The sequence below is a fragment of the Macrotis lagotis genome, chromosome 4 (assembly GCF_037893015.1).
Source record: "Macrotis lagotis isolate mMagLag1 chromosome 4, bilby.v1.9.chrom.fasta, whole genome shotgun sequence".
NCBI classification, from domain to species: Eukaryota; Metazoa; Chordata; class Mammalia; order Peramelemorphia; family Peramelidae; genus Macrotis; species Macrotis lagotis.
Genome location: NC_133661.1, coordinates 247,596,957 through 247,741,135, shown reverse-complemented (window position 1 = coordinate 247,741,135; position 144,179 = coordinate 247,596,957). Strand labels below are relative to the sequence as shown.

At 36.9% G+C, this 144,179-nt stretch overlaps 1 protein-coding gene across 4 annotated transcripts; it reads left to right on the top strand.

The window, feature by feature from the left end:
- Window positions 1-29,949: 29,949 nt before the first annotated feature.
- GPATCH2L (G-patch domain containing 2 like) lies at window positions 29,950-93,324 on the top strand. Of its 4 annotated transcripts, none has more exons than XM_074235679.1 (10): window positions 29,950-29,997; window positions 39,710-40,381; window positions 50,751-50,815; window positions 53,367-53,543; window positions 57,612-57,691; window positions 60,102-60,169; window positions 61,376-61,430; window positions 62,333-62,418; window positions 80,389-80,483; window positions 90,511-93,324. In XM_074235679.1, the coding sequence occupies exons 2-10, from the start codon at window positions 39,720-39,722 to the stop codon at window positions 90,678-90,680; spliced, it is 1,458 nt and encodes a 485-aa protein (XP_074091780.1). In that variant the 5' UTR covers window positions 29,950-29,997; window positions 39,710-39,719; the 3' UTR covers window positions 90,681-93,324. The 4 variants fall into 4 exon arrangements, with proteins under 4 accessions (XP_074091780.1, XP_074091779.1, XP_074091781.1 ...); XM_074235678.1 differs by lacking the exons at window positions 29,950-29,997; window positions 61,376-61,430 and adding exons at window positions 37,190-37,291; window positions 61,282-61,321; XM_074235680.1 differs by lacking the exons at window positions 29,950-29,997; window positions 90,511-93,324 and adding exons at window positions 37,190-37,291; window positions 80,610-83,002.
- The last annotated feature ends 50,855 nt before the right edge of the window (window positions 93,325-144,179 follow it).

Below are 144,179 nucleotides of genomic sequence, written 5' to 3'. Positions count from 1 at the left end.
TAAGAAGTGGTGAACAAAAGTAATGAATGAGGCATAATGTGTATGTGTGTGTATGTGTGTGTGTGTGTGTGTGTGTGTGAGAGAGAGAGAGAGAGAGAGAGAGAGAGACAGACAGACAGACAGACAGACAGAGAGAAAGAGAGACAGAGAGAAAGTAAAAGGGTTAGATAACTAGGGAGAATAATGAAACATTTGTCAGAGACAAATTTTGCTTGTTGCTTTGGGCTAGCTCTGTTACTTTTCCTTTCATCCTTTCTTCTTTCCTTCCTTTCTTCCTTTCTTTCTAAAAATGGAAGTGATAAGCACATGAATTGAGTTTGAGTGATGGGGTCATCAACTAAGTCACCAGTCTCACTGTCTCCTCCAGAGCAATTTAGATCCAATGGAAGTAACCATGGGAAGTTGAGACTTGGAGTATTTTTAAGCATGATGAAAACACACACACACACAGACACACACACACAGACACACACACACCTAATTACAACTCTAATTTATGGTCAGTTGTGTCCATGATAATTCCCATCCTTAGTGATCTTAGCTTCTTGGATCCCCAAGTCACTAAGCAATGCTATCTGTTCTAACTCATAACAAAAGAACACTATATTTGGACTCATAGCATCTAGGTTTAAATCCTTCTGCTACTTTTGATTTATTTCACCTTGGCAAATCATAACTTCTTTAGCCTTCAGTTTTCTCATCTGGAAAATGTAGAGATTGGATTCAATGACATTCAAAATCCCTTTCAACTTTCAATCCTATATTACTAAGAGTTTTGTGGATATTAAACAAAGGTGCAGTCCTGGGTATTCAAGGTTCTCTGATACTGCATGAGTTAGCCTCAAACACTAACTTTGTGATCCACGGCAAACCACTGTACTTCAGTTTCTTTTTTCACAAAATGGAGACAATAATAGCATCTGCTTTATTGGGTTGTTTGGAGGAAAAATACAAAAAATGCTTGAGTAAAAAACATAGCACCAACTCTCAATCTCTGTTTCTTTCTCATTCTTTCTTCTTTCCCTCCCCTCCTCTCTTCTTCTGTACCTTCCCCTTCTCTTTTTCTCTCCTTTCCTTCTTTCTTTTTGACTTCTTTCCTTTATTTTCTTCCCTTCTTCCTTTCCTTCAAAATCTATCTTTCTGTCTCTCTCAGATAATGAGTAAAGTACCTGATCCAAAATAAAGTCCTTTAAATAATGAAATTAATTGAAATCTATACAGTATAAAGCATGCATATTAGATGAGTTAGGACACAGATAAAAGGATTGAATTGAATAGTAGATCCAGGGAGGACTTTCTAGAGAAGGTGAGTTTTGAAGGTGGAGAATGGTTATGAAGCTCTGAATTAGAGATGGGGAATGACATGCACAAAGGCACACTGATGGGCAAATATCCATGTATTCCTATTCACTATGGTCACACATATATTATGGAAACAAAGTCATACAATGAGTTAAGCTGTCATCATTATCACATCCCCTGAAATAATTTCATTTAGGAAAAATTTTCAAGGATTCTTCTTCTTAGGCTGTAGATGAATTCAAAGTGACATTACCAAATTTCGGTAATTACAGGACAAGTCAGCTGGAAGGTGCAAGGAGAGTTAAGCCTGCAAGGAAAGAGGCATTTCAAATAAAATAATTTGTCAGTTACACAGAATTTCATAATTTTGTGCATACCAACAGGAGTAATACATAGAGAAAAATATCATGAAGGTAGAAGGAATGTTAAAGAGCATCTACAACTTTATTTAAGAGAGGTAAATTGAACCTTACAGGGAAGCTAGGTAGGGCAGCGGACAGAGTGCTGGGCCTGGAATCAGAAAGACTCATCTTCCTCAGTTCAAATTTGACCTCAGACACTTACTTGCTATGTGATTAGGTAAGTACTTAAACCTCTTTGCCTCAGTTTCCTCATCTATAAATGAGCTAGAGAAGGAAATGGCAAACCACTCCAGTGTCTTTGCCAAGAAAACCCCAAAATTGGGATCAGGAAGAGTCAAATATGATTGAAAACAACCCAACAAGAACAACAAACTCAGCCTTGAAAAGACTGAATGATTTGTCTAACCTCATATAATAAGTTAGAGTTGAGAATAGAATGCAAAACTTGTGTATTTAATATTAGACCCAATCAAGCTGAAAATACTGCAGTGATTCTGTCCATCCTAACATCCTGCATATTTAGCAAAAATTAAATAAATTTAATCTGTATTATTTACATTTTCTCTCTCACTTTCTTAAGTGTAGGCAGAAAATAAAACAATAAGTCAAGCCCTGATTTGTAGCATTTGCTGATTCAAGGAATAAACACACACTAAAAACTTAACAACCAGCTCTTGTGAGTATCTATGAGTAGGCTGCAGCATACCACTGTGATCCTCTTGTCTGCCACTTTCTCTTTTAATTTGTAAAGCTTTCTTTTGCCTTATGTTGGGCACAGGATGATTAGCACTGAGACTAACTCCAAAGAAACAAGAGGGATTTGGGAACCTAAATAAAATTTCCAAATTTCTTAAACAAATGGTCTAGGGAATTGTATAATCTCATTCTCTGAAGGGATTGTCTACTCATGAGATTCAGAGGTAAAAGGCACTATCTGGGTCCACTCTTTCATTTTACAGATGAGGAAATTGAGTCCCAGGAGGTAAAGAGATTTCCCCAATATCACTCCAGAAGTACATAGAAGGATCAGATTCTAGGACTCTAAATACACAGATACCACCCTGAGAATAGGGTATTTGTAGGATGATTTGGGTACAGTCTAGCTTGGAGGCAGTAAATCAGTCAACATAAGGTTTCCCTTAGTCTATGACCCTTTCATTCAAACTGCACACATATACATAGGAGGTAAGAGCAAATTTATCATTTGCTGTCTGCCTGAAACACACCAGCTTTTTGAATTGTCCCTGAGATTCAGTAGAGACTCCCTACACCTTCCCACCAATTTCAGTTTTCTAGTAAATCTGGACTATGTTTCTCCCTCCCATCCCTGAGCCCTTAGTTCTACAAAAACTTGGAATGTGTTAGTCAAGTGTACAATCCTGTTCTAAGATTTTGAGGGTCTTTGAAATCATCTAGTCCAACACCTTAATTTTACAGATGAAGAAATGTATTTTCATAAATCACTTGCACAGTATGTGTTGAGTTCCCCTGACCACCAGGGGATTCATTCAGCTCAGGAGAGAAAAGAAACATGCATACACTTGGGTGGGGATGCTAGAAGGACAAGGAGCAGAGCCATTCATTGAAAGTATCAAATGGGATGGCTAGGTGGCGCAGTGGATAGAGCACTGGCCCTGGAGTCAGGAGTACCTGAGTTCAAATCTGGCCTCATACACTTAATAATTTCCTAGCTGTGTGGCCTTGGGCAAGCCACTTAACCCCATTGCCTTGCAAAAAAAAACCCTTAAAAAAAGAAAGTATCAAACAGTTCTTTATAGCAGAAAAACCACAAAATTAGCATAAAAGAGAAAAACAATGATGCAACTCTAATTTGGGCAGGATGACACCTGGCAGGATGTAACTCAGGTCAAGAAGTTTGGGAACAGGGCTATCAACAAGTGAGACCATGAATGACGTTGCTGTATTATCAAATCAGAGTTCCGTGGAAAGCCTTCAACTTGAAGGACACCAGAGCTTAGGTTTTTTTAGTCATAACTGACCTTGTAACCCAAACTCACTTGAGTGGCCATCAACAACTATGCAGATTTCTAAGTGGTAGAGATGACAAGAAATAAAATGAAGGTAGTCACTGACTTAGGAAAACAGGCAGATACCCACTCAGGGAACATGCTAAGTGGGGAGAGAGACTGGACATAGATTTCACTAGTAAAAGAAATTTCTCTACTAATGCAGTTTGGAGCTTCTCTTCAATTTGTAATCGTAAAAAAGTGTCCCAAGCAGTAAGAAGTTAAGTGACATATATAAGATCACACAGCTAGTCGGTGTCAGAGATGGGATTGGAAACCAGGTCTTCTTGATTCTGAGGATGGTTCTATATCACTGTAGGACACCACCTCTTGAAAAGTAGAAATAGAGAAAGTGAAATTTCCCAGGGCTTCACAGAGAAGAAAAGTCTGGTTTTGTGACATTTAGGGGGTCAGGTCAAAGTAAATCTGATACACACACACACACACACAAATATATATATGATAAATGATGAAAGAAAAAACAGAAGCTGAAGGAGCCCAAGGAAAAAGCAATACATGGTGAAAGGGGCTGGAAGAGAAGGTGAAAGGAAGAGATGAACTGGTGGTATCAGGTCTGAACAAGCAGGGAGGATAAGAGTGCCTGATGACCAAAAGGAGCCTCTGGAGGGAATGAGGAGGGGGGAGGAAGAGAGCAAGGGGGAGGGAGAGAAGAAAGAAGACAGCATGACTGCGTCTGATCTACAGTGACGAGTACCAATGTTAACTGTCACCTCTCATCTCCAAACTAAATCACACCTGGAATTGGAGGCACCGAGGAGATGATAGAGTCAGCCTCAGAGAGCCGACAAGTCAATCAGAGCAGAGATGCGTGCAGAGACACCAGCTTTATAAGACCGGGCGCCTTCATTCATTCTGGGATTTACACTTGTCAGGCCTCTGGTAGGAGGATGGGGAGGGGGAGGGGAAAGGGAGGAGGATGGAACTCATTTCAGTTTCACTTCAAATGGGATGCCTGGTGTTTTCCCTCCCAAGGAGCCCACACCTGGGAACATCTTCTCTTTATGCACCTTCCATTCTTTTCTCTCTTTGCCCTTTTCCAGAATCAGTGGATCAGAGAGCCAGATGGCCAGGGAGCAGGGATGGTTGGTAGAAAGTCAATCAATCATTAAACATTTATTAAGCTCCTACCATGTACCAGAACCTATACTAAATTCTGAACAAGAAAAGTTGAGGAAGATAACCCTTAATCCCCAGCCCAGGGCAGAGTAGGAAATAATGTGGATCACACATGACACTTTAAGGTTTATAAAGTTCTTTTGTCACAATAACCCCTCATTCTACAGATTAGGAAATTAAAACTAAGAGAAATGAAATGTTTTGCCAGGAATCACTTAGTTATGGCCAGAATTAGGAAAAAGGTACTTTCTGTATTTAAGGTGTAATTACTGCCCCAAGTACAGTGCTTTCTGGAACTCAAGAGGTTCTGCCAGAGTAAATGGAAGAAGACATTTTAAGGAGGTCTTTCCAAAGCTCTCTTCTAAAGAGGTAGACTCAGGTTTCAACTAACTGTCTCCAGAAATTTTCTCATTGAGCTGAAAGTGTAAAGATCTATGTTATTGTGCAATTGACCTTAGACTCTAGAGGGAAGAGAGATGAAAGTGAAGCCTCATTGGTCCATAGAACTATAGTTTCATTCTCATTCTATAGAAGAGGAAACTGAGGTTCAGAAAGTATCCAAGATCATACATCTAATTTGTGGCAAAGACAGGACTAGAATTCAGGTCCTTTGCTGTCAAATGCCATGCCAGTGCTCTTTCCACTATAACATGCATTTCTCATGATATGGTGAATGAAACTATTTTCCCATTGTCTGCATTATCACCATCAAAAATCTTTTTTTTAAATAAAATGCTTCCTTGCTCAGAGAAGAATGCTAAGCAATATACAAAATGTATTACAAACATGGTTCCTGCCTTCTAGAGGCAAACAGACTCATCCTCATTTCTACTCTTTCAGAGCCAAAGGAAGCCAATGTTAATACAGATTCTAGATGGAAAAAAAAAGTCCTGAAAGACTGTTGCCATTCCTAAACATTTTTTCTTACAGAATTCTTAGCCTAGGGCATGTTCTGTTGGTTAGTAGCCAATGTATAGACACAGTTTCTACCCATGGCCCCTCATTCTTAAACATCCCCTGAAGAGCATTCTTTTCTGCTGAGCGTCTGGGCACAGAAGGTGGTGATACAGGCATTCAGCAGCCTGATCTCTTAATCCACCTCTGTGTAGTCATTTGAAACTGAAAGCAGCTCCTTTTTATGTCGGCTGCTTCTCGGCATTAACTTCTCTTTGATGTAATTTTTGCTTCCGATGCTCTCTCCCTTCATGGGTTAGATTAGTGTGAAATTGGCCTAGCTCCTCCAGAGACTGCAGTGTTAAGCTTCAAATACTTGGTCCTTATTGGAAATCCTTAACCCACATCAGGGGAGAAAAGTGGCAGTGCTACTCAGAAGTGTGTGTGTGTGTGTGTGTGTGTGTGTGTGTGTGTGTGTGTGCAGTAGGGAAGAGGGAACAAGGAAAGGGTTTCAGGTCATCCAACACTATAGTTTTTGACTGCCCAAGGATTTGCTCTACTTTCTGGTGAATTGTCACCAAGGGATAGTGGGAATCTTGAAAAACCAATGGTCAAGTAAGGGAGGGAACTGCTTGCATTAGATCTCCTGTCTCTTGGCGGAATGCTTAGAGCTGTCCAGGCACTTTAGTACTGAAAGACAACATAAAGGAAACTACCACACAGGGTAACAGAGTCTTTGAAAGATGGTAGTGAAACAATTCAGCCCAAGTCAATTATGCCATTCGCCTTCCCTCCTTCCACCAAGGATGCATCACATAGTGCAAACATGATGTGGAAGCACATATAGTCATTGTTTCCATAACTTTAGGAGGTTAGACTCAGAATTTAGATGAAATTCAACCTTTTCCCATTTAATATACATATCTGTACTTTCTTCTCAATTCTTTCCATGGAATGACAGACTTGGTGACAAATAAAAGTAAGTTTCAGTTTAGATTGGAATAAGGCACCAAAAAAGAGATGATTCCTTCCATCTCTATTTGATCTTCTGACCTATAATAGCATGATTATAAGTAGGAAGGCTCATTTATGTCCTGGACCAGGAGATGACCTTTTAGTTCTTTTCTTGATATGGTGTTGGGAGCTTGATTATGAAACACAATCTTCTTTTAGTAGGTTCAGGGCCAGTTCAGAGGTGAAAAACAAACAAAAACTACCTGAGTAAAAAGCTACATATCTCCTTTGGTTGCATTATCTGGATTTACCCTCTTGGGGAGAGAGTTCCATCATATCCCTTTTCATCCTTAAGAAAATGGTAGGAACCTAGGCCCACTGCCCTAAAGATTTGAAATGCACCTCCCAAGAACTGGCTGAGAGAAGGACCAAGAACTTTGGGAAGCCAAGTTAGGTTTGTTTACCTATCTGAACTGCCTTCAAAGCTTAAGTTCCTCAAAATAAAGTTGAATAATCTCTGAAGATTCTCTTTTAAGGAGAACAAAAACAATGAAGATAAAACCACTGAATTTGAAATGAAGTGAATTCAAATCCACCCTTTCCTCCTCCAATATTTATTGTCTTTGTGACCTGGGGCAAATTATTTAAATTTAATTCAATTAATCTTGGATTCTTCATTTGCTAAATTAGAATAATAACACCTAGTTCAAAGGGCCATTATGTTTATGTATTATATAATGCTAGCAAATGCTTTGTAAACTTTAAGTCAATAAGTCAAGTCAATAAGCATTCCTTGTGGCGTAGTGGATAAAGCACAGGCCTTGGAGTCAGGAGTACCTGGGTTCAAATCCTGTCTCAGACACTTAATAATTACCTAGCTGTGTGGCCTTGGGCAAGCCACTTAACCCCATTGCCTTGCAAAAAAAAATAAGCATTTGTTGAGCATGTACTGTGTGTCCCGTATTGAGGATAAAAAGAAAAGCAAAAAAGTTTCTGCTCTCAAGGGACTCACAATCTAATGGGGAAGATAGCATGCAAACAATTATGGTCAAATAAGATGTGCACAGGAAAAAATGGCAGGTAAACTTAGGGGGAAATTAGGGATAATGGGGAAAGGCTTCTTGTAAAAGGTGGCATTTTACCTGGAACTTGATGGAAGCCAGGTTTTTTTAAAGTACTTTTTTAGGGAACTATCCTGAGCTGATATTATAATTTTCGTGGATTGGCATCTCTTGAGGACTTCAAAATCTTCTTTTTTCCCGACAGCTTTATTTTAGCTACAGATGGTTGAGATTTTGTCTTGTTAAACATATATTTTTCTCTTACACAAAATTTCATTTTCTCCTCCAATCAAAATTTGACCTCTGTTCTTATCTTTCATCTTTTAGTCCACTGACTCTATTCTTTCCTGTAACTCTCCATTGTCAGGTCTCATCTGGAGTTCGTTGTTCCCCTATATATGAACCCCTTTTCTTGTTCTGTGTACTTCCTTTCCCTTGGACTAGCCTCCTTTTTCTTCACCTCAACCCTGGTCTTCACTTTCCTTCTCACCTGAATTTCCCTCTCCCCTACCGAGCTCTGGTCCTATTAAGCTCTACTCATCACCCTTCCCTAGGTTCTGGTCTGTGGCACTGTCTCAAGAAGGGCCTTGACCCACCTTGGTTTAGCCTTGTACCTCCTCTCACTCGGACCCTCCTCTCCCTCTCTTGAGTCCGCAAATCACTTCTTCCCGTGTCAGCCAGCAAATTGGTTTATCCTCCCCCCAACCCGGCTTTCATTACCTTGCCGAAATGAAGCGATATCTCCTCGGCGGAGGCTTCCCGTCCGTGCCGCCGGTGCTGGCATAATAAATGAAGACAAAGTGCCGGCGGCATAGACCATCTCTCCCACCGCACCACCAGCCGCTGCCAGCTTCATTATTCGCTTAAGTTGCCGGAGAAAATTACTTAACCCTGACCCGTGTATTAGGGGCCTGTATTAATGCTGCGACAGGCGCCTCTTACAGCAAAGAACAATTTATTAGTGCCGAAACAGGCTGCTTTTCTCTGTCATTTTTCCAATCTGAGCTTTGAACACACATCATTAAACTTGTCTGACTCTCTCCCCTTCTCCATCATTCCTTTTTTATTTTTTTAAACAGAAAGCACTGTAGAGAATGGAGATTGTTCTGAACTCTTACCAAGTGCCTCCCTCACTTTTCTGTTTTCTTTTTTTCTCTCGCTTCTTTCTTTGGACTCATTTTGGATCAGATGAATTAATATTTGTAAAGCCCTCTGCAAATACTATATAACTGCAAATTATTATTATTTATTATTATTGTTACAGTTCTTATCGGCTCTGTATTCCTTTCTTTTATTTTCTTCAGAAAGGATTGAGCTGATTGAAGGCAGAGAGCAGAATTATTTCCAAGAATAATAGACCAACTGTGGCTTCCCTTTCCTTGCACTGACTTCTGCTTTGGAAGTTTCCATAAAAATAGCATGAGTTTCTCTTTCCCCTTTCTTGCCCCAACTCCCCTAGACACAGAGATAAACTTTTCTCTTCTGGTGGGAAAATCTAATGTGTGAATTCATTCCTGGACCCAAATAGGATGGGGATATTTTGAATCTTCTAAACCGACATTAGGGTGTTTGCTTCATAGCTTAAAGTACTGAAGAGCTGAGTACAATTTTATTATGTCACAGTGAATCATTTTGGCAGCGACTTCATCTAGAGTTGAGTTCTGAAGGCTGGGAAGCTCAGGGTCTACTGAGCCGCTGCTCTGAAGCAGTCAGTGCCAGCCTTAAGTTGGCCATGCTTTGGAAAAGTAGTCACTAGAAGAATATAAAATAACGGAAGAATTTCCTTCATCTCAAGTGTCTGTACCTGTTCTTCTGACTGCCCACCTGGTTTTGAACTATTGCATTATTCTGACCTTCATTGTCTAAATGGTCCCTTGGCCTCTTCCCTGAGCTCTCCTGAGCTTGCCATAAGCAAGATCTGCTAATCTTGATCAAATATTGCCAAGTATAAGACTCAGCTACCCTTTGCTGGAGAGCTGTCCACCTCTTCCCTGAGTCCAAAGCTCTGCAGCAACTTCCTAGTACTCCATCCCTTATGGACACCCACACACAGACTACTTCCACTGCCACCCCCACTCCTTCTAGTCACCTCAGGCTTCCATCTCCATAGCTCCCCAGGCTAAGGAGTCTTTTATGTGGTTCCTTTTACTAAGTTCCCATCAGCTTTCTTACAGCCCTCCCAACACTAGTTGAGGGCTTTGGGGATTGTCTGGGGGAGGGGGGCTGATGTTGGGTAGAAGGCAATTGGCAATTGGGAGGGAGAGAAGGAAAGCCAGTTTAAAAGAGAATAGGAAGGCGGGTGGCTTTCCATCTTAACTCAGTCCCTCCCAAATTCCCTTGGTCTCCTGGTCCCTATGACCCTCCCGCTTAGCTCAATAGCTCTTCAAAGTTCTCTAATCACCTCTCTGCTTCACGCTTTAATGAGGCTCTCATCTCACTGATGGAAATCAGGATATTTGCTTATGAAAGGGACACGGTTAATAACACGATTGCTCCCCTCTACCTCCTTCCTTCTTCCCTCCCCCCTCCCCTTCCCTCGCCCTCCACACAATTCTCTCAATTAACGATAGGCAGAAATTAATTTTTCCCCTGGATTGAAACAATTGCAAAGAAGTGGATTGCCAGCCCTGCTTTAGATAGGGACCTCTCCCAGCAGAGCTGAGAGAAAGGAGCAAAGACAGAGGAGATAAGAGGGGCCCCTATCAGCAGGCACAGGACAGCGTAATACAAATGTTATCCTTAGAAATGTACTTAAAGAGGATATGTTTATAATTCGGAGGGGATTTTCAGGGGTTCTCCCTCCTTCTCTTGAGTGCTACGCTCTGCTGACTCTTCTATGGCAGAGTCCAGAGCTCATCAGGAATGATGGCCAATTCCATTCATTGAGGTGAGTGGGGTGGGGTGGGGTGGGGAGGGAGGAGGAAGATGCTGGTAACATGGTGGATCAGAGGTAACCAGAAGGTTTGGCTCGTTGTCCAATGGATTCATAGGCAGAGTGCCCAGTTCTTTGGTCTTGAGTAGCCCGGTCACTCCTGACAATACTCACCATAAGACATAAAGCATCTGGTATCTAGTCTGAAGGCCCAAACTACATTGATATAGCTTTGTACCATTGCTGCAGTCCCATAAAAGGCACTAAGCTGATTTGTTGGCACAAGAGGGGCCTGGGCTATAAAGCTATCACCTTCATCAAAGCCTCTCCTTTGGGTCTCTGCTTGTTATCCTTGCTAGAAGGGAGTGGCTTGGATCAAAGTCATACCCACGACTGGGCAGCAATTTTCCCTGCTTCACCTGAGGTCAAGGTTGATGGCACCTTTCCTTTGGAGAGAAGTTGCTAGCCTCATGTTTATGGGACAAGAAGGACAAATTGTAGGATGGAAAAGGTTGGAATGGAGGTGATTTTGACTGTCATCTCCTCCTCATCATTCTCACTGTCTCTGGGTCCCAGGACTCTTCTTTCTCTCAATGCCCAAGAAAGATTAACTTCTCTCAGTGAGAAAGTTATCATTAGTAGGGAATTAAAAGAGTGATTAATAAAGCCCCCCTTATCTGGTGTGGAGGAGAGCTGGACAATGCCTGGGAAGGATGGGTTAAGGGGAGATTGGAGAAAATGAAAAACAATAAATATTAAGGATTTTTTTAAGGGAGCCTAGCACTGTTCCCACTTGTTAGATTGCAGCTGCATCTCCTGAGGGGTGAAGGCTCCAAATTGCTAATTACCGCCTCTGAAAAGACCTCACTCTGATATGTTTGCTGCTGAAAAGCTCCTGTTAATGAAGCAGCGATGGTGCTGCCTTTTCCCTTTGACCGGCCTTCAATTCCCTCTCTGAGCCTCCTCCCCGGCCGGAAACAATGAGGCCCTGGGAGCTACAGACTCCCATAGGCCTAGAAGAGACCAGGCCGGGGGCAGGAGAGTGAGGGGAGCTGAGCAGGCTGTGAAATATGGAGGGGGGAGATAAGCCAGAGACAGAGGAAAGAGGCTCACTCCCAGGAGCCCAGGGAAAATTTGCAGTTATTATGAAGGAGATGAGACAGATTAAAAGCCCTTGTGTTCGCTGCTCTGCCCTTTTATTTCGTAGCTTCATCTATGAGATGAAAGAAGTTGGAAATGACTTTCTCTGCATTTTCCTGCAAGAAGCTTCATGGCAGATTTCTTGACTTTATTCCTTCTTTTGTTTCTTGTCTGCTTACTCTTTCCCTTTCCTTTAACCCCTGGAACCCCTGGTTCGCAGACATGGAGCATACTGGGATTGGGGAAGAGTTTTCAGGCTCTTGCCAATGTTAGCCAGCTCTTTGGGTGGAGAAGGAGGGGGCTCTGTACCACCCTCAGCAGGTCTATATGTGTTGGTGTTAGTGTCCAAGAAGAAGGGGGTCTCTGTGCAACCCTCAGCAGATCTAAGTGTATGGGGGGGGTGTCAGTGGCCAGAAAGGAGGAGGGGCTTTGTGCCACCTTCAGCAGGATTATGTAGAGAGGGCATCAGTGGCCAGGAAGGAGGGGGAGCTATGTGCTACCCTCAGTAGACCTATATGTGTGTGTGGGGGTGTCAATGACCTGAAAGGAGGGGGCATCTGTGCCATCCTCATCAGGCCTACCTGTGTGTGGGGGGGTTTCATTGGCTATGAAGCAGAGGGGATCAGTGCCACCCTCAATAAGCCCATGTGGAGGGAAGGGGGCATATGTCAGTGGCCAGAAATTTTCCTTTACCTCCCTACTTAAACTGCTATGAGATGATGCCGATTTTGGGGGATGAATCTCTTCCACCTGAGAAGCAATAATCTAGAAGTCTTCTACTTCTAAAATAGCTCTAATTGGTAGAAAGTTTTTCCATGCTTCAAAGTTAAATTTGCCTCTTTTAATCTTCTATCTGTAGCTCTTCTGGACCCAAGAAAGGTGTGTTAAATGCTTGTCCCCCCATTAAGTCCTTCAAGAATCTATAATATACTCCCTGAGGGGGACAATTCTTCTTCAGGCCAGACATTCTAAATTCCTTTAGTTGGTCTTCATTTAGCATGAACCAAAGGCCCTTCATTATTCTGCTTATGCTCCTTCTCTATATTAGCAACCTTTCCAAAAATAATATGCCCAGAACTGAACATAATATGAACACAGCAAGATATGTTCTGATTACAGCAGGTTTCAGAGAGACAAAAATGTCCAAAGCCCTGCTTCATATATAGACCTGCAAATGGTATAGATTCATTCATTTTCAGAGTTGGGATGGATCTCAAGGGATAATTTAGTTCAGTCCTTAGCTACAGCAGAGACACCCCTTTGCCCAATTTACAACATCCTGATAGTGGTTATCCAGTCTGTTTAGAGATCTCTACTGATGAGAGACTCACTAATTATTGTGTCTGCCCATCCCATTTTTAATGACTTTTATAGATATGGAAGGAGAGGGGGAGAGAGGAAGAGAGAAGGACAAAGGAAAGGAGAGAAGGAAAGAGGAAGGGAATGGGATAAATAAACAGAGAGAAACACAGATAGAGAGACAGAAAAACAGAGAGAGAGGGAAGTAGGGAGAGAGAGAGAGAGAGAGAGAGAGAGAGAGAGAGAGAGAGAGAGAGAGAAGAAGGAAGAGGAGGAGGAGGAGGAGGAGGAAGTACAATGAATAGAGTGCTAAAGTTGAGAATACTACCTCATATAAACTTACATAAGTTACTTAGCCTCTTTCTGTCTTAATGACATAATAATGAACATAATAATAATAATAGCACCTTTTTGGAAGGATTGTTGCCAGGGTATTCGACTGCATCCAGGGTCTTAGCCAGTCATTCTGAACTATGTCTTGCTTCTGAACTCTGATGACTCTGGAGGAGAGAGTGAAACTTTGCATACTCCTGTCTAACTTAAATCTAATTCACTTAAAAAATCAAGTCATTACCCTCTTGATGTCATTGTTCCTCTTTGAGAATGAAGGATGAACAACAATCTGTGAAGATTAAATGAAATGTTAGTAAAAACACTTTGCAAACCTTAAAGGACTATATAAATGCTAGTTCTTCTTAACTATTGTATTGCACTTAGGATCATAAACTCAGACCTGAAAAGGAATTTAGAAACCATCTAGTACAATCTCTCATTTTAGCAATGAGGAATCAGAGGCCCAGAGAGTGACTTGTCCAAGGTCAAACAGGAATTTAGTGGCAGAGCTGAGATTTAGGCCTAGGTCTATTGCATCTTACTGATCTCCCCTCCCACCATGTACTCTAACCTTTAGCCACAAGAAGGTGATAGGAGGCAGATGGTTGCTTTGTAAGTTATATAATTGAGATTACAAATTGTAAAAAAAAAAAAAAAAAAAAAAGGAAATTAAAAAATTATGTTATTATGTTTTAAAAAAGAAAATGAATACTACATATATCATGGAACATTGATTGTACCCCAAGTTCACCTTTCTTTGGAAAAGGTCCAATTTGAAAATTCTCACTACATTTTCTTCCTTGCCTCTCCCTTCTCACATTTCTCCTCATCTTCTCACTTTCTTAGTAGATTCCTTTGTGGATTCATCATCTTCTCAATGGTTCATCTACTCATCTAGAGTGAGTCACCATTGACAAGGATGCTCATTTTAAAACTGGCCATACTGGCTGAACATGAATCTGATTTGCCGGCTCAATTGTACAGAATAACAATCTTTGCTTTTGTATATATCTAACCTCATGAGTAAAATGCAATATATTACAGAAGAGCTCAGATAACTGTCTTAATAGTCCTGTCATTTTCACACTAAGATAGGCAATAGCAGCAAACTCTTCTGGATTTGAATTTTTGAAATATAAGAAAGAGAACAAATGACATTTTCTAGGCCTCAGAGTCATGGGATAAAATGGTAGATACAAACAATAAAAAAAAACCTCACACCCAAACTTAATAATGTTTTCCTTGTTTTCTCTACTCCCATTGCCTCCCCTTTGCAAATATACTCTAACCTTCACCTTCACTCCACCCTTACTCCATCACCTTCTCCCCTATCCTTCCCACCTCTTGCTCTTGTTTGGAGAACAATAAGCAGATCACTAATTTGAATGTTATTTCCAAAAATCAACTGCCCTTTATTTATATTCACAATCTCTGTGATTTCCCCAGACCTGAAACAATTTCTCTGGCTTCTCCTTTCCTGTCTAATGTTTTACTCATCTCTGGGGGATGTTTTTATGCTTCCTCCACACGTAGCATAATAACTATTACATAGTAGGTGCTAAATAAATGTTCATTCCTTCATTCATTCTTTCATTCATGTGTTCATAACAGTTGCAGATTCCTTTCCTGATTACATCAATTGTTAGTACTCCCGACCAGTTACTTTGTATTTAATATGAATATATTTTGTAGTCGTTTATCTATGTATGCATTGTTCAAATTCTTGTCCCCTTCCTCCTCACCTCTCCTACAAAATATAAACTCCTTGCAGCTTACTGGCTTGTCTTTGTGTTCCCAGGGACTAGAATAGTTCCTGGCACCTAGTAAGTGCTTAATCAATGATTGTTGAATTGACTGAATTGATTTGGATGGAATCAAATTGGATGGAATTGGATGGATGAATTGAATGTAATGGGAAAGTATTGGTCTTGGTATCAAAAGACTTGGGTTCATAAACACAGCTCTAGCATTTATACTAGCTGCCTGACCTTGGGCAAGTCTCTTAACCTCACTGAGCTTCAGTTTCTTCATCTGTCAAGTGGGGGTAACAATGCTTACATGACTCACATCATCTTATGAGTAATGTACAGAAATTGTGAGATCTTATTATTAAAAAACAAAAAGTCCCATCAGGCATCCTTAAAGAGGCCCCTAAGAGAAATTAAAGTTAATCTTCTGATTCAAAACTGCTACATTATTTAGCTGAATTTTCGTTACAAAAACAACAAGAGATCTCAGTGTTTGTTAAGACCTTTTAGATAATCTCTTTTTCATCACATCTACTATCAGACAGTGATGATGTATTGTTTAGTTTGCATGAACTTCCATTCTCTTTCCTTATTTTATTTTTTGTAACAATGAATGCTCTTTAGGGAGAAAAGGGGAAAATATACAGAAAAGAAGGTGATGTTCAAAAAATATAACAGTTAAATTAGAGTTTAAAACAATAAAGGAGCTGTTGTTGGTGCACAACAGAGTTAGTTATGCCTTGGAAGGGAAGCCATTTAGAAAACTCCTAAAGAAGATCCACAGGGGCAGCTAGGTGTCTCAGTGGATAGAGCACTGGCTCTGGAGTCCTCCTGACCTGAGTTCAAATTTGACCTCAGACACTTAATAATTGCCTAGCTGTGTGACTTCGGGCAAGTCACTCTTAACCCCATTGCCTTAAATAAATAAAAATTTTTAAAAAGAATTTAAAAAGAATTATTAAAAAAGATGATCCCCAGGACATCATAGAAATTAGAATTTGACAGAAACTTTCAAGTTTCATCCAGTCCAACCCCATCATTTTACAAAGAGAAAACCATGGATGAGTTACCTATCTGAAATTGCTTCTTCATCTATAAAATGAGGGAGTTAGAATGCCTTCCTTCTGGTTCTAAATCATTTGGACTGATCCTGTAAAGAGAGAACTAGGATAATAGTAAAAAGTATTTGAACCAATGTTCTCAGATTTCAGATAGGGCTCTAAGCCCACTGTATTGTATTTTCTGGGTTGTTAGATGAATTAACTGAAGAGCCAGAGCAATTTTCTTGGAAGAGTCATGGATTGCTGAGAATACATAGAAATAGCAAAGAAAAGGAGATACATTATCATTCAATCTTTTTTCAATAATTCACTGAGCCATTTTAAAACAAGAAATGTTGGATCAGGATAAGGCAGTCCCATGGGGTGGAGGAAAATAGATCAGGATATAGATTTAGTGGACATGGATTCAAATTCTAGCTATCAAAAAGATGTGGATTCAGTGGACCTGAATTACAATCTTGCCTCAACCTCTTAACATTTGAGTGAACTTGTACAAGTCTTTTAACTTTTCTCATTTTTCTTATCTTTAAAATGAGGGAGTTAGATTTCCCAGATTTCTAAAGTCTTTTCTAGCTCTAAATCTATGATTCTGTGTCTTCTCTGACTTTAAGTCTTTAGTTTTTTTTTCTGTTCTACCACCCACCTAAACCATTGCTAATGGAAGGTTTCCTTCTTCTCTTCATTCCAACACTAAGCATTTTTAGGGTGGCAATATCAATAAGTTTGATATTAATTGGGTGTGGGTGAGGATGACAATATTGGCATTGGATGACTATCTGGTATTACATTGGGAGATTATGCCTTTGCTTCATAGTACCCATGTGATATCCCAATTGGTAGATCAGTGATTTAAAAAGTCACCTTAAGGGGGCAGAGCCAAGATGGCAGTGTGAAGGCAGAATTTCCCAGAAACTCCTTCCCCCCAAAACTCCAAAAGCCAACAAATTATGACTCTAGCCAAAATTTAGAGGGGCAGAACCCACAGAAAGACTGAGTGATACATTTTCCCAGTCCAAGATAACTCAGAAATTCCACAAGAAAGGTATGTTTCACCAGGAAATGGGGGTTGAAAAAAAGCCTCTGCCACAGTCCAGCCCAGCCCAGTCCAGCCCAGGGATCACTGGCAACAGTTTGAAGGGGTGGTGAGAGAACTCTGCTATACCATAATGAGTGTGGAGTGAGGAGCATCGGCTGCAGAAGCTGCAGCAAGAATTGGGGGAAATCAGCCTGCACCTCCAGAGCACAGCCCACAGATGGTGAGGGGGTCAGGAAGGCTGCAGGAATCTTGCTGCTCTCCCTGGGGCAGAACTCTACTGTTTGCCCACACTCAGATCCAGGTTGCAGTTTGGCTTTCCATACTAAGATAGCAGAGACCTCCTCACAGCTCCAGGGCATAGGGGAATGCCTGTGGTCCTCTATATATCAAAGCACAGGCAAGGGAGCATATGCCCTTGAAGGAATAAAGGTCTCAGTGGGGTGTACCAAAAAACCTCCAAAGCAGGTGTCCCAATAATACTCAAAAGCTCAAGAAACACCCCCAAATCAGGCACAGACTGGAGAAATGAGTAAACAGAGAAAAAAGAGGAACACTGCTGAGAAATACATTGTCTATGATCCCAAGAATCCTCCTCAATCTGAAGATGAGGAAGTACAAGCTCCTACATCTAAAGACTCCATGAAAAATGGAAGTTGGGCTCAGTCTATAACAGAGCTCAAAAAAGATTTTGAAAATCAAGTAAGGGGGATAGAAGAAAAATTGGGAAAAGAAATGAGAGAATGAGAGAGATGCAGAAAAAACATGAAAAAGAAGTCAGCAGCTTAGTCAAGGAGATCCAAAAAATATTGAAGAAAATAACATGTTAAAAACTAGCATAGGTCAAATGGATAAAACATTCAAAAAAGTTGTTTAGGAGAAGAATGCTTTAAAAAAGCAGAATTAGCCAGCTGCAAAGGAGATAAGAAAGCTCTCTGAGGAAAATACATTCTTTAGATGTAGAATGGAGCTAAAGGAAGCTGATGACTTTACAAAAAGTCACAATACAATACTTCAACACCAAAAGAAAGAAAAATTAGAAGAAAATGTGAAATATCTCATTGAAAAAATAACTGATGTGGAAAACACATTCAGGAAAGATAATTTAAAAATTATTGGGATACCTGAAAGTCATGATCAGGAAAAGAGCCTTGACCTCATTTTTAAAGAAATCCCATTGGAAAAGTACTCTGATATTCTAGAAATAGAGGGCAAAATAGAAATTGAGAGAATCCACCAATCTACCCTGGAAAGAGATCCAAAAAAAAATATCCCCAGGAATATTATAGCCAAGTTCCAGAATTCCTAAGTCAAAGAGAAAATATTACAAACAGCTGTGGAGCTGCAGTCAGGATCACACAGGACTTAGCAGCAATTACAAGGGCTCGTAGGGTTTGGAATATAATATTCCAGAAAGCAAAGGAGCTCAGAATGCAACTGAGAATCAACTGCTGAACAAAACTGAACATCCTCTTCCAGGGGAAAAGATGGACTTTCAATGGACCAGGGGAATTTCAAATGTTCCTGTTGAAATGACCAGAGCTGAACAGAAAGTTTGACCTTCAAATACAGGACCCAGGTGAAGCATAGAGAGCAGAGAAGGGTAAATTACGAGGGATTTAATGATGATGAACTGCATGTATTCCTGCATAGAAAAATGATACTGATAATACTCATATGAAACTTCTCATTTAATAGAGCAGGTAGAAGGAGCTTTTATAGATGAAGCACAGGAAAGAGCTGAATCTGAAAATATAATATATTGCAAAAATGAAATTAATGGCTAAAAGGGAAAGGCACTGGGATTAAGAGAAAGGAGAGGTGGAATAGCCTAAGGTAGTTTGTATAAAAGATATTTTTTTCTTCTTTTTACAATGATCTTTTGCAATGATATGGGAGGGGGGGAAGGTGAGGGAGAATGAGGGAACCTTCACTCTCATCAGAAATGGCTCAGAGAGGAAACAGCATACACACCCAATAGGCTATAGATATCTAGAGTAAAAAAGGAGAGAAGAGGGAAAGGGGGTAGGCAGGGGATGTGGGTGATAGAGGAGAGGGTAGATCATAGGAGAGAATAATCAGATATAACACATTTTCTTTTTTACTTCTTGCAAGGGTCTGGGATTGGGTGGCCTGTCCAGGACCACAGGGCTGGGTGGTTCATGGGTCTCAGGGGTGATATGTGGGCTCAGGGCCTCTTGGCCCCAGGGCCAGTGATCAGTCTACTGTGCTACTCAGCCACCCTACAGCACATTTTAGAAGAGGGACAGAGTGAAAGGAGAGAGAAAATATAATATATGGTAGTGGGGAGGAATGGATGGAGGGAATTACAATCAGCAACAGCAACAGTGCAAAAATATGGAAGTAACTTTTATGATGGACTTATCATAAAGAATGTGATCCAGCCAAGACAGAGCTGATGGTATCAGAACACAGACTGAAATGCAATTTTTTTCTCTTTCCTTTACTTTATTTCTCATGAGGATCTATATTTTTTGGGGGGAGGGTATATTGTGTTTACTCTTAAAACAAGAATATTTTAGTAATGTATAAAAAAATCACTTCTACAAAAATATTCATAGCAGCCCTGTTTGTGGTGGCAAAGAACTGGAAATTAATGTAAATATCCTTCAATTGGGGAATGGCTTAGCAAACTGTGGTATATGTATGTGATGGAAGACAATTGTTCTAGTAGAAGACAGGAGGGATGGGAATTCAGGAAAGAATGGAAAGATTTGCATGGACTGATGCTGAGTGAGATGAGCAGAACCAGAAGAACACTGTGCAACCTAGCAGCAACATGGGGGTGATGACCAACCTTGATGGATATGCTCATTCCATTAGTGCAACAATCAGGCACAATACTTTATTTTTCTTCCTTAGGGATATGATTTCTCTCTCATCACATTCAACTTAGATCAATATATACCATGGAAACAATATAAAGACTAAAAGACTGCCTTCTGTGGGGGGTGGGGCGAGGGAAGCAAGATTGGGGGGAAAATTGTAAAAAAATTCAAAATAAAATAAAAATTTTTTTAAAAAGTCACCTTAATTCATTATAGGTATCCAATACTTTACATACCACCTTACCATCTGCTAGGAAACCAGAGCCTACCTAGATTGACCATATTACCACCTACCATGCTTCTTTGTTTCTATCAGGTATGTGAATCACTGGACCCAGACCTCTAAAGACTATGTCCCTCTACCATGGTGGGAGTTAATTCACTCAATTTCACCATAACCCTCTGATGTCTAGGGATTGCTCAAACAATAAATTTCCTCAAAGCAACCTCTTTTTTTAAATAGAAGTTTTGCCAAATAAGAGTCACCATTTATGATGAGTGACTCAATTTCTAGGGCAAGGTACCTCCTCTCCCTTTCCACCAAATCAAGTGTCAAGAATGGGGAAGGAAGGAGACATCATATTCTTTATGAGATAGTTAGATCAATTTAGTCAAGAGTCCCCTAACCAGTCCGGACTGGGAACAAAAAGCTGTTTATTTGTCTTATTGCATTTCCATTGGCTCTGTTTCTCTCTCTCTCTCTCTCTCTCTCTCTCTCTCTCTCTCTCTCTCTCTCACACACACACACACACACACACACAAATATACACCCTGCGTGCCTTGAAAGGATATAATTTAATGTGGTTTCTGGTTCAGAATTCTGAACACTGTATCTTTGTGCCTTAGTCAAAATAAAATCCAGGCAGTCAAAGAATAAGCACACCACATAGATACTGGACAAAAATGATGAGTGCATAATATCACTATTAACCCCTAATTATTTGCACAAAGAGACCGTGAATACATTGAAAAATTATTATAAGGCTGCAATACATTTCTATTTATTTTCCCCAGAACTAAAGATCAGGTAAACTCAATGATCATTCTATAAATAGCAACTCCAGGAATAGCAGGATGTAAAGGTTTACACATTAAATCCAAACACCCCAGGTAGGGAGGTTGCTAAAACTCTGAGCCTGACAGCTGGGGAGTATTTATTTCCACCTGTGCCTACTACTTAATCCTTCTGATAAGTGGAGGTTGGGTGGAATGTCACATAGAGTAGGGGTGAATGGATGGAAGGGAGGTTCTGCCAAAGAGTGTTTGAAGAAGGTATTTGTGTGTCCTGGGAAATATTTGAAAATGATGTCCTTTGGATGTTTTTCTCCATCAAGGTTTTCAATCTTCACTGGTACCATATGTAACCTGATACCATGAAATAAATAACTCTGTACCGCGCAGAGCTTAATTTTCTGGAAGTTAAAACACCTGCAAAATTAAATCTTTTGTAACATTGTTATAACCAAGAAATATCTAAAAATAGAAAATTTTCACAAATATATGAGATGTAAGAGCTACTTCCCATTAGATAATGAATGGGGAAGGGGCAAGAACCACTTTTGAAACACTTATATGCCAGGGACTGGGTTAAATACTAAATAAGGAAATAAAAATAAGCAGAACAGTCACTGAACTTGAGGAACTTACATTTTAATGGTAGAAGACAGCATATATTGGGAAATGGTAGTCAGGGAGGAATATTTTGGACATGGATGGCAGAGGGATGGTGATTGGAATCATAAGATAATTGATTGACATCTTCTTTCCTGTAATGGTAGCATTGATTTGATTACAGTGCTTAGAGTTAGATTTGGAAGTCAGGAAGGAAAAGGGACATGTACATAATGATGATGCTGACGTGAAGATGGCCAGCATGTAGAGAAGATGACTGCTCTTTAATCAGAATCCCCAGGTCCCAAGCTGGGAAGAAGCTTGAACTCTGGGTGAAATGTAGATGTCAGAACATATAATGTTTTGTCCTTCATTTTTTTTTTTAGGTTTTTGCAAGGCAAATGGGGTTAAGTGGCTTGCCCAAGGCCACACAGCTAGGTAATTATTAAGTGTCTGAGACCAGATTTGAACCCAGGTACTACTGACTCCAAGGCCTTATCCACTACGCCACCTAGCAGCCCTTGTCCTTCATTTTCAAAGAAGGCCACGACATCAGGGAGGTGATGCCATGACAAGCATGTGAATTGGATTTAAGTGAGTGGGGCTATGCTATGTGCTATTCTCCTCCAGAGCCATCTGGGTCCAGTATCCAGATATGAATCAGGATAACTGGAAATAGCCACGGATGCCAAGCAATCAGGGTTAAGTGACTTGCCCGAGGTCACACAGCTAATAAGTATCAGAGATTGAATTCAAACTTCTGCCCACCTGATTCTAAGACCAGTGCTCCATCCACTCTATCCAGTGCCACTATGTCAGAACTAACAAAGGAAGTGAAACAGTTTTCAAAAGTAGAAATGAAACCAGGGGCAGCTAGGTGACACAGTGGATAAACTGTCATTCCTGGAGTCAGCAGGACCTGAGTTCAAATGTGACCTTAGACACTTAATAATTACCTAGCTGTATAACCTTGGACAAGTCACTTAACCCCATTGTCTTCCAAAAAAACAACAAAAAAAAGGAAGAAATGAAACCTATCCATGTACTCTGTTTAAATCTATGTAGCTATTTATTTATATGTTGTCTTCTTCATTGGAATATATGATCCTTGATTATTTGCCTTTCTGTGTGTTCCTAGCACTTAAATTCCTGACATATAGTAACAGTTTAATAAATGATTGTTGATAGATTGATATTCATATCCTGAGAAAAGTGCCTCTTGGAAAAAGAAGAGTGGTTCATATGGTCCAAAGTCAGGACCTAAGACCACAACATGGAAGTGGAGGGAGGGACAGAAGACCATTATTTTAACTCCTTACTTTCATGATTTTTTTTTTTTGTCCTTTGTTCTTGGACCATGACATCAGAGAGGTGATACCATGGCATGCAAGTGAATTGGATTTGAAAGAGGGAGCTGCTGAGCAAAGTCACCAGTCTAACTTTCTTTTACAGAATCATCTGGAGATGATGGACTTATGGAAACTGTGTAGGACCCTGTAGGAGAGAAAGGCTTCACTAGAACATTAATGTTGTCCTGCTGGAATCACCAAATACAATTCCCTTCTAAAGGGAATTATTCTAAGTGCCTTAGGTGCTTTCCCTATATATTCATATGCTTCTTTCTGTCAATTATTTGTATTCTTTCATAAAGTAAACCAAAGACTATCTTCTACCTGATAATTCTTGAGTGCTTTTACAGAGAAACTGAAGGTCTTGTTATCCACATTTTTAGAAATCTAGACATGATTATATTTGGAGATATCTCAGAGCAAATTCTGGGAGGGAACATGTGAGATGGACTGTAACTTTTTTGGGGTGAGTACCAAAGATTCAGCCCAATCTTTACAAACCCAGATATTGGGAGGCTTTAGGTCAGAGGTTACAAATTAGGTTATGGTGTCCTTTATTTATTCTATGTACCGGATGTCCCCTACGCAGTTGCAAACCTTATTAATTCAACTGTGTGAGACAACTGTGTAGCAACCAAGGAAAACTTCTTAAAAGCCTACTCAACATATTCCTCTCAGGTTTCCCAGTATCCTAGTCTTCTGAAAGCTGATATCTAAAAGGGAATATAGGACACAATTTATTAAATGTGAATGGAATAATCAATTTTTAATGTTTGGTTTTTTTTGCAGTGCTAACCAGTTTATGTATTATTCAATTTAATAAGCATTCATAAAAATGTAACAACATACTATATACTAGAGATATTGCATTCTACTAGATTCTTGCTTTCTGTCTACTGCTCCTTCCAGTTATTCTTCTTAGTTAGCCTTCAGCTACTCATCTGCCATCTTCACTAGAAGATGCTCTGAGAAGAGCAGAAGAGATCAAACTCAAATGCCAATTCTCTATTAACATATTTGACTGTAAAATTTGAGGAAGAAGAAGAAAACTGAAGAGCTTTTTGTGTTGGGGATATGTGGGGTTAAATCCCTGGAGATTTCAATGTGTTATTCATTCCAACCTAATTCCCCCACTATCCTTGAGACTAGGAAATATGATTTAGAAAAACTACCAGATCTGGAATCAAAGGTCAAAAAAAAAAAAGAAATTTATCTCCTTACTTCTCTAAAGTTACTGCTCAAAGCATACTCTATGAAACTTGATGTAATGTTAACGGTATTATAATGGAAATTGGGAAGCTGGGATCCAAGTCTGAGCTTTGTTTTCTTATCATTCAGTCATTTTCAGGCATGTCTGACTCTTAGTGATCCCATTTGGGGTTTCCTGTTTCTTTCTCCAGTTCATTTTACAGATGAGGAAATTGAAGTACACAGGGTTAAATGACTTGTCCAGGATCACCCAGCTAATAAGTATATGAGGCTGATTTGAACTTAGTGCTTCCTGACCCCAGGCCCACTCTGTGCCACCTAGCTGCCCAATATAGTGGGCAGTATAACATATTATTAATATAATGTAACAGCATAATATATAAAATAATATAACACATGACATTAGATAATAGTCTGGGAGGTCCCTGAGCATTGGAGAAACTGAATCTTATGATGAAGATTAAAAATAAGTTTGATGGAATTGTGGTACAGAGAGAATAGAGAGTAAATGAGGTGATAGTAAGATGGGTATTTCAGAGATCTTAAGCATGCAAATGAATACTACCATGCTAACATGAATGGTAATGGTAACATCAAGTGAACATTCCTATGTGGGACAAAGATCAAATGAAGATATAGTTCATGGAAGCAGAAGAGTTAGCTGAACCAGGAGTCCTTGGTATTTGAGAGATTGCAAAGGGCACAGTGGCGATAGAAGGCAGAAATGGAAGGGGACTTGTAGTGGTGATATAACTGAGGTGGATGAAGATGAGAGAATGAGGAGATTTGGTAGGAGATGAGGTAGTGTTTGCTAGAGGTAGTCTACATTTTTGTATTATCTTTAGTAGAAGAGGAAAAGGTATCTTTTCCCTAGAAATATGACAGTGCTAAAGGAGTCCTGTGAATGGCAGAGGGCAAAATCAGTCCTCTTGACCCTGCTAGGAAAGAAGGTAGGTAGAACCTGGTATCAGCAATGCTCCTCATAGATGAATCAACTGAGGTAGTAAAACATTTTTGAAGTGCTTATTATATGTCCCTGCCTTCAAGGAGTTTATACATTCCATTCAAAGAAGACAACACATAAAATGGACTGAAAAATCAGGAAGGGAGGGAGAAGGGGAAAGTGATAAATTTTATAGAGTCAGGAATGGAATTGAGAGAGAAGCGTCATGGCTGGTTAAGGACAGGAGGAGAAATATCTCCAGGGTGGAAAAGAAACTAGCATGGAGGTTTCAGAAAGTCAGATTCTCCAAGGAAAGAATAGGAGACGAGAAAGAAGTAGATCGTGGCTGGTCTGGGCAGTTCTACAAATAGAAATTCAGAGAGGAACTTACCAACGAGAGACTAGGAGGTGGGCTATAAGGATAGAGGCATTTCCAGTATGAGGGAGGGAAAAATCCAGAGTCAGGAGTGAAAGCCAGATCAGAAGTCAGAGTATTACTAATGAATATTGATGTAAAAATAATAAATATTAGTAAAGTGATTACATCAGGGGCAGCTTGGTGGCGCAATGAATAGAGCACCAGCCCTGGAGTCAGGAGGACCTGAGTTCAAATTTGACCTCAGACACTTAATAATTACCTAGCTGCGTGACCTTGGGTAAGTCACTTACACTGCCTTGCCAAAAAAAAAAGACTACATCAACATATTGAAGAGATTACTCACCGTGAGTAGGCTAGATTTATACCAAGATGGCTCAGTAATAGAAAAAGTTTAACTGCAATACTCAATATTCTAATAGACCTTTGATCTTATCAAATCTGGAGTTCCCTCCAACAAAGCAGACCAAAATTATCCATGGCTACCTATCTTGCTCTAATTGTCCGTCTTCTCCCAAAACTTCTTCATCTCCTCTCTTTGAGAGTCCACCTAAAGTGCTGAAGACCTTTCTTAATTTCTCCTGATAGTGGGAGGATTCCAGTACAGTGCCCCAACTGTCTGTTTGTTAACTTCTTTCTTGACTTGTGACTAGATAATCTCTTATTTTATAGGATCTCAAAATGATATCCTTTACTCGTCCCTCCTCCTTGTTGGTTAATTGTTTTTGTTTAGTCATATCTGACTCTTTGTGACCCTGGAGGCCATAGCACACTAATGTTGTCTGTGGGGTTTTCTTGGCAATGATACTGGAGTGGTTTGCCAGTTCTTTCTCTAGTGTACCAAGGCAAATAGGTTAAGTGACTTGCCCAAGTTCACACATCTAGTAAGTGGATGGTGTCTGATTTGGACTATAATTGTTCTTCATCTTTCTTGTAAACTAGAGTGGCCTTTTCATATACATCCCTCTCTGAAACACAATGTTAATAAGAAGATAATTAAAAAATCACATGATTATTTTAATAGATTCAGAATATAATTGACAAAACATAACACTAATTTGTGTTTAAAAAACACTTAAAAATCATGGGAACAAATTGACATTAAGTATCTATCTAGAACAAAAAAGTAGTACAATTTTAATGAATATATACTAGAAACCTTTCCAATAGGATCATGGTAAAGCAAGGACAAACACACTCAGCAGCTTGACAAATTTATCCTTCCAATGTATTCCCTCAAATTTGGTTGAGCAGGCTGGCCTTTGGATTTTCTCAGGGTTTATCTCTCAACCTCATGTTCCTCACATAGGCCACTATCTGATCTAGCTAGGGCCTCCATTCTATTAACATTATCTCATCATTGCAGTGGTAAATATTTGTACCCTTAAGAAGGGGAGCCTCTTTTAGGTCTCTGTCCACCAGATTGTTATAATATGAAGGCTAGTTTAGGCAGCTCTGAGGAATAATAGTAAAGGTATATTAGAATTCTTTTTGACTGAAAAAGAACAGGTTCTCACTATTCTCAGTTATAGGAATATAAACAAAGGAAATGACAAATCTGATAACTCTATACCACTCACTCAGGCTCTGGAACCAACATATTGGTTTATAGTAAGAAGGCAAGAAAAAGAAATTGAGGGAAAAAGGAAAGGCAAAGTGAATGCAAAATTGTCCTTATTTACAGATAATATGATGCTTATCTTGGAGAATCCTAGAGATTCAGTGACAAAAACAATGAAACAATTAGCAGCAAATAAAAAAACCCCAAAATTCTGTGTATTACTAAGGAAATCCAGGAAGAGGAAATTAAAAATATATTTTATTCAAAGTTATTATAAAGTATGGAAAATCTCTGTCAATCTTATATGTTGATGATTTTATAAGAATACAATTAGATTATCTTTACAGAAAAAAGGAAAATACATCAAATTGTCTATGGTTGGGCCATATAATATAATAAAAATGATTATAATATACAATTTTCAGATTTATTGTCTTACAAATTAAATTGCCAAGACACTATATATCTGGGTAAAATAATATCAAAATTCATTTGGAGGGAAAAAAGATCAAGAGTTTCAAGGGAGATAATGAAAAAAGTAGTAATGGAAGGGGTCTAGCATTATTAGATCTCCTATAATACTATAAGGTAGAAATCATCAAAAATGCTTGGTGTTAATTAAAAAACCAAAAACTGTATTTAATGAAACATGCTAATTTGGCAAGGCCCAGAAATGATAGTATCATAATATTCAATTCATAGTACTTTAGTAGCATAATATTCAATAACCCCCACCCCCAAAATAACTTCTGCAGTGAGGATTCCCCTTTTCTTTGACTGAACCTATTATTTTATGGTGTGGCAATCAGTGAGAAACCACTTCTATCAGTGAAAAATGAAACCTCTGCAACTTACAGTTTTAGAGAATTGCTTTAGGCCCTGCGAGGTTAAATGACTTCTCCAGAGTCACAAAAATATGAGACATAAGCTAAATATAAGAGATCACATCTTAAAGAAATTAGAGAATAAAAGGACGTACCACTCATATTAATGATTAAAGAGAGAATTTTTAACTAAACCATAATTAGAAGTAAATATTGTGCGGGGTATTGAGACCCTAACCCAAAATGACTACTCGGAGTCTTGTCAAAGTGGCAGCAAAAAGTTAAAATTTAATTCGGTTCTTGCAAGAAGCTGGGCAGTTCCTAACTCTCTATGGAAGAGAGAGAGCAGGAAAAAACCAAATTACAGAAGCTGAATCAGGGTTAAAAAAACTCACAAAAACCACAGCCCATTCTCCCTCCTCTTTTCTGCTGACCCTTACAACAATTGGTCAAATTTGATGGTCCGAAGAGAAGGGAAGTATACCTAAACTTTCCCAGGAAAGTTTGTCTTTGTTTACCACCATATATGGTTAGGCTGACATGATTTTTCTAACCAGAGATCAGAGTTCTCATGCTCACCTGATTCTTGAGAAATAGAAATTGAGGCCTATTGCTTAGACTAATTTAGCACTATGTTTCTGAAAAGTCAGCACTTTTGCCCCTCACAATATGAAAGATAAAATAAATGATTTTGATTATATAAATTAAAAAATATTTTGCATAAGCAAAATCTACACATCTAGAATTCAAAGAGAAGCATTTTAACAGTTCTGTTCATTTCCCTATAAACCACTAAGGGCTATCTACTTTTCCTATCAGTCAGAGAAGGTTGTTGTAAGGGGAGCTGATACAACAAGTTCTCCAGCTTCCTCTCTCTTCATCAGTAGGGAGGAGATACTTCCTCCCTCCTTCCTTTGGTATTAACTTAACAGATGGCTTGGGCAAGTCTAAAGATTTCTGTTTGGTCTCCATAATATCCCACATAGAGAATGGATGGTCTTTCCTATAACCAATAGTGGAAATTAGGACTTTGCTATAAACCTTTTGGGATCCCCTCAAATGATTATAATCATACCTATATGGCAGCCCCTGATATTTTTGGAGCCTCACTTCTTTCTAGGCTACTTAGAATTTAGCTATATGGCACTGGGTCTCCTTGTAGTCAGATAGGTAGGGTCACCTGGAGCCTCAGAGAAAACTTCTATTCTTGGTCCTAGAGGGAACCCTCCCCTTAGTCTTTAGGAAATATGTTAATTTTGGTCAGAGACAGAAAGATACTGATCCTGTAGGTAACTATAGTTACTAGTGCTCCATTGGTTGGCAATTCATTGCCACTTTATCAAGCCCATGATTTAAGAGTCACTTCCAATGCTTCTTATTAGAATGGATGTCATTATTCTTTGCTCAGATAGCAAAGTTGTTGGTTCTATGCTTTCTCTTGACACTCCTAGATGTCTATTTGCACCAATATTTGTATTTACCAATAGTGTTGCAGTGTCTGGGTCAGATTTCCTGCTCAAATTTTATATTTGGTTTGCCCATGTTTGCCTATTCTAGCTACAACCAGATGTCACTCAGGTAGGATTCCATCCAGAACATAGTGTCTAGTTGATTCACAGACTAGGCAGAGAGTATGAGTTATTATGGATAGAGTAGAATAGATCTAGTCTATCAACTAATCTCCTTTAGGAATTTCACCCCCTCCCTTGAAGATCCACATTGAAGAAATGGGTGTACCTAGAATTCATCTTGATGGGACCAAGTATATAGCCATCTAAAAAGGTACAAAAGACAGTCCCCATACAATGCCTTTAATTGAATTAACTGACTGTACAAAAATAAATTTTTTTTTTTGTAGTTACCAGAAGCCAATGCAGCTCTATTTCCAGGAGTACTTCAGCATTGGCTTCATTGGAGCATGTGCTCACTAACTATAACCATTATGATGCATTAGGTTACTATTTAAAATTCTGTACTCTTGAATTCCTTAGCAGTAACAGTTCATCAGTCCCCCTCTGGGAAGGAAGTCACTCCCTGGGGAGCACTAATTAGGTGAGTCTGAAGCTCTCTTACCACAGGATTGGATTCCCCAAATCCTATCCTTTGCTTCTCCTTTCATATAACTTTACTCTTCATGGAATTCCACACATATTCTAGCATGATTTTTGAGTTGGAAAATAGTATTCCTGCTGTGACCTGTTATTCTGTGACCCCATTTAATATGTGCTGTTAATTAATACATGAACCCCTCCTCTACTTTCTGGACATAGTTCTTAAAAAAACGAGTTCTGTCTCTCATTGTTAAATGTATAAGGATATCTTATATAACAGTAACTTTTAGAACCTATCTTGCTAACTATTTGGATTTGAGAGGGGGTGTGTCCCTCTGTTTCCCATTGAAAGGACTCTGCATAGACTTGTATGACCTTTCCAAGGTCATAAGTTTTCTTGGACCCAGAGTCTCATATACCTGAATCTGATAACTTACTTCTTCTGCACAGTCCTCCTTCTGTTTTAACCAAGGTAATTTCAATCCACATGGTAATAATGGGCATCCTTGTTTCAGCCCTGATCTTATTGGAATTGGTCTTAGTTTATCTCCATTACCTATAATATTTGTTGATGGTTTTAGATAGATACTGCTTATTATTTAAAGGAAAATTCCATTTATTCCTATACTTTCTAAGTTTTTAATAGGAATGGATGTTGTATTTTGTCAAATGCTTTTTCACCATCTATTGAGATAATCTTATTATTTCTTTGGTTATGTTATTGATATGTTCAATTATATTGAGTGTTTTCCTAATATTGAACCTTCCCTGCCTACCTGTCATAAATTCTACATGATCTTGGGGTATTATCCTGGAAAAAAGTTATAATCTCTTTGCTAAAATTTTATTTAAGACTTAGGGAGCTTGGTCTATAATTTTCTTTGGCTGTTTTGACTCTTCCTGGTTTACATATCAGCACCATATTGATGTCACAAAAGGGGTTTGTCAGAATTCCTCCAAATTTCAAAAACAGTTTATATAGAATTGGAATTAATCATTCCTTAAATGCTTAGTAGAAGTTCCTTGTAAATTCATCTGGACCTGGACACTCTTTCATAGAGTGTTTATTGATAATTTCTTCAATTTCTTTTTCTGAAATGGGGTTAAGTATTTCATTTCCTCTTCTGTTAATCTGGGTAGTTTGTATTTTTTGTAAATATTTATCCATTTCACTCAGGTTGTCAAATATGTTGGCATACAGTTAGGCAAAATAGCTCAGAATTATCTCTTTAATTTTCTCCTCATTGGTGATGAGTTCACCCTTTTCATTTTTGATACTGGTAATTTGGTATTCTTCTTTCTTTCTTTTAATTAGATTAATCAAAGGGTTATCTATTTTATTAATTTTATCATAAAACTCAGATTGGATTTGAACTCAGATCTTCTTGACTCCAGGGTCAGTGCTCTATACCTGCACCACCTAGCTGCACCATAGCATAATATATTTTACTCCAATCTGTTACCTTTACCCCATATCTCTTTGCTTCAAATATGTTTCTTATAAAGAAATCCAACTTATGTTGGATTCTGATTTTTTAATTTTTAATTCATTCTGCTATCTGCTTCTGTTTTCTGGGAGAGTTCATCCCATTCAAATTTACATCTAAGATTACTAATTCTGTATTTCTGTGTTTCTCCATTTATACTTTTTCTCTTTTCTTTCCTCTTATTCCTCCTCACCAAAGTTTTTCTCCCCTTTTAACTTTCTCCCCCTTTAATTTTTCTTTTAAATTTTAACTTTAACTTTACTTTCACTTTTACTTCACCTTCCCTTTTATCAGTCTCTTCTTCTTTTTTTTTCCTTCCCCAGCTGCCTACTTCCTTGTAGGGTGGGAGAGATTTTTAACCCAATTGGGAATGCATGTTATTCTCTCTCTGGGACAAATCTATTGATCCCTTCTTTTCCTCTACTATAATAGATCTTTGTATCTCTTCACCTGGTATTATTTATCCACTAATGCCTTAACCTTCTAGTTTAGTCCTTCTTTTGTGTTTTTTGTTTGTTTGTTTTAGCCCTTTCTCAAAATATACTCCTTTTATCTGTCCTGATAGAAATACTATTCCCACAGGTTAATTGATTGATAAGCAGTATTGCCTTGTAGTCACTAAGTACCCTCCCCTCTTTTGTCTCATTAGGAATACACTTCTCAAGAGTCATAAATCTCATCAAATTATAATCACTTTATACCTTACCCCCTTTCAAGTACCCTCCCTGGACATATAATTCTCATGAGCCAAAGCATCATGCAAAGTCAAATTATTTCATTAACCAATTATACCCCCCCAAATTGTAGCCAAAGTGTCAAGCAAAGTAAAAATCTCTTCATGATGTTTTCGTGTCCAGTCCCTCTAAGTACCCGCTCTCCTTCCTTCTCTATATTACTCCAACCATAACCCTACAGCCCTTCCAAAGTATCTGTAAGCTCTCTCCCTCTGATCCTTTTTGCATGGTACTAAAATCCTTGTTAGCTAAAGTATGGATTAAGGCAGGGTGACTTTCTAATCTTTTTATGTCTAACACTTCTAAGTATGCTCTTACCCTCGGTCCCAATTGTACTGCAATCATCCTTAACTAAGATTTCTAGTTAAAGTAAGGTCACTTTGATTTAATTATGCATAGGAACTAAGTACTAGATGAGTTGCATTCCTTTTCTAGTTGGTCAATTTTATTTTTTGATGAGTTATAATTTTTTTCTCAGTTGATTATTTTTACTTTTAAAAGAGTTGATTTCTTTGGTCAATTTTTCATAATTTTCCTATATGGCTCTCGTTGCTTTTTTTTTTCAGTTTTTCTTCTTTCTCTTTTCTTTGGTTTTTAAAATCTTTTTAAAAATCTATGAGGTTTTGGATTTGAGTCCTGTTCACAAATTCCTTTTAGGCTTCCCATGAGGTAATTTTCACTGCTTTCTTCTTCTGAGATGACTTTTTTATCATCTCTATCTGAATAGTAGCTTTCTGTGGTTAATGTTCTTTTGGGTTTTGTTTTGTTTTTTTCTTTTTTGCTCATTTTGATTGTTGAGCTCTGTTCCTGGGGTATAGGGAGTAGAGTCCTGAACTTTTTGTGCTGGGCTTAGGGTCTGATCCCTAGGTTTATTGCTTTCCAAGATGTTTCCTGTGTAGCCCAGACATATCCTATGCAGAGATTTGTTTCTTCCCTCATGTCCAGGCTCTGGTTTGTTCCCAACTCAGTCCTATTAGTTGCCCCAGTGTTCCCAGGGTTCAGACACTTTGTCTGTGAATGGGACCCTCCCTGCTGACTTGCTATCTAGTTGTTGGAACTTGGGCTGCTATCTAACTGCTAAGACCTGGGCTGCACTGGGCTAGAAAACTCTGGCTAACTTTTCTACTCTCCTGCCTAGCTAGCAAGACAACAGACCTTCACTGAAGATCCTCTACAATGTCCTTGGTTGTAAACTCATTTTAATTTTTTTTGATGGGATCTGTAGCTTTATTGTCTGAGTAGAAGCTTCATTTTAGGTTGTGTAAGGAAAAGCTCTGGGAGCATGTTAGCTTCACACTGCTATTTTGGTTCCCAACAGTGTTAACTGTTTAAAAAATTTTCTTTTTGCAAGGCAGTGGGATTAAGTGACTTGCCCAAGATCATACAGCTAGGTAATTATTAAGTGTCTGAGGCCATATTTAAACTCAGGTCCTCCTGACTCCAGGGCTGATTACCTCTCCCAAGATCATCCCTCCCTTCTATCATCTACACCTTTCTTAAAGAAGAGTTGTGATAATCTTTTTTTTTTTTTTTTGCAAGGCAATGGGGTTAAGTGGCTTGCCCAAGGCCACACAGCTGGGCAATCATTAAGTGTCTGAGACTGGATTTGAACTAATCAGCCCTAGAGTTGTGATAATCTTAAATGGGCACGGTTGGTATCTCTGTATTCAGATTTTTGTATTTGTAAGTGGAAATGTGGTATAGTGGATTTAGAATAAGAATGGGGATTTAAATTTGACCTTTGCTTACTGCCTATAAGATCTGGGTAAATCACTTCACTCCCCTTAAACCTCTGTTTTCACATCTCTGTACTAGTTCTTTCCCTGTCACTATTGCCCATATACAAACATTCCTAACCATCTCCATTCTCAAAAGAAAATTGTTTAACTGCATCATCTCCCAAATTACTTGACTGTACCAATCCTAATTCTTAGAAAAGTCTCTCTATATAGACATCTAGAGGAGATGATTTAAAAATAATTGGACTACTTGAAAGTCATGACCAAAAAAAGAGCCTAGATGTCATTTTTCAAGAAATTATCCAGGAAAATTGCCTTGATATCCTAGAAGCAAAGGGTAAAATTTTGAAAGAAACAACTGATCACCTCTTGAAAGAGATCCCAAAATGAAAACTGCCAGGGTTATTATAGCCAAATTTCAGAACTTACAAGCCAAGGAGAAAATATTACAAGTAGCCAGAAAGAAGCAATTCAAATATCATGGAGCTATAGTCAGGATAACTCAAGATTTAGCAGCTCCTACATTAAGGGCTCATAGGATTGGAACATGATATTTTGGAAGGCAAAAGAGCTTGAATTGCAGCAAAGAATCAACTACTGAGCAAAACTGAACATATTCTTTCAGGAAAAAAGAAACACATTCAGGGGCGGCTAGGTGGCATAGTGGATAAAGCACTGGCCCTGGAATCAGGAGTACCTGGGTTCAAATTGGGGCTCAGACACTTAATTACCTAGCTGTGTGGCCTTGGGCAAGCCGCTTAACCCCATTTGCCTTGCAAAAACCTAAAAAAAAATGATCTATAATCATAAAAAGGAATCAATAAGACTTGTAAAAAAAAAAGAAACACATTCAGTGAAGAAAGGTAATTTCAAACTTTAATGATGAAATGACCACATATAGGATTCAGGTGAAGTATAGAGAGGGTGGATGGGAAATGCAAATTATGAGGGATTTAATGATGTTGAACTGTGTGTATTTCTGCATGGGAAGATGATACTGATAACTTATACAAACCTTTTCATTTATTAAGGCAGTTAGAAGGAACATATATAGACAAGCTGCTGGAAGGAGTTGAATTTAAAATTACAAAATATTAAAAAGATGGAGTTAATGGGGGAGAAAGGAATGTACTGGGAGAAAGGGAAAAGAGAGGTAGAATGGGGTAAGTTATTTTACATAAAAGAGGCAAGAAAAAACTTTTGCTGTGAAAGAGGGGGAAGGTGAGGAGGAGTAAGTGAGTTACTCTCATGGGAATTGGCTCAGAGAGGAAAAACATACACACTCAATTGGGCATAGAAAGTTATCTTACCCTAGAGGAAAATAGGAGAATAAAGGAATGGAAGAAAGGGGGTGAGGGAGGTATAAGTGATAGAAGGGAGGGATGATCTTGGGAGAGGTAATTAGATACAACACAGTTTTGAGGTGAGTCAAGATGAAAGGAGAGAGAGAGAGAGAGAATAGAATAAATGGGGGGTGGGGAATAGAATAGAGGGGAAATACAGTTAATAATGGTGGCTGTGGGAAAAAAAATTATGAAACAACTTTGATAAAGATGTCATTTTTGTCAAACATAATGAACTGAATCGAATTTATAAAATTTATAAAAAGAACCAATCCCCAATTGGTGGATGATCAAGAAACATGAACAGTTTTCAGATGAGGTTATCAATGCAATATATTTAAATTCAAATGTCCTACCTCATCATTGATGGGAGAAATGCGGGTTGGAACAATTCTGAGCTTCCACCATATACCTATTGGACTGGCTAACAGACAGAAGGAGAAAATGACAACTGTTGGAAGGGATGTAGGGAATTTGAGCCATTGATGCACTGTTGGAGGAGTTGTGAAATGATTCAACAATTCTGTAGAGCAATTTGGAACTATGCTCCAAGGAATATAAAACCAGTGCCACTGCTAGGTCTATATTCCAGAGGAGATGAACTATGAGAAGAAAAGCATCTATATGAAAAGGGTTATCTAAAGCAACTCTCTTCTAGTGGTGGAGAGCTGGAGACTGAGGGGCTGCTCAGGGGTTGGGGAATGGCTGAACAAATTGTGGTAGGAAATTGAGATAAAATGCTGTTCTGTTATGGGAAATGATGAACAAGATAGATGCTCTCAGTAAATAACTTAAGTGAGAAGAGGCAATGGGAAACGTACCTTATACAAAATGACAGGCAATATTGCTGGATGATCAGCTGGTGAATGACTTACCTTTGCTCAGCAATGCTATGATCTAAGCGAGAACTCTGAAGGGCTTGTGATAAAGAATGCTATCCATCCCAAAGATAGAGCTGGTGCTATCTGAATGCAGACTGAAGCATACTTTTTTCACTTTATTTTATTTTAGGTTTTTGCAAGGCATTGGGGTTAAGTGACTTGACCAAGGCCACACAGCTAGGTAATTATTAAGCATCTGAGCTTGGATTTGAACTCGGGTACTCTTGCCTCCAGGGCTGGTGCTCTATCCACTGTGCCACCTAGCTGCCCCTCACTTTATTTTTCTTGAGGCTTCTCTTTTTTTTGGATGTAGGGGGCGTTATGTTTACTTTCACAACATGACTACTGAAGTAGTTTTTCATATCTGCACATTTTTGACCTACATCAAATACCTTCCTTTCTCAATCAACTGGAAAATGGGAGAGAATTTGGAACTCAAGGTTTTGGAAGTAAACGTTGAAACTTATTTTTGCACGCAGCTGGGGGGGGGAAATGTAAAGATAAAGAAAAAAACGAAATTAGCAGTAGCAGAAAGACAAGAAAAGGAAATGAAAAGAAGAAAAAAAATAAGAAGCACTTGGGATCTTCTGTTTCCTCTTCTGTAAAATGAGGGGACTTGTAGAGATGGTCTCTGAAATCCTTACTTAAGGTTTGCAAAGTATTTTCCATGTCAATTCATTTAAAACATTTTCACTCTGGGTCTTTAATTTTACTCTAATTCAAAGGGAGAAGAAAAAAGTTGCTTTTTTTTTCTTGGAGGCCCAAGGGACCTGTAAAAAGACCCTTCAGGGGTTACTTGGGGGATGACACCGGGTCAGTTGGCCTCAGGACCACGTGGTCCGGGCCCGCGCTCAGCTGGAGGTGCCCCCCGGGCCCGCCCTGCCCCCGGGGCGGAGCGCACGTGACCCGCTCCTCGCAGCTCGCGGGCCGTCGGGAGGAAGCGCGCGGGCGGGGCTGCAGCTGGGGGAGGGGAGGGCCGGAGGGGGCGGGGCTCCGCACGCCTTCCTGCTCCTCCCCGCCCCCGGCCAGCACCGGAAATGAGGTCACCGAGGGAACCCCCGCGGAGAGACGGGCCCGAGCTGCGCCGGCCGCGGAGGGGCTGCGGCAGCCGGTGAGTGGGAGGCGGGCGGCTGCGAGCCGGGGCCGGGGCCCGGCGGCGCCTTCTGGAGCCCGGGACGTGGGTCCGCGGGGGGTCCGGGAGAAAGCCCCAGGAGGCGGCCCCAGATGGGCGGTGGCGGCGGTGGGCGGGCCGGGGGGGGGGGGCTGCGATCGGGGCTGGCCGCGGCGTGTCGGGCCTGGCTGTCAGGGGCCGCGCCGGGGACCCGGGCCCGGGCTCCCGGGCAGCGCCTCGGGCCCTGCCCCTCCTCTGCCCTCCCCGTCTGCACCGATTTCCCCGGCTTCGGGTTCTAGGACGCGGGGCCTCCCGCCCTCGAGAGAAGGCATCGAGCTCTGGTCCGCACCCGCCCCCCGGAGCCGGTCAGGCCTCGGGACTAGTCGCACGTGGCCTGGCCCAGGAGGGGCTCGTGGGCCCCTGCCCCCCCCCCGGGCCTCCCCCCGCCCCGCCCACCCCGCGTCTGTCACACAGCTTCGGGCCCGAACTTGACCGGGGGCTTCCGCAGGCCCGTGTGCGCATCTGCGTGGGGCGGCGGTGCACCTCCGGTCCAGCCGGGGCCTGCAGGTGACTCCCACATCACCTGTTTGAGCCATTCTGTCTGAAGGACACTGTGTGTCTAGTGTGTATTTTAAATATATACGTGTATGTATATATATATTTACATATATAATATATGTACACACATATAAAACAGTGAATTTTGTTAGTTTGACATAGTATATATATACATGCATTGAAATTTTCACAGGCTTGAGATTTTAGAGCATTGAACTCTTTCAGGGGTCAGTGAGATTACAGGACCACCTTCCCATTTTCTTTACTCTTGTTTGGACTTGAGAACACCTGTGTATTTCAGCTACTTTAATATTTTTAGGTGAATTGTCATTTTTTGTTTGGCTCTTCTAGCATTTAGATGATTTTGATCATACATAAGAAACGTCTCAGTCATTTCACCTTTGCATCTTCTCAATTAGATGGTATTCTACATAGAATTTGTTGTCTTGACCACATGATGAAAATGGAATGATTTAAAGCCCATTGCAATCATAAACTGGTGTCAGAATACTTTATTTCATGAATCATCATTAGGAAAAGGTGTGATTGGAAAAGAAGGTTGGTTGGGTGGTGAGGGTAGAGGGTGACAGGTGGCATAACTGGTCTTATAAGTTTGCTTGTGAGGTTAGGAGAAAGCAAGGATGGCCCTCCAGCACATAGGGTGGCCTTTGGAGATATTAATGGGAGTACATAAATAAGAGTTGCACAGAATGGATGACTTGAAGGAAACATTCAAATTGATAGGATCACAGATACACTTAAATACTGTGCAAAATACTGAGTAGTAATCACCATCTCTAAACATGGTGGTAAGCATTAAGTTTTTGTTTTTTTAATTTGTGCTTAAAAGTGTTCTTAATAAGGAAGGAATAAGAAAACACCAAATAATATCACTCTTTCCTGGTTCAAGACCTGCCTTACCTGGGATATAGGTTGGGACTTAATCCATGAAGCCATCCCACTTGGAAAAATGTTATTATGGTTGTTTGATTTTAAAGTTGTTAGGAACTATTAGAATTTGTGAAAACAGAAGCCAACCACTGCTGTTATCATGAAAATTTTGACTATAAAATTGTCTTGCAGTATAATTACTGGTGTAAGTCAATTTGAAATTTCAAAATTTAGTCTCATGATTTTGAAAGTATGTGAATAGAAGGAAAGTCCAGAAAACCAATTAGCCACAAATCTTAAAATGTACAGTATAGTTTGATAACATACATATAATATTTCAGTTTTAACTTAGCCTGGTTTTATTTTTTTTGGTAACTATAGTTTTTTTCTTATTAGTAGTAACAAGACTTGTAAAAGACAAGAACGCCAATGTCTTTAAGGAGAAAATTAAATGTTGGCAATTATTCTATTTCTTTTAAGTATTCCTAAAGAGCTGGTGGTGGTAAGTAGTTATTTGTACTGATTTATGTTCCTGGGTGCTGATATTAAGCAAATTTATCTTTTATAAGTTGCTAGATAATAGCTTTATGTAGTCTTTCTCACAAAAGATTCCATTTTACAAAAGACCCAGTAAATCTGATTCCATGTCTAGGGCTCTTTTCATTTCATTATGCTTCCTCTTGTTTTATGTGAAAATTGTGGCAGCTCTTTATAAAAACATGTATTGTTCTGGCATAGAGAATTGCCAACCACATATTTTTAGAAGGTTTTTTTGCTGATCACAAAGGTTGTGGAAAGGAGTTGAAGTGTATTGTAATGAAAGATGATTTTTCCCCCATCTTCAACTCCCCAGGTAGGGTATATTTATAGTGCCAGAAGTTATTAGTGGTATATGAGTATATACCTTAGTGATGTGGTATGTACAACACTATTTGTTTCATTTAATTTTTGAATTCCTGTTTTTGGCAGACGTGGCTCCATGGATGAGCTGGTGCATGATTTGGCTTCGGCCTTGGAGCAGACATCTGAGCAGAATAAGTTGGATGAACTATGGGAGGAGATGGCTCTGAGCCCTCGACAGCAGAGACGACAACTTCGAAAACGGAGGGGTCGGAAGCGGCGTTCTGACTTCACCCACTTAGCTGAACATACCTGCTGCTATAGTGAGGCTTCAGAATCTAGCTTAGATGAGGCTCTCAAAGACTGTCGGGAAGTGGCTGCAGTCACCAACTTCAGTGACTCTGATGACACAATGGTGGCCAAGAGACATCCAGCTCTCAGTGCCACCTTAAAGAATAAGCAACACTCCTGGCATGAGTCAGACTCCTTTACTGAGAATGCACCATGTAGACCACTGAGGCGAAGGAGGAAGGTGAAGCGAGTGACCTCAGAAGTGGCTGCTAGCCTCCAACAAAAACTCAAGGTGTCAGATTGGAGCTATGAAAGAGGCTGCAGGTTCAAATCTGCCAAGAAGCAGCGGTTGTCTCGATGGAAGGAGAATGCTCCCTGGACTTCATCAGGCCATGGATTGTGTGAGACCACAGAAAATAGGACTTTTCTTAGCAAATCGGTCAGAAAAGAAAGAATGGAGTGTGAAGCTGATGAACAAAAACAGGGCTCTGATGAGAACATGTCAGAATGGTGAGGCCATCCCCTATACAAACCAAAGATTTTCCCCACTAATCTTTTCCAAAGTGCAAATCTATGGTCACGTGCAAATACTTTGATAACAAATTTGCTTCTGTAGTTTTGATTTTCTACTACTAGTTAACCCATAGTTTAGAAATCTCCAGGCTTTGTAAATGACTGTAGTTATTTAGTATATATTCTTTGGTAACCTGAATTGATATTTACATTTATATTTTTGTAAGTATTAGAGACTTTGTGCCTGCAATGTGTCAAAATTTTTACATACTAAGAATTATTTAGGAATATCTGAATTTTAAACTGATGAAACACTTGGATTATTCAAATATATTTTCATGAGTAATTTAAACCATTAAATTCTTTATACACACATGGGAAGCATCAAAAATAAAACCAACATTGGTTCTTATTTAGTTTTTCATACATTTTTAATAAAAAAAACTTAGCTGTAAGAAATTTTGGTTAACACGTCAGCATAGTTTTTCTTAACCATTTTACTTCAGATAGGAGCCTAGTGCCTTGACAGTTGATGGAACTTCAATTGAAGGGGTTCAGTTTGATGTCTTCCATTAACTTTTTTTCTGTTACAATCCTAAACATTTTTATACTGTAGGACTGATCTCTGCTAGGACTTTACTTTTCCAAAACATGTCTTGAAATCATAGGTATAAATCATGGAGAGTTTTAGGGTAGGATATGTCAGGAACAGGAAAAGCTGCTTTGTGCTTGGATGTCTGTTGGTTTTATTTGTTTTTTAATCTTAGCATCTTGATTTCACTTTAAACCTTACATCCTCTAATCTTCAGAAATATATCGAGGGGAGTTCATAATTTGACTTTCCTTTCCTTCCAAATACATTATTTAAATATATACCTCCATATATACAGGTTTCTTTGTAAGTTTTGCTTCTTTTTCACGTTTTTGAAACTCTTTTGACTTAAACCAACTTTTTTTCCTTCTTGGTTATATTTTTTTAATAGCTCTTAATTTCTTGGATCATTATGACTTTCATTTTTAGCATATTTACAAAGTACAAAATTTTTATTTTATTTTATTTTAATTATCATACTACTTTGAGAGCATAGCTTATTACTATTACTTCTTTTCATGATGTCACTTTTTTTCTCTTTACATTGGTTATTTCTGAGACTTTGATATGTAGATATAACTATTTTCTTTCTATTCTACTCTTTTTTCTTTTCTTTTTCTTGGGGTCTAGGTCCCAGACCTAAACTACAGAAGTTTTAAAAACCTTTTTTTTTTTCTGTCATGGACTGCCTTTGACAGTTTGGTGAAATCTATGGATCCTTGCTCAAAAATAATGTTTTTAAATACTTGAAATATATAGAATTGACAAAGGAAACTAGATATATTGAAACATTAATAAATTTTTTTAATAGTTCACAAACTTGAACAGTTTTTTTTCTAATGTAGCATCTAGAGCCTCTAATTAGTCAGCTATATCTGTCTTTCTTCCCTTCCATCTTGGTTCACAAGTATGCTTATTTGATAGTCTTGACAGTATAATTCTTGGTTATCTGAAAGTTTGAATTATTTGAAAGTATAGGTTTTGTTTCACACTGCAGAACATGTGATCTCCTTTAGGACTTTGTTGCTTAACCAAGTTTTTTTGAAAACAGGTTTATGGGTGTAATTCTTTTCTTTTTTTTTTTGAGGTTTTTGCAAGAGAAATGGGGTTAAGTGACTTGCCCAAGGCCACACAGCTAGGTAATTATTAAGTGTCTTGAGGTCAGATTTGAACTCAGGTACTCCTGACTCCAGGGCCAGTACTCTATCCACTGTGCCATCTAGCCGCCCCTATGGGTGTAATTCTTAAGGATTTGAGGAAGTGTCAGGAACATATTTTTTTTTTCAAATTGGAAATAACTTTTTTCAGTTTTGTTAAGTACTTCCTGTTTCTGACAGTTCTCAGAATTTTATTTAATGTCCCTTTTGCCTTCCTTTAGTCTTCTAGTAGTTATAAAAGAACACAGATGGAATTATGTCAGAAGCAGAGGGAACAATTCTTTCTTAAAAATTTTATAATAATTCAAGAATCCTAAAGTCTACCACATCTTAACTAATTAGTACTCCCACTTTTTGGATTTCCTCCATTGGGAAATGGGGAAAATTTTCTTTAGTCCTCCAGGGCTGTACTGGCATTGAATTGAGGCTTCTTTCAAAATACTGGTAATAAAGATTTGTAATTTTTATGTAAATGACATATTTGACCACTACTTTTTTTTATAATGATCTTTGCTTCTCTTACAAATTAGATTAAATATCTTGTTGTTCATTGACATGTAATTCAAAATGTGGAAATTTGAAGCTATTAGTAAGTATTAACCAGAATATTTACAAAACTGCCCATCTTGTCCTATTTTCATTGTTAAATTTAAATATTAATAACTTTACCTTCAATCTTGCTGAAATTCAGCAAAAGAAGTTCGATTCATGAAAACTTCATGATAAAGTTTTTAGCAATTTTTCATAATTTTAAAATGGACTTTTTAAAGAGAAGTTTTTTTAATCACTTGAAAGTAATTTTTTTTTGATCCAACTTCTTTTTTTTAAAGATTTTATTTGAATTTTGAGTTTTACAGTTTTTCTCCCACCCCAGAAAGCAATCTGTCAGATCAGTGTTGTACATTGATCCAAATTGAGTGTGTTGAGAGAGAGAGAGAGAGAGAGAGAGAGAGAGAGAGAGAGAGAGAGAGAGAGAGAGAGAGATATCACGTCCTTAAGGAAGAAACAAAAAGTATAAGAGATAACAAGATCAGACAATAAGATACCTGTTTTTTTTTTCCTAAATTAAAGGGAATGAAATTTGTTCAAACTCCATGGCTCTTTATTTGGATAGAGATGGTATTCTCTGTTGCAGGCAGCCCAAAATTTTCCTTGGTTGTTGCACTGATGGAATGAGCGAGTCCATCAAGGTTGATCATCACCCCCATGTTGCTCTTAGGGTGCACAGTGTTTTTCCGGTTCTGCTCATCTCACTCAGCATCAGTTCATGCAAATCCTTCTAGGCTTCTCTGAATTCCCATCCCTCCTTGTTTCTAATAGAACAATAGTGTTCCATGACATACATATACCACAGTTTGCTAAGCCATTCCCCCAATTGAAGGACCTTTACTTGATTTCCAATTCTTTGCCACCACAAACAGGGCTGCTATGAATATTTTTGTACAAGTGATGTTTTTACCCTTTTTCATAATCTCTTCAGGGTATAGACCCAGTAGTGGTATTGTTGGATCAAAGGGTATGCACGTTTTTTGTTGCCCTTCTGGGCATAGTTCCAAATTTCTCTCCAGAAAGGTTGGATGAGTTCACAGCTCCACCAACAGTATAATAGTTTCCCAGATTTCCCACAACCCTTCCAACAATGATCATTTTCCTTTCTGGTCATATTGGCCAATCTGAGAGGTGTGAGGTAGTACCTCAGAGAAGCTTTAGTTTGCATTTCTCTAATAAGTAATGATTTAGAGCAATTTTTCATATAGCTATGGATTGCTTTGATCTCATCTGTAAATTACCTTTGCATATCCTTTGACCATTTGTCAACTGGGGAATGGCTTTTTTTAAAAATATGACTCAGTTCTCTGTATATTTTAGAAATGAGTCCTTTGTCAGAATCTTTAGTTACAAAGATTGTTTCCCAGTTTACTACATTTCTTTTGATCTTGGTTACTGTGGTTTTATCTGTGCAAAAGTTTTTTAATTTAATGTAATCAAAATCATCTAGTTTGTTTTTGGTGATGTTCTCCGTCTCTCCTTAGTCATAAACTGCTCCCCTTTTCATAGATCTGACAGGTAAACTAGTCTTGATCTTCTAATTTGCTTATAGTATTGTTTTTTATGTCTAAATCCTATAACCATTTGTGATCCAACTTCTTAAGTTCATTTCTAGAATTGATCAAATATGTAGTCATTTTAGATTTCCATTTTTCCCTTTTTCTTCACCATCCTGTGATAGTCAAGTCGTTTTTGAGCTACTTCATATTATTTTTATTTACCTCATATATCTCATTTGTAGATGTGTGTGTGTGTCTATGGATTTGATTGTCATTAATTTTGTGTGCATGTGTTTATACTCACATGTATTTGTGCCTGGATCTTATGACTTGAGGTTTTTTTTGGGAAGGGACAGAAGATGCAGTTCTTGTTTCCGGAAGTCTGTTTACCAGCAACTAATGAGTTGCTTCACACAGCCTAATCATAGGATCCTAGACCAATTTGGTTGTTTTCATTGAATGCGTAGTTCAGCTCTTTTCTTTTGGGTTAATTGAATTGGTTTGGTGATGGCCTAAAGTGGCAGCCAAGAGCCTTCCTGAAGTGATGTATTAAAGGCCAATTTCACAGGAAAGAAAATATTCCCATCTCCTAGGAGGCAAGTGACAGAGACAGAGTGTTAAGCCTGCCCCTCCTTTTGTAGCCCAGGCTGACCTTCTGCAGCCCTGCAGTGCCTCTTGTTTTCTTATTTTTATAGAAAATCAATATCCCTTCTGACACAAACAATAGTTCAGAAGCAGAAATAAATGGATGAAAGCTGAACTCTCTGTCCATCACCTCTCACTTAAACTCTCTCAAACTCTTTAATTATAAGCTTGCTTTGCTCTAGGTGTTTGTGACACTGAAATTGCTAAATGAGGACCATTTTAACCAAAGGTTGGATGATCAATAACTCTATAACAGTAGCTTGTTGAATCAATAGCATTCATTATTTCATGGTTAAGGTAAGTAGCCTCCTTTGCAAGTGGAGGTCATTAATCAGAGTTTAGTGGAGCTAGGAGAAAGGACATGTGTTGCAGGTTGAAGATACTGTTTTTTAATCCCATAATTGGGGGTACTGATCTATGAGCTTTTCTTATATATTTTGCTACTAATATAAGCATAGTAGTACCTCAGAACTTTGGGCATCTTCAATTATGATTATTTAAAAAATCTTAAAGTTATGTAGTTGTGTGCAGTGATTAACTTAATGTCCTTACTAAGTGATGGTAGATAGCTTAAACCAATCTTTTCATTTTCAGTCTTAAAGTCATTAGTGACTAGTAATGTGATAAGACTGGCAAACTCTTTAGGTAAAAGGGGAAAAAGTGTTGTGCAGTTTTTCTCAGTTTGGAGAATTTAGAGGAACTTTGAAATTATAACTAGAAGATAGGAATTAAGACCTAAAGTAAGTCATCTTTCTCTTAAGAAATGGCGAATTGGTTTTCTTTATTTCTGATACTTTTTTTTTTTTTTAAAATCTGACTGGAAGGTCTTTCCTCTCTATGCTTTGAAGAAATAGTGAATGGATTAAAAATCAGGTCTTTGTATTGGGTTTGGTTATTAAGTACCCTGGAGACAAACTTCAAAAGATCATTGTGATTGTATTTCAGGTATACTTTAGGAAAGAATACTGAATTTGGTATGGGTATGATTTTTAAAGGATGGTTTTTTTAATCCTTCTTCCTTTGGCTATTAACACCTCCCCCCCATCCCCCAGATCTTAAAAAATTGCACATCCCTAAGGTTAAAGTAGCACTCATTTTCATGAATTCTGTTCTCTCTACTTAATTTTTTTCTGGGAAGAGACAGTGTACTAGCTCAGGAGATGACCAGGATAGTTTTTTGTTGCTCAGCAGCTTCTTTCTCCTGAGAACCAAACTTCAAGTCTGAAGTTTCATAGTATCATAGATTTAGAACTGAGAGAAGAATTTAAAGAATTTAAAGTCCAGCTCATTTTACAGGTCCAGAGAAGGTAAATGACTAGCCTAAAATCTTACTAAGTCACTAAGTATCTGAGGTAGTATTTGAATTTAGGTCTTTAATCCAAGTCTAATGCTGTTATACCATTTTACCTCTTTACTCACTATATTGGGAAATGAATAAGTAAGTTGCTATATGAGCTAGCTTGATTTTAGGCATATATACCAAGAACACTGTTTACTTGAACTTAACCAGTGCATTTATATTTCTTGCCTGCCTGGGAAGTAGAAAAATTTAAATGTTATTCAACTATGCAGAGAACTTTGACATTGATTTTAGTGAATGGTTTACTGTTTAGTGTTTGCACTAAGCAGTGTTTGAGGTTTCCTACTCAGGTTCTTTGCTGATTATTTTTTCCTTTGATCTCATTGGAGAACAAAGTACTTATGATATGCTCTAGTAAAGTTACTTTTGTTGCCGTGTTTGGTTTCAACAAGTTGTTGTGAGATTAATCTCTGGGGATATAACAAGTTTATGGTTGGTAATCTGGCGTCCTCCAGGTTGAGACACACACGCGCGCGCGCACACACACACACACACACACACACACACACACACACACTTTTTCAAAATTGAAAGATCAAGCTTTTATAAAGTTGGAAATTTTCTATATATTTTGCATTTTTTCTATCATTGACTTCATTGAGGTATATAGGTAGTAGGATGGTCCTTAGTTCATTCACTTTTCTTGCATAAATTCCAAATTGACTTCTAGAATGGTTGAACTACTACGGTTTCACCAAGTAATTGCATCATTGTTGCTCATCTTACCACAATCTTTTTATCATCCATTTGATTACTCATTTTTCACCTTTGTATGTATTAAGGTGAAATTTCAGAGTTATTTTAATTTGGTTATCTTTTACTATTAGTGATTTTGAAACATTTTTAAAATGCCATTTATAGTTTTCCAATCTTTTGTTGAGACCTTTGTTCATATTCATATCCTTTGACCAGTTATTTATAACTTATGCAAGTAATATGAATTTTACAAACATTAATTTTCAAATGCTATTGCTAACTGAATGCATCCTTTCATATAAGTGGCTTTAAAAAGAAAAAATTACATAAAATAAGTAAAAATGTTTTTCCTGATTATGAGGTATATTATTGAAGAAAATAGCTCTTTCCAGTTGTGATCCAGATTCCTCTCTGCTGTTGCACAGAGGAAAATGAGGTGCCATTTGATGTTTTTCAGTTACTTCATAGTTAACTATTATAAACATTTGTAGTAGTTTCATGGAAAGGCAAGATGACACTAGATGATTAGAGAAAAAAATAGGCCAAGACTGCATAAGATCATTTTATTCTCAGGGAATGATATTGCTATTAATGGGAAAAATACATGCAGGAAATTTTAAAATTACTTGAGTCTTTATAGTACTTGCCCAGCATATATTCTTTGTGATGGAGAAATGATAGAGATTTTTTCCAGTAAGGTCAAAGCAAGGGTATCTACCATCATAATATTTGATATAGTTCTTGAAATATGAGCTCTAGCAAATATGACAAGGAAGAAAAAAGAAACTGAGGGATTAAAGTAAGCAAAGTGGAAATAAAATTTGCTGATCATGTGATAATCTATTTTGAGAACTCTAGATAGTCAAGTTGAAGCAAAAATATCAGTCAAGGTAGTAGGATGGAAAATAAATCCACAAAAATCATTAGACTGCCTAATGATTTTTTTGTGGTTTTATTTTAAGGCAGGCAATTCTCAAAAGAAGAAAGCAAACTATCTGTAACCATTTGAAAAAATGTAGCATCAGCTGTCTAGTCCCATCTTGCATACATCTGCTGGGTAAAGATGACAAAAAGGTAAAAGAACAACTGTTGAAAAGTTTTGGGAGAAGAACAATATGTTTAGCCATTCTGGAAAGAAACCGCTCTACTGAAGTCTCTGAATTGTATATTCTTTAACCCATTAATACTTAGACATATACTTCAAAAAAAGATAAAAGGAGAGAAAAGGACCCATATTTATAACAATAGTCTGCAAATACTTTTTGTTATAGAAGAGAACTAATGGAGGAGGGGCATCAATTGGGGATGGCTTAATAAGATTCAAAGTCAGACAAAATGATGTTAATGTTACTACTGTATTTGACTAGATTACAAAACAAAAGATCTAGGGTAAGACAATTATAGCTCTAGAAACTACTGGAACATCAGAGACTCTCGAGTCCAGAATTCTTATAAATGAGTTAAAAAGTTCAGGGTAGTTGATTGATGTGCTTGAAGTCATTCTTGAAGGAAGCACCCAAAGTAGGTACAGAACCTAGGTCCTTTTTACTCCAGAACCAGTGCTCTTCCCTTGGGCAAAGAAGGTATGTTTAAATACTGCAGAACATAATCATAGAATCACAGATTTAGATTTGGTAGTGACCTCAGAGGGCATTTGAGTCTAATTTCCTCATTTTTAGATATAAGGAAACATGCATAGAATTTGTGACTTGCTCAGGGGGTGTCACAGTTAAATATCTGAGGTAGAATTTCAGTCTTCTTGGCTTGAAGTCCAACACAAATATAAAGTGTTTATCACAGTGCGTGGAACATATTAAGCACTTTATAAATGTTAACTATTATTATTATTATTATTATTATCATTATTATTAGCCACTGTGCCACCTAGCTGTCTCTGATCTTTTTTCATGCTTGATATTTTGTTTTGTTTTGCCAATTATAACTAAATATATATGAAAAAAACTTATGAAAGTTTTTCAACATTCATCCACATGCATACGCATATTTATAAATTAGATTTCTTCCACCCTCTTCCCACTCCCCTCCCCTCAGTGACAAACAATCTGGTGAATATTTTATGTATACATTTGTGTTTAACATGTTTATAGATTAGTTATTTTCTATATGAGAAATTAATACTAAGGGGGAAAACAAAACCATGAGATAAGAAAGAAAAATATGAGTAAATATGAGTAAAAAAATATGTAAAAAAATGAGTAAAAAATATGAGTAAAAAATGAACATGGCGTTCATTCAGATTTTGTAGATTTTTCTTTGTTTTGTTTTTTTCTTCTGAATGTGGATGACATTATCCATAACAGGTCTCCCAAGGTTGTTCTAGGTCTCTGAATTACTGAGAAGAGGAACTGTATCTATCAAGGTTGATCAACTCACAATATTGTTGTTAATGTGTATAATGTTCTCTTGGTTCTGATCCCTTCTCTCAGCGTCAGTTCCTGTAACTCATTCCATTTTTCTCTAGAATTCGACTATTAATGGTTTCTTTTAGAACAATAGAACTCCATAAGTTGTTCAGCCATTTCCCCATTGCTGGGCATCCTCTCAATTTCCAATTCTTTGCCACTACAAAAAGAGCATCTATGGATATTTTGGAATGTGTAGGACTTTTTTCCATTTTTCCATTTTGGATATAGGCATAGTATTGTTATTGCTGGGTCAAAGGGTATGATCAGTTTTATTGCTCTTTAGGCATAGTTCCATATTGCTCTTCAGAATGGTTGGATCAGTTCACAACTCCACCAACAGTGCACTAATGACCCAGTTCTCCCACAACTTCTCCAACGTTTATCGTTTTCCCCTTTTGTCATTTTAGCCAATCTGATAGGTATGTGGTGGTAGCTCATAGTTGTTTTAATTTACATTTCTCTGATCAGTAATGATTTGGTGCCTCTGATCTTTAGGTATTGATCATTCAGAATGTAATTTTGCGTAATCTAATTTCTCTTGTAATGTATTTCAAGTCCTTCATTTGGCAATATATAACCATTCTTACCTTTTGTCATCCCCAGGTTCTTTTATTTGCAGCATGTGAAAGAAATTGAACCCAATCTAGGAAAACCTTCATTTCAGAAATATGTAAAGATATAATTTTAAAAAATCAAATCATCAGAAGCAACAGAAACTGCTAATGGTGATGTTTTCAAAAAGTGAGACTGATTAGAAATGTCAGAAATTGAATTACACAACTTTGGTAGTGGTGGTGGCAATATTATTTTTCTTCTATCTCTTAGCTCCTTTGTGAAAATGAATGCTTGTAGTACTTTCTTGACATTGGAGACACAAAGTTCAGAAAATGACATAACTTTCTTTGTTGTATTTTGGTGTTGATGGTTTATTCTGTTTCTTGAATTTTTATTTGCTTTTATACAGTAGCAAAAAGTAAGTTATTAAGTTCATTAACATTTAATATTTATGGCAAAAAATTTTTTAAAATTAAAGTTAAATCTAGGCAGCTTGATGTATCATTTTCTAAACAAATTATTTTGGTTGTAACAAATGTCTCTTTATGGGGAAACTACATATATCTCCATGCCTATGAATAATATCCTAAACTAGCCAAATCAATTTTGCATCATTGTAGAGTATTTTAAATTCAAAGATTTAATTACATTCACATGCTCCATGTATAAGGAGACATGAAAATTTTTCAGAAATTATGCAGCTATGAGTTCTCTACTGATTGGGACTTAAAATTTTTCCTTTGAAAATTTCCAGAAATTTTTCATGTATTAATTATTCATAGGATATGGTAATGCAATGAAATTTTGGGATTTTAAAAACTTAATTTGAGATGTCTAAAATATTTTATAACTGGAACTGATAGTTTTTTATTTTATTCTTTTTCCAGTGAAACCAGCAGTGTTTGTAGTAGCAGTGACACAGGTCTCTTCACCAATGATGAAGGTCGTCAAGGTAATCTTGATCTTGGAGTCCTGAGTCTGTGCTATTTATGAGAGAAGTCTAGTAATTATGAGTGACTCTTTTTGAATGTGGCACTTGGATAGTGTGTTTGAATAATACAAGTGTGTCTTTGGTTACTGTTTTTTCTGAGTCAACAAATATGTCCATAATTTTACCTTTTATAATTGTGTAATATATAAAATTTTTTTACTCTTGTATATTAAGAGTTTAATTGACTGTATATATTTTTATTCCTGAAAAAAGATTAAAATTTTATTGTGTGGGGCCTATTGTAGAAAACATTTTCATGCTGTTCTACAAACATGTAATTCATAACATGAAGCACTGTAAGCAATTTAATATATTAATAAGAGTTTTCACTTTACTATTTAAAAAGATGCATTTTTTAAAAATAGATTTACCCCATGTATTCTGGAGATGTTTCTCTTTTCTGGGTAGCAGTTCTTTATATAATGAGTTGGATTTTTTTTTTAAACTAGTGCTAACGTTCTAGGATTCTTTGTATTTGTCATGGCACAATGATAGTGACTATATTTCCAAGTCATAATTTACTCTGCTGGACCCACTTACAGTTGAAAGGATCCTGCTGTGCCTGGAAAATATAGGACTGTCCCACCCATACCACAGAGCTGTTAGAGGTCTGTGAAAATCTGAGATGACATTCTTAACTTTTCTATTAGTCCAGGACTACTTAATGCAATGTAGGGTACAGTGAGTGCCACTTTGAATATATTTTTGAAGAATGATAATTTAGTCAGAGGTGGCCTACTTTGGTTTGGGGACCTTCTCTCTGGGCAGACTTGATAGATCTCAGTATTTGACTTGGTCCTGGTCAAGTCTGGCAATACTGCGGTCTTTTTTATATGCACAGAAAGCTATTTGCATTTACCGCCTACTGATATTTGGTTTTGATTTACTTAAGGAGAAATAGTAAGAGTGTCCTTTTCATTTTTTTAAAGTTTACAAAGCTAGTTTTATGTGGGACATGATTGTAGCATAAAGGATTGAGTTTGGGAAGACCTTTATGAAAATGAGAGTTAAGTATTGAATTGCCAAAGGAGATGATGAAGCTTTTTTTCTTGGTGATCTTTCTTACTTCCTAACTTTTTTCAGATAGAAAGATGATCTTTTAGCAGTGGTATAGCTATAGTTCTGAATAGTTAGGGTTATAATTTTGGTGACTTGTCAAGATCTCTTTTAGCCCAGTGTGAAGTTATATTGAACTTTGAATAGTTAGGGTTATAATTTTGGTGACTTGTCAAGATCTCTTTTAGCCCAGTGTGAAGTTATATTGAACTTTTTAAAAAAATCTTGTGGTAAGTGCTTAGGAACCACACCCCCATTTTAATCAGTGTTTGTCGTTTCTCATCTGAAAACATTTTTCTACATAGAATATTTCTTAGTGTGAGGTCTTAGTAATCTTTTTGAGATTTGAAAATATAATGAACATAAGACAAAATATTTTATTAAAACATCTTTAATTCTACTACTTTCCTTTTTTCTTGGCAGTTATTGATGGTTATATTGGTGTGCTTTCCTTGAGGGGACAATAGGAATGTCATTTGGTATAGATTTACCAAAATACAGCTTTGTTGTTTGAATTAACTTTGTTTTACGGAGATCTCATAATGATTTAACATTTGTCACAATCTAGAATTAAAATTCAGATGACAGGCAGATTTAAAGTAGCTCTCCTAGGACACAAATCTCAACAGGATTAATGTATACATTAACTCTTATGTTGTTACTGAGATAACAGGTGTAGTTTTTTGTTGTTCTGTCCAACATTTCTTAATTCTGTGGTTTTGAGAAGAGGAATGAAGCAATTTATATTTCTATTTTGGTAGGCAAAAGTTTTCTCAAAAACAGAGCACATTTTGTTTTCTCTGCAGTAGGAAGATACTTTAAACTGAGAGCTAGGAGGTGGAGACTTTATCTTGGTCTGGAAATTAGTAATTGATTACATGTATGACCTTGAACAAAGAATATAATTTCTTTGTACCTTAATTTCCTCATCAGAATGAATGGATTAGATTACATGATCACTCATCTAATTCTAAAATTCTGCTTTTCCTCTTAACTTCTTAGTGATATCCTATTGAGTCAGTGCTAAGTTGCTTATCTCCCTCCTATTAATAAATTATTGGGTAAAATGATGTGAACATATGTTCCTTATCCAGAAATTCCAGAAACAAAAAAATTTAGATTGCAAGGCAGTTTATGGATTTAGAACCTTCAAGTAACCTTTCCCCTTTACTAAATACAGTAAAGAATAACTACCTTAAAAAAACCATCCAATAATTATAACTCATACTTTTTAAATCTCTTTGGATACCTTGGATAGTACCATATAATGTAATTTGATGTGCTTGTGGGCTTTTAGTTAAATGTGCTTTTTAATGGTGATGTTAATTGAGAAGGCAGACTATTATGTTTAGTTCTTATATAACTGTCATTTTCAAAAGGTTAAAATATTGTATTATGTAATTTTATTCATTTTGGACTACTTATAAGTGTTGATAACTTGTTTTGCCTGATTCAGGGGATGATGAACAGAGTGATTGGTTTTACGAAGGTGAATGTGTCTCAGGATTCACAGTCCCCAATCTCCTTCCTAAGTGGGCACCTGATCATCGATCTGAAGTAGAGAGAATAGATTCAGGACTAGACAAACTTTCAGATTCCACATTCCTTCTACCTTCTCGTCCAGCCCAAAGAGGTGAGTTCCCTAAGGTGTTTGGGGAAAAAAGATTAATGATAATTTAATTATTTGACCACACTTGTTATTAGCTGTAGACTGAATGATTGTCCTTTCTGTCTGATGATGATGGCCTAAATGTCTGAGAATGTTCTTGGAATTCCTCCAGACAGTTTATAAGGGTATGAATTTCGACTGGGATGGGACCAAGGCTGGAGGTCTTGAAACCCTCCTGGATTACTAGAGTCTTCAAAGCTGGCTCACTATCTCTCTGGGCTTCAGTTCCCTCATCTGTAAGATTGAGATTAAGTGTAGTACGATGGAGTATATGGTAAGTTGAAAAGAATTTCTTTAGTCCAGTACTGCCAATAGCATTCCTGTTCTCACTGCTTGCTTGCTGAGCCACATTGAAGCTAATAGTTTGTTAGCTAACCCTTGGAGGATGCTTGAAATATTGACTCTTTGGACTTGATGAGAACAGATTTCAGTAAGAAATGGTTTTAGAATAATGGTTAGTTATTAAGAGTTGATTAAAAAGTAGTTCTTTAAAAAACTTTTATTCCCATTTTTAGTTTCTTTGTGGTATAAAATTATAGAATGTTAACGCTGATGAAGACCTTAAATATTGTCTAGTCCAACCTTTCCATTTTATAGATTCTTTATTCTTGCTGCAACTTTTATCCCTACTGCCCCTCTCCATCTGTTCATGTTCATTCATTATATCATTCCTACTCTGATCTTTCTTTCCTTCACATTCTCAGTCTTAGAGCTGAATACTTCAGCTCTGTACTGTCTTATTCCCTTGAAATCTCTCACTTATTTGGAACTATTGCCATTCACAAATTGCCAAACCCTTACCTTGCCTTGAACTTCCCCTCCCCCATCCAAATTCTCCCCTGAATCCATCTTGTCTTTTATATATTTATATGCTAATTGATGTTTGCAGAACTGTGTAGATAGTATCCTCTGAAAAGTTATGTTATTAGATCTCAACTGAATCCTTGTAGCCTTGGAAGTATTTTTATTTTCTCTTTTTTTTTGACTTACACTCTATAGTAATTATTCCCAAATTTCTATCCTTGAGCTCTTTATGCCCTCCTTCTTATCCCTTTCTGATTTTTAATTTAAAAAAAAGAGACCATCTATTGTCAGCAATATCTTGTTTCCTATTTCATACCACAAAACCCATTTACATTGTTTTCCATTCTCTTCCTTTGCTCCCATATCTGAGGAAAAGATGGTCTTTTTTAACTGTGCCAAGACTGGGTTCAGAATTGAACAGGAGCATGAAAGCAGTCCAAGATTGCCTTTGGGAAATTATAGTGGTATTTTAATAGTGCCAATATTTAATAGCATAAAGAGCAAAAACTCATCTTTTTTTACCCCAGTATTTTTCCATTGGTGTTAGTTACATGACTGAAAAGCATGTTGAAAAGGCAATATCTGAAGATTCAAATTGAAACTCTGATGCATTCAAATATTGTCATATTGACTGTGCTGTTCCCTTCAAACTGTCCTCATAGCTCTCTGCTTCCTTTCATAATAAGATTAGTAGGAGATGTTGTTTTTACTCGTTGACACATAATTCCTCACCTCCTATTCACTTCTTTATCTTTTGTAGTTTACTTAAACACATATAAACTTTTCTGAGGTGACTTAAAACAATATTAACTGCTGAATCTAATGACTTTTTTTGCTTTTAGTTCACATGCTTTTCTCTTTCTGTAGTGCTCCACACATTGGCTGCTCCTTCTTCCTCCATGCTTTGTCTTGGCTTCCATGATGCTTTTCTCTTCTGATTCTCATATTTGTTGATTTCTTCATGCTTAGCTGGATATTTACCTCTTTAGCATGTGTGTTTCTCTTGATGACCACAATTCTCTACTTCCATAGCCTTAATTACTTCCTGTAAGTAAAGGATTCCAAAATCTCTTCTCTTTAGCCTTATGATCCCTGATCTCCATTTCCTTAACACCAGCTACTTGCTACAGATCCCCACTAGGATATCCAGTCATCATCACGTTCAAAACAAAATTCATTGATTTTTTTTTTCCATAAGCCTCCATGTGAGTATAATATCCCCACTACCATTCTTCTAATCACTTTACTTTTCAAATTTTGTTGATTCTGTTGCCACAAAATCTCTTTCACCTCACAAGGTATCACTCTTAACAATGCTACAACCATAAATCTGTCTCTCATCATTTCTTACTTGGATTATTAAAATAGTCTTAATATTTTATTACCCTTTTGTTTATATATCAACTTCATTTTTGAATATCATATTTCTCCCATCTTCTTTATTGTCACTTTAGTCACTATAGTTTCACAATAGAGTTTTTGATTATTGTTTGATCTGGTGCTATTTTTTAGATTTTTGCTTATGTTAGGCACTTATCTTAGCCAGATGTCATATCATAGTCTGGTAACTATTATCCGTACCTCTCTAAATCACTAGACAAGCATTTATGTGCTCATGTTACAAACACTGCTAGACACCAGAAATAAAAATACAAAGAATAAGACAATCCCTACTCTTGGGGATACAACAAAAATGTATATCAGTGTAGTATTCCTACAACTTTTTCTAGAAGCTCTGGGTTGAGTTGCCAGAGAGTGACTGGCATCCTCTGGTTTTCCATTCTTACCACTATAATTGAGTTTCCACCAGTGTGCATCCTATTGGTAACAAGATTAACTCTTAGCAAAGGCCTGCTGTGGCATGTTAAGAACGATAATTACGAAACAATTTTCTTGTCATTATATGATGCATATTGTCCCAAAGATACATATAGAATATATGGAAAGAGTGTCCTCAACCTTATAGTTTAGTGGTAATGAGGCTATGTTTAGGACATGTGTGGCAAAGGCAGTGCCAAAATTTATCAGGGTGCGGACCTTCTTCTGTGGAAACATACTTTACCAGAGCAAGTAAAACACTCATTTGTATCTTAACAGGGTCATTGAGAGACTTAACTATGAGTACACAGCTAGTGTGTGTTAAGAGACAGGACTTCTACCCAAGTCTTTCTTGGCTCCAGGATTAGCCCTTATGTTTAGTATCATGTGCATAGTAAAGATACTTATGCAATGTTTCCTGAGTTGAAAAACCAGGTTCGAAAAAAGTTGAGGGTCTTATCCAGAGTCTTGTAATTTAGCAGTTGTCAGTTTTACTAGGATTCAGGTTTTAAATTGGCAGTCGAGGGCTCTTTCCATTATGCCATTCTACTTCCTTATAACTTGTGAAGCACCTTATCTTAGTATAACGAACATTGAGTTGGGACTTGAGACCTGGCTTCTGGTCTTTCCTCCTTCCCCTTTTTTTCCTTGGCTTCTGATAAGGTAGGTGACCTGGGGCAAATCAATTTATTTAGTCTTTCTGAGTATCAGTTTTCTTAATTACAAAGTAAAGGGGTTGGTATAGATGCTTTGAGTTCCTTTGTAGCTTTAGTCTTCTGTAACTTTTATTCTCAGTAATGAATGAGTGTTCAGTGTCTTAGTGTTTTACCACAGAGATGTGAGATGATGGTGAATTTGAGGTGTGTTGTCTGTAAAGCTTTTTGCATACAGCCTGGCACATTCTGGCCATATTATTAATGCTTATCAAACCTTTTCTTCTCCCTCTTCTCCTTCAGGAGCTCTTTAAGAGCCTTAAGTTAGTTTTACATGTAAAAGAGTGGCGGTGTATGAGGTATAACTTGCCAACATGTTATTATATCTCAGAACTCATGGATTGTAAACTCTTGACAGATTAACTATATAGTTGTTTTGATGATAATTGCCATTACTCAGAATAGTTTTGGAATTCCTTTTTTGGCATTACCTTCAGAATCAATTTAGAAGTCAGTCTTTATAGTTATATTGTCATTTTTGCCCCCAACTTTAATTTTCAACTTACTCTGTTTTCTAGTCTTGGCTTTGAAGTATTTAGACTGCTTTCAAAAATTCAAATCCAACAAATCCACCCAATAACGAAAATTTTTCATCAGCGAGGCTGTTTGAAAGAAAATTCTAAAGTTCTAAAGTCAGTTTCAGAATTGTTATGAACAATTGAAATTGAATACTAAGATCTTTCCCCTTTATTTCCAGGGTTCCATGCACGCTTAAATCGGCTCCCTGGAGCTGCTGCCCGTTGCCTCAGAAAGGGAAGAAGAAGGCTTGTTGGAAAGGTGATGCCCTTCAATGTATTTATTGACCTAAGTAGGGTTATAATTATTTATTGAATATGTATACTTATTATAAATCAAAAGTGGTGCTATAAGTTAAATATTTCCTATAAGAACTGAATTTATTTGGGTATGAATGGAAAGCCACAGAGATTCTGGTCTACTTCCTCTTTCCACTTTTTCTCCTCCCCTCTTCTCCCCTTCCCCAATTCTTGTTTAAGCTTAATTCTTTAGTATAGGTAGAGTAAATATTGGCCAACAGAAGATTTATTGTGAATCTTCCTAGTCTAGATCTTTACTTTCTTTATGATCTGTACTTTAGCTTACTATTGTGTTAACTGTGTTACTTTTTGCTCTGATATCTTCTCTATCTCTTATCATGACCCTTTTTCTAAATTTTATGAGAATTTCTTTGCTTATTGCAATTTTGACCTTTCATCCCAATATTTGTCAGAGACTGGGAATAAGAACTCCTGAATGAGGCTTCAGGACTCTTTAGGGACATTTAGGACACAGACTATCTTCAATCTCTCATTTTTAAAGCTTAGAGAGTAATGTAATCAGTCAGAAGAATAGGAGCCCTACTTGACCAGAGAGGATTAGAAGTAGAGTTAGAGGCAGAAAAATGAGAAAGATAATTGAGAGTGTATTTATTTTCTGAAGTTTAAATGAACCGAATGTAAGTTTTTAAAAAATTTCTGTAGAGATGGAGATTTCACTTTCTTGTATTCATACTCTTACCTCATATAGAAAGGTCATCTAGCCCTCCTTCCTTTTACATGAGGAAACTTGAGAACTAGAGAGCTGTCTTATATTTCTTAAGTTTGGCACTTTTTCTATAGTACCTTGCCTGGACTCATTTGTTGGAAGAAAATCTTCTCAAACTCATTTTGGGTATATAAAAATATGCTATGTTGGATGAATAGTTGGACAGCTAGTAAGTTCAGAGTATTTAATGGGGAAAGGGGAAGGGTTTTTTCAATTTTCCCCTCTCTGTCTATTAGATTTGATAGCTAATAGTCTCTTCACCACCTAGGTTTATTTTAGCTGTTGTAAAATAAGAATCTTCAGCTGGTATGGTGTAAATCATAGTTTCTTTATCTAGGAAGGAACAAGAGTCTATTCAAAATATCTCTAATAATTTCAAATGAATGGGATTATATTTACTTGTTAAATTTATCTTCATCACCTTAAAAGGGATATTTGTCATTTACAGTGGAGGTCACTGTTCTACCCACCTCCCCCTACTTCCCCATCCCCTGTCCCTCTCTTCTCTTTTTCTAAATTGTAATCATAAATAATGAGTTTCATTCACAGCTCCCTGCCAGCGAGCTGCTAATTACTGAAAGTACGGCTTGTAATTTACACAGTAATAAACTGTAAATTTAAACATTACGGCACTTTAAGTTAATAATTTTTCTGCTGTAACAAATAGGCCATTTTTCACCCATCCCTCCCTGTAGCCCCCCTATCTCATGTGTGACTGTGACCAGGAGGCATGGCCATAAGAGATGAAGAATACAGGGTGTAAAACCTTTTCATTTAGCTCCATTCCCGCCCAGAACCTGACCTCAAATTAATTTTCTATAGCAAATTGTTATGCTAAGATGTGCAGCTTAATGCTTAGATTAATTCACCACATAGTTGAACATACAAAATACTTGCCCAGAGACTGTGCACACAACAGGCTTGCTTATATATATTTCTTGACTTTTGTGCACACTTGACTTGTGCTTACCCAGGCCTTAACATTTATACATATTTGTGCAACTCTTATTCATGTTATGTATTGGTGTGTGCGCACAGCCTAGTTCATTTGCCTTCACAGATACTATAAAGGATGTTCATTTTGAGTGAAGGGTGAGTTCTTCCTGTCATTTTGCTATATTCCAAAGATTATGGTTCTGTGATCTTTTGCATTACTACCTTCTGAGGCCTGTAATGTTAAAGCTTAGGCTAAGGACTGATCATTTTGTTGACATAGTACCAAATTTCTGGGAAAGAAACTTTTTTTGGGGAAAAGGGGGAGGAGAAAATGGTTTGGTTAGTAAGTTATCAATTTCTGGTGACTAATTTTAGCCTTTGAGTCTTTAGTAGTTTATTTAGCTCATTTTGCGAACATTCATTAGATACTATGCTAAGTATTTTGGAGGGATACAAAGATTCACCAATCCTTACACTTACAGAATTTGCAATCTAACAGTAAGCACATCAGGCCCTTTGGAAACAAGTTTACTTTTGGACCTGACTATTGATGAACATCAATGACTTTGACTTTAACCATAGTAGTAAGAAAGGATGAACCTGATAGTGAATTTGAGGTATTTTTCAAAAAGTCTGGCAAAAAATTATGCTTTGCACTGTGTCAGTATTCCTGGTAGTGATGACATATTTCACTTTTCTGTCTTTTTAGGAGACCAGCATGAGCACTTTAGGAACTGAGAGGGTAGGCCACATAATTAGTGACCCACGTCAGAAAGAGTAAGTACCTGTTGTGTTTTTGGTTGATTTCTCTGAGAAAGGTCAGGAATTTCTTGTAGGGGGAAAGAAGAAAGGGGAACACTTATAGCTACCAGAAATTTGTCATAATAACCAGATTTTTAGCATAATAAAATAAATAATAAAAATAAGAGGCTTTAGAAATCCAGTAAACGTTCTCTATGGCATTTATCCTATCTAGAGCACTAAACCATTTGAAATTGTTTTTATAGCTGTTTTTTTCATTTCTAGTTTTTTCTTTCTTGCTTTGCTTTTTTTAGGCATAGCTATTAAAAGGCAGCTGCTAATACAGTTTTTGTACTCTTAATTTCTAACTTAATAGTTTTTCTTTTAATGTAAATCTACAGAATTGATAATTATCTTCAACTACCACCTTCTTTGCAAATATTAAATATATATATTACATATATATATATATATATATATATAAAATAGTGCTTACTATCACTAGCATTGGGATGAATACTGAGTGGCAAAGAGAGGAAGCTATCAAAATAAATCTTGCTTAGTGTTAAGTAGAAGAGAACTCATGCAACTTTTTAGAGAAAAAAATTTTTTTTGTGCTAATTATTGGTGCTGAAGTTAATCCTCCAAGAAATTCGGCTTTGAGTAAACTGTTGTTCTATCATTTCTTATGACAGCCATATCCTGTAATTCTATTCCACACGATATAGTAGCCCATTGGTATTTCTTCTTACCATGATTGAGAGCCAGTTCTAACAGAATATATTTAATTGTCTAACATAGGTACTATTCAAACTATAATAGTAAGCAAAGATACTTGAAATCTGGCTTGTACACTTGTTGCCTTGGGATCAGGTTGTTAATGAGCAGTTTATTAACATAGTTTAGCAAATAGTTATTATCATTTTCCTCCCATACTTGATATTCTCATTAGGAGGTTTTCCTTTTAAAAGTTGTTTCCATTGTGAAACTTCCACATATATAATATTTCTTTTCCTCTCTTCCCCAATTCCATCTTTTCATTTCCTTAATTCGTTTTCTCTTCATCTTTTTGTTTTTCTTTCCCCTTATCTTTACTCTGCTTTTTGTATTTTGTTTTCTTCTCTTTTTGTTCTTTTCCTTCCCTTTAGTTTCTGGTTACCGTCAACAGGGAAGAGAGAGCGCAACCAGGTAAGTTGAGTCTTCCATCATCTTTATTTTCTCATTTGGTTTCCTTTTCTTTAGAAAGAACAAAACGTTGACTTCTGATTTTCCCCACATTCCTGCCTGTTCACATGAGGTAAGGGAGTCATTACCCATACATTTAGCTTTAGTATTTAAAGCATTCTGTGTTCCATGGATATTTGACTCTTGACTAAATTATATTTTACCTTAGAAGACAAAGCTTTGCTGTGACTCATTTTCTTTTCAAACTTAAATGTTGTGATGGTCACTTTATTTTTTAGTCTCTGATTCTTTATGGGACTTCAGGTGTTAATCAGTTATTTTGTTTTGAGGTGGCAACAAGGATATCATGGAATGAACTGCATGTAGATTTTTCCTGGGTGAAGCAGGTTGACTTTCGGTTTGATGGGTTTTTTCCTCCTAATGATTAGTCTTACAGAAGAGAGTATGTAATCATAAGTTTCAGAAGAGGATTTTTGAACCCAGGTCTTCTGACTCTCTCCAGCATTTCCATGTTAGAAAATCTGTAAAGGCCTAGAAGTTCACAATCACATTGCAAGTTAGTGGCACAGCTATGACTTGAACCTGGGTTTTCTGATTCCCTGACTGTGCCATTTTCAAAATCTCATTGCACAACACCTTATCATCTATCAAAATGCTGCTCTTCAGGAAGATAGGAAAGAATAATTTGCTAATCTACGTGAGGATGAGTTTGATTGGAGTCTTAAGTTGATAGGCAAAACTGCTGGTTAATTGCACTTTTGCAGAAAATATTAAGTTATCATTCATTAAAATGGTTTTTAGAGAACTAACAATAAGATAATTCATTCTTTTTGAGGGCATAGGACTATTCATGCTGAAATCACATAGCACAATGTTATATAACTTCACTAAATAGTTTTGGGACAGCATATATGGTTGAGATAGAGTAGAGCATAATATTTTTTCACATTCAGGTTGTGTATTTCAAGTGGCGTTTATTGAACTAATTAGTATTGAACTTTTTTGTTCTTTCAGTTCAATCCCCTTTCTCCCCTTTATTCTTTGGATGTTCTTGCTGATGCTTCCCACCGAAGATGCTTACCAGCACACTGTTCTGCCAGGTAATATTTTTTAGTCTCTTTGAGGGGTTTTTCTCATTTTCTTCTAGTCAAAAGCCTCATCTGCAAGGAATATTATTAATACAGGTTCTCGAGTGATGTTCTAGATGAGAAAGCAAGTAAATATGCTTTTCTTTTCACCAAGTCAAGTTACTTGTGTGCTTCAAACATTTGTTGTGTATTTATTATACATACAGTTTTTTTATAGCTAGTTGATAAATGCCAGTTAGTTTGAACTAATGGCAAAAAGTTCATGCATTTACTCCTTTAGTAATTTTTATGTAGGGGTGACTGTGCATTGTTTGAAAAGTTCATCACTCCTCATGACATGATCATATGTTGCCACATGAAGCTGTGACCCTAGCCATAGGCCTCTGATAGACTGTAGTACTAAGTGGAGAATTTGGAAAAAGTTTTTTGAAAGGAAAATTATTACAAATAGTTGTATACTCTGGATTTAAATCTTTAGTTTAAAAAGGCAATGGTAGGGGTGGCTAGGTGGCGTAGTGGATAAAGCACCGGCCCTGGAGTCAGGAGTACCTGGGTTCAAATCCAGTCTCAGACACTCAATAATTACCAGCTGTGTGGCCTTGGGCAAGCCACTTAACCCCATTTGCCTTGCAAAAAAAAAAAAAAAAACCTAAAAAAGCAATGGGAATGCAGATCTACTTTTTTGGTTTGGTGACTTTTACTCTCATCACACATTAAGTGAATCCCTTCAGACAGAAGCATAGTGTTGCATCATGTCAGAAACAAAGTGGAATGAGTAGTTTTGCCCTTACGCTTACTTTGACAATAACATTATACAATTAGTATCGGTGCTTTATTGGGATTCCCTGTTTCCTTTAAAAGCTGTGCTTCACATAGGCTTGTGTTTCTTATCTGTATATCTCATTAGTCACATCATTATTTTCTATTTCTTAGTACTGGTGACTATATGTTGGAACCATAAAGAAGTCTAGGCTATAGTAGTGGGCACACCATGGCACTGTATATTGCTTCATATATTTGGCATGGACTGAGAACTTAGGAGAGTGAATAAAGATGATAATATCTCTTTTTCTCTCAACTTCTAAGTACCATTCCTTCTTTGTTAATCATTTGATAAGCACATGGCCTCTGTCTTTTAAGGAGATTTCTAGCCACTGAAGGACTTGTCCAAACTGCTCTTGAGGCCAGATAGACAGAATTTATTATCAGCCATTGAGACTGTGAACTTCAGGTATAGGTAGAAGTAATGATTTGTTGTTGTTTTTTGCTACATACTTGGCACGAAGGAAAACTGGTCTTAGGAAGGAGCTTTTCCTTTTTTTTTTTCTGCCTCATTTTGCATGTAGTGGGGAAAGATTTCATTCAAAGCATCTGGGTAGCATTGGGAATTTCACACCCATCATTAGAATGGTTTTTTGTGTGTGTGGTGACTGTGTTATCATTAGTGGTATAATTTTATTTTGCGAAGAGAGAAGTGTTTCCTGTTTTATCACAGCATTCCCTGAGGACAGTTGGTGTATTAATTTGCTGTATTGCCTCCTGGCTGTTCCCAGGCTGTTTTCCTCTTCATCTTGGAATTTTTAATGGCCCTGGTGCCTCTGGGGAGGAATGCAAGGAAGAGTACCTCAGGGAGTGCTTCCCTTTTTTCACATGCCTATAATTACTCTCCTTTAAGAGCACAAAGAATTTGATAATCATGCTTAGGCTATGAAGGTTTTCTCTTTTCAGGCTGCTGAACACAGTCAGCTCCTGCATGGACAACTTTAATTCCGCTTTCTTAAGCATTGACAACTGTAAAGGTTCTTCAACATCTGCATAACAGATAGCATCCTGTATCTATGCAGCTTCAGTTAAGCTTAAGGATCATTGATGGTTTTTGAGGATTCTTCAGTTCATTCATAGAATGTAATGAGAATATTTTTGAAATAAAAGTATCTATTATTTTATTTTGAAGGAAAGACTTAATGAATATTAATATAATATTAATAAAAATTTTAATCTAACATCCTTTATAAAATAATTGCAAAAATACAGGAAAATGGGTTGGAGATGTCTGCTCTGGTTTTTTTGCTTTAAGAGATCTATAGTTTAGTTAAAAAATGTGGAATGTGGTTTGATGTTCATTTATCTTGTGATATCATAGATGTTTCATTGTTTGTGATAGAGATGCTTCATGTCTTGGTTAAGTGGAGAAAGTAAATTTTATTGTTGGTGTTAGTTGTGTTTTTAGGTAATAGCTGCACAGGCCCTTTATATGTTTTTCATAAATAACTTTGGGTTCTTGTTTCCTTTTGTTCTTTGAATTAAAGATTTAATTTAAATTTGATTTAAAACCTAAAGGAGGATAATTTTCTTTTAGTACAATTTGTTGCCTGTCTTTGTTTGACTTTTTAACTTTTTAGTTGCTTATACATTGGTTAGAGTGCCAATAAATAAGAACTGGGGAAGCAGTTGATATTTTCCATGTAGGAAATACAACAATTGCTATTTTGAGTTTAGAAGATCTCTGTTAAATATGAGAGTTCTTTGTGGTTTATGTTGATTATATAGGCTCTTCATAAAGGCATAATAACAAAAATGGAGAAAAAAGTATTTTAAAACTTAGTCTATAGTTGCTTAAGAATATTGTCATTGGGGCGGCTAGGTGGCACAGTGGATAAAGCACCGGCCCTGGAGTCAGGAGTACCTGGGTTCAAATCTGGTCTCAGGCACTTAATAGTTATGTAGCTGTGTGGCCTTGGGCAAGCCACTTAGCCCCATTTGCCTTGCAAAAAAACCTTAAAAAAAAAGAATATTGACATTAAGGGAGACTAGTCCTATCCTCTCTGGGAAAATACAAAATAAGACCTACACCCACCTATCTATGTTGAAGAAATGATAGTCTTAAATTTTTTCCTCATTTTGTTAGTGTTATGTTGTTTTATCTGTTCAGTAGCCCTTTTAATTCTTGGGTGAAAATTTTATAATAAATCTTTATTGACTCTTGTTTTAGTCTTCACCTTCAAATCGTAAAGGAAGTTTCCAAGTTCTTATCTTATATAGATGAACTTACTTACCCCTTTCTAAAGTGACTTGGTTGGTATTCTTCTCAAAGAATTCTGTTTTTTTCCAATTTACACTAGATTGCAGTATCATGCATCTACAACAGAAAAGGACCTTAGAAAGACTTAAAACATAGAAAGGCTTAAATAAACTGATGTTGAGTGAAGTGAGCAGAACATTCTACACAGTAACAGCAACAATGTCCAATTATCAACTATAATTGACTTAGTTCTTCTCAGCAATACAGTGATCAAGACAGTTCCAAAAGACTCATGATAAAAAAGGCTATCTCCCTTTATCAATAAATTGAGAACTGGACAAGATAATAATCTAGAGCTTTAATTTCATCATGTGAAAACTACATATTCATAATCTTGGACTATTTATTAACTGGGGAATGATGTAGTCTTTTTTATATAAATTTTTATTTGTTCTCTGATTATATACAATAGTATGTACTTTTTTTGATAAGGTTTTGAATTTTACACATTCTCCCCACCCCCCACCCCCAGGCAGTCTGATAATCTTTACATTGTTTCCAGGCTATACATTGATCAAAATTGAATGTATTGAGAGAAAAATCATATCTTTGAGGAAAAAATAAAATATTAGAGATGGCAGAATTAGGTAGTTCATAAGACAACTTTTTTTTTTAAAATTGAGGGTAATAGTCTTTAATTTTTGTTTAAACTCTACAGTTCTTTCTTTGTATACCTATAGTATTCTGTGTCACAGATGCCCTAAAATTGTCCCTGATTGAATGAGCAGCAAGGCCATTAATCATCATCCCTATGTTGCTCTTGTGGTATGCAGTGTTCTTCTGGTTCTGCTCATCTTGCTCAGCATCAGTTTGTGCAAGTCTTTCCTGGCTTCTCTGAAATACCATCTCTCCTGGTTTCTGATAGAACAATAGTGATCCATAACATACACATACACATACCACAGTTTGTTCTACCATTCCCCACTTGATGGACATTCAGTTGATTTCCAATTCTTTGCTACCACAAACATTTTTGTAATAACATGTATTTTTATAAATTTTACTCAGTTATCCTTTAATTTGGGAAATGAAGCCTTTATCTGAAATACTTGCTGTTAACAATTTTCCCCATCTTTCTACTTTCCTTCTAATCTTGCTTGTACTGGGTTTTTTGGTTACAAAAACTTTTTAACTTAATGTAATCAAAATAGTTTAATTGTATTTCATAACATTCTCAGTCTTTTGTTTGGTCATAAATTCTTCCCTTCTCCATAGATCTGACAGGTAAAAACTATTCCTTGCTTTCCTAATTTGCTTGTTGTATCACCTATTTTGACCTTATCTTGATATATATCATATGAGACGTTGGTCTATGTCTAGTTTCTGCCCAAAGATTTTCCAGTTTTCCCATAGTATTTGTCAGAGAGTGAGTTTTTCTCTTAGAAGCTGAAATCTTTGTGATGATGATGATGATGATGATGATGATGATGATGATGATGATGATGATTATGTACCTAAACTCTTCCATGGATCCACATTCTTGTTTCTTAGCCAGTTCCAAATAGTTTTGATTGCTGCTTTATAATATGATTTAGAATGTAGTGCTGCTAGAACGGAATCATTTGCTTTAATTTTTTTTAATCAATTTTTTGATCTTCACCACTTCTAGAAGAATTTTTTTATTTTTTCTAATTCTACAAACTAATTTTTTGATAATTTGATTAGTATGACACTATATAAGTAAATTAATTTATGTTGAATTGTCATTTTATTAGTTAAGCCTCTCGATGAGTAATTGATATTTTTTCTATGTTTGTATCTGACTTTATTTGTATAAATTTTTTTTATAATTGTGTTCATATTGTTTCTAGTTTTATTTTGGTCAGAAGACTCCCAAATATTTTGTATTCTCTACAGTTGTTTTATTTTTCCTTTTTCTTTATATTTTCCCAATTACATGTAAAGACAGTTTTTAGCATTTATTTTTGGTAAGATTTTGAGTTCCACTTTTTTTCCCTCCCACTCTTTTTTTTAGTTTCATGTCTAATCCATTGATCTTATCTTTCTCTGTTTTATTTATGTAAGCATTTGGGAATAAAAAAATTTCCCCATAATACTGTTTTGACTGCATTCCTTAAATTTTGGTAATATATTCTTTGTGTGTATCTCTGTTTCAAATGTGTAGGGGATAGGTGTGTTCAAGGAAGATTAGTACCTTTGGTGTAAGGACTGCTGAGCCATTTTTAGAGTGACTTTCTACTTTTGTTCACCTGATCCACCTGACTCTCACCTCTGGGTCCACAAAGCTGTAGCATGTAGTGGCCTCACCCCAGTAAATTGTTTCAACCAATGGGCTAAACCACATTGAGGGTAATCAAGAGAGTCTCAAACTGAGTTCTGGGTATGTCTACCCCAAGTATGTGGTGGGAATGGGCAGATGAGAATACTTCATTCCAACTGCCATGAAGCCAGCTCAAGTAGGTGCTGTGGTGTGCTTAGAGCTTGGTTAGATATTTAAGACACCAAATTATTCAATTGCATCTAGAGCCATCAGCACTTGCCTTGACTCGTCTTGCATTGATGAATCATTATGCTTTTGGAACAGAGTGAGGCAGATGACTTCATGCAGCTCGACCTCACTTAAATCCAATTTATGCATGCATCAAAAGATATCACCCATACTTCCTATTCCTCAAAGTCCTGTGGTGACAGGCAGGTGATGAAGCAGCAGGTATGGATACATTGGGAGTTGTAGTCACAATCCTGCACAGAGGTGGCCCTGGCCTTAGGGTCATTTCCCCACCAAAAGCAACAGTGAGATTTGGCAGCCCCTGTGTGACTGAGTAGTCTTTTTAAGTATTATACTGCTCACCTCCTGAGGTGAGGAAAGGACTAGAAAAAGTACCCTAAAAACTATCTGCTTATCCAACCATGATCTGACTTTTTCAAAAAAGATTCCAATCACCATTGATACATGGAATGTGTTCGTTCACGCTCATAGACAACATAAGATCCAGTAGTCAGAAAGAAGAACAGTTCTTGTTGCAAGGGAACTCAGTAAGTATTTCCAAATAACAGCCAAGACTGGCAAATTTACTGGCCAGTTTACTGATAACAAAGCTGGATTCACATTTTTCTGAAGTGGCCACAGAAAAGGGGAGTGCCCTGAAGCTGGGGTAGATTTTGCATTCAAAACTAATTTAGAGGTCATTCTTAAATACCAACCAAAAGGTGTGGAAAAACAACGGCTCATGACAATTAGATTGCTACTTCCAGGAAAATGCCATGCCACCACCATTAGTGCTTATGCTCCCACACTGATGAAGTTAAAGAAAAATGTTATGAAGACCTGGAGAATCCTCAAATAATATACCAGAAGAAGTTAAGCTCATAATTGTGGGTGACTTTAATGCTAGAGTAGATTCAAATTATCAGAGGAATGGAGTTGGAAACAACAACAGAAATGATCACCTACTACTGAAGACTTGCACTCTGATGACCTCATCACCAACACTTTTTTTTAAGGTTTTTTTTGCAAGGCAAATGGGGTTAAGTGGCTTGCCCAAGGCCATACAGCTAGTTAATTATTAAGTGTCTGAGGCTGGATTTGAACCCAGGCACTCCTGACTCCAAGGCCGGTGCTCTATCCACTGCAACACTGTCTTTCATTTATCTAAATGCAATAATAATTCCTGGATGCACCTTCATAGCAAACATTGCCATCTAATAGACTATGTGATTGTAAGGAGAAGAAACAGACTAGATGTGAGAGTGACAAAGGCAATATATGGTGCAGAGTGCTGGACTGATCACAGACTCATCCTGTCTAAGCTAAATATTCATATTTAACTGAAGTGGCAGTCCCAAGGCAAAATGGCCATTAGAAGAATTAATGTCAAGAGATTAGAGCATCTTTCTGAGCTAGAACAGTTTGCTAACTTGGAGGAGAACTGAGCCAACACACAGTTGGCAACAGTGGAGCATTAAAAGAGTGGGCAGCTTTCAGAGGTTTGGTGCAGCCCTGCATTTACTCATCTGCGGCAGAATGCTTGCAAACGTCCAGAGTGGTATGAGGAAAATGATGGGGAAATTCAGAACCTGCTAAATGAAAAAACAAGAACTCCACAGGGTTTACCAGCAGGATAGTTCATCCATTTCTAAGGCAGCATTTAATTTAAATCCATCAGAAGTAAAGTAGGTGAAGTTTACTATAGAGAAATTTAGGATTCTTGACTTAGTGAGAAGGCAGATGGAATTCAGTTTTGTAGAAAGTAATAAAACAAAATACTTTTATGATGCCCTGAAACCTATTTATGGGCCAAAGATATATGGTGCTTCTCAATTATTCAGTGCTTATGGATCCACATTGATTAACAATAGGGACGTGATCATAGTGAGATGGACTGAACACTTCCATAGAGTTCTTAACAGACTATCATCAGTCAGTGCTGAAGCCATTGACCATTTACTTCAAGTTGAAGTCAATCAGTCCTTACCTGAAGTTCCAACTGAAGAAGAGGTTTTGAATGCTATTAGACTCCTTTCAAATCCCTGCTGCTGATTCTATTCCAGCTGAGCTTTACAAGGGGAGGCGGCAGCGGTGGGGGGGGGGGTCGTCCAGTGCTCATCCAAAAACTGGCTGAAATTGTCCAGATTATATGGCGTGAAGAAGTTATCCCCCAAGAATTCAAGGATGCTTCCATTGTCCACCTCTATAAAGGTCAAGGGATTAGATTGTCCTGTGACTATCACTGGGGTATTTATCTTTTAATCATTGCTGGTAAGATTCTTTCCAGAGTTGTCCTCAATAGATCGATCCTTCACCTGGAAGATGGTCATCTCCGTGAGAGCCAGTGTGGCTTCAGAAAGGATTGAGGAGCAATCAATATGGTGTTTCCTGCCTGACGACTCCAGGAAAAAATGCCAGGACTAGAGTAGAGGTCTGTATATAACATTGTAGATCTGACCAAGGCCTTTGATACTGTCAGTCGTGAGGATTTATGGAAAATGATGTCGAAATGTGATTGCCTGGAGAAGTTCATCACTATTATACGTCAATATCATGATGGCATGCAAGCCTGGGTTCTGTATAGTGGACGATGCTCTCGGGATCTCCCAGTTACCAATGGAGTGAAACAAGGAACTGTCCTTGCTTCCATGCTTTTAACATGATGTTTTCTGCCATGTTATCAAACGCCTTCATTGAGGATGAACATGATCTCCAGGTCACCTTACCACGATGGCAAATTCTTCAACTTGAAAAGACTGCAAGCCAAGACCAAAATAGAGGGAATGTTGGTGCATGATCCTCTTTTTGCAGATGATTGTGCCCTTGATACAGCCTCTGAAGCTGAGATGTGACAAAGTATGGGTCGATTCTCTGCTGCTTGTGCTAATTTTGGTCTAATAACACCAAGAAAACTCAGGTGTTTCATCAGTCAGCACCATACCTTCCATATGTGGAACTATCGAGTATAGCAAATGGAGAAGTTTTGAATACTGTGGACAAATTCATTTGCCTTGGCAGTGTCCTTTCCAGGAAGTTACACATTGACATTGAGGTTGACACATGCATTGTCAGAGTTAGCTCAGTATTTGGGAGACTGAAAGAAAGTGTAGGAGAGGAAATAATAGACTAAGTACCAAATTGAAGGTCAAAAGAGCCATTGCTCTGACTTCATTGCTATATGCCTGTGAAATCTAGATAGTCTACCAGCACCATGTCAGGAAACTGAATCACTTCCATTTAAATTGTCTTAGGAAGATTCTGAAGATCACCTGGCTGGAGAAGATACCAGACACTGAGGCCCTTCCTCAAGCTAAACTACCTAGCCCCTAGCATTCCAGCCTTACTACAGAGAGTGCAACTATGATGGGCTGATATGTTAGAATGCCAGAAGTACACTTGCGAAAAAAAATCCAAAACTATTTTATGGAGAATTCATATGGTCAAGTGCTCACACGGTGGTCAGAAGAGACAATACAGGACACCCTGAAGGTTTTTCTTAAGAACTTTGGAATTAATTGTGCAGCATGGGAGACACTGGCACAGGACCATTCAGCATGGCATGCCCTCATCAGTGAGAGTACTGCGCTCTATGAGAAAGGTAGAATTGAAGCAGTTCAGAGTAAATGTGACATACCTTAGTTTAGACTACCCACCCCAGGTGTTTATGCCTGACCTGTGGTAGAGTATTCTAAGCTCATATTGGTCTGATCTGCCACAGTTGGACACACTGCAATTTATCTTAGAGTGATTTCGTTTTGTTCTTCAATAACAAAGGACAAGAACCAACCAATGTTTATTGTAAGCAACATGTTTTAGAATTCTGTTTTTTAAACTAACTTGTTAATTGCTTTCATTTATGGGAGAGTTCAATCCAATCACATTTCACTGTTATGATTACTGTGTATATCTTCATCCTAGTTTTTCTCCTTTTTATACTTTTTTCTCACCTTTAACTCTCTCCCTCTTCACAGTGTTTTGCATCTGACCACCACCTTCTATATCTGTCCATCCTTCTGTCAGTATCCTCCCTCCATTTTCTTTCCCCTTTCCCCTTCTACTTCCCTTCCAGGGAAGATAGATTTATCTACCCAACTGAGTGTGTAGGTTATTCCCTCTTTGAACTAAATCCAATGAGAGTAAGGTTCAAATAATGCTCATTCCCTCTCATATTTCTCTCTGTAATAGATCTTTCATGTCTCTTCATGTGATATAATTTACCTCTTTCTGCTTTCCTCATCCCCCAATATAATCCTTTTGTTCATCTCTTAATTTTTTTTTATCCTCAGGTCAGAGTCAATTTATATCCAAACCCTCTGTCTCATTAACCTCTTAACTGCCTTAAAAGAGATACCTTTCTCAAGAGTTACAAGTATTATCTCCCCATGTAGGGATGTATACAGTTTAAGCTTACTGAATACCAGTTTTTTTCTTTCCTCTTTACTTTTTTGTGCTTATTTTGAATATTGTAGCGAAGATCAGATTTTCTGTTTAACTCTGGTCTTTTTTATCAGGGAAATTTGAAAGTCCCTTATTTCATTGAATGTGTTCATCTTTGCCCTTGTAAGATTATACTCAGTTTTGGTGGGTAGGTGGTCCTTGGATGTAATTCTAGCTCTTTTATTTCTGAAGACTTTACCTCCCCTATCTGCATTCCTTTCTATCAGTCCTACATTCTTCCCCCCGCCAAACATCCCTTACCCCAGTCCCCTTTTCTCTTAATCCCTTCCTCTTTTGCTTTCCTATATGGTAAGATTAAGCCACTTCCAATGAGAGTAAAGTTAAATGCTTCCTTCTCATTCCCACTTAACCCTGTACTACAACTTCCTCTATACTATAAAAATTCTCTTCATGCTTCTTTTATGTCAGATCATTTACTGCAGTCTACCTCTCCCTTTTGCTTTCTCCCAGTACATTCCTTTTTCCTCTTCATATTCAGTTCATACTTAAGTCGTCTTAAGTATACTCCTTTTGACTGCCCTAATGATCAAGTTTTTAGGAGTTACTGGTTTCATTTGCCCATATATGAATGTACAGCGTTTAACTTTATTAATTCCCTTATTGTTTCTCTTTCGTATTTACCTTTTATGTTTTTTTTGATTCTTGTATTTGAAAATCAGATTATTTGTTTGGCTCTGTTCTTTTCATCAGGATTGCTTGAAAGTCCTCTGTTTCATTGAATTTCCTTTTTTCCCCCTGAAGAATTATACTCAATTTGTTGGGTGACTCTTTGCCCTCCAGAATATGATGTGTAGGCTCTTTTTTTTGTTTATGGCTTTCAGGTAGTTTAATAATGTTTAGGTTATCTCTCCTGGATCTGTTTTCTAGGTCAGTTGTTTTTCCAATGAAATATTTAATATTATCTTCTGTGTTTTCATTGTTTTAATTTTATTTTATTATTTCCTGATGCCTCATAAAATTTTTAGCTTCCACTTGTCCAATTTTAATTTTTTTTATTGTTTGAAGGGAATTTATTTGTTTTTAAACATTTTATTTGTTTTCCAATTGTATACAATAGTAAATTGTGCCCATCATTTTTTTCAAGGCTCTGAAATTCTACAATTTTCCCCTCTCTTCCCTTCCCTCCCCCCACAGAAGGCTGTCTGACAGTCTCTACATTGTTTCCATGCCATACATTAATGTAAATTGAATGTTATAAGTGTAAACATAAGAATAAACATAAACACCCCCCCCCCAAGAAGATGGGAAACCTCAAGAATAGAGAGAGAAAAAAAATTGTACTTCAGTCTTTGTTCAGATTCCAATGGCTCTGTCTCTGGGGTGAGTTCCTTTCTTTATCATAAGTCCACCAAAGAAGTTGCTTCAATATTTTTCCCTCCGTTGCTATTACTAGTTGTCCCTCCACTCTATTCCTCCCTACTCTCATTTATTCTATTTTTTCTCTCCTTTCATCCTGGCCCTGTCCAAAAGTGTGTTGCATCTGAATACCCTCTCCCTTGATCTTTCCTCTCTTCTGTTGCCTATTCCCCCCTTCCCTTCCCCCATTTCCCCTCATCCTGACCCTTTCCTCCCAACATTCTCCAGGGAAAGACAGGTTTCCTCACCCTTTTAAGTGTGTATGTCATTTCCTCCCTGAGCCATTTCCGATGATAATGAAGGCTCACTCATTCCCCCTTGCTTCCCCCCCCCTCCATTGAAAAAGTTTTTTTTTACTCTTATGTGAAATCTCTCAGCTTCTTCTTCATCTCCTTTTCCTTCCTCCCAGTACTTTCCCCCATCACCCATTGACTCCATCCCTTTACCACATTATACCATTATATTTTGCTCCTTCCTATGTCCTGTCTATATATGCTCCTTCTAACTGCTCTTATAAATGAGAAAGTTCATACGAGTTATCATTATCTTCTTCCCATGTAGGAATACAAACAGTTCAACATCATCAAGTTCCTCATAGTTAGTCCCTCTCTTCCACTCCATCTATGGTTCACCAGAGTCCTGTACTTGGAGATCAAACTTTCTGTTCAGCTCTGGTCGTCTTGTTAGGAAAGTTTGAAAGTCCCGTTTCATTGAAAATCCATCTTTTCCCCTGAAAGAGGATGTTTAGTTTTGCTGGGTGATTTATTCTCAGTTGTAAACCAAGATCCTTTGTCTTGTGGAATATCATATTCCAATCTCTAGGAGCCCTTAATGTAGATGCTGCCAGATCCTGTGTAATCCTGACTATGGAGCCTCGGTAGTTGAATTGTCTGTTTCTGGCAGCTTTTAGAATTTTCTCTTTGATTTGGGAGTTTTGGAATTTGGCTATAATATTCCTGGAAGTTTTTCTTTTGAGATCCCTTTCAGGGAGTGACCGGTGAATTCTCTCAATTTCTATTTTACCCTCAGCTTCTAGGATCTCAGGGCAATTTTGCTGTATTATTTCTTGAAAAATGAAGTTTAGGCTCTTTTCCTGTCGTGGCTTTCAGATAGTCCAATAATTTAAAATTATTTCTTCTGGATCTGTTTTCAAGGTCAGTTGTTTTTCCAATGAGATATTTCACATTTTCTTCTAATTTTTGGCTTTTTTGGAAGAGTTTTATTTCTTCCTGATTTCTTGCAAAGTCATCAGCTTCCTTTAGTTTCATTTTGCATTTGAAGGAGTTACTTTCTTCTGAGAGCTTTTTTATCTCCTTTTCCAGCTGGCCAATTCTGCTTTTTTAAGGCATTCTTCTCCTCATTTGCTTTTTGTTTTGCTTTTTCCATTAGGCCTAAACTGGTTTTTAACATATTATTTTCTTAAGTATTTTTTTGTATTTCTTTCACCAAGCTTTTGATTTGGTTTTCATGGTTTTTCCGCATTGCTCTCATTTCTCCTCCCAATTTTTCCTCCATCTCCTTCAAAGTCTTTTTTGAGCTCATCCATAGTCTGAGCCCGTTTTCTATTTCTCTTGGAGGTTTTGGATATGGAAGCTTCGATTTTGTCATCATCAGAGTATGTGTTTTGACCTTCCATAGGACTGAAGTAATTCTCTATGGTCGATCCTTCTTTTTCTGTTGTTTACTCATTTCCTCAGCCCAAGGCTAATTTACAGCACTTCGAAGGTAAGCTCTCCAGCCTGTGCTTTGATATGCAGATGAGCACAGCACTGCCCTCTGCCCTGAGGCTATAAGGCTGGATCCAGCTATCTTAGTAAGGAAGCCTAAACTGCACCCTGAGTCTGAGTGTAGGCAAACAGCAGAGTCCTGCCCCAGGAAGAGCAGAGAAATCTCTGCAGACTTCCCTTACCTTCTCTGGGGGTGCAGGCTGCTTTCTCCCGATTCTCGCTGCAGGTTCTGTGGTCGGTGCTCCTCACTCCACACTTACCCAGGTGCAGCAGAGTTCTCTCCCCTTCAAGCTGTTGCTGGTGTTCTCTGAGCTGGACTGGGCTTTGCTGAGCTGGGCTGGGCTGGGCTGAGAAGTAGCCTTTTTTTCCCACCCCAGGTCCTGGTGAAGCACACCTTTCCCCTGGAACTTACAAGTCATCTTGAACTGGGAAAATGTATCACTCAGTCTTTTTGTGGGTTCTATCCCTCTAAATTTTGGCTAGAGCCCTCATTTGTTTGTTTTTTGGGGGTTTGGGGGTAGGAGTTGTCGGGGAATGCTGCCTTCACGCCGCCATCTTGGATCCACCCCCCCAATTTTAATTTTTAAGGAATTATTTTCTTCAGTAAGTTTTTATACCCCTTTTCCATTTGATCAGTTTGACTTCTTAAGTAATTCTTTTTTCCAGTAAAATTTTGTAACTCCTTTTCTATTTGGCTGTTCTACTTTTAAAGGAATTCTCTTCAGTGAATTTTTTTATTATCTTTTTTCCTTTGGACAATTCTGCTTTTCAAGGTGGTATTCTATTCAGTGAATTCCCCCCCCCCCCCCCTTTTACCATTTGATCTATCTTATTTTTTGAGGTAATATTTTTTAAGGGTTTTTTTAAACCTCCTTTACCTAGCTGTTGATTCTTTTTTCATGATTTTTTTTTTGCATCACTCTTAGTTCTCTTTTCATGTTTTCTTGTACTTCTTACACTTGATTTTAAAAATTCTTTTCGAATTCTTCCATGGCCTGAGACTAATTCATATTTTTCTTTGAGTTGGATGTAGCAGTTTTGAATTTGTGCTTTGGTCTTCTGTGTCACCATAGTAAATTTCTTTAGTCTTTTACTGATCTTTACTCATCTTCCATCTGAGTGTTTCTTGACTTTTAATCCTATGTTAAAGTGTGGCACTGCTTCTGGAGTAGAGGGGACACTGTTCCAAACTATTTTTTTTTTGTTGCAGCTGTTTGAGAGATAATTCTAGGGAATCTGTAAATTTTCAATTCTTCCAAGGAAATGTGATCTAAGAAGATCATAGATCTACTACTCTTCTGGCTTGCGCTCTGTTCTGTGAGCAATTATATACAATTATATACAGCCATGGAGCTGTAATCAGGATTCCAGCTCTCATTTACCCACAAACTTTGGTATGCTAGAGCTCCTCCTTGCCCTGGGCCTGAGTCCCAGTATGGACAATGTAATAATCTTGCCCCCTTTGTCAGCAAAGGCCCCCCCCCCCTTTTTTTCTTTCTTTTTTCCTTTTGCAAGGCAATGGAGTTAAGTGACTTGCCTGAGGTCATACAGCTAGGTAATTTTTAAGTGTCTGAGGTCATATTTGAACTCAGGTCCTCCTGACTCCAGGGCCAATGCTCTATCCATTGCACCACCTAGCTGCCCCTGCAGTCACCTTCTGACCAGCTGTTTGAACCCCTTCCTGTCTGTTGGCCGAGAGGTCTGGAAATTGTCACTTACTGACACTGGCTCAGGTGCCCTCAAAACCTACTGCTATTTACTAAGTGTAGGCTACATTCCACTGACACCCTGGTGCATAGACTATTCTTTGCTGACTTTTTATGTGGTCTTCGGCTAGAAAATTATTTTTTGGGTTCTGTCATTCCAAAATTTGTTTTGAGGCATTATTTAAAGTTTTTTTTTTAATCATCAGCATTTCTTTTTTTTTACATTTTTTAATTTCTTTTTATTTTTTTTTAGATTTTTCAAGGCAATGGGGTTAAGTGACTTGCCCAAGGCCACACAGCTATGTAATTATTAAGTGTCTGAGGCTGGATTTTAACTCAGGTACTCCTGACTCCAAGGCCAATGCTCTATCCACTGCACCATCTAGCCACCCCTATTCAAAGTCGTTTTAAGAGGTTTTGGGGGGAACTCAGAGGCATTTTCCTGCCTTGGATCTACCTCTTGGGGAGTTTTCATGACTAAAATTTGAAAGTACAAACAAATAATTCTCATGTATAGCAAAAAAGGAAATTATCTAGCCAAATAAATGTGGATTTATAGGAAGCTCATCAACCTACTTATATTTTAAAAAGATGTGTATAGAAATTGGAGTAAAGACAGGTGACAGAATGAATGCAATACCCTGGCATGGTCCTATAAAAATAGTGTCTATTTCATGTTGTCCTTGTGGAAAAAAGTGGAGAAAAGTAGACTAGTCAGCACAAGTGGATTCAGAATTGGATAAATGACTGAATCCATAGAGTACTTATATTTCTTTGTCATATTGAAAGGAAGTCTCAAGTGGAGTCCCTCATGTATCTTTGCTTGACCCTGTGCTACTATTTAAGTTTTATCATTGTCTTAAGTAAAGACATATCTGGCAGGCTCATTAAATTTGCAGATGACACAAAGCTGAGAAGGGGTGGCTGATAACTTGGATAACAGATTCAGAATCTAAAAAGAGCTTGACAGATTGGACTTTGAGCCAAATCTAAAATGAATGTTTTTGGGATAGTAATAAGTAAATATTTAAACATGGATGAAAAATTCACTTCACAAGTGAAAGATAGATATGACCTGGCTAGTTTACAATTATACTGAAAAAAAAAATTTCTGAAAAAGGTAACTCTAAAAAAGGGTTTAGTGGACAGCAAGTTCCGTATGAATCAGCAATGTGATATCACATCAGAAAGCTAATACAGTCTTAGGTTGCATTAAGAGAGATACAGGATTGTGTCCTGTTCTTGTGTCCACATATGGAGTACTCTATGGAACTCTAGGTTCCATTCTGATAAGCTGGAAAAAGATCTGTAGAGGAGGCCTACCATGCTGTGTGAGTCATTTAGACAAGAAGGGCTTTATAAGTATTGGAAGGATAGTCCTATGGAAGAAACTTCAAACATGTTCTGCTTGGTACTAGCAGGCAGAACTAGAAACTGAGGGGAGAAATTGAAATAAGGTAGATTTAGACTCACTGTAAGAAAAACTTTCCTTAAGATTTAGAACTCCACAAGGTTGGGTAGATGACCTCTGGAGACTGGTATTTCTCCTTCTACAGAGGTCTTACAAGGATGTCTGTTCTGGCTGCCTATGTTGTAGAAGGGATTCATGTTCAGCATGCCCTAAGCTGTACAGATGGCCCTTCCAGGCCTGTGATCCTGAGATATTATGAAGCCAGGAGGAGAAGAGAGCATGTTAACTTAGTTTTATATATTATCTGCTTGGCTATATGGTTACTGATCTTGGTCATCTGATATTTTGTGACAGATACAGAAGAATAGAACACAATAGAAAAGACATGAGATCAGGACTTTATATCAGACTATGTATGAGGCAAGAGATAGAAGAAATAGAATTTGTACAATAGAGCACTTTGGAGTCATTTGGATCAAGTAAGATAATATTTGTTGCATACTTAGTAGAGTGCCTAGCACACAGAAGGTACTTAATAAATACTCATTCTCTTCCTTCACCTTCCCTTCACTAAGATTGAAGAGCTCTAGTTTTTTCTACCTTCCTAGGTTATGGTTTCAAGTCATCTCAGCATCCTGTTTATTGTTGGTGTTCTTAAATTAATGCAGCACTTGGAATTGAACACAGTATTCCAAAAGTGATTCATCAAATCACCTTCCTTTATTTGGACACTATTAATTGCAGGTTCAACTAATGTTTACATTTTAATTTAATTGAAAAATTGAAAAAGAAAAATATTTGATTGCTGGTCTAAAGGACTAAAAAAAAACCATGTGTTTGGAGGCAGGGAGGGTTAAAATTGACTACTAATAAAGTATTATGCCAATGGATCATGTTTACCTAGCATTAAATTTTTCAATGTTTTTTTCATTTGAGAATAGATATTTCATTAATGATTTTAGAACATTAGACTCTTTAGCACTTATACCTAAAAGTCATTATGTACAATATTTCAAAACTAATACTGCATACCCAGTACTCTGAAATCAATTGGTAAAGATAAGATGGGTGTAAGCAATTGGTGAAGTGATGGACTGCCTTTGATAATTCTGAATGATCTTAGGCCAAAGTTTAATAAATATTAGCAGAGGGACTATGCAAATTTTTCCATGTTCCACCAATCAGTAGGGATTTATTAAGCACCAACCATAGACAAGGCATTTTGAGGTAGGTGGTAGTAGTAAAAGTACAAAAAAGAAAATAAACTGCCTTAAAGAAACTTAAGATAGTTTACTGAGAGATCTACCATTGAACACATTAATTTAAGGAAAGAGAGTCTACTGAGAACTTAGGAAGATCAAGGAAGTATTCCCACAGGAGATGGTACTTGCGCCTGAGACTTGGAGGAAGCTACAGATCCTAAAAGAGATTGAGAAGGGGGTGCATTCTAAACATGAAGGGCAACCTGTGTGAAGGCTTTCAGGGAAGGAGATAGAGTGCTGAGTTTAGGGAGCAGTTAGATTGGACTGGCTGAGTTTTTGTGTGAAAGGAGATAAGATGGGAAAAAAATGGGAAAAGTGGTAGTCAGATTGAGGAGGTCTTTAAATGCTAGACTGAGAGCTTTGCATTTATCCTAGAGATAATAAGGAATCGCTCAAGATTTTTGCTTAGGAGTGATATGATGGGGGCAAATGTTAAGCTTCCCATGTAAATGAACTTAATATCTTGCATTATAAAAACTGCTTTAATTTATAAGTTGGTTGAATCTTTTTATCTCTCTTTCTCATGTGCAGACAGGCAAATGTACACTTGGGACCACCATGTTCAAGGGATATAAAGAGGAAGCGGAAACCTATGACCACAGCATCTCTGTCCAGTCCAACTGCAGGTAAATTGGATTTGTTTCAAAGTCTTCTCTCCGTGTTTTGCAATAGACAAAATATTTGTGCTGTGGTGGAGGGATTAACAAATTGGGGTAGCTTAAAGACCTGTGACTTTACTATTTGTTTATTAGGTACAGTATGCTTTCCTTAAGAACTTGAAATGATCCTGGTTTCTCAAAGATTCCTCCAGTGGAGAACATCATCTTTGGCAGATCCTGCCAACCCAGGAAGCGTCTCTGGTAGATTTGTGTTAACATCTGAGGACCAGTCTGTTAGTAATAACCTTTATTTATATTAGTCCCTAATAAATTAAAACAATATTTATAGTATCAGTCAATAAGCAAGCATTTATTACGTGCCTAGTCTTAGACACTTTTAAGTGTTGAGGATACAGATACTAAAGTGGAATAACTATATACCCGTAGGAAGTTTACATTTTATCAGGGGAGAAAATATGTGCATATATGAGTATAAATAGAATAAATATAGGCTAGTTTGGGAGAGAGGACATTGGTATCATGTGAATTCAGGAAAGACTTTATAATAGGTGGGGCTTGAGTTGAGCCTTGAAGTAATTAAAAGTTTCTACAATGCAGAGGCTTAGGGAGTTCATCCCAGGCATGGATAGGAAATGGTGAATCATTTGTGAGGAAAAGCAAAAATATTTATTTGGAAATACTACAGATTAAGGGAAGGGTAATCATTTATTAATTTAATAAGGTTAGAAAGCAGTTTGTGCAGGGCTTTGAAACCAGAGGAGTTTATAATCCTAAAATAAATAAGGAAGGTGCCCCTTCGTGTTAACTGAGTAGGAAAGTAACATGGTCAAACCAAGACTTAAAGAAAACCACTGATAGCTATGGGATAGATTGTATGGGATAGATTGATCAGAATGGGAAAGACTTGGGGGACATGAAGACTATCATTGCCCAAGTAATATTATAATACAATATAATAATAATTTTATAGCTGTGGGAGGAATGAAAAGAAATCAGATGCCAGAGATGTGAAGGAGGCAGTAAAGTGATATATATGGTGTGGGAGACAGAAGAATCAGGGGTATAATGCAGAGGTTTCAGGCTTGAGAGACATGAAGAATGCTGGTACTCTGTATAGTAATAGGGAATTGTGTAGGAGGACTAAGGTTTTTTTTTGGGGGGGAAAGATAATGTTTTATACATGTTGAGTTTGGGAGAGACAACACAAAAGGAGGCAAGAAAGTGGGAATGGAGGGGAGATAAGCACCACGGGCTGCCAGGACAGAGTTCTCTTGTTCTGTGTAGTTGAAACTAGTCAGAGTGGAATGAGCCCTAAAGTTCATTTTCTGCCCTTTAAAGGAATTTGGTACTGCATCCTCTGATGGGGGGTGGGGAGAGGAAGAGGAGGGAGGAGTTGGTGTTAAGGATTGAGTTAGCAGCTTGGCAGCTAGGTAATGTAGTGGATAGAGCACTGACCTTGGCATCAGGAGGATGGGAATTTGAATCCAGCCTCAGACACTTGGGCAAGTCACTTAATCCAAAATGTCTTGCATCCAGTACCATCTCCAGTTGTTCTGATTCATAGCTGGCTACTGAACTCAGATCTGGAGGAGTAAGTGAAACTGGTGACTTAACACAGCACTCCCTCACTCTAATCCAATTCATGTGTTTGTCATGATGTCACCTCCTTGATATCATGGTCTTCTTCCAAGAATGTAGAACAAATATCAGCAGCAACATGGACAGGAGATCAGAAGTGATAAGCCTAACTGGAAGGGGCATGCAGAGTGGAGTGAGGTCTTGGGATCTTAATTTATTTCTAGAATGTTGACTGTAGGATCTTTTTTTTTTTTTTAACCAGAGCAACTCACAAAGACCTCCTAAGGCACAAAGATATGTGTTCTACACTAGTCAAACAAGTATCCTCTCTAATGAAATCATGGTTCCTTGAAGTATTTATAATGAAAACTCAACAAAAATGTCCCTGACTTAAAATGTAGTCATGAACATTTTACAATAGAAATTTGTCATATTTTTGTGTTTTGTTGGAATTAGGAGAAAAGAATTGGAAAAAATGTAAAGCCAAAATATAAACCTGAATGTCATTTCATTCCATTTAAGGATACATTGCTTTTGAAAAATAAAGGAGACAAAATTTTCAGAAATTATCAAAATTATTTGGAGTTCTTTCTTAGTGATTTTAAAAGGAGTTTGTCATTTGTTACTAGGTTTATCTGAAGACCATGAAGGGATTCACAAATGAAGTAATAGAGCAGCAAACGGTGGCTAGGAGGAGGGTGGGCCTCAGAAAAATGTGTCTTGGTCTTTCTTTCTTTCTTTCTTTCTTTCTTTCTTTCTTTCTTTCTTTCTTTCTTTCTTTCTTTCACAAATGACTTCCCATTTTAAAATTTTTCATACTTAGAAATTCACCTCTGTTTTTATTCCTGTTATATTTTAATTGACTGTTAAAAAAGGGTTCCATACTTGGCCAACTGAAGAGTCTTTTTTTTTCCTTTAGGTTTTTGCAAGGCAGTGGGGTTAAGTGGCTTGCCCATGGCCACACAGCTAGGTAATTATTAAGTGTCTGAAACAATTATTAAGTGTCTGAGACCGGATTTGAACTCAGGTACTCCTGACTCCAGGGCTGATACTCTATCCACTGTGCCACCTAACTGAAGAGTCTTAATAGAGTTATCTGCCCTGTTCCTCTGGATGATCACCCATACACTTTCATCTATTTCTATAGCAACTAGTGCCTTACAGCACCTCTCCTCTCATTTTTGTTGTGGCTTCATTCTTTTTTTTTTTTTTATTGTCCATTCATCTTTTCTGCTTTTAGCTTTTTATCCTTTGAAGGAAAAGAATGGTTGAGAAGAGTTTTTAAAAATTCAGGGCCCTGTCTAAAGTGAGGAATATCCAAACAAAGAAATTAAATGAGATGTGCTTTAAACCTTTTCTCTTTTGGAGTCTTAACCACTCTTTTCTCACTTGTTGACCAGGTCTTGCTTCAGTGAGTTTTTTTCCCTTTTCTTTTCTTTCTTGTTTTTTTGCAACCTGAGTGCCCCATAGAGGTGAAGGACACAGCCCAAGCCCGCACCATCAGTCAGTAGAACAAATGGGCTTGCTCTGCCTAACATCGGGCCATCTCAGATTCCACCTCTTTTATAGAAATGAGTGATGAAGAGAGGTGCGTTCCGCTATGCCGCTGTATTAATACACATCAGGGGCCAGCTCCCGGCACTAAATCACGCTACTGCATACATCTGTTATCAGACTCTTCACCAGTGTGATGAACAAGACTGCAGATAGAGGCTTCCTCGTGTCATTCTTTATAGGATTTTCCTAAAAGAATAAATAGCTCAGATCTCTGCCAACACTCTCCCCTGTCATTGTGATGAATTCAGCTTCTTTCTTAAACATGCAGCCACAAATCTTTCCCTGTTTTCCCCTCCCCTCCCCTGTCTGTATAAAGTTTTGAGTTGAAATTGACTGAATTTAAAGATGGTAATAAAGGAGTAGTGAATAAAGAGCAATGAGACCTTGTTACCTTTTATTTTTTAGTGGTAGAAATGAGGGATCATGGAGAAAGTTATGTTCATAGAATCATTGAGAAAGTAGTAACTTTCTTTTTTTTCTCTTTAAACCATCTCACCTGAAAAGATTTTGTGTTTTCCATGTGATTCACGTGACCCACACATAGAACCACACCTAGCTAGATTTACTACCTAGGGAAGGTTCCAAATTATATGTCACAGTTGGAATTGTATAGTAAATCAGCTGCCTGAAGTTGAATGGACTTTAAACCTGCCATTACTAGAAATTGGGATATTTCTAAGTATAATTGAAACCAATTAGCCAAAAACCAAATAAGGAACCCAGAAGACAATATAACTATTTTCTTGAGATTATTTTTTTTAGAAAGATTTTGAGTTTTACAATTTTCCCTCCATTCTTGCTTCCCTTCCCCCCATCCCCCACAGAATGCATTCTGTTAGTCTTTACATTGTTTCCATGTTATACATTATACATTGATCTCAGTTGAATGTGGTGACAGAGAAATCATATCCTTAAGGAAAAAAAATAAAATATGAGATAGTAAAATTACATAAAAAGATAACTTTTTTTTTTTCTAATTTGAAGGTCTTTGGTCTTTGTTCAAAGTCCATAATTCTTTCTCTGGATACAGATGGCATTCTCCATTGCAGATAGCCAAAAATTGTCCCTGGTTGTTGCACTGATGGAATGAGCAATCCATCAAGGTTGCTGAGACAATATGATTATTGCATGTTAGAAAAAGTCATGAAACCATTGCTATTTGGGGTTCACTGCAAATGTTGTATCTCAACTTGGTTTTTATTATTGTAATCACAATTCCCATAACATTGATTCTTCTTTTTTTTTTTTTTTGCAAGGCAATGGGGTTAAGTGGCTTGCCCAAGGCCACACAGCTAGGTAATTATTAATTGTCTGTGGCTGGATTTGAACTCGGGTACTCCTGACTCCAGGGCCGGCGCTCTATTCACTGTGCCACCTAGCCACCCCTAGCATTGATTTTAGAAACCTTATTTTTCCTCAGCTATATTCTTTCCCTCCACTTTCAGCAGATCACATCTTCCCCAAAGACTGAGGGTAATTATCTTGAGCTAGCTCATTTTCAGATTCTTTCTAGACAGAAAACCTTATGTATTTCGTCAGTTTCCACCTCCAGTATCAGAAGATGAGGGGCTGCTCTTCCATTCTAAAACTAACCCTCTAATTGTGCTTTTGATACCATCTCTGATCACTTGTTCTTGGATTTGGCTTCATGAAACATTTCTCCTATTTCTCATCTTTATTCTCTAACTGTTGACTTCTGCAGCTCTCTGTAGAATTGGTTGGTTGGTACTTGTCCTTTGTTATCGAGGAAGACCAAAATGACATCACTATGTTAAAGATAAATTACGGTGTGTCCAATCACTGATCAGCCCAATCACAGCTCAGAATGCTCTACCACAGGTTGGGCACAAATAGTCACTGTGAACAACTTATGCATGTCACATTTCCTTTGAGCTGCTTCAGTTCTGCCTTCCTTATAGAGTGCGGCACCCTCACTGATGCAGGCACACCATACTGGGTGGTCCTGTGCCAGTGTCTCCCATGCTGTACAATCAATTCTAAAGTTCTTCAACCAGACCTTCAGGGTGTCCTTTGAGCTGCTTCAGTTCCTTAATAGAAACCTTCAGGGTGTCCCTGTATTGCCTCTTCTGACCTCCGTGAGCACCTGCCCTGTGTAAGTTCTCCATAAAAGTCTTTTTGGCAAGCATACTTCTGGCATTCTAACAACATGTCCAGCCCATCATAGTTGCACTCTGTAGTAATTTTGGAATGGTCTACAGTTTAGCTTTAGAAAGGACCCAGTGTCTGGTATCTTCCTCCTACCAGGTGATCTTCAGAATCTTTCTAAGACAATCTAAATGGAAGCGATTCAGTTTCCTGACATGGCAGGAAGGAGGATAGAGATCATATCCAGGCTTCATAGGTATATAACAATGAGGTCAGCATGACTCTGTAGACCTTCAATTTGGGTAGTCAGTCTTCCTCTTGTACCCCATACTTTCCTTCATAGGCTCTCAAATACTGAGTTAGCTCTGGCAGAGAGAGAGAGAGAGAGAGAGAGAGAGAGTGCGTGTGTGTGTCTCATCAGTGTGTACCTCCTTGAAAAGGACATTGCCAAGGTACATCAACTTGTCTACAACACTCAAAAGTTCTCCATTTGCTGTAATCCATGGTTCTACATATGGATGGTTGATGCTGGCTGATGGAGCACCTATATTTTCTTGGGGATAATTGTTAGACCAAAACTAGCTTACACAGCAGAGAATAGATTCATACTTTGTTGCATCTCTGTTTCAGAAATACACTAAAGTCAAAAGAAAAATCTTTCTGACTCAAAAAAAATCTCTTGGCCTCTGCTAATCCCTCAAGCTAATTTCTTACCTTATCACAACTATTACTGAACTTCTTACTGAGGAGTAGAATATATCTCTACCATTTTATCATCACTTACTTTTTCCTCAAATTCTTGTAGTATGGTTTTGTCTCTACCATTCTATTGCTATAACTCTCTCTAAGATCACCAAGGTTCAACTAAAAGACCCAACGGATAGAGTACAGGATCTAAAGTCAGGAAGACTCATCTTCTTGGGTTCAAGTTCAGACACCAGCGTTATAATTCTGGGCAAGTCATTTAACCAACCCAGTTTGCCTCAGTTTCCTTATCTTTAAAATAAGCATGAGAACGAAATGCAAACCATTCCAGTATCTTTGACTAGAAAACCCTGAAGGGGTTACAAAGAGCCAGACATGGCTGAAACAATTGAATAACCACAACTGAGGTCACCATGACTTTTTCCCCCCAATTGATAATTTTATTTTTTTTCCAATTACGTGTTATGGAAGTTTTTCAACATTCATCCATATGCATATGCATATTTGTAAGTTACATAATTTCCTTCTACCCTCTCTTCCCACCCTCCTTCCCTCAGTAGTTGAACAGTCTGGTGAATATTATACATATACATGTTTGCAGATTAGTCATTTCCTTTATGAGGAATTAGGACTGAGGGAAAAGGGAGAAAACCATGAGATAGGAAAGAAAAGAGACATTTTTAAAAAGTGAATGTAGTGGGGGCAACTAGGTAGCACAGTGGATAGAGTACTAGAGTACTAACCCTGGAATGAGGTGGACCAGAGTTCCAATCTAGCCTCAGACTCTTCAGAATTACCTAGCTGTGTGACCATGGGCAAGTCACTTAACCCTTTGCAAAAATCAAAAAAGAAAATAATTTTTAAAAAAAGTGAATGATTCATTCAGATTCTGTGGGGTGGCTAGGTGGCGCAGTGGATAGAGCACCGATGCCAGAGTCAGGAGTACCTGAGTTCAAATTTGGTCTCAGACACTTAATAATTACCTAGCTGTGTGGTCTTTGGCAAGCCACTTAATCCCATCTGCCTTGCAAAAACCTAAAAAAAAAAATTGTTTTTCTTCATCTGGATGTGAATAGCATTGCCCATAATAAGTCTCCCAGGGTTGACTTAGCTTTCTGAATTGCAGAGAAGAGCTGCATCCACCATGTTTTCTTGGTTCTACTCCCTTCGTTCAGTATCAGTTCCCATTAATTTGTTCCATGCTTCTATGGAGCAAGACTTCTCTTTTTTTAATGAATCTTTATTATAAATATCAATATTTTTGTATCCCTTTAATTTCCTACTCAGTTAAGCCATCTTTTGTAACAAAGAGTGAAAAAGAGAGAAAAATTAAGTCAGAGTCAGACATGTTTCACATGCAGAATCCACCTTTATCAAAGAGGAGAGGATACTATTTTTTCTCATTTTGTTTCTAGGATCAAGTATGCCCAATAAAATTTCTTTCTTGTTTTGTTCATGTTCCATTTTTTAAATTTTCTTGTATTTTGTTGAAGTAGTCATTGTGAATATTTATTTCCTAATTCTATTTACTTTATTCTTCATTAATTCATATGAGTGTTTCTCTGTATTTTTCATATTCATCATTTTCTACTATATAGTAATATATTGCATTGCATTTATATGTTATAACTTACTTATCCATTATCCAGTTGATAGAAATTTTTACTTTCTTTCAAGTTCTTTGCTACTGCAAAAGGTGTTACTTTTGAATATTTTGGTGTATATGGGACCTTTCTTATCATTGACAACCCTATGATATATGCCATGCCTACTACTAGGGAGATCTTTGTTTCAGAATGTATAGACATTTTAATGGTCCAAAATATTTAGACCAATTCAGATATGGCTTTAAAACCTTATTTAACAACTTTTTTTCCACAGTCCTGCCAGCATTGACTATCACCATTTTTTTTATCATCTTTGCCAATTTACTGCTTATAAAGTAACACTTTATTTTGATTTGCATTTCTCTTATTGCTTTGGTGTAATCTTTTTCCAATGACTTGTTTGCCAAGTATGGTGGTTTTCTCTTAGTTATTTTCCTTGACCCTTTATGTGGTATATTGACATAAAGCAGCTAGGTGATGCAGTGGATAGAACAGTGACCTTGGATTTAGGAGGATGAGAGTTTGAATCCAGTCTCGTACACTTAACTCTTACTAGCTGTTTGACTTAGGGCAAGTCACATAACCTTGATCACCTCACATCCAGGACTATCTCCAGTGTCCTGATTCATATCTGGTTACAGGATCAAAATGGTTCTGGAGGAGAAAGTGAGACTGGTGACTTAGCACAGGTGCCCCCCCCCCCCCCAATTCAATTTACATACATGATATCACATCATCTCCCTGATGTCATGGTCTTCAAAAATGAAGGACGAAATATTATTTTGACATTGTTGAATACTTCATTCATTCCTCTTTGAAGAGTCTGTTCAGTTATTGTTTTCTCTTTGTTTTCTTCCTACTTATTTGTTCTTTCTCAGTCTTCTTTGATGGTAATTCATCTTTTAGCCCTTTTCACTCCCCCCAAAACATGGATTCTTCAAAGCTTCTATCTGTTCTTGCCCTCCTTTATCAATTTCATCCACTCCTATGATTTCATTTATCATTTTTCTATATATACTATTGATTTATATAGTGGTTAAAGTTTATAAAACATTTTATATGATTCTTTTATTTGATCCTCACAACAGTTCTGTGAAATAGGTAATAAAATTATTATCCCAGTCTTCAAATGAGGAAATGAGATTTGGAGAGATTTAAGTTAACACTTCATGTAAGCATTGGAGCAGAAATCTGGACTTCGATTTTCTCCAAAGGCATTGCTTCTTTAAATGCAGCTGCTTCTCAAATTTATTTCCAGCCTGATTTTCTCATCAGAACTATAGTTCTGTATTTCTAATTGCTAGGGCATCTTTACTTGGAGAGTTCATTGATACCACAAAAATCAACATATATAAATTTAATTCATCTTTTTATATTTTAAATCTTCCCCTCTTTCCAGCTTCCCTATTTCATTAATGACATCACAGTCTTCTGGATCACCAGGATTCTACACCATAGTATCATCTTTATTTTCCTTTTCTTCATCCTCCACAGCCATTGAGTTATCAGATCCTATAAGTTTTACCCAGGCAACATGTCTTTTATTTTTTAAGATGTCTTAAATTTGTGCTTTTTTTTCTATTTTCAGGGCTATATGTCTGGTTCAAGCACTTATCATAACTCTTACATAGTCTAGGTTAAAATAGATTAAGTGATCTCTCATGCTGAAGTCTCTTTTTTTTTTCCATCCATCATTCTTTCAACTGCCAAATAAATTTGATCCTTGTCTTCACTTATTACAATACAATTAATGACTCTCTATTGTTATAGCTTTAGCAGCGTCTTAATTTGGCAATTTAAGTTTCATCACAATATGCCTTCAACCTTTCTTTCCAGTGCTAATTTACTCCTTTACTTCTTATAAAACTCCTATTTTCTTCTGCTTCTGTACATTTCTTTAGGCCTGCACCCATTACCTCTACTTTTAAACCAAGGTCTTTCTGACTCCAAAATGGTACTTTATTTTATATGCCACAGTGCCTCTCAAAGAATAGAATGCTTTTTATTGAAGTAAACTATTCATAATTCCAATCTTCCCTCTTGTTAGTTTGTTTTCATCCCAGATAGAGTGTATTATGTAGCAGTAGGTAACTTGATCTGGACTACTGTTTGGATACTAACATCCTTGCTTCTTTTTATCCTTCCTTCTAATATTTTTATCCTAACAATGTCAAATAATGATAAAAATGTTAGAAACTCACATTTGAAATTTCCACAATTAAATTTTTTAATTTAAGTGCATTTTAACTTAGTTTTAGGTCCTTTCTGTTAACGTTAAGTAAATAAAGTATACAAGCATGGGGTTTCTATTGCCTGTCCTTTCAAAATACTAGAATTTCTGGAGATTAGTAGAATTTTGGTTTTTTTTTGAAAGTTTTAATATTTTATTATTTTAATTTGAGCATTTTTTCTTTTGCCTATCCAATCTCCCTTCTCTTGTCTTGTCCCCTTCCTCCTGCTTCTTATTTTTATTCCAACAGCTTTACCTGTTCATATGGATGAAGGAGAGACAATCCCACCATCATCTCAGACCCAGAAATCGCTGAATTCTGAGTGGTCGGTTCGGACCTATGCAGCAGAGAAAACCACTGGGCCAACACCAGCTACCTTTTTTAAAATGCCGCAGGAAAAAAGCCCTGGATACAGCTAGAGAATCTAAAATATTTTAGACCTTGGATTGTCCTGTCCCAGTTGTCTTATTTGGCAATACTATCTCGTCATCTTCAGCGCACTTCAACCACAGCAACTTGATCTCTCTATTGGAAAATCATGCCTATGATTCATTTTTTAAAAGTATTAACATGTTGGCACAATTTTAAAAAAAATTCTTGCTATGCTGTATTTATTATGTTTATCTGTCATTGCTGTCCCAACATTTATCTGCAGCTACTTTACAGAGTTGTTGCTTTTTTGCAGATGTCTGATGTCTGTCTTTGTCGTTGTGAAACTGGTGACTGCTTTTGCATCTTGTTTTGTGGCAAGGCTGCCAGTAACATTTGAAGAAGAGCTAACTTTTCAGCTGGCCCCAGGCAAGTGTGAGAACTGAGTTTAACGCTAGCATGGAATTATATTTGACCAGGATATGGGAGACCAAACTATGGGGCTGATTGCAAAGCTGGGACTTTGGAATTTTGTCTTTTGGTGGTTTCAGAACACCAAGACTCATCAACCAACGCTGGATCCTAGGAGAGACATGGGCCAGCATCTTGGGCCTCAGAAAAAGTTTTTCCTATCTTGGTAGATGTCTTAACATTGCTCATGATTATGTTATTCATTGCTTTATTCTCCTGTGTTCTTTTCTTGAGGAAGAAATCTTATAAACATGTACAAATTGGCACAATGAGGGTAACAGGTGAAAATCAGCTCTAAGGTAGTGAGATATTTTTTAAAAAATCATTTAAAAAAATTCAAATCCTTCCTTAAATATACTTTTATCACATGAGTTATTGATCTCTCCAGACAGTAACTTTAAGCTCATATGTTGCTGTAACAACTCTTTTGGGCCATCTACTTTATTTGGTTAAAAATTACTGTGGTCTCCCTTCACAATTGAAGCTACATTGTGAAAACCTGTAGTCATACTTGAGATTAGTTGCAGTGTTGTCAATATGAGGGAGGCTGCAATTTGCAAAATAATATTAAAACCATCTGTATAAGGGGCTTGATTAACTTAAAAGTATCACTGAATAATTTTTGAGGACTTTATACTGTGAAACATGTAAGAGTAAACAGTAAACTGGCTATGTCTTACATGCATACTGCACACAGTACATTCTATAGGAACTCCCTCTCATATTTCTGATTACTTTGTGTACTAAAATAGATGTTGAAGGGAGACAAGTGCTCCCATTTCCTGAAGCCCAGAAACTTTTCTAGTAATAGATTATAATTAAGGAATTCTCTTACTGTTTTCCATTTTTGAATCATATTCTTCATATATATATATATATATATATATATATATATATATATGAATAATGTATGAGAGGGGTTCAGAGCCCAACTGCTTTCTTTTGTCCTCCATAGAAGTATGTGTTGTCCATTGTTTTCAGATACAAAGATGAAGTAGATGACACCCTTGACTCACTATCAGTAGTGCATATACTTTGTGTTTTGATAATAGTAGCAGTGGATTATGCCCTTTTTTGTTAATAACTATGATACATTTAGTCAATGATAAGTTTGTGACCATGGAATGTTACCAAACTCATTGGCCTTTATAGACAATTATATAGTTGATAGAGTTCTGGACTTGGAATTGGGAAAACCTAGATTTAAATCCTGTATTTGATGATGATGTAATATGTGATTATTGGCAAGTCACCTAAACTTTTTGAGCCTCTTTGTTTCCTCACCTTTAAATTGTTGGTGAAAATTGTCATACTTCCTAGAGTTGTTAATGACAAGCAAATAAGATAATAATGTATGGAAGCATTTCACAAACTTCAAAGTGCTCAATATTCCAGGTATTATTAGGTTTTAAGCCAAGCTCATTGGTAATCAGTGCCATTATGCTTTAGAGGTATTAGTAATTATGTTGATCATTATAGCCCATTTCTGGCTGAAAATTAAAGCCTATATATCATCTCATTTACCTTTAACAATATCCCAATGAGGTACAGAGAACCACAGAGCACTTGAGTGTCTTGCCACATAGCTAACCTAAGACAAAATTCAAGTCTTTAAATTATTGGTTCAATGTCTTGCCTCTAGACCAAATTAATTCTTGATTATATTCTGAATAATCTCTACTTTGCAGTATATGCAGGGGGACAGGGAATTGGGAGGCAGGGTCGGGTGGTCTCTTTTTTTCTCTTATGACCCCAATTACTTTGTATTTACCAGTATGTAGAGACACTTTATATCCTGATTGCTCTAAACTTTATAGTGTATTATTTGAATGATGTGTAGGGTTTCCCTCCCTTCATTCCATTGCCTTATATTCCCTGCTAATAATAATAATGCAGCTTTCCATTGACCAGTCCAGTTTGCAGACTGAGCGCCAAAATCATGAAGTGATATACCAGGATTCACATCAGAATGCTTGGTTTTAAGATACTCATTTGAGTACTTGTAATAGATGCCACTCAATAAGATGGAAAAATAATTTGTACCTCGGAGAATGATTATTGATTAAGCACATGAATGCTTTTCAGTACGGGGGTGCAAATTGTGTTCCTTGACTTAGGTGCTGTATTTGCATGCTTAAGGAATGATGAATATTTGACCAAATGTCTTTTTTGTGATGCTTTGTTCTCTGTATTCTCTACAAATGGATTTCCAAATTATGATAATGATCCTGAGTATAATTTTGTTTTATAAAAAATTCATTGTCCTTTCTGTTATATTAAGGTTTTTAAGAAATCAATCACAATTCTCAAAGAATTTTGGGAAAAACATTTTAAAATCAGAACATCAACAAATCCTTAGAACAGTATGGGACACTGCCTCTTGAGCCAGACCTTTAGCCTACTAAATATTTGATTTGCACAAAAGTAATAACTGAAGTTGAATCCTACATTCATTTCAGAGTTCTGGTAAATAAAAACTGGCTGTACACTCTGTCATTATATAGTCAGCTTTTTGATATATTGTCATAGTTTACTCCCAAACCAATGAACGTCTACTTTGAAGGGATTTTTTTAAACCTATTATTTTTAAGAACTTTATTGTAACATTAAGAAAATCACTCACCTCGCAATTATATATGGGAAAAGAAAAAATTGATATTATCCTCTTAAAAAGATGTTAAGTAATATGCAACCAGGAAGTAGATAAAATAGATTTGAATTTGTTTGCAAATCTAAATGCAACTGAAAATCAAATGTAATATTATCATAATATTCTGGTATTGGAAAGTGAAATAGACTGCAACTAAACCATTCTAGTGTGGAAATGAATCTAGTCTGAAACAGACACTGCTGCTTTTTGGTGCCTCTTGCATCTTAGCCTTACAATTAACTAGAACTAAATGCCATAGTAAAGTAGTAGTGTTTATAGACTTAGTATTCAAAGTTAGATGTTTCTGAACCCAATAAACTAATAGATTTTACATTATGGGAATAAAAACTGTGAATTCCTAGATGAGAGAACAAGAGTAAAAGTTAAAGAATGAAGATAAAAAGATATGTTCAGTGATCTCAGAGATGGAGAACAAACCAGGACTATTCAAAACCAGACAAACAGACCAGGCAAATGATGTTATGGCCATAGCTTTGCTGCTTCCTGTTTTTCTGAAGATTGCTTCTAGCATAAGATGATTTTATTTAGATACTTTCTGCATTTTGGTTTGTCCAGTCTTTGTTCTCAGTTATAGACATATCCAGTCACTACTTTGGGGAAAAAAACTATATTAAAGAAAAGAATAGATTTAGTAGTTTCATTTTCTTCTTTACTTTTATGGTGTTATTTAGTCCATCTCAGCAGATCTATGATGAGAGCAGGGTGCATACTGTTTTGATAAGATTGCCCCAGAGAATGAGCTGCCTTATGAAGTAACACATTTTCTGTCACTGAAAATACCAAGGTAACAAATTCTATGATTCTTTGAGGATGTGTGTTTGAGTGTAGGATCAGGGATGGGGAGGGATTAGGGCAGGGATGGAGATTCATGCATTAGATGACCTCAAAAGGTTCCTTTCAACTTAAGGTTCCGTGGTTCTATTAGGAATTGTGAGAGTTATAGAAGAATCAGTTTAATGTTGCTATCAGTAAACCAAGTCACTGCTTTTAGAGACTATAAAAAGGTCTTTTTACTGCTAATATATCCTCTTTATTTTGGTAGTCATTCACTCAGAGGTACTTTGTGGTAGGAGTGAAACCTACCTAGCATGATTCCTCATTTCTTTAAAAAACTAGCATTGGTGGAAGGGAAGGACATCAGGAGGGTTAACTCCAACACCTAATGAAAACAAGGATGGATATAGTTTGCATCCAGAAATTCCTAACAGAAAAATGAACAATGATGAGAATTAGAACTGTATTGCTGCAGTGACTTAAGTCAGGATTAATTCCTAATCTAGGGAATCTCAAACAAGAATTACCTTGTTCCAAAAAGAAAGGGAAAAACCCTCAAATATCTAATGGACACCTGATGATATGACTATTTTGGAAGTCGAGGATTAAAGTAGTTTTGAAGAATAAGAATCTGGAGGTATTCCTTATTAAGAGGAAGTTATATCTTGCAAGGATGGCAGTTCTAGAATCTATACTTTAATGGACTTATCTTGGTAATGATCATGATGTGTCAGATTGTTGCCTTTAGTCCTCAACTTGTAAAGGATTAGAATGATCCACTGGATGGTGCTTTCTTGATGGATCACAGATATGTAGAAAATGATATCCATATCATATTTAGATTAAGACAGGTAAAACTTCAAGGTAGTTTATTCCACTTTTCCCAACAATTTCAACTGACAGTAGTTGATATATGAGAATTTTTTACAATAAGCAAAATGTCAATCTCTGGTGACAAGTTTAGGTGAATGATTTCAGAATTTTTAAGTGTGTATACGCCAAGTCGTAATTAAAATTACTTTTTGTCTTTTCTGATGTGATGCAGTTTCAATTGAATAAACATCTGTGTTACGTATCTTACGAAATAAAAAAATGTTGCCTCTGCCCACAAAAGAAGGTAACCATGACCAAGGTAACCAAGAGCAATACAAATATAGAGGGAAGAGGGATCACTTCATTTAGTTGGAATAAGTAAACCTTCATAGTGGCATCACAACTGAATCATCCTAGAAGAAGATAAAAATGGGTGGAAATTTGTCTAGGGTAAACAAGTAAGGACCACAACCTGTTTGAATGCAGAGCTCAGAGTGGATGGCAAGATAAGGGAGCATTTGGGAATAATTCATCTGAAATGAAGGGAATAGAGTAAAATAGAGCCAAAATTGTAGGTAGTAACCAGATTGTGTAGCCTAGACTAGTAGCCCTAATTACCAGACTGAGGAGCAAAGGTGGCTCATTTAAGTAACGAGGAATAAAGAATTGATTTGGGAGCCACATGTGACAGTACACAAATAAATGTTTAGTATTGATCTATTGCTTATATATTGAGCATGGTTGTAGATTATTAATATCAATTTTCAATTGCTATTTATCTTTTGTATTTAAATTTAACCATGGTTTATACAATGGATGAGGGACCAATAGCCCTCTTTGCCAAGTCCTTGGAGTAACTCTTATCTTTGTAAATAATGTTTTGTGAGTCACATTGATGTACTCAGTATTCTAGAATGTATTGCTTTGAACTTCATTTTATAAGGTGAACTCTGATTATTATTCCTATAAACATAATATTTGTATGAATTGGCCTGGGACTGAACAAAACTGGTCCAGCATATGAATATTCCAGTTCTCTCAGGGAGTGTGCCCACACTTATCCCAAAGCCACATTCAAGGGTTTTTTTTTTTTTTTTTTATTTTTGTTTTTGGCTTCTGACTGCCATATCTCAGGAGTTCTTTATTCCATGTTATCCTTGGAAAACAATGTATGTGATGTAGCCATGTCAATCAGGAGGCCCAGTGCTTTTGCAGCATTATTCAGGACTCTTCCATTTGCCTTACTTAGTAGGATGGTGGGGGGAGGAAGGAAGGAAGAGTGGGGGGGAGGTGTGGGGTAGGGGACCAGTATTGCAGGGGAGAATAATGATACAACTTAAATTTCTGTGACTCTTAGTGGGGAAAAGTTATCAATTATTGAAATGGAGAAAGAAAGTGAAAGAATACCCAAAAAGTTTTTTTTTATTTATCTAATATAAAAAGAATTTTCTAAATTTTATCCTAAAGGGAGGAGGAGGAATAGATATGATGAGGGGGATAAAATCTACTGATAATCTGAATGAATCTCATTCAAACTTCTAAGCCCCTTTCAGGAATTTCAGTTCTTTGTGTATTTCTTTAGATGACTATTACTTCCATTGTATATTAAATATTTCACTGACCCAGGTAATTCCTAGGGAATTATGTAGAGAATAACAATGACTTTTAACATTGCTGATAACAGAAGTATTTCTAGACATATTCAAATTTTAAATTCAGTAAGTCTTCTTTATGCCAGACCTACTATATTAAACACTAGGGTTATAAAGATAAAGATAAAATTTTCTGCCCTATGGGGAGGAGGTAAGGGAGCAGAATGGCAGAGATATGGGAGAAATGGGGAACAGTTATTATATATCCAACTAAATACAATAAGTAAATTATTAACATTTCAAATGTCAAGAATTATGTGGTGGGAAGGTGTGGCACATAAGAGCTGAGATAATAGCTTTTGATGTAATGCACATGATTTCTTTTTGATTATGGAGTTCAGTGAATAACAGAAATTTTGAGTCATTGGATTTTCCTTTACTTCACGTGATTTTCCTGGCAAAAGAGTGAATATAAGCACAGCTTGCGTAAAATTAATGAAATAACTTGTTTAAACTTAGAGATGAGCAAAGTGTGCTTCTTGTAAAAAGTATTTTTATATTTTGAACGTGTTAATGGAAGAATTTATATCAGCACTGAGTTTATTAGTTATTAATCATGGCATCTACATCTTTTAATCAGCTCCTTCATCACAGATGTTTTCACTGATTCCCATGTGCTTTGTGCTGACATTTGATAGTTGGTATTATTATGGCTACCTTTATTATTTTTTGATAGTAGCAATAACTGCAGAAATTGGGAACTTTAGAATTTCTATTTTGTTTGGCACTGATGAAACAGTGGTTTCCATGTTTTTGGAGTGAAGCATTCAAATTGGTTCTGCATTTTCTTTTTTGCTCTGTATGGGTGGGCTAGTCATATAAAGTAGCTCTATTATGATACATGATCTGGTATTTTTCCTAGAAAGATGTCAACTTGGAATTCCTTAACCCGTTTTCCTAGTTTTTGGGTAGCTTTTTGATTCCAGTGTATTCTCTTTCATTGATATCTCCAAATAGACTCAGACTTTCCCCATTTGAACATTATAAAAGAAAGAAAACTGCTTTTAATATTGATAACTTCATATATGGGAGTGCTTTCATGTCTAAAAGTGATTAGCATAGACTCAATAGTAGTCCCTTTGAAACCAAGAAAATAATGAATGAACTTTATAGGTTGTAAGTATGGTATATTAGAAGGAGCACAAACTTGTAAGTTCGTTCTTGTAAGTTCAAGTAACTTGTAACTTGTAAGTTCAAGTCTTACATTTGTCACTTAATGTCAAAGTATCTCAACCTTTATTTTTAACTTTTGTGGGTTTTTGCAAGGCAATGGGGTTAAGTGATTTGCCCAGGGTCACACAGCTATGCAATTATTAAGTGTCTGAGGTCGGATTTGAACTCAAGTCTTCCTGACTCAAGGGTCAGTGCTCTATCCACTGTGCCACCTAGCTACCCACTATCTTAATCTTTTATAAGTCTCTATCCTCTGTGAAAGGCGGAACTTGAAGTAATCTCTAAAGTTCCTATAAACTCTAAAATTATGAGTTGTAAATGGTGGTTGTAATAATAGCATTCTGCCAAATATTCTGCCAAAATGATACTGCTCAATCTTTCTTGAGATGGCATGCCTTAGCAAAACACAAAACAGCTCATCCAAGGTGTAGTCTTCCTTTTTTGTAGACTACTTTTACTTCCATTTTATTTTATTTTTATTATGTAAATATTATATTTGTTTTCCAATTACCTACAATGGTAGTTTCTACTAATCATTTTTTTTTTGCAAGGTTTTCGCCTTCCCCTCCTTCCCCTCCAACAGAAGGTAATCAGATAGTCTTTACATTTGTATCCATGATATGCATAGATCAAAATTAAATGTATTGTGAGGAAAAATCAGATTCAAAGGAAGAAAGAAAACATTAGAGATAGCAAAATTACATTTTACTTCCATTTTAAATTAAAATTAAATAAAATAAGTCCATTCATCCAAGGAGTTGATAAGAAGTTTCAGGACCAGGAAGACCAAATACCCCACTCTGACAACATACTGACTGTACAATCTGGTGCAAAGTATGCTCTTACAGAGTGATACATTACAGTGCCCATTCTTTCTTTTGGAGAAGCAGCAAGCTAACTCTCATATACCTCTGGTTTGGACTAGCAGCCAGAGTTTGCTACTGGCAGGGATATTTGGTCTTCCTATTCCTGAGGCTATGCCATGCCTTTAAATAATGAAGTAATATTTCCAGAAAGACTTAAGAGTTAATGAAGCTAGATATTTCTTTTATTTTTTTAAAGAACAGTCAAATTGGGGGCAGCTATGTGGCACAGTGGATAGAGCACTGGCCCTGGAGTTAGGAGTACCTGAGTTCAAATCCGTCCTCAGACACTTAATAATTACCCGTGTGGCCTTGGGCAAGCCACTTAACCCCACTGCCTTGCAAAAACTAAAAAAAAAAAAAGGAAAAAGTCAAATTAACTTATAATAGACCTTTCCATTTGAAACTTCAACATAGCTAGCAACCATACTCTGAAGATGATTTTCCTTTGCTTTTTCAGTCATTCACTTATTAATGTTTCAGTTTCCAGAATTCTGCAGACAATAACAGGCACTAAAGTCCCAAAAGGAGAGGTTGTTTTCCTGCTTATCATTCCCCAAATTCTGATTATAAACAAATCCTAACTTTATGTAGGTCATTAAAAAACAAAAGCAAAATAAATTTCTGTCTTAAAAAACCCCAAAAGCACAAACACCTGTACATAATAAGCATATTTATCATTTTAAGAAAGTTTTATTAATGTCCTTGTAGGTTTTTTTTTTTTTTTGCTGTTTTTCTGTAGCTTAGCATCAGCATCTTATCTTGAGCTATATGAACCTTATGGCAAGATGTGCAGTTTCCTATGTAACTGTCAGTTAGGGAAGTGGTAATTCCTACTTGACCAAGTATGATCTTATGCCTGAATATGATTGTGGCTGTCCTAAACGACAGCAGATTATCAGTCAAGGATCAAGTAGATTTTTCGTCAGTATTCCATTTAGGATCTGGTCAGGCTTCAGTAGGATTTGAATGACTTAAGACAGAAATACTGTTATGTCATTTATTTTGGGTATTCATGAAATCCTGATGACTATAAATAATTTTTAGTAAAGACAATGAATTTGTCATGTTCCTTCCACTCTTTCTACTTAGTATGTGTATATATATATGTGTATATATATATATATATATACATATATATACACTTACACACTATGTATATACTTTATATTATAATTTCAAAATGACAAACTGGTATTATGATTGCATTCAGTGAATATTGAACAGAACAATGCTAGCTGGTCCATGCAGGGTTTGGATCTCTGGTCTTTGCCTCTATCACTGATTTCAGCAAACCAGACTAAAAATCACATACATTCAGCTCAACAAATATTAAGTCCCTGCTGCGTGTTAGTGCAATGGGCAGAATTTAGGATTTCAAATCTGGCCTGAGACGCTTGCTAGCTGTGTGACCCTGGGCAAGTTGCTTAAATGTGTTTGCCTCAGTTTGCTCATCTGTAAAATGAGTTGGAGAAAGAAATGACAAACTGCCCCTGTATCTTTGCCAAGAAAACATCAAATTGGATCACAAAGAATCAGACACGATTGAAATGACGTTATATGCTGCAGTACAGTGCCAATTTCCCAGAGACACAAGGCTCCAAGGGTATTGATGCATCATATCTGATTTGACCTTCCATTTTCTCTTCAGATCCTGGGATCCATTATTTTATGTGACCACTTAACATTTATATTTACATTTGAAAAATAACACTAAATTATTTAAAATTTTAATATGTATTTTCATGCTGGTCATTTTTTTTCTGGCAAAGAAATTCTAACTTTATGGATCATTTCAACAGATTCTTGTTTTTATTGTTACCATCATGTGTTCTAAATCCATTTTAATTGTCTTAGTCTTATTAATCTCATATCTAGTGACCATGTTGTAAGAATTCTTTGTGACTTCTGATCCATAGTAGCTCACCAATACAACCAAATATCTCCAGGGACAAGTTAATGGATACCATTATAAATCAAGGAAAGTGAAGTTCAAGGGAATTAAAAGTGCCCTTCAGAATTATATTTTGAATCAACTGGCAAAAGAATTTTAATTTTTCGTTTAACTTAATTCAAGCCTTATTCAGATGTTATAATATAGCACATCCCCTTTTGGGGATCAAGAGATTTTCTAGTTTGATGGTGTGATTGATCATTTTTTAAAAATTTGAAATGGATCAATAAATATAAAGTGTCTGCTATGTATCAGTCACTGCTTGGAATATGAAAAGAGGCAAAAAGATAGTGCCTGCCCTCAAGGAGCTTGCAACCTAATGGTAGAGACAACATGCAAACATGTAAAGCAAGTTACACCAGCTAAATAGGAAATAATTAAAGAAAAACATTGGAATTAAAAAGGATTAGCAAAGACTTCTTGTAGGAGATGGGAATTTAGTTGTGACTTAGAGAAGTTGACTGGTTGTTGTCTTTTGTTCTCCAAGAAGACCAAAATGATATATCACTAAATCAAAGGTACAATGTGTCCAACTGATCAGACTAATATGTGCTTGGGAGGACTGTATTTGGCATGAATAGTACATGTTCTGACAAATAGAATGGGAGAAAGAACATTACAGGCAAAGGGTATAGTCAGAACCAAGAGTAAGATGACTTGTAGGTTATGAACCTGAGGACAGATAGTGTTGATCTCTTCAGTAACAGGTAACATCAGAGTTTAGGAGGAAAGATAATGAGTTCTGTTTAGGACCATTTGAATTAAGATGTCTAGTGGACATCCAGTTCAAATGTATGAAATGTAGAGATGCAAAACTGTAGGTCAGCAGAGAGATGAGGGAAGGAAAGGTAGATCTGAACATCTTTGGCCTAGAGAAATCCCTGGAAACTGCTGAGATAATCAAGTAAAGCAGTAGTGGAAGAGAAGAGGGCCCAAGTCAGGCTCCTGAGAGATACCTACAATTAGTGGGTATAATCTGGAGGGAGGAGACTTGTGGCCAAGATGGCAGAGAGAAGACGGGCACAATGCTAAAGGTCTCCTGATCTTCCCTCATATATGATATTGAAACAAACTTCTTAACAGAAATCAACCTACAAAACCCTAAAAGAAAAGCCAGGAGAACATCGACCTTGGAATTTTGCCTTCCTAGATAGTGCAGAGGGTGGATTCTGCCCAGGAGCACAGGTGAAAGCCTGGGAGCCAGCATGGGTCTTATTAGCAGCAGGGCAGGAGCCTGGGAGCCTGAGAACAGAACTGGCTTGATCAGCGGGCAGGGCTAGAGCCTGGTCAGCCATGGAGGCTCAGGGCACCTAGGGAGCAGAGGCATTGGTTATGGTGCTGACAGTCTGGAGCTTGCCAGCAGGGCTGGAGGGAGAGTTCCAGTTTGAGAGAGCTGCAGACCTCATCCCTGGCCCACTCTGGTCTGGAGGGGCTCAGAAGCCTTAACTTCATTTCCACTGAAACCTCCCTGAACAAACAGAATTACAGCCCACCTTTGGCCACTGGCTAAGGCGAAGCAGCAGAACCAACCCAGCTATGAATAGAGAGTGATTACCGCGCCCCAGGGGATAACCCACCTTTGATCTCAACAGCTTCAACCACTCCCTCCTGGCCAAGGGAGAGGGTCTCAATCAAGGTCCAGACACTCCAGAGAAAGCAACATCGCCCCCTACTGCCCAGCTGGAGATATTACACTTAGTGAACCAAACCCCTAGCACCACCTACTGACCAGCAGAGACATTACACTTAGTGAGTAAAACTAGAAATCCCAACACCACACCTGTGGACCAGCCCCTTGCCAACACAAGGTCTTTAGGATAATGAAGAAAGGCCAGTGTCAAGGAGGAGCCATAGAAAAATTCTTGGAAGGAAGAGACACTCAGAGAGACCTAGAACCTCTGAGGAGAATATGATGTGCTCTCCAGCATAGAAAGACTTCCTTGAAGAAATAAAGGAGTTTAAAAATCAATTGGAAAATTTGGGAGAGAAAATTAACACCTTGCAACAAGAAAACAGTTCTCTCAAAACCTCAATTGGTCAAATGGAAAATTCTTTCAAAAATAGAATCGACCAATTTGAAAAGGAGTTGCAAAAGGTAAATGAAGAAAACTCTTAAAAAAAAGAATGTAGTCTGTGGAAACTTATTGACTTCATGAGACAGCAAGATTCTGTTAAAACCAAAAAATCAAAAAAATAGAAAATGTAAAATACCTCATTAGCAAAACCATTGACCTTGAGATTGAGGAGGGACAACCTGAGAATTATAGGCCTTCCTGAAAACATTGAAGAGAAAAAAAGCCTGGACTTAATATTACAGGATTTAGTGATGGAAAATTGCCCTGATATCATGGAACCAGAGGGTAAAATAGTTATTGAAAGAACACATCCATCCCCTCCAGAAAGAGATCCTAAAATGAAAACACAAAGGAATGTTGTGGCCAAATTCCAGAACTATCAGATAAAAGAGAAAATCCTGCAAGCAGCCAAAAAGAACAATTTAAATACCAAGGAGCCACAGTAAGGATTATGCAGGACCTGGCTGCATCAACCTTATGGGATCAAAGGGCCTGGAATGAGATATTCCAAAGAGCAAGGGAGCTTGGAATGCAGTCTAGAATCTACTACCTGGTAAAACGGAGCCTTTTCTTCCAGTGGAAAAGATGGCCATTTAACAAAATGGGAGACTTCCAACAATTCCTGATGAAAAGACAAGCTAAATAGAAAATTTGGACATCAAAGAGGAGGTTCAAGATACACATGAAAATGTAAAAAAAAGGGGGGGGAGTAAAGAGGGAAAAAAAACCTGTCCAATATGATGAAACTGGCTATATCCCAGCATGGGCAAAAGATTCTCATAAATCTTGAGAATTGTAACTCTATCAGAGAGAATCTACTTAGTTAGAAGTGATGGACACTCATAACTTAACGATGAGACTGCTATCCAATGGGAAGAAATTGGCTACATCCCTATTTGGAAGAGAAAGAGTTACCCTATTAGAGAAAATATACTTAGCCAGAAGTGATGGATACTGGTGATTTTCTGTGACTCTGATTTAAAAACACTGCCTCCTTAAAAAGGGAAACAGGAAGGAGAGGGGAGGATGGAGGGGATTGAATGGGGGTAATTCTCATTGCATAAAGAGATCCAAAAGACCTATTGTAATAGAGGGGAAGAAGGGAGGAGAGGAGGAACACTTGAATCTTGAATCTTCCTCTCATCAGACTTGGCTTAACTTCTTACACACACACACACACTCAGTTAAGAAACATTTTACCTTTCAAGTATTAAAAGGGGGAAAGGAGAGGGGGAGAAAAAGGGGATCTAACAGAAGGAAGGGAAAGGGGAGGGGTGTATATAGGAGGGTAAACACACTGAAGGTGGCAGTATTCAAAATACTGGGGAATATGGATAATGTGAAAAAGAAAAATAATCAGAGGGAAGGTAGCATGGAGGGCAATAAAGAGTAATTATAACTTTGAATGTGAATAGGATAATCCCTTAAAACGTAAGCAAATAGCAGAGTGGATTAAAAACCAGAATCCTACAATATACTGCTTACAAGAAACTCATTTGAAGCAGAGTGATACATATGAGTAAGGGTAATCTGGAGAAGGAGACAGAGGTACAATAAATAGGAGAGAGTGGTATTCCAAAAACAGAAAAAAAATTGAGGAGAGCATAATCAACTGTGAAGGATTGTAGAGAGGTTAAGGAGAAGGATGGAGAAAAGATCATTAGGCAACTAAAAGATCATTAGTAAATTTATGGTTTTGGTAGAGTGATGACAGGAACTGATCAAAGGAGAATTAGAATAGAAAAAAGTGGAGGTACATAGAGAAAGTCTTTTAAAAAATTTATTTAAGGTATTAGGATTAAGTGACTTGTCCAAGGTCACACATCTAGGCAAGGTCAAATTTGAACTTGGGTCCTCCTGATTCCAGGGCTGGTTCTTTAACCCCTGTGTCACCTAGTTGCTCCGTAGGAAGCCTTTTCAAGGAATTTAGCTACAAATGATGAAGAGAGGGTTATAGTTAGCAAGGACAGAAAGATCAAGTGGAAGTTTTTTTTTTCTTTATAAGGAGGAATATATGATGAAACCTTTTTGGTACTGCGAGAAAATGAACAATAGGGAAAGAAAGGATAATTTTCCATAAGAGTGAGATTTGGAAATTATACTTGATGACCTTGGAGTACCTGTGTTCTACTGTCAAACACCTGACACTATAGCTATGTGATCCTGGGCAGGCCATTTAAACCCCAACTGCCTCACAAAAAGCAGAGCCAAAACAAAACCAAAAAAGAAATTATGCTTGGATTAGCATTATGTTGCCAATCCCATGACACCCACAAGTGTGACTCAACCATCTCACATAAGGTTCCTGGCAAATAAAAAAGCTTGAGTCACAAGTTGAGAGTTGCCCTAGTCAATTATTATTATTATTGTTGTTGTTGTTTGTTCTTTGTTTCAAAGGGGACCAAGGACATTATGGAGTGATGTCTTGTCTACTGCTTGAATTGGATTTAAGGGAGTCAGATTTGGACAAAGTAGGCAGTCTCTCTCTGTATTCCAGAGTCTTCAAAGTTCACTGGTAAGACAAGTGGTCTTAAGTCAGGATGACTGTCAGGAATGCAGTGGATGAGACCTTAACATCTTCGATGTTTGACCAGGCTCTAAGTGCTCCACATCACCTGCGTCGACTGCTTTCATGTCCATTGCAACAAATTATTCTTCACATGTTTGGGTGAACACAAGGAGATTTTACCCTCAACCTGGTTTAGCCTGTTGGTCTAGATGGTTTTACTGGGGTGTGGCCACTTCAAGTGCTATAGCTTCTTGAAGCCACTGATGAGAGTTGAGTACCAGGTAGACACCAATGGTGAATGAGCAGCTCTGAAAAAGGCTTGGCAAACCCTCACACCAGAAGTGATAATCCCCCTGTACATTTCTCTAGTTATTTAGATCATACTTTAAATATAAATTAACTAGAAAAAAGCTACTTTAAGCAACATCCTACAAATGAAAATCAAAAACTAGTTAAAACTTTGCTATTTTAAAAAATCTAATTTGGCTAGTACAGAAAAATGATCTTCAAGGCTATGCTTGCTTGTTTATTATTGTGTTTTAAAAACATCTGTTGACCTGTATCTTGTATCTTCTGTATCTTCTGGTTTGTGCCAGGGGGCATGTGGTTTCTAGGTCGCCAATTTTCCAAGGTCATTCTTTGAGATTAGCTGGATGCATTTGCAATAAGTCAGATAAGTATTTCTTTGGCTGACTGACTAGGTCCTTTCCTTCTGATGTTTAAACTGCTAAGTCTCCTCTCTCCTGTTTAGTTGCTCTAAATTGCTAATAGAACATGAATGAAATGTAGAATCTTTTTTATCCTAAGCTCTCTTTCCACACTCTACCCTCACCCCTTGTGCTTAAATGAATTTGAAGAGAGAGGAAGGTTGAGCAAATATATATAAATTGGAGATTGGGATCATGGGAGTGATAAACAATGACTGGTTGGTAGGATCTGGGAAGAAGAGGTTATCCATTGCTGAAATGTAAAACCAAATCAAATTGATTTTCTTCCAGTGGGATCCGGATATTACATTCCACCATTTCCCTCAAGTTTCTTCCCTCCATCAAGGGGGAAGCATTAACAGGGAATAATCAATGAAGTTTTGTCCTGAAAATAAAAGCCTTGTCATGTTCCTTCATATAGTGGAATGGATGAAGATGGATGTTTCCTTTTGGAGGGATTGACTTAAATATATCCATGCTTCTTTCTAATTTGGATCTAAGAGATCATTAGTAACTTTGAAGAGAGAAGTTTTGGTGTTTCTCCATCTTTAGTCTGGTTGATTGCATACTTATTGGACATCAGATAAAGCAAAGTTATGTTTCCTTGGGATCCTCTATTACTTGAAAAATGCCATAGGGATGACAATTCATCAGTGTTTTATTTTAACAGTTGTAGTTGAATGAGAGGATTATAGAATCATAGAATTTGAAGAGAACCTTAGAAACCATCTAAAGACCCCTTTTATAGATTCAATTCAATTCTATTCAATGAATAATAATAACAATAATTAAGGGAATACTTTGGATAAACTAAGACTCAATGACACTTGTCCAAGGTCACTCCGCTAAAACCAAGTCTAGAATCTATCTCTTGACTCTTAACTTAGTGCTTTGATCACACTACATCTACTTTCCTTGCATATCCATAACGTGTTGGATGTATGCAGACTCTGAAAGACAAGATCTGTCTTCTCACTAAGAATTGCTGTATAAGTTCCATTTTTACTAAGTACCAAAACCTGACCACCTTTGACTTCAGAGATGCAATCCTATGATTCTTAATGTTTTCCTCCTTGGCTTCATGAATATGTCTGCTACTAAAACACTGATGAACAGTTTCTATCCAAAAATCTTTCTCAGTCAAGTATCTGGAGAGCTGTAAATTGTTCCAAATGGAAGCATTTAAGTAGGAAATAAACTCCTCAGCCTTGAACTGACACCTTGCAATCACCATGAAGATCATGTCAACATTTAAAAACTTTCAAGCTTTCCTACTATGCAGAATTTTTTCTTATCTTTGGCTTTGTGCCTTGAGCTCTTGTAATATCCTTTCTGTGTCTTTCTTGTCTTCCATATTCTGGCCTGGCTATGTATAACCAGTTATTTTTGACATTTGTCATTTAATCTGTTTTCATTTTTATTTAAAAAAGAGAGAAAGAGAAAGAAATAGCAGTGAGATTGCAGATGAATAATGGAAGAATTCATCACAGCTGTACTGGGATATATATATTTTTTGCAGTGAAGCGAAACGGATTCCCATCACAGCTCGGGGACTCGTTCCATGAAGCCACTCATCTTTCATGCTTGTTGGGGGAAGGGAAAGGTGGAGAGACAGTATCATTATGGATGTAAGTGGGCTCAGAAGTGACTGGTCAAGGTTGTTGCTTCAGTCACGATGAAGCTGCTTATGGTAATTTTTTGTGATACTACTGTTGGTTGGTGAAGTGGACAGATGTTTCAAACAGTAGCTTTTCTCTGACTGTTTTTGGTCTCCCTTTTACTATGGACTCTTCTTGCCTCCAAGGTTTTCTAACCTTAAGTGGAATGTTGAAAGAATTTTATTCTGACTTAAGAGAATGAACCTTTCCTCCCTTTGTTTTGATTCCATGACATACATCATCTTAGGTAATTTTTGAAAAATCAAATTGACACATTTTGTTTCTTTTCTATAACTGCAAATCCCACTCTGCTCATATATCCTCAAGAAAAGGAAGAATATTTGTAGTTAATGCTTTGTACCCTAGGAGATAAAATGTTTGGGGCTTCTGGGATGTTTAGAGTGGACAAACCCAATATATTTTGATTACTGATTAGAATCTGGAGACAAAAGAACACAGAAATTTATTCATCAAAGTGACCTTTTAGGGCTCATAGAACATGAAAAATAAGGAGGAATAGGTCCACAGAGGTTATGAAAATGATCTTCAAAATCAAAGACATAATCAGTATGTTTAAGAGGGAATTATAACCCAAGGTTGATAAGGAGACACTAAGAGATAACACAGCAAATCACCTATATTCAAATGCTATTCTACAATATGAGAGGAATATAGAGACATTGATATAACTGCTGTTAGTAATTTTTGAGAACTTGTGGAGAAAATTTTCCTATTAAAAAAAAGGAAAATTAGTGAATTCCAGGAATTATCTACTTGTTGAAACTCATGTCCCCAGTAAAATTCTAAAACATTTAAATGGCTTATAAGAATTTAATAAGTAAAGTTGTGATGACTACAAATTGGCACAGATGCTACTTTTTCTATGACAAGTCAACTCTCACATTTTTTGGTTGTTATTAGGATGATAGATCAGAAAGACAAAATATTTGAATATCAAAAAGCTATTTGTTACAGTTATCATTGGGTTCAAGATTAAAGAAAAGTGAGGTGGATTATAATATAGTTAAGTATATTCATAGCTGATTGAATCACCTTAGCCAAATGGTCATGTCTAATGATATAATATTAATCTAGAGGAAAAACTTATTGTGTCCAAAGAACTTTATCTAGAATCCTTTTTGGTTTAATATTTGGATGAAGATAAAATGCTTGACAAATTTTCAGATGACAAAAATCTGGGAATGATAGAATTCTCACACAGTTTTTATCAAGTTGAAACCAGACAGATTGATTAAAGTCTTATTCTGACCATATATATGTATTCAATTCTAGACAACCATGTTTTTAAGGAAGATAGTAATAAACTAGGAAGGGCAAGGGATAGGGTCAGCCATGAAGTCAAAAAGATCTTGGATTAAATTCTTATGACTTTGTGGGGAAGTCACTTATGTTCTTAATATTCCTAGCCACTCTCTTATAACTATAAATTATAGAAGAGTTGTGGTCTATGCAGAGTTTCCTGTATCCATGAAATCACCATTTATATCTCTTCCCCACCTTTCCCTTAAAAAAACCTGAAACAAAAAAAAATCAGAATACATTTAGAGACAGGAAATAAGAACAGATCATGAGGAAACTTGAAAGTTACATTAGGACAGATTGAACATATCTGGGTATCTTTAACCTGGTGAAAAAAATACTTAGAGCAGATATTGTAACTCTCTTAAATTGATCATGGGTTATCATGTAGAAGCAAGATTAAATTCATTCCTAGTACCTTCTGAGGTCAAAAATAGGACCAATGAATGAAAATGAGATTTGACCTCAGTTTTAGTACATTCTGAGTCTTTTCTAGAACTAGAATTGACTATTTTGTCAAGTAAAAAATGTATGAACAAATGTAAATAAATTAATCAAGTGATTTAACATGTAAAGCACTTTGCAAAACAGTGCTATATCAAGACTAGTTAATGGTAATAATAGTGGTGATAATGAAGGTAGTATTGATACTTGTAGTAGTAATGATAGTGGCAGTGATATTATGAGTAGTGGTAATAGTAATAGAATAGATTGTTATCCTTTGTTCTCAAAGAGGACCAAAATTACACCACAATATTTGGGTCAAGATGGTGCCCTGTGGTAGAGCCTTCAGAACTCTATTTGATCTATCTATTTTGATAGTCCATTTAACATTTGGGGTGGAGATAAATGAGCACATCTTATTTTTCTTTTGAGATTACAATCCTGGTTGGTCCTGTACAAGTGAAGTCCATTCTCAGGATGAATTACAAAGTTCTAAAGAGACAACTTAGTGTCTTTGTATTACTGCTTCTGTTTCTATGTGAGCACTTGCCTTGTGTGAGGTTCTCTGCAAAATAGTCTTTTAGGCAAATGCATATTGTCATTTGAACAACATGGCTAACCTATTAGAGTTTTGCTCTCAGCAGTAGAGTTTGAATGCTTGGCAGTTCAGCTCAAGAGAGGATATTGGTGTCTGGTACATTATCTCTAGGATCTTCCTAAGACAATTCGAATAGAGTGATTCAGTTTTCTGATGTGGTGCAAGTAGACTGTCCAGGTTCACAGGCATAAAACAATGAGATCAGCGCAATGCCTCTGTAGACCTTCAGTTTGATGGGCAATCTAATACCTCTTCCATATTTTCCTCTGGTACCTCCTAAACACTGAACAAATTCTGGTATTGCATGCTCCAACCTCATTATCTCTGTGGACCTCACTGGAAAAATAAACTGGCAAGATAAGCAAACTTATCCACAGCATTCAAAATTTCTCCATTTGCTGTAGCTGATGTTTGTAAAGAATGGATGGTGTGATTCTGGTTGGTGGAGTACCTCTGGGTTTTTGTTTTTTTTTTGTGTTGTTAGGACAAAATTAGCTTGAGTAGCAGAGAATCAATTCATACTATGTTGTATCTCTGCCTCAATGACTGCAGTGAGTGCATCTGGAATAAAAAGATGTCATGCACCAATTCTCCCTCCGTTTTAGTCTTGTTTTGCATCTTTTTCAAGATAAATAAGTTATTGTCAGCGAGGTATATCTGGCGTTGATGCCATTTTCATCCTCTTTGAAGATGTCTGGCAATGTCAATTAAAAATCACAATAACAAACATACAGCCCTGTGCAGCTGGGTAGTTTATTAAATTAGTAAGAAGCAAAGAAGGTGGTTCCCATTAGATTATGAACTCTTTGATGGCAGTGACAGTCTTTTACCTCTTTTTGTGTCCACAGTGCTTCCATATTGTAGGCTGGAAATAAATGTTTATTGACTTATTCCATAAGATAGGCAGCTATATCAGATAATCTCTAACTTGTTCCAACACTTTATGCTTTAAAATTCATCAGAAGAGTTCATAGCTAGTTTACTTGCTTCCTGCTCCTCATCCTTTATTTTATTTTAGATGTTCTATTTAGAAATTTAACTAGAGTATTTCTTTTCCCTCAACTGATAGCTGCATCTCCTACCTCCTGTTCTCCCATACTAGACCACCCTGAGTCAAAGAAAAAAAAGTTTTGCAAGTAGCACTACATCAACTATCCACATAGGAAAAAGGGAAGATCCTATAATAGTACCTTACTTCCTCAGCAGTTTGCTCACTGGTACTTTGAACCCTGCAGGTCTTTTCTTTAAAGTTTAGGTTTTCTATTTGGTGAAAAATCATTTAATATTTTTAATCATTTTTCAGACCCCTTTAGATACAGTTATAGAAGTAGGTAGTGCTTGACTTTTGTATTAATGACTTAGTCAGCTTATGTCATAATGCTATGAAATATTGCATGGCGTCATGGACAGAAGCTTGGCTTTATTTCTTTTTATAAGAGTCAGGCTACCTGACTCATGGATCTTACAACCCAGTTACCTTTGTGACCTTGGGTAATTTGCTTTGTGTCTCAAATTCTCCATCTCCTTAAAAAAGACCCTACTTACTAAGTTTTGAGGATAAAATACAATGAGCTAAAAGTGATTCAATTAAATTAAATTCAAGGTAAGATTTTAGTCATTAATACAAATTGGAATAAACCTCTGCCTGAGTTCACTAGGCTATGATGATTTTCAGAGTTTTCCAGCTCATAGTATAGGAAACTAATTCACTTTCTAGACACGAAATTCAAACTTTACAGGTGCCTACAGTAGTGCTGTCATTAATATTGTATCACAAAGCTTGAAAGATACTAATTTGTTGCCAAATAGGATATGAATGAACTTGAAAGTTAAGATTTTAATTTTCCTACAGCACCTCTTGCCCTTTCATCTTTTTTACTCTATTTACTCTAAAAGAGTCCTCAGATGGATGCATTTCTATCTTCCTTTGTTTCCTTTCTTCTGATTTGATTAGTTCTTAGAATTTACTATGTAGTTTCCCCTTATCATTGAATATTCTAATCCTCCTCATGATTTGAAGGTAATCCAAAGGCTATGTTCATGAAACCCAACCTCTGCAAAATCCTACAGGGCTCTAAAAGATTAGCACAAGGTCCTGGTGATGTTTTACATCTTCCAGTCTCAGTCTTGCTAAACTTGGAGAGTTTTATCAGAAAGAATTGGTCTCACATGATGAATTTGTTTTCAGCTATAATAATTCATGAAGATTATCCACAAAGACCTGGAGAAAGTTGTGTACAATATACTGGAAGAGAGAATCTTTCCACATTAATAAATTCTTTAATTATTAAAATAAGTAATTTTATTTATTATAAACTGATCATTTTCTGGCTTACCACAATCCAATTTAAATATCACTCCATATAATGCAAAATGTGAGGCTTAGAAGATGATGACATTTAGGGTTTGAATGGTGATTTGATATGGTTCTTGCAACATATTTTTTGAAGAGTAGGTCTTTCTATTTTAACAAGGATAGAAATGCAGGGCTATTTATAAATCCCTAGTCGGCATGAGAGCTTTGACTTGCTCTGTTGCTGATCTGAGCTAGTGAGCCCCTCCTTAGGCAACCTGGAGTCATCTCATGCCTGGGTATTCACCATATTAATGTTGAACTTCTTATGGATATCATCTTGCTCAGCCCATTGTAACACAGAATTCACAAGCTCAAGGGATGACCCATTCTAAACTTCCTAGTACCTGGGATTACAAATGTATACCACTGGGTAGCTCTAAAATGGATAGCAGATTCAGGCAGTCCAAAGGACTCATTCAGAGCTAAGATTCAGTTTCTTTTTGCTAATATCTTCTAAAATTAACCTAGTGAATATATTCAATGGTTCTGTCTAATGCAAAACTTGTTTGGCCACTGTATTGATGGACTGTGGTGTGAAAAAAAGAGTAAGAAGTTGGAGCAGGGTTTCACAGTGTTGCTGATGATGCCTTTAATGTCAGGGTCATGGTTTTAATAATCAAAAACCAATCACAAGGCCAATTAGCTGTTCACGTAGACATTATAGTCAGAACAGTGCCTCAGATGGACTAGTTATCTTTTTTTTTTTTTTTTAGGTTTTTGCAAGGCAAAAGTGGCTTGCCCAAGGCCACAAAGCTAGGTAATTACTAAGTGTCTGAGACTGGATTTGAACCCAGGTACTCCTGACTCCAGGGCCTGTGCTTTATCCACTATGCCACCTAGCTACCCCTGGACTAGTTATCTTACTAAAACTTGGTTTTGATCACCCATGGAAATTAGATGAGAGGATAGTTAGCTGAACCCATCACAAGTCATAACACACAGTCTACCAAATGATTCAATAGGATCTTTGTCCATTAACAACTTTTTAATGCACTTATTTCAGAAGATACTGTTGCTTGTATTTCCTGTGCTAGTATGTTTTTGAAATGAAAGTATTTTGTTAAGTATGGAAATGTTAATTTGGAAAATGGAATGTTTTCTCTTTCAACAGTGTTACCATTAGGACTCATACCTTCAAAAAATAGAAAATAACTTCATACTAAAACAGTCCAATAAAAAGGAATGTGTTAATATTAGTAAAGCATAATATTTGATTTTTTCCTGGAATCATTTGCTACCATCAGTCTGAATTTCTGAATTATTTTTATTCTGTTTTTTTTATCATTTTGAGATGCCTTTTAAAAATCATCTAATTTTCATTTACCTAGTTTTTCTATGTACCAACCCTCCATTCCCTAACTGCCTGCAGATCCTACAATTATTATAAAACTAAGTACTGACGTATTATGAAAGAATGAATTTTCATCATAGAGGATCTTTGAAATATCTGATACAACTTGTTTCAACCTTGATTGACCTCCCAGGGGAAAAAAAAGATACAGCACGGCTCTAACTAAATCTCTCACTGAACCTATGGCTCTACTAGTGTCTTTTCAACCTTCCTTTCCTCTGCAGGACCCTCTACCATCAAAATAAGATTTAAATCAGGGCTTTCTAGTACCCCACAAAGATGATAATGCTACAAGATGCCTTTCTCCAGAGTTTGCAAATATATGGGCTGGATGAGAAAAGCTGGGGTATGGTGCTCATAGAGGAAGAGATTGAAACACCAAATGTAGCAATGTGGAAACCTAAGCAGCAGCTTAAGCTTCTGTGAAAGAGGCTGTTTAATTGAGTCTCCAGGGTGAGATGATCCACTTGTATGTATGTTTATGTGACACATTTTCTTGAATATTTTTATCCTCTTTTATTATAGACAGGTTCTGTAGTCATCCCCATGGCTTGTACATGCAATTACTTTACAGGTCATTTCATAAAAATGTACTCAGAAAATCAGGGATTGATTTGTAGCCAAAGTCAATTTATCTATCTATTGCATGGTTCAAATGAAGTATTTTTAAGCTCTGCTTGTTACACAAAGCCTTCTTGTAATTTATGTAATGAACTCTGAAGCATTTTATTTATCCTTTTGTGGATTATTATCATATTAATAATAATAATAATATTAATAACAGCAATAGCTAGCAGATGCTTTAAGATTTATAAAGAACTTTACACATTATTTCATTTGATTCTCACAAGAACCCTGAAAATTAGGTGGTTTTATTATCTCCAATTATAAATGAGGAAATTAAGTCTAGAGAAATTAAGGGTCTTGTCCAGGCCCACACAGCTAAGGGGGAACAGGATTTGAATTTGATTCTTCTAAGCTCCAAATCCAGCACATTGTCCACATGTTTCCCACAACTAAATAAAAGGCTTTAAATCCACTAAGAACTAGTTTGCCCTCATTTATTTTTTTAGCAAATTATATTAATTAAATCATATATATATGATTTTATATATGTACATGTATACATACATCTGTACTTAGAAACACTAGGATATAGTAGACAGGGAACTGACTTTGGAACTAGGGGGACCTGGCTTCGAGCCTTACCTATGACACATACTGTTTATGTGATGATGGATAAGTCACTTAACCTCAGTGTAAATGTGTAGGCTGTGACTAGATTCTACGTGGATTTCTCAGACTCTCAGTGGCAGGGAAGGGGTTTATCTGCCTTAATGGAAGGAGTTTCCTTACCTGGAAGTTCCCAGAATCAATGAAATTGCAGATCTAATACCTAACCCTATTATCTTCCTTATTCTTTATTCTTTATCCTTTATTAATTTTCCAAACTTAACTTTGTTTTTTCTTTAACCTTCTGTAGCTAAGCCTTATGCCAATATCAAAGTTTAATAACTATTTATAGTTTTAATAGCATGCTACTTGAAATCTAGCAGTAATATAGAATTATATATCAGCTTTGCTCTTTTGTGAATAGGTATGTTTGAGTTGTTTTGACATGCAGTATACAGTGTTAATTTGGATAATTTTTCAAATGGGAATTATTCATTATATAATAAAAATTAAAATAAACACATAGATAATTCTACCCAGCTACTATTTAATTAAGGGTTACATTATTTCATATGTTGATTTGAGCTCATGTAACCATAGTTTGGAAGTTCTAAATGAAATAATTATTCACAACTATAAAAGGTCACCAAAACTAGGAAAATACTTGAATTTCTGACTGACTTGTCACAATATCTGACTTGATCTTTGAAACAGAAGCTTATCAATCCAGAATCTGGGATTTGTTTAGGTAGTTTGCATATATCCTTCACTGTGGGTTCTAAGGAATCATCTGCCCGTCTGTAATTTTTAGTATTATGAGCTACTAGGGAAATACCAGAAGTTGACAGATAACTTAGAAATGTAGAACAAAATGTGAGCTTATTGATAAGAGGCCAAACTATGAATGGGGAAGGGTAGGAGAGATGAATGATTAAGAAATACAGGGTTAGACATAAGAATGATTTGTCTGGAAATGAGAATTAAAGAAATACTGAATTCAGTTCAACTAATATTAAAATAGTGTGTGGAGGGGGGCAGCTAGGTGGCGTAGTGGATAAAGCACCAGCCCTGGAGTCAGGAGTACCTGGGTTCAAATCCGGTCTCAGACACTTAATAATTACCTAGCTGTGTGGCCTTGGGCAAGCCACTTAACCCCGTTGCCTTGCAAAAACCTAAAAAAAAATAGTGTGTGGAGCACTGAGACTGCAGAGAAGAAAACCCATCTTTGTAGGTTCAAATCTGGTGACACTTGTTAACTGTGCGATTCTAGGGAAAAATCACTTAAACTCATTTACCTCAGTTTTCTCATCTGTAAAAGGAGTTTGAGAAGGAAATGACAAACCACTCCAATATCCTTGCCAAGAAAATAAGTGGAGTCATGAAGACCCAGACATGATTAAAATGACTGAACACAACTTGTGAGTCAGTAGACAATCATTTGTACCAGGCAATGTGATGAACACAGGGGATACAAAGAAGCAAAAAAAAACAAACAAACAAAAAAAAAATCCCCATTCCTAAAATGTGCTCTAGAAGGGGAAATATAATTAGGTGCCAAAAAAATATATATATATATATATATACAGTTATGCCTTCCATATAATGTCTTTTCCCATCATGGTTCCATATACTGCAGATAAGCATAAGAAATTAAATGAGATTTTTTTTTTGAGAGTTTTATAAAAGCCACAGAAGATACACAAAGGCCAGTGGGCAACAGAAAAAGTTTAGAAAATAGGAAATGCTTCAGATATATGTATGTTATTGTATAATATTAGCATATTTTTATCTTTTAATGCCATAATTCAGACTTTTTCTCTGGTATGAAGGGAGGACTAATAAATTTTGTGTGGATTTTCCAGATCATGATGGGGGTACTATGTCCCTAACCCCTGAGGTAGAGATATCTGTACAGAGTAGATGAATTTAATCTAAAAGGGGAAGACATTAGTGGCTGGGGCCTGGGAGATGCCTTTTTAAAAAAGATTTTGAAATGAGTTTTAAAGAAAGCTATGGAAACTAGAAGGCAGTGGTGAGGGATGCAGGACATTGCAGACAAGGAAGTCAGCCAAAGACAGAGTGATGGGAGACAGAATAATGGGTTTGAGGAACTTCAAATAGACCAAATGTAGCTGAATTGTAGCACATGAAGAAGTTTAAATAAACAATATTTTATGTTTGATCATAGAGGAAAAAGGGAGCTCATGGAGTCAGGATGGGGTATGGGGGAGGGTAAATGTCACCTTTTTCTTAATTGTTTAACACATCATTCAAATAACTGGGTGACCAGTGCAATTTATAAAAAGAAGAAACCAGAAAATAGTCAACAAAATTTACTCATCTTCTTTGTAAGGTATTGAAAATGAAAAGCTTTTCTGTTCATTTTTCATACAGAGCTTGTTTCAGAATTGAATACCATTGAGAGAAAAAGATGTCACCTAATAGATTCCTTCTTTTACACCACCTAATGACCCCAACTTCAATAGCAACTTTCAGAGACAATACCAGCTCCTATTCTACAGATGAGCCATCCCCTAACTCCTTTTAAAACCATATTTAATCTTTTCAACTCATTAAATTGTTTACTAAAGCATGGAGAAGTTGTAGTCTTCAAGGATGGAGTGATTTCATGGATAAAATCATGTATAACTAAATGTTTGTTGAAAGATGCTTATTTTCACACTTAGGGAAATTAGGGATCTCCTTATTTTTACTTTAGAAACTGAAGCTGTTGTTGCTGTTGCTGTTGCTTTTGGTGGTGGTGGTCCTTTGTTGTTGAAAAGAAAGAATGAAATCTTGATTAGTGAGTGAATTGGATTTAAATGAAGCAGAAGTAGGCAAAGTTGTCAACCTCATTCTTGCTTCCAAAGCCGTCAAAGTCTAGTGAGGAGACAAAAGTCAAGATAACTGGTATGGCCTGGAATGTAGTGGATGACCTTAACCTTTCTAAATTAAGTTTTTTCCAGATCTAAGGAAAAATTTGATTCATGCTGTAGATCTTCAAAAGGGTTAACTCTTTCAATAAATCTCTCAGAAACCCCCCAATCATCTAATTTGCAGGGGAGGTGGCATAATACAGCAGGATGTATGCATATTATATATATATATATATATATATATATATATATATATATATATTAAATGTGCACGCACACACATATACATACATACTTGTACACATATATTTACAACTTTGCTATCCAGAATAAATGGAACATCTTAGCATCTTAGGACCCTTTTTTTTTTAAAAAAAACATCATTTTTGTACAGATTTAATTTTTGCCATGGATTAATTCCTCTCTGCCCAATAACATGTTCTGGAAAATCTATATATTTAGTACCAACCTGTCTTTAAGTAGGACTGGCACTAATTTTACATTAGGTAAAGATTCCAGTATACACAAGGATAAGTGAAAGATGTATATCAAAAAGATCATCTTATCCAATAAAGTCAAGCACTTCTCCCCCCTTGGCCGTAATCTCTAACATTTTTTTAGAATTGTTAATTGGCAGATTTCATTTTGACTTCTGTTCTTCTCTGCTGTACACCCTTAAATGCAGTTGCTAATGAGTAGGGAAATAACCAAAAGACCACAAGATGGAAAAGAAAGACCCTGGTTAATCCAGAAACTGGATAATCAGCCTTCACATCTTTCTTAACTCGTTTGTTTTTGAAAACCTAGAGCAAGTCACTATCCCCACTTCTCACTGTGCCTACTTACCCTTTCCCACATATACCCTAGCCTTGCCTCATATTTGATATTTTAAATGGGAAGGTGTATTTGAAAGAGTTCAAAACTTGTCTTGACCTTGTTTGTTTAGGGGTATGTATGTGGGTATATGTTTTTTTTTTTCCTTTATTCTCTTTGCATGAGCCTCTAATTGATCTTGAAAAGAAGGGACAGTTAAAGAAGATGTTAAGGTGAAATGAAGCCATAACTGTGACTGGAGACTTTTATTAAGTGTGGCAAAGTTCCCTGGGCCTCGCTGAAATTGTTTATTGATTTTGGTATGGCTGGGTGCTCGGGAGTAATCGCCCGCAGTGCCGCTGGAGAGAGCTCCTTGTTAGCTCCCGTTCAACTCCTTGGCGTACTTTTCCTTCAATCAGATCTTACCTCTTTAACCTGTAAATAAATACCCATAGCCCTGGTTAACTCTTGAGGTGGTTATTGAAAATTTTGAACCATCCTTTCCCTGGACCATAACACTATCTACTTATAACACTATCTAAAACAAGGGTTTTTTAACTTAAGAGGTGTATAAATAAATTACAGGGTATTTGTGAATTTATTTTATTTAAAATATTTTGATAACTATTTAAATGTTGGGTTCCTTTTTAATCCTATGCATTTTAGGAATTTAAAAGCATTATTCTAAGAATGATTTCTTGACACCAAAAAGTTTAAGAACCCCTGTTCTAAAGGATAATATTTTCTTTTTGCCTAAGGAAAGAGTTGGACTCTATATCTAAGGTAGGAATAAAGTTTAGAGATAACATAATAGAGATTATTTTCAATTTTTGTTTTGGTTTAAATTGTTTACCTCTTTTCCCTTTAGATGGTGAAGTGGGAAGATAAAGAGCCGGAGGGAGAGTAAATTGAGATACCTTAATTGCCATCACAGTAATTTATTCTTTCCCTCTTAGTTGCAAATATTAGAAAATTTGGAGTCTCTATTTCTTTCTTTCACTCTTTATTTTCTTCCTCTCCCCTCCCCTCTCTCTTTTTTTTAGGTTTTTGCAAGGTAAATGGGGTTAAGTGGCTTGCCCAAGGCCACACTGCTAGGTATTTATTAAGTGTCTGAGATCAGATTTGAACCCAGGTACTCCTGACTCCAGGGCCGGTGCTTTATCCACTACACCATCTAGTCTTCTCCTTTCTCTTTCTTTCCTTCTCTTTCTTTTCTTTCCTTCCTTCTCTGCTCATGAGTTCTTTCAGAATAATAGTATTCCACCATATTCATATAACACAATTTATTCAGTCATTCTCAATCGATGAGCATGCCCTCAATTTCCAATTCTTCATCACTACAAAAAGAATTGCTAATGTTTTTGAACATGCAGGTCTTCCCCCCCTTTTTATGATCTCTTTGGGATACAGACCTGGTATATTGCTGGATCAAAGGGTACACAGTTTTGTTTGTTTTAGGGTTTTTTTGCAAGGCAACTGGGGGTTAAGTGGCTTGCCCAAGGCCACAATTATCAAGTGTCTGAGACTGGATTTGAACCCTGACTCCACTGTGCCACCTAGCCCCCCCCTCCAGTTTTATAACCCTTGGGGCATAGTTCCAAATTGCTCTTTAAAATGGATCAGTTTACATCTTTACCAACAGTTATCAATAGTAATCTTATGGAAAATAGAATGCAAGCAGATCCCAAATGTATCCATCCTGCAAGAAACCTGTCTATGCAGTCCCATAATCTCTAGTCAGCATTAGGAGAAAAGATCCAAAAACTCTGCTGTAGTATAAAGTAACCTTAAGTAGTCTGATCTAACCTTTGATATTCTTTATTTCAAATGGCTTCAGAGAAATTAGGTATATTTTACACCCAACTGAAAAACAGTGTAGGACCATTCTGGCGTGGATCACCTTCAGGAAGGCTTTACTCCTGATGTACACTTTTGGATTTGACTTTACCTCAGGATAGATTGGGAATGGGGAGAAGATGATTACACAGAGCAAATTGGGCAAAAGCTCTTTACCTTATTACAATTATCATCCATTTTTCCCTCTTCTAAAATTCTTCTGGAGCTTCTTACTGTTAGGCTCTTCCCAAATCAAATTTTGCCAGCTTCATTATACTATTATTGTCAGCCTTCCACAACACCATTCCATGCAATAATTATTACTTAGTGGACAGGTAGGTGATTCAGGGGATAATTTGCTGGATTTGAAGTCTGGAAAAGGAGTTCAAATCCTATCATGATACAACTGTGTGACCTTGAGCAAATCACTTAATCTTTATCTACCTAAATTCCCATATCTGTAAAATGGGAATAATTATAGTCCTTATCTCACAGGGCTGGTAAGAAGATCAAATTAGCTGATTTATGTGAAAAGCTGTGCAAACTTTAAAGTGACTTATTAATAACTTATTCAGTAGAAATTCCAATGGAAATCTCTAGTTACTTTTTTTAGGCTTAGTCCCTATTTCCTACTAACTCTGTTTCTTGTAGAATCAGGTTTCTTGTTCTATTCCAGATAATTTTTAGAGTATTTTAATTAAGATCTATCAGAAATTCTGTGGAGATCATGGTAGTCTTTTCATTTCTTTGCCTTCCCCAGGCTTGAGAGTGGTGTCAGTAATGTCTATGGCTTTAGAGGATAATTTTACCCTAGATAAATCAAAGGAATGGCAGATGGGTTGAAAATAATCCCAAATCACTATTCATTATATGGGTAACATCTTTTCCTATTTGCACATTTTATACCTATAAAAGAGGTATGACAGTGTTGGCCACTAGTCTACTTCATATATGTATTTGAAAACTGAGGAATGTGAAATTTTAAATTGAAATGTGCTAGAGATCAAATCCCAGGACAATCATTCAAGTAAATAGTTGTGAATTAAGCACTACTATTTGCAAGACATTGTGCTGGATTATGGGAATATAAATTAAATTCAATAAGTATTTATTAAATGTTTAATATTTATGGTCATAGTGTCATTAGAGTATTTACATTCTATTCTAGGAAATGGGAGAAGACAACCTGTATACAGGTAAGTACCAGGAAAGTTCTATGACCGTGTCACACCAATAATCACTTCAGTGGTTACTCATTGCCTATCTACTACAAAATCCTTAGTTGAAAAAAATAGTGAGGAATACGAACTGGTGGTAGGGAAGATTTATCTGGAGGGCATTGGTATGTAGTAGTACATTCTAGGCTTAGGAAGTAGCCCAAGTGAATGTATGTGGGTGGGAGATAAAATACCAAGTTCAATGAATGACAGTGAATGACTAGATTTTAAGTTTGTCAAGAAGCATAGGAAATAAGACTGAAAGGGTAGATGATAGCCAGATTGTAGAAGATCTTAAAAATTACAGGCTAAAGAGTCTGTAATCTATAGGCAATGGAGAGCCTATGAAAATTTTTGAACTGGGAGATGGTCAGTGGGTCATCACATCTTAGAATTAAAACTGTAAAACTTGAAACATAGAGATCATTTAGTATAACCTTCTTAATTTTACAAAGATACTAAAGCCTGGAGAGTTTAAATGAATTTCCCTATCACTAAATAAGTGGTAGAGCAGATATTCGCATTTGAGTCCTTTGACTCTCAATCTGAGGCTTTGAGCCTAATGAAATAAATCTCTACTTTCTAGGAGCTTATTGCTACTGGTGGTTAGGGAGAAATATAACTTTCTTCTAAATGGGTAAATAGAAGATAATTTGAGGAGGGAGAGGGCAATTAACAAATCAAAGGATAAGAGAAGAAGTGGTTAGGATTATAGAAGAGTTGAACATTAATAAAAATAAAGCAGTAGGAGGTGGGTGTTCAATCATCATTTGAAAGGCGACCAATGACATCACAGGATGATGTCTTGACTCCTATGTGAATTAAGTGAGGCAGAAGTACACAAAATTGTCAGTCTTGCTTTCTCTTCCAGATATCAGAGTCTAGTGGCAAGAAAAAAGTCAGGATAACTCTCAATGGCCCAGATTGAAGTGGATGACTGATGTTTTCAATCCCTGACCAATCCTTAAGCATTCTATAGCACCTGTTTCAGCTACCTTCATGGCTATTGGAACAAATTATTTTCATCTGACCCTCCTCCTAGGAAATCTTCATATACTTGGGATAGACATCCTCCCAAATCACGGATGGTATTATTATTAACTCTCTTTTAACAGATAAGGAAATGGAGGCAGATAGAAATTAATTTACTTGCCTAGGGTCAAAAACTGGATAGGAAGAGTCTGAAGCTGGATTTTTATTCAGGTTTTCCTGTATTCTATCCACAACACTACCTACCTTATCAGAAAGCAAGAATTTGGAGAAGGGGCCGTGTGAATAGCTTGTGTGAATTCGTAAGGACTGGGGATGGCATGTTGACTTCAGGTATTAGCTACCAGACTAGGTTGGTTAAAACATATAGTGCATGAAAAGGAATATGAAACAGCTGGAAAGATAGATTGGCACTAGATGGTGGAGGGCTTTAAATGCAAGGCTGAAAAATGTGTATTTTATCTGATAAACAAGGAATTATTGAAGGTTTTTGAGCAGGTGGGGAGTGATATGAATGAATGTGTTAAGTATTGGGGATAAGCAGAAAAAGAGAGAAAGCTCCTGATTTCAAGGAACTTACACTCTTACCCAGGAAAGATAGCACAACAAAGTTCAGGGCTGTAGGAAATGACTGGAAAGGCCATTTTATTGTTTGTCCTTAATTTTCAAAGAAGATCATGACAGCAGGGAGGTGATACCATGAAAAGCACATGAACTGGATTTGAGTGAGGGGGTGCCCTGCTAAGTCACCAGCCTCACTTTCTCCTCCAGAGCCATCTGGGTCCAGTGGCCAGATATGAATCAGAATGACTGGAGATGGCCCTGGATGTGAGGCAATCAGGGTTAAGTGACTTGCCCAAGGTCATACAGCTGATAAGAGTCAAGCATTTGAGGTCAAACTCTCATCATCCTGACTCCAAGGTCAGTGCTCTATCCACTGTACCATCATCATTTTTTCCTCTTTAGAAAGATTTTATTAATTTTGTGTTTTACATTTTTGCTCCCCCCCCCGCCCCCCGCAGAAGGCAGTCTGTTGGTCTTTACATTGTTTCCATGGTATACATTGATCTCAGTTGAATGTGATGAGAGAGAAATCATATTCTTAAGGAAGAAAAATAAAGTATGAGAGATTGCAAAATTACATAATATAATGGGGTTTTTTTTCCCCTAGATTGAAGGTCTTTGGTCTTTGTTCAAACTCTACAATGCTTTCTCTGGATACAGATATTTTCTCTATTACAGACAGCCCCAAACTGAGGTCCATCAAGGTTGGTCATCACCCCCATGTTGCTGTTAGGGTATACAATATTTTTCTGGTTCTGCTCGTTTCGCTCAGCATCAGTTCATGCAAATCCTTCCAGGTTTCCCTGAATTCCCATCCCTCCTGTTTCTATTAGAAAATAGTGTTCCATGCCATCACCATTTTAACCATGGAGTAAATGACAAATTCTAGAGTTCCTTAGACAGGGAATCATAGTGTGGATCATACAGGAGAGCAGGTGTAAGGCCTGGAGGTCTTCCATCTCTTCAGAAGGAATGGAGTTGTTGACTCTCATCCACTCCATACTCTGTGAGCAGTCACACAGTCCAGGTAAAGGAGAAAGACTGCCTTGGTGTCCCTATCATGGTGGTGGTAATGGCATTTTCTCTAGTGGAAGAGTGGAGTGAGGAGAGAATGCAATGGAGGAAAGGTGTCCCTGCCATCCAAGAATCTAGTGGGTTGTCAGCCCTGGACTTTAAGAGCTTTTTTCCCCTTGGAAGCTGGATCAGAGTGGTGGAGAGATTGGAAATGGAGAGACCAATTGGAGCACTAGGTCTAGAGTCAGGAAGATCTGAATTCAATTGTAGCTCCAGACACTTACCAGCTGTGTGACCCTGGACAAGTCACTCAATTTCTGTCTACCTCAGTCTCCTTATCTGTAAAATGAGAAAATAACATCTACCTCCCAGGATTATTGTAAGCCTCACACGAGGCACACAAAATAAGATCAGGCAAATATTAAGTTACCATGTAAATGCTAGCTATTATTCACCACAAAACTGGTATAACAAATATTTCTAATTCTCATTTTATGAAATACTTGACTTCAAGTAGCATTCTGCTTGGCCTCACAAGATGCCATTTCACAGACTCCACCCTGCCCTTCCATCCCAACAGTCTGCATTTGATGTAGAGATTCTTTCATCTCCTATTACTTCCCCTGCCAACACCCCTTAGAGAATTTAGAATTCCTTTTAGAATTCCCCATTCTGTTGCCTCCATTGGAAAGAGTTATTTTTGACCTAGCCTGACCCCTTCTTGAACAACAATAAAATGGAGATTGGGAGAAATGTGATACAAATCAATAGGTTATCCCAACAGACGTGATCTTTGATGCTGTTTTTTTCTCAGACACGTGCGGCAGTAACAAAGAGAAATGTTTGCTTGATCACATTGTCATCTGAGCAGCAGGTGGATCAGCAGATCAAGAAGTGACCTCTCGGGAGGTCTGAAGAGAGGCTGAGGCAGGATGGCAAGTAGGATGGGGGTGAGAAAAGCCAACCGGTGACAAAGAAAATAGGAATAGTTCAGAGAACAATATTTACCTTTTTTCCTATCAACTAGGATACATGGATTTGATGTCAGTTTATAAATTAAAAAAACCCACCTCAACAAATGTTGTGAATGCTTAAATTCTTGGAATAAGGAATGCAAATAATGAGGATACAGATAATTCCTTCTCCGCTTCTATCAAAATCATCTTGACTGAGAGAATGGTGGGGGGAGGCAGCAGTGTGGATGAAGGCAGGGATCTTATTTCCAGAAGGCTCCCTTAATATCTCATTCAATAATGTCTAACTCTCCATGATCCCACTTGGGGCTTTCTTAGCAAAGATACTGGAGTAGTTTGCCATTTTCTTCTCCAGCTCACTTTAGCGAGAAACTGAGGTAAATGAGGTTAAGTGATGTGCCCAAGGTCACACAGCTAGTAAGATAACAGCTTTGAACTTACAAGGATAAGTCTTCCTGACTCCCAGGCCTAGCACTCTGTCCATTGTGCTGACTGCCCTAATATGCCATTTTAATTCTTGGCTTCCTTTCATATCTCCTTAATTCTATTTCTCATTCCATTCTTTACTGCATACTACTGTGAGATTTATCTTCCTTAAATATATATCATGTATCACTCCCTAATTCAAGAACCCACAATGTATATATTACTGATATAAAATCCTCTGGATTTTAGGGTCCTCCAAAGATTGACTCCTGGACTTAGAACCAGGACGACTTGAATGTAAATCCTATCTCAGGAATTTACCTAATTGGGTGGCTCTGGACAAGTCACTTAATTTCTGTCTGTTTCTTCCTCTATGAAATGGGGATAATACAACAGAATTCCTGTAAGGATCAAATGAAGTAACATATATAAACCACTTTGCAAACCTTAAAGAATTATAGAAATGCTATACAATATTAATAATTATATAATATTATCCTGACTTATTTTTAATGCTTCCCAATAGAACCCCCCCCCCCCCCCCCCGTGAATTTTAGAAGTGTGCTGTGGATGAGAAAGCAAGACTTTTTATCTCATGCTTATTCACATCTATGCCTTTGCTCATACTATTCTATATACTTAGGGCAGCTGAGGTTTGTCCTTTGTTTTCAAAGAAGACCATGACATCAGGGAGGTGATGGCATGACAAGCACATGAATTGGATTTGAGCGAGGGTGCCGTGCTAAGTCACCAACCTCATTTTCTCTTCCCATTTAGGGCAACTAGGTGATTCAGTGGATAGAGTGCCTGCCATGGAGTTAGGAGGACTCAAGTTCAAATCTGGCTTCATATACTTGACTCTTACTAGCTGTGTGATCTTGGGCAAGTCACATAACCCTTATTTCCTCACATCTAGGGCCATCTCCAGTTATCCTGATTTGTATATGACATTGAACCCAGATGAGCTTGGATACCTCTTAGGAACTCTATAAGTATTTGTTGGTGAGTTGTTTTATTAGATAATTATCAATTGGGTACTTTGGAAGTCATGTCAAGCCTAAGGAGAAGAGCTGCAGAAGAGGGATGCTTACCATAGAACAAATGAGAGGATCTTAATGAACAGGTTTCTTGGGTGGCAATGAAGACCCTAAAAATACACAGCATAGACTTAAAGGGATGGGGACAAGTAGATGGTGAAAGAAATATGAAAGATCATTTCTTTTCCTCCCAATTTTACCCATGGCCATCTCTGACTCTCTAGTCATTGAATGTGTATCACCCAGTTATTCACAAGCTCTAATTTTTCACTCAACCCAGGTATGCAGGTAAGTGCTTGTCTGAATAGCTATTTTCAAATCTCTTTCTTCTCTTTTTTCCTAATTCATTCTTCCCAACCAATCAATGAAATACTTATTAAGCCCCTATTATGTATCAGATACTATGCTAGGTGGTGAAAAGAAAATCCTTACACAGAGTTTACATTCTAATGAGGGACACTAAGTACATATCCATCTATCTATCTAACTACATATAAATAATATATGGAGTAAATATATAATTAATAAATACAAATATGTAGCAAATAGTTAAATAGAAGGTAATTTGGAAAGGAAGGCTCTAGCAGGGTACTAGTGGATGAAAGCCGCTTCCATTCTTCCATCTCTGCCCAGAATACCAAGGGATTGATTCACATCCTGAATTTGAGAGAAGCCATATCTTTACAAAGTGGATAATTCACAAAGGAGGATTGAAAGTTGACCATTAATTGTGTCAGTGGGGAGATGCTATGTTAATGAATCAGTTTCATCTCTTTTTAAACATTTTTAACTGCTGTACAGACTTAGCCCCTGTGATTTCAGGCAAAATCTCTCTGTTCTTCAGTGCCTCCATTCCCCCAATGCTATGAAATCACCTGTGAGCAGGATCTGTAAATATCTGAAAAGACTCCCAAGGTGCCTGGCTGGAATGTGGGTGTAAGAAGGCAGACTAGTCCTGGCACTTGATAAAATACCTCCCATTTCAATTTCCACTCGCCTCTTCACCACAAAACAACTAAGGAGAAACCAACAGAGAAAAAGCTTTGTCTAAGAAGACACTTGTGGCAACTGTAATCTCCATTAATAAGTCACTTGAAAAAGGAGGCCCTAAAGGAGACAAAAGTAGTGTTTCTCTAGGATTCAGGTACCACTATGATATAAGGCTCCTAAATTGTGACTCATTTACTGGGTGATAATATTCTCAGTACTGCTGTGACATAACATTCTAGAGGGCAAGGAAGAAATTACTTCATGTTAACTGAAAGGTAATCTGTGATTTTTAGCTAGAATATACTAACATTCCATTCTTTGAATTAGGGGGTTCTGAATTAGGGGCATGATATTGAGGTTTAAATTTTTTTCTCTTTAACCCTACCTCATTTTTACCCCATTTCATTGGGAATAAATAAGCCTGACTGCCTCTTGCAAAAGTCAAAACCAAAACAATCAAAATCACTCTTGAGCATCTGTCCTATGTCTTACCACCTCTCTATTTTGCCTTTAATGAAATTTGTATAAAGAGCAAAGTTGAGAAGATTTTTTTTTTTATTTCAAAGAATCATAGTTCCCATCTGGCAAACAACTCAGCTACTCTCTCTCTCCACTTGAGTTAAATTCAGGTGGAGACAAATGGGCCTCTCTTTGCTTCAGAGTTCAGAATGACTCCTTAGACCCTGAGAGCCGTCACAGCTGCTTCAGAATTATCCAGGAGATATATCTGATGGTACAGCTTAAACCGGGCAATTGTAACCAAAACAAATTATTTCCTCTGGATGTTGAGAGCTCTCTTTTGCTGCTTCCTTCTTAGCAAGAAATCTGTAGACATAATTCTATCATCAGCCTGGGGGATGAGATAAGGCCAGAGGGAGAGGAAAAAGAATAGCCAATAGGAAGCTGTCTCTTGTTCTTTAATTTGCTTGAGGGGGAAGAGCCCAAGCTTGAGTTGAGTGTCAGGTATCTCCTGTTGGGGTGTCTGTCACCTTATCTGTCACAGACCCAACTCCAGAGGAAACATTCCAACCCTTGAGTTGTTCCTGACTTCTGGAATCTTATTTTTCCCACATTGTAGCCCCACTATAGTATTATATTTTTATTTATATTCTTAAATCTTTTATTAAATGAAGATAATATTGTTTATGAGTCAAAGTCCCCAGTATTGTTATGACTTAGGTTTACCTTTTTAATATCCAATTTAATATCCATATCTCCCTACTTGTACAATTCTTTACCTCATAAAAACTGAATTATTTCCTGGTATAGGGTGCTCATTCCATACACTCTGCAGGGCATCAATGATTGTATCTCTTGCTCCATATAGAGTTTGTCTAATTCAACACTTGAATGCTCTTTGATGATTATTAGCATGAAACATGTTAAAAATATTGGTAGTTATTGCAGCCAACCTGGGTCTCCTCTTTTCTTTAGTCATTCCATCAAATGTATTTTCTTTTATTCATAGTCTTTCTTCTTGAACACTCAAAGATTCTCTAATGCTTGGACATTCTCTTTTTAGAGGATGGGTAATGCTTTATTACAAAATATGAAGCTGTATGAACTAAACTTTTTCTCTAAATTGTTAGAAAAGGTCAAAGCCCCTAAAGTTAGATCAATCAACACTGGCTTTGGCAATGATCATATTTATTTTCTATTTGGAAAAAAATGCTTATTTCTTCAATATCTAAGAGAGGACTACAAAATGAGACAACCAAATAATATTTGAATTTCAATAAAAATGTTTAAAAATTTTCAAATAACAGTATTTGATGTACTGCCCTGTGAAAATTTCCCTCTCAAATTATTGCTTGTTAGCTGAGTGAAATGAAAAGGAATGAAACAACCATTTATGTGCTAAGACACATGTGCTAAGTTCTTTACAATTACTACCTAATTAAACCTCTTAATAAACCTGGGAGATAGATGTTATTTTCTTTATTTTACAGTTGAGGAAACTGAGGCAGACAAGGGTTAAATGACTTACCCAAGATCACACTGTATATTGGTCTCAGGTCTTCCTGACTCCAGGCTCAACAACTGGTCAAAAGTCTGAATGACTAAGACAGTGATCAGAGTGTTTTAAGGGCTCCTTGAACCTTGGGCACCCCAACATGGTCATTTCACATTAGAATACCTATCTTTCCTCCCCCGAAATCTCTGAGGAGACTATAAAGGAACTTGCTACAGTTAGATTCAACTTGTATTTGGGCTAGGGATCATAAAATGATCTTTCAGAGGAGGTAGGTTGGAGAGAAGAGAGCAAAATTAATCTAGATTTGGATTCATAGGAAAACATTTTAGAAAGTACTAACTAAATTTGCTGGCAATTAACTGGAAATTTATAATGCATGTTGGGAGAGTGTTTTTTTGTATAAAAACACAGATATGACACATGTGTGTATATATTTAGTGAACATATGCTCTGTTTTTTTGTATATTTCTCCACTGGCATCTATCCCAGGGCACCATGTGAACAGTTTACATTTCTTCATTGCTAGTTATGATCTCTCTCCCAAGTTCCAATTAGAAATTTCCAACTTTCAGCTAGACATCTCTACCCACATGTCCTTCTGCATCAATCAACTTAAACAGTCTCCAACTAAATTGATCAAAAAAGCTCCTTCTTCAGACTTGCCTATTTACTTTTTTTTTTTTTTTTAGGTTTTTGCAAGGCATTAGGGTTAAGTGGCTTGCCCAAGGCCACACAGCTAGGTAATTATTGTCTGAGACCGGATTTGAACTCCAGGGCTGGTGCTTTATCCACTGCGCCACCTGGCCGCCCCCTATTTACTTTTAATAGCATCAAATAGCCACACTCAAAACCTTGGTTTTATCTTTGATTCATATGCTAGTGATAACCAGCTCTCCTGGAAAAAAATGTATACATGACATTTTTTTTAGGGTTTTTTTTTTTTTTTGCAAGGCAATGGGGTTAAGTGGCTTGCCCAAGGCCATACAGCTAAGTAATTAAGTGTCTGAGGTCAGATTTGAACTCAGGTACTCCTGACTCCAGGGCTGGTGCTCAATCTACTGCACCACCTAGCCACCCCAGCACCACCTAATTGCTACCATGGCATACTTTTAAGTTTAATCTGCATCATTTATATTTTCTCCATTATTTTCTTAGGTCTAAACCAAAGCAATAAATTGAGCCCAGTTTTTAGTATTTGCATATTCCCAGGTGTAAATACTTGTACTGAAAATTTATCAATTGGTTCTTGGTAGCCAGCTGGAACTTGCCCTGGATGTATGTGTTCCTTTTCCTTAGCCATCATATATGCAGTGACCAGGTTCTGATGAATTCTATTTCTGAAATATCAATGAACTCTCTTAATTCTTTTTCCATCCTCACTAGCAGCTTTTAAATCAGGATTTTGTTATTTCTTGCTCAGATTTCTGTAATAGCCTCATAATTGTCCCTCTTTGTCCTTAATCTCTCCATCATGATAGGATTCCTAAAACAAACCTCTGATCACTTATCTTCATTGATAAAAATCACTTAGAGGCTCCTCACTGTTCACTAATTTTAATATGAACTCCTTATCCCATAATGGAAGATTCTCCATTTTCTAGCTCCAACCTAGATTTTGAGAACTATCCTTCCTCACTCAACTGCAAAAACCCTAGAGTGTATGAGGTAATCATGAAGCAACCCTGAAAGCTTGCCAAACTCTTTTCAGGTTGCTCAGAAAGGATGATGCCTGTCCACCTATCACCCAGCTCTCATCTGTGGTTCCAATTAGCTACAGCATTCATAGAGGTCATATCCTAGTAAAACATTCTTAGCAGATAGGGTAAACTACATGATTGACAGGTTTCAAATCCATTTGTGAGGGAGGGTGATATCTACCACCAAGCATGTAAAAACTCCCCCCCACCCAATGGAATGGACATTTTCCCAATAACCACAAAAGTGGCTGAAGCAGGAGCTCTGGAGAAGTTAGAGTTGGACATTGAAGACATCAAGACTATCCACTGAATCCTAGGCCATTGCCAATCATCCTGATTTGTCTTGTCATTGGGCTTCCCTGACACTGGAAAAAGAGAGTGAGGCTGTTGATTTGTTCCACTCTGCCTCATTTATATCCATTTCATATGAAAGTTAAGACATTACTCTCTGATATCACTCATCTTCTTCAAAAGCAAAAGAAGAAGAGGAAAAAGAAGAAAACAAAATGAAGGCCCTAGGAGGTGGCAAAATTAAACGTCTTCCCCAAATTCACCTCAACTTTCTCCTTTTCTTACCTTCTCTGATCTTGCCATTTTCCCTTCACCAAGAATTCTCTATTTACAACCTGGTTTTTAACTTCCCAAAGGAGCTGTTCATATAGAAGCCACCAAAACCTCCTCTTCTCACACTACTTGTACTACTTTCATCTTCCACTCTTCTATTTTTAGCAGAGTTGAACCTCCTATTTTCTTTTCTTCATTATTTATTTAGTTATTTTCAAAAGATTATCTTTCTAGATTCTTTCTTCTTCATTCTCTATCTCAAAACTCCTCTTCACATCTTTCTCCTCTTTCTTTTCCCTGTCTCTGTCTTTGTGTCTCTGTCTCTGTCTCTGGCTTTATTCCTGAATCTCTCTCTCTGTCACTCTCTCTCTCTCTCTGGTCTCTGATGAAAAGGTATATTTCCTTTTTGTTGAAACTAACCCCTTCACTTTTATAATCTTATAGAACTCCTTCCTTAATCATTTCCTCTTTCTCATCTCCAATCTGTCACTCATGTTCAAAATATGTTAGTCATCTCAATTCTTTTACTTCAAAACTCACATTCAGACAGTGGCTTGATCTTGTTGATCCTACCTCCATGATATCTCTTATATTTATCCTCTCTTATTACCTAACACTTTTCAATAATTATTTTTCTTGTCATTAAAATGTTTTAAATTTAATATTTTATTTCCCCCAATTACATGGAAAACATTTCAGCAATCATTATTTTTACAACTTTACATTCCAAATTCTTTTCCTCTCTCCCCTCCTCCATCATCAAAGAAGACAATTTTATATAGGTTATGCATGCACAGCCATGCAAAACATTACTATTAGTTGTTATGAAAGAAAACACATATAAACTCAAGAAAAAAATAGAGTTTAAAAAAGTTTTCTTTAATCTACATTTAGACTTCATTAATTCTATTTCTGGAAAGGGATAGCATTTTTGTCATAAGTTTGTTGGAATTATCTTGGATAATTGTTTTGCAGAGAATAGCTAAAACAGTTACTATATACAATGTTCTCGTTTCACTTTGTATCAGTTCATGTAAGTCTTTCTAGGTTTTTCTGAAGGCATTCTACTGATCATTTCTTATAGGACAATCATATATCACAACTTGTATAGTCATTCCTTAATTGATTGACATCTTCTTGATTTCCACTAGCTTCTAATCAGTTGCTTAGATTCCAATTGTTTTCTTCATCAATCCACCTTGCAGAGAACCATCAAATTAATGTTTTTAAAACACAGATGTCACTCTGCTCAAAAATCATCAGTGATTCTCTATCACCTTCCTAGAAAAATGTGGAATACTTAACCATATATATATCACAACCTAGCTTCCACCTACTTTTCTAGTTTTGTTTCTTATTACTCTTCTTCATAAACATCCTAGTCAAACTTGCCTGCTGTTTATTCCCTATACAACCATTCCATTTCCTGCTTTTTTGACTTTGCACAAGTGATCTCTCCTATTAATGAACTGTTGGTGGAATTGTGCACTGATCCAATCATTCTGGAGCTCACTTTTGAACTATGCCCAAAGGGCTATAAAACTGTACATGCTATACCACTGCTAGGACAATAGCCCAAAGGCATCCAAAAAAGGCAAAAGGACCTGTTGATACAAAAATATTTATGGCATATCTTTTTGAGTGTTGAGAATTAGAAATTGAAGGGATTCCCATCAGCAGCTAAATAAGCTGTGATATATGATCATAATGGAATATTATTGTACTATAAGAACTGATAAGCAGGATGACTTCTGAAAAAATCTGGTAAGACTTAAATGGATTAATTCAAAGTAAAGTGAACAGAACCAGGAGAATGTGGTAAAAGTAATACTATTTGATGAAGAACTGTTAATGAATTAGCTATTTTCAGCAATTCGATCCAAGACAATCCCAAAGAACTAATGATGAAGCAACTATCCCCCTCCAGAAAAAAATTGAAATTGTTTTAATACATACTAAAGCATGCTATTTTTTATTCAAGTCTTCCTGTACCAAATGACTAATATGGAAATATTTTATCTAGCAGCACATATATAACCTATATCTTGGGGAAGGAGAAGGAGAGGGAGGGAGAGACAGAATTTGAAACTCAAAACTTAAAATAATATTAAAAATAGTTTTAACATGTATTTGTGGGGAAATAAAGTATATATATATTTAAAAAATATACAAAAACTAAGTGATCTCCCACATCTAGATTGCATGTCTTCTTCAGCCCTCCTTATAGAATAAAGACAGCTAGGTGGTTCAGTGGATAGGGTCTGAAATCAGGAAGAATTGAGTTTAAATTTGGCCTCAGACACTTATTAGCTGTGTCATCCTGTGCAAGTCATTTAATTCTGCTTGCCTCAATTTTTTTTATCTGTAAAATGAACTAGAATAGGAAATGACAAACTACTCCAATATCTTTGCCAAGAAAATCCTCAAAGGAGTTATAGTCTGACATGACTGAAAAACAACTGAACAACACAATGGGCAACCATTGATTCCATGTTGGTTATATGTTGTGTTCCTTCACGAGCCCTATATACTTGGTTATTATAAGCTACTCTATTATGTATAATCTTGTATTTTGGGATGAATGCACTCAGGCCCATCAGCTGTGGTAGGTTTAGATCCTTGTGAAAAAAATTAATTTCTGGATTATTTAAGAACTGTGCCTTACAGACTTTCCCATGTATCTTTAGTAAAATATTTTTGGGAAAACATTTGAAAAGATGATGCCTGAGACTTCTCAAGTCACAAATCACAAAAAACTATTTAGCAATCCAACATTTAAGATGATGGATAAAGTATCGAAAACACAGCAGTTGATTTGCAAGGGAACCAAACATGTTTAAGTTCAGGAAGAATGGGAAGGGCGTAGTAATTGGTCTCTGACCAATTGATTCCAACTCTGACCCCTATACCCTACCTGTTAATGTAGTCACCAAAAGCAAGGAACAAATAAAAGAGGTAATGAGATATTGATATGTTAATTAAGTCTAGTGATTAGTTACTAATACCCTGCTAACCCTTTGTGAGGTATGAAAGTATTTTCCTTGATTGAACTGAGGCCCAGGGAGGGAGGGAGGGAAGAGGGGATTGTCCACAAAGTTCCTTATGGCACCTTAAAAAGCTTATCACACCAGGTTTGGTAAGATTGGAGGCAGGAGATAATTTTAAAGAACAGAAGACTGAAATTGAGTGAATTTAGCATATAGTAACTGACCCGTGGAGAGGAACAGACTTGGGGAACTCAGATGAGTGACCTGATCAGTATAAACACTGCCCCCATGAGATCACAGTCTGAATACTCCACAAAGAAAGAAAGAAAGGGCACTTTGGTTGTTAGGTAGCACCATGGATGGAGGTCAGGATGTAAGGTCAGGAAGACTTGGGTTTGAATCCTGCCTTAAATATTTGCTGTGACCCTGGGCAAGTTGCTTCACTTCCCCCTCAGTCATAGTTGTCTCAACTATAAAATGGAAAAAAATGGAAAAAAATTTCCTCCTTACCTCACAATATTATTTTTAGGATCAAGAAAATTAACATGTAAAATGCTCTGCAAAAACTTTAAAGGTATAATGTAAGTTATTATTATTACTATTTCATAAAAGCCCTATAGTGCCTGGAAGCTTAAGTGGCCTGGACCACATGTTCTTTTTTACTCAATATTGTATTGTCAGCATTTCAAAATATAATTCTTATATATTGTAATGTGTCCAAAAGAGAACTCATTATCTTTGATCCAAAACCATCTCCTCTTTTGAACTTTTGCCTTACTGTTGAGGACATTCTCCCAGTCAGCTGGATTATAGCCTAAATGTCATTCTAGCCCTCTCACTATCATTCACCACATGAACCCAATCCATTGCCAAATCTTAAAATTTCTATCTTCCCAACATCTTCTATATATGTACATAAACACATACATATACAATGAAGATTTTATATACACACCCACTAACATACACATTCACATATATACAATATGTATATATGTTTGTTTCCTCTAATGCAGTCACTACCAGTGACATGCTTAATCTCTCACCACATCTTGACCTTGATTATTGTTGTAGCCACTAATCAGTCTCCATGCTTTGAGATACACACACACACACAACTCTATCATCTATCTATCTATCATCTATCTATCTATCTATCTATCTATCTATCTATCTATCTATCTATCTATCCTCCCTTCAATAAATCTCTCATTCAGTTGCCAAAGTGATTTTCTTAAAGGATAAGTGTGACAATGTCACCTTTATACTTACTAATTACTATGGCTTCCTATTTTCTCTAAGATCAAATAGGATCCCCTTTATTTCTCTTTTAAAATTCTTTTTTTTTTTTTTTTTTTTTTTAGGATTTTGCAAGGCAGATGGGGTTAAGTGGCTTGCCCAAGGCCACACAGCTAGGTAATTAGTAAGTGTCTGAGACCAGATTTGAACCCAGGTACTCCTTACTCCAGGGCCGGTGCTTTATCCACTGCGCCACCTAGCCACCCCTCTTTTAAAATTCTTTACACCCTTTCTTACCTTTCCATTCTTCACCTCCCCTTGTCATTGCTTGCAATGATTCTTCATCATCTACCCCCATGCCTTCACTCTCTTTGTCTCCTCATTCCTGTAAATGTACCCCATTGTCACTTCCACTCCTTGAAATCTCTACATTCCTTCAAGACTGGTCTTAAATCCCATTCTTGTAGGTTTTTTCTGGTCCTTCCTACTTTTTAAGTTTTATACTTTATGGCTACCTTCCATCAAGACTTTCATATATATATATATATATGTATGTATATTTACTTGATAGCTCTTCTATTAGTATGTAAGCTCCATATGGCAGAAGTCTTATGTCTGTGCCTTTATATCCTTAGCAAAGTACTTGGTACACAATACGGGTTTAATTGCTTTTGTTGTTATTTGTTCTTCATTCTCAAAGAAAACCATGACATCAAGTTGGTGATCCCCTGACATTCAAGTGAATTGAATTTAAGTAAGGAAGGACTGTGCTAAGTCACCAGCCTCACTTTCTCCTCTGGAGTCATCTAGTCCAGTAGCCAGATATGAATCAGGATGACTGGAGATGACCCTGGATGCAGTGGGAGTCCTTGGTCTTTTTGAGCTAGGTCTCGGTTTGACTGATGCAAAGCTCATTCCTTGAAAAGAAAAGAGATGAGGAAAAGAATGGTCTCTTCTGCATTGGCAAAAAAAATCCATCTGAGAGGGGAAGACTCTTAAGGTTTCAGGTCAAAACAGGAACAATTTCTGACCTTTCCTCTCTCTCTCTTCCTCCCTCCCTCCCTCCCTCCCTCCCTTCCTTCCTTCCTTCCTTCCTTCCTTCCTTCCTTCCTTCCTTCCTTCCTTCCTTCCTTCCTTCCTTCCTTCCTTCCTTCCTTCCTTCCCCTGGGATCTGGGCTGTGCAGAGTGCCAAGGCCACACTGAGGTCCTGGGCTTCATGCTCGCTGTGGCAGAGGTCTCCCTGCTGATCTTCTAAGTTGTGTTTGGTGCTTCCTGGGGTACAGGTCAGGAAACTCTATCATATCTCTTTATAACTATATCAGTTATTTCTATATAACTATATCATCTATCTGTGTAATTCATCTTTCTATATTTATGTATATCACCTCTATATCATCTATCCATAGCTATTGCTATCTATATCACCTCTCTATATATTATCTATCTCTCTAAACCATAGAAACTATTTCTCTCCATATATCTATATCGTCTGTCTACAGCTCTTTATTTATCTATAGCATTTCTCTATCTTATCTCTCTATATCAACATCTATCTATTTTTTCTACAACCTATCATCTATCTGTCTGTCTGTCTTTCTATCATCTTTTATTTGCTTAATGAAAACTCAAGGTAAAATAAAGGAGATTAGGTAACTACAGGAGGTTGGGAACTTTAAATCAAATTCTTCAGTCCCAAAGGGCTTTGTTGGTATTGGTTTAAATCAATAAGTCAATACATGTATTGAGTATAGTGTCATGGACACAGCCTTGGACTCAGAAAAAGCAGACTTGGGTCCTAATCTCAGATCTTATCTTTATTCCAGCTTTGTTCTTTTCTCTTTGAATGCCCTCAGACATCATAATCTTGTTGAACTTTAGTTTTCTCATGTCCAAAATAAGGAAATTAGTCTGGATGGTAGTGATGTTTCCTTCCAGTTCTAACATTCTCATAAGCTGAGTATTTGTTCTGTGCTTGGTCCTGTGTTAAGAAGCAGAGGTAAGAAGGTGCTAGAAGACATAAATTAAGAGACAACTTCAAATGAATACCCTAAACAAACTCTGGAGAGACAGAACCCATAAAAAGGCAGAGTAAAACAATTTTCCAGCTCCAGATATTTTGAAGGGACTTCAAGAAAGGTCTATTGCACTTGGCTAAGAGGGGAGCACAGCCCAGTGCAGGCAGGGAATGGGAAACCAGTGTGAGACCTTGAGCCATAGTGAAGAACTGTAGCCAAGGCCCCTGGATCTGACTCAGTGGGCCAGTGGCTAGCAGGCCAGTAGAACAGCAGGACAACTGGCCAGTGGACCAGTAGTGTGGGCCCTAAACCTAGCACAGAGAGCATACTCAGAGAACTTTGGGATTCAGGTGCAACAAACAGACCTGGAGCAACTTTTTTTTTTTTTTTTTTTTTTTTTTTAGGTTTTTACAAGGCAAATGGGATTAAGTGGCCACACAGCTAGGTAATTATTAAGTGTCTGAGGTCAAATTTGAACTCAGGTACTCCTGACTCCAGGGCTGGTGCTCTATCTACTGGGCCACCTGGCTGCATTAAATGAGCAAATAAGCAAAAAGAGTCCTAACTATAGAAAGCTACTAGGGTGACATGAAAGATCAAAATGCCATCTCAAAAAGGAAAACAGTGGCAAAATGCCCACATGTGAAGTCTCAAAGAGGATTATGAATTGATCTCAAGTCTAAAAAGTTCTCATGGAAGAGCTCAAAAAGTATTTTAAAAATCAAGTACGACATGTAGATGAAAAATTAGGGAACAGAAATGAGAGTTATGCAATAGAATTATCAAAAATTAGAAAAGGAAGTAGAAAAATTGACTGGAGAAAACAAAACCTTTAAAAGTAAAATTGACAAAATGGAAAAGGAGATACAAAAGCTAACTGAAGAAAATAAATCCTTAAAAATTAGAATTGGACAAGTAGAAACTAATTACTGTCAGATACCAATTCTGTTGGACATCAAACAAAATCAAAGACTGGAAAATGGAAGAAAATGTAAAGTACCTCATAGAAAAAATGATCAACCTGGAATACAGATCCAGGAGAGATAATTTAAAAATAACTAAACTACCTGAAAACCATGATTTTTAGAAAGAGTCTGAACAATATCTTTCAGGAAATTATCTAGGAAAACTGCCCTAATATCCTAGAAAAAGAGCACTTGAAAGAATCCATTAATCACATCCTGACATTCCAAAATAAAAACTCCAAGGAATATTGTAATCAAATTCCAAAATCATCGGTAAAGGAGAAAATACTGCAAGCAGTCAAAAAGAAACAATGTAGATACCAAGGATTCACAGCCAGAATTATGCAATATTTAGCAGCCTCAACATTAAAGAATTGGAGGAACTGGAATATGATATTCTGGAGGGCAAAGGAGCTTGGATTACAACCAAGAATCAATTACCCTGCAAAATTCAGTATATATCTTTCAGGAGAAAAGATGGATATTTAATGAAATAGGGGACTTCCAAATTTTCCTGATAAAAAGACCAGAACTGAACAGAAAACTGAATCTTCAAATACAAGACTCAAGAGATGGGTTAAAAGGTAAACAGGGGCGTGGCTAGGTGGCAAGGGAATAGAGCACCAGCCCTGGAGTCAGGAGTACCTGAATTCAAATTTGACCTCAGACACTTAATAATCTTAATTACTTAGCTGTGTGGCCTTGGGCAAGCCACTTAACCTCATTTCCTTGCAAAAAACCTAAAGAAAAAAAAAGGTAAACAGAAAGAAAAAAGGTTAGTCAAGAAGACTAAACTGTTTATATACCTACACAGGAAGATAATACTTGTAACTCTTGAGAACTGAATTTCTATTATGACAGTTGGAAGGAATATACTTAGAGAATGTGGTAAAAGGCGATTATCATATTATGAGATTTAAAAAAAGCAAAACATGACAAAAAGAGAATTATACTGGGAGAAGAAAGGGGAAACAGAAGAGGGTAAATTAAATCACATGAAGAGGTACAAAGGATTTACTATAGTAAAGGGAAAGAAGGGAAGGTGAGTATTGCTTAAATCTTACTTTCATTGGATTTGGTTCAAAGAGAGAATAACATAATAAACAGAATAACCTAATTGGATTTAGAAATTTATCTTGCCCTGTTACAGGAAAGTAGGAGGAGAAAGGGAAAAGAAAGGAGATGGAGGAGATAAAAGGGAGGGCAGATAGAGGAGGGGAAAGGCAAAAGGAAAAAGGAGAACTGGTGGAAGGAAGGGTAGATTAAAGGAAGTGGTTGTCTAAAGCAAAATACTGGTGAGCAGGGTTAGGGTGAAAGGAGAAAGAAAAGTATAAATAGAGGAAAAATAGAATGGAGAGAAATACACAGTAATCTTAATTGTGAATGTGAATGGGATAAACTCTCCTATAAAATGAAAGTGGATAGCAGAGTAGATTAAATATATTGTTTACAAGAAGCACATTTGAAGCAGAAAGTTACACACAGAGTAAAGGAAATAGGCTAGAGCAGAATATATTTATCTTTATCTGAAGTAAAAAAAAGCAGAGTAGCAATTCTGATCTTAGACAAAGCAAAAGAAAGAATAGATCTAATTAAAAGAGATAAGGAAGGAAACTATATCTTGCTAAAAGACACCATAGACAATGAAGTAATATCACCACGAACTATATATGCACCAAGTGGTATAGAATTCAAATTATTAAGAGAAGATAAATGACAGGAAGAAACAGACAGTAAAACTATACCAGTTGGGGACCTCTAGTTCCCTTTCTCAGAATTAGATAAAGTTAACCACAAAATAAACAAGAAATAAGTGAAGGAGGTGAACAGAATCTTAGTTAATTAGATATGATAAAACTGTAGAAAATTGAATCAGGAAAAAAAAGAATATGCCCTTTTCTTAGTGGTACATGGCACCTACACAAAAATTGACCATATATTTGGATATAAAACCTCACAATGAAATGCAGAAAGGAAGAAATATTAAATGCATCTTTCTCAGATCATGATGAAATAAAAATTACAGGCAAAGGGTCATGGAAAAAGAGATTAAAATTAATTGGAAACTGAACCTAAAGAATGAGTGGTTCAAACAACAAATTGTAGAAACAATCAATAATGTCATCCAATGTCATCCAAGTGAAGGACAATAATGAGATAGTACACCAAAACTTATAGGATGCAGCCAAAGAAATTGTTAGGGGGAATTTTATATCCTCAAATGCATACATAAATAAAATAGAGAATGAGGAAGTAAATTGGGAATGTGACTAAAAAAATTAGAAAAAGAACAAATTAAAAATCTTCAATTAAATGCCAAATTAAAAATCCTGAAAATCAAAGGAAAGATTAATAAAAATTACAAGTAAGAAACCTACTGAATTAATAAATAAAATTAAGAGTTGGTCTTATGAGAGAATACCCAACAGAATAGAGAAACCTTTGGTTAATTTGATCAAAAAATAAAGGAAAACCAAATTATCATTATCAAAAATGAAGAGGGTGAATTCACCATTAATGAAAAAGTGATTACAGCAATAATTCAGAGCTATTTTACCCCCCAAATGTCAATAAATCTGACAATCTAAGTATTTTCAGTGAATATTTACAAAAATATAAATTGTCCAGATTAACAGAAGAGGAAATACAATACTTAAATAACCCCATTTCAGAAAAAGAAATTGAAAAAGGCTGGATGGATTCACAAGTGAATTCCACCGAACATCTAAAAGATAATTAATTCCAAAACCATGTAAACTATTTGGAAAAATAGGTAAAGAAGGAGTTCTATCAAATTCCTTTATGACATAAGTATGGTGCTGATACCTAAACCAGAAAAAGCCAAAACAAAGAAAGAAAAGTATAGATAATTTCTCTAATGAATATTGATGTAAAAAATTTAAATGAAATATTAGTAAAGAGATTACAACAAGTTATAATCAGGATAATACTATGACCAGGCGGGATTTATACCAGGGATACAGGACTGGTTCAATATTAGGAAAATTATCATCATAATTGACCATAACAAAATTAACAGAAGCCATATGATTATCTCAATAGATACTGAAAAAATGCTTTTGAGAAGATATGCACCCCTTCCTATTAAAAACACCAGAGAGCATTGTAATAAGTGGATTTTTTCTTTAAAATGATAAGCAGGATCTATCTAAAACCATCAGCAAGCATTATATGTTTTGAGGATAAGCTAGAAACCTTTCCAATAAGATCAGGAGTGAAACAAAGATGCCTGTAGCTCCACTATTAATTAATATTGTACTAGAAATGTTAGCTTTAGCAATAAGAGGAGGAAAAACAAATTAAAGGAATTGAAATTGGCAGTGTGAAAACAGAGCTCTCACTCTTTGAAGATGATAGAGAATTCTAGAAAATTAACTAAAAAGCTACTTGAAACAATTAACAACTTTAGCAAAGTTGTAGTATAGAAAATAAATCCACATAAATCATCAATATCTTTATATGTTATTTACAAACTCAACAGCAAGAGATATAAAGAGAAATTACATTCAAAATAACTTTAGACAACATAAAATATTTAGGAGTCTATCAGCTGAGAAGAACCCAGAAACTATATGAATTCAATTACAAAACACTTTTCACAAATAAAGTTAAATCTAAACAACTGGAAAAATGTCATTTGCTCATAGGTAGGTCAAACTAATAAAAAAAAGGAAAAATTTACCTAAATTAGTGATGATCAACTATGATAGACTTAGCTCTTTTCAGCAATACAGTGATTAATTCTAAAAGATCTGTGATGGAAAATACCATCCATATCCAGAGAAGAAACTATAGAATCTGAATGCAGATCAAAACATTTTTTTTTTACCCTTTTAAATTTGTTTTTTCCTTCTTGTGTTTTTTTTTTTTTTGCTTTTTGTTCTGGTTCTTTTTTTCACAGTATGACTAATATGGAAATATGTGTAACATGATTTTACATATATGACATATCAAATTACTTGCTGTCAGGGTGGGGGAGGGAAGGGTGGGAGGGAGAAAACTGTAAAATGAATGTTGAAAATTATCTTTAAATATAATTGGAAAAATAAATAGATAAGTATGTTAAAATTTAAGTCAAGTGCTTTCAAATGATTTGAGAAGACAGAAGAATGAGAATAATTAGAATGAAAGAAACTGCTAAACTATGGAAATGATCATCAAACTAGAGAAGGAGAAATGAGAAATAAACATGGAATGGGGTTGTGACAGGATCTCAGAATCGAGCCAAATTGACTTCTTGACATCTTCATCCTCAGCGGTCATCCAGCCTGTGCTTGAAGGTATCCAATGATGAGCAACCCTTTATTTTTTGAGACAATCCATTCCATTTGTTTATAGCCCTAATTGTCAGGCTAATTTCTTCACAGGAGGGCAAAATCTATGTCATTTAATTCTCACAATAACATTGTAGAAAAAAGAAGAGGATCAAGAAAATAAACCTTGATGAAGATCCCTAGATGGTAGATGTTTAATAAATGTTTATTAATTGATTGGACTCTTGTGTTGAAAGGAATGGAGAGGGGGATGAAGAGTCAGCAGGGGTGAAAGAGAAGTACCAGCAGATAAAGAACCATGAATTTAAAGCATCCTAAGTCTACTCCTTATATCTATTGGCCTCTAGGATCAAACAGAACAAGTCTAATATTTTCTCCATAGGATTTAGAAAAGGTAAAACTTAAACTGGCCCTTGAAATGTGGCTTGGATTTGAATTAGTTGTGGGGGTAGAGAGAGAGAGAGCTTTCAGGTTTGGGAGAACTGCAGGAGCAAAAGCAAAACAGGAGAGAAT

Coding starts and splice junctions, on each gene's coding strand:
- GPATCH2L (XM_074235676.1), top strand. CDS start 37,218: ATGAGGTCACCGAGGGAACCCCCGCGGAGAGACGGGCCCGAGCTGCGC. Junction 40,382..50,750: donor GATGAGAACATGTCAGAATG/GTGAGGCCATCC, acceptor TTCTTTTTCCAG/TGAAACCAGCAGTGTTTGTA. Junction 57,692..60,101: donor GAAGAAGGCTTGTTGGAAAG/GTGATGCCCTTC, acceptor CTGTCTTTTTAG/GAGACCAGCATGAGCACTTT.